This window comes from Phaethon aethereus, assembly GCF_964289735.1.
Source record: "Phaethon aethereus genome assembly, chromosome: 6".
NCBI lineage: Eukaryota > Metazoa > Chordata > Aves > Phaethontiformes > Phaethontidae > Phaethon > Phaethon aethereus.
In genome coordinates this window covers 18,746,102-18,881,048 of record NC_138580.1, presented here as the reverse complement: position 1 = coordinate 18,881,048, position 134,947 = coordinate 18,746,102, and the positions used below count along the sequence as shown (strand labels likewise).

The window sequence follows — 134,947 nt, the reverse complement described above, 5'->3', positions numbered from 1 at the left end:
CTCTCACCATCTTAACCAGTCCTCCAGCCATGTCTCTGAAAACACCCGGAAGATTAGGAGGCATTTTATTTTTTTATTTTTATTGCAGCGTGCACAAACAAATGGTTAGTCATGATGTGTTAGCTGAGAATGGATTTACTGTGCCTTCAGTCATCTCTAAAAGCTGCTGCAAAGGGCTGCATTTGTTGTTGGGTTTGTTGGTTTGTTTGTTCTAAGATGAGTCATTCTAACAATTTTGCAAGAGCCCTAAGATGGAGGTATGTTCCTCAGAATTAAGGAAGCAGCCAACGCCAACGGAAATGTTTTTACATAGTATTTGTGCACATATACAGGAATGTATGACTCCCTTTTAGGTAGATTTCACACGGCCAATTCTAGAAACATTGCAAAAATTGCCTGTCATAATTATGTATAGGGCTATTTTAAAAAATTATTTAGTACCTAGAAGATTTCTCTGCTGATTTACAGAACCATTCCAAAATGTTGTCTAAGAGGCTGCAGATGGTTTTGATCCCAATATGATTTTCAACATACTGTTTTTGATAATGTCTGTGGGTGTAGCTATCACAAGTTCTTAATCTGACTTTTTTCCATGATATAAAATATAAATAGCTTTTCTGTGTATATTTTGTCTAATGGTTTGACCCCATACATTAGTCTTCAGTAATGTTTTTAAAGTTTATCTAGTCCTGTAGATCTACCTATGGGACTGTTTTTATGTGAAGTCCACTATTAGAGTTTGTGGACTGCAGCTTTTGAGTGCAATTGCCAGATCATCCGCTGTTTATATGTATGAACTTTGATAGCTTCTTTACTGCCAAAAAAAAAAAGAAGAAAAAAGGTTGTGGCCATCTCTCCCTTCCCCATGAGAATTTCACCTATTTAAACTACAGTTGGAGGAACTTAAACAAAACAATCCCCTTCATCACATTCACTGACCAGTGTGTAATTGCTGCCTTCTTACAGCAAGTAGAGTGGCTTGCAGGATGTTTTTTGTTTGTGAGAGTAAGATGCATCATCTCTGAGGACATGTATTTATCAGGCTGCTGTTACCTAGTTATGCAGACTCTTGGCAGATTTTGATGTGGTCAATGAGGATGGGTTTTTTGGTTGGGTTTGGTTGGTTTGTTTTTTCACAAAACTTGACATAGGCTTTTTATCAATTTTCTCTGAGGTATGTTGTAATCATTTAAATATATTTGAAGAGCAAGGGTATAATAAATAACCCTAACCTCAAAATAGCGTTCATTGATTAATGTGAACTCTGATATCGATGATCCTGCATTAAGGGAAAAATAGCTCAAGCGGTGGTTTTCTTCTTCTTTACTTCAAAATGGTTTTGAGGGACCAGACCCTTAAATATTTATTTTTAACTCTTTCATCATTTAAGTTTTATAATTGCAGGTGTTATTCACTCAAGAATGTAATCATTGATTGCTTTCTAGTCCGTGTTCTGGATTTTGTTACCATAGCTTTTGGTTGTTTTCCCTTTAACTAGAGGTCTCCTGTACTACTCCTGATCAGAGTATGGGGTGACTGTTTATATTGCTGACCTTGATGCTATTGGCAGACAGGTTTACTGTATTATTTCAACTGGAAAATTAAAGTGTGAATAGTAATTTTCTGTGCTGCAATTTTTCTTGAATCTTTCTGCAGCTTATTTAGCTGCCACGCTGTAGTGTCTTGTAACAGCAGTTCCCAGGCTTTGCACTGGGTCCGGCTGGTAAGAGAGGGACAGCTTGCACCAGCCTTCTTTCTGGCTACAAGGCTGGACCCAGACCTGGACACTGCAGATGGTCTCCATGCGTGTGGTGTCCCCGGTGTCTCCCAGGGCACAGACAAGGATGCCCCAGGACCTGTGTGCAGAGCTGCTGGGACGAGGAAGGAGGCACCATCAGGGGGGATGATGGATGGGGGCATGGCACTGATGCACAGATATTCTCCCAGCCTACTGCCCGTTCCCTGCAGCACTGCGAGCTGGGGCCACCAGGGATGAGTGATGGGCTGGAGGAGGTTTCCAGCTGGACTGTGGAGGCTGTGTTGTGTGGGAGACCATTCACTTCTGCCACAAACAAGGTGGAGATACATGGACGGCAGTGTAGTAGCTTCCATGGGTAGCACCAAAGTGCTCCCCGTGTCCGAGAACTGGGTTCACCAGAGCCTGAGCAGGCAAATGAATGTTGTGTTTTCCGCTGCCATGTCACCTTCTTTGAATGTGTTTACTGAAAGGGAAATATTAGATGGTTTCATACCACTCACTTGCTTGGGGGATGGACGGGTAGGTATCCCCACCAGAGATAGGTATGTTCAGGCCAACATAAGACAAACCTTGTCTATCAGATATTGGGGTTTGGAAAAAAATCCATGTACTTATTTTTGCAGACTCCATTCCCGGACAAAATTCACCTCCTGGTCCCTTTAGCAGTCCTTGCAGCTTGTCTCTGAGGGAAAGAGGAGCACGATGCAGCTGACACATCCCAGTTGGACGGGAGTCTGCAATGGGAAGATGTGTATGCTGGAGATGTCCAGCTTGACCAGAGGGTTGTGGCACAAGGCTGTAAATGGGCAACATGACTCCTAAGCAGAGCACTTTCCAGCTGTGCCTCTCCTGGGTGCAGTGCTGTCCTTCCGTGTGCAGGGATCCTCCTCCCTTCCGCTCTCCTCCTCCCCTCCCCTGCCTCCGCGCACACACATGCGCTTGTGCGGCTGGGTCAGGACAAGAGAGGAGCCGCGGGACAGCTTGAAATCTGTGCGGTAGAGTCCGGAGGGAGTGTAGGGAAAAAGTAGGGTTTTTGCACGCTCTGCGAGACTTGACCAGCTGTAATTCCAAGGGCACCATCGCACAAATTCCCGTTTAATTTAGCCCCCTACGTTTTTCTTTCATCATGTTGCCCCTCCTTTAGTGTAGTAACAGGCGTTCTCAGTCTCTTGTAATAATAAACCCACTGTAATGAAACCCGCGGTATACCCTTCCTCCAGGGCATTTATATACAAGCAGAATTTTTTGGTTAGAAGCTAAACTGCACACGTTCAACAACCGGGCTCTAAATCCTCAGCTCAAAAAAAAGGAAAAAAAAAAAGAGGCCTCTTCTTGAGCTATAATAATATTTCCTTTGGTAATCAGTGGAATGTTGATTTTAAAGCCAGTGCTGATTTCTTACAATCTGCTTGCAGCCCTCAGCTGTAAGTAACCGTCAGGAGCGAGTTCACAGGCGTTAGGTTGTTCCGAGAGGGTATGAGTTAAGGTTGACCTTGGTGCTTGGAAAGACAGTCAGTCTCGGTTTGGCCAGTAGATGGTAGTGGTACACACGGAGCTGGCAAAACGAGTTGTGTAAGAATAAAAATCAGAGGGATCTGCGCTCCGAATCCTTTAGAAGTTTTATTAAATGAGCAGCAAAACGCCCAAGTCGCAGGACTGCGAATACCGGTGTCAGTTCCTAGCCACGGCTGCAACGTTACCAAGCTGCGTTAAGACGGCTTTCCAAGTCTCGGTGTTCATCCTCAACAAGTTTAAAGGGATGCACTGAAATGCTTGGATCGGGATAATGCAAGTCCTTGCGTTGGTCTGGGGGTTTTTCTTTTGTTTGGAGAGTGATGGGAAAATCCACTTGGGTTACTGAGTATTAAATAAATGAGTAAATATATCTTTCTGGTATGTTTTTGTTCTGATTCCTCTGCTGGAAAGGTAGTTCACTGAAAATCCTCCAGCCAGGTCTCTTTACTGTAAATGGATTTCTCTTAATGTTTCATTTCTTGACTGTATCAATACAAGCATTTACTTACTAATTTATGTGGGAAAAGGAAAATGAAGACATAGGAATGAAAATTATTACACATTTTAGAGATCCATTGCATAAGTAATCATTCCATAGCACTGTTGAAAGCAGATTTTCTCCTTCCCTCAATTTATTCTGTAATTTCCTCAGGGCTAAGAGTTGCCAATCCCTTTCTATATCTATTATCTTTATGCAGGATGATTGTGATTCGGATTCTGTTCTTAGAAATGTAACCATAAAAAAGGGCATTAGGAATAATTTTGTAATAAAGCCTCACTTCAAAGTCTTAGTTTTTATAATCTTCTTTCCTTATACTGCAGCTCTTTTAGACTTTCCTGATCCTCCTGTGACGAAGCAGTTGCAGTTGTCTGAGGAAGCGTACTAGACCCAGCCTGCCGCAGTGCTTGCGAGTAACCCATGGTAATTTATAACCACTAAAGTGATTCTCAGCTGCAATCGTTTCCAAATGTGCGCAGCTCGATAATAGCAAAAATGCTTCTTCTACCATTTCCTTTATTTCTGATGCTTATTTTTGTTCGTTGGCTTGTTGCTATTGTAACAAATCCTACTCTCTTCTTAACCTCAGCCTACAGACTAAATCTCCACTGAGGTTCTCGGAAATAAATGCTTCAAAACATAGTTTTATTGAGAACAACAGCTAAACTTGTAGATAGAAGATAAATCTTGAAATGCGTAGTGGGCTAAAAGTTCCTATCCTCTGCATGCTGGCACAGGAAAATAAGGAAGACTTTTTCTCTGAATCACACACATAACGGCCTAAATAACAACCTGCTCCGTGGAGGTGGCCAGCACTACAGCTAATGGTGGGTGCTTGAAGACCATCCACCACCACCAGCTTGACTGGTAGAATGCAATAGCTGAGTCAATGTCTCAGACCATACATTGGAAAAACAAAACTATCTCTATATCTTCTCAGATTTTTATAGATGGATGTTCATCTTAAGAAAGTAAAAGTTTCCATTTATGCCATACAAAAAACCCTCTGTATTTTTTCTTTTACTTTTTTAGTGAATAGTGAAAATTATCCCATCAAGTACATTCCTCTTGTGAAGCTATTTATTCAGGTCATTTGTTCTAAAGTATGATTTTAGGCCTTTGAACCCAGTTATAACCTGGTTAAATATGCTTTGCCACTTCTTCCTGCCATAAGCTTTGCGTGCATTGTAGGCAAGAAGGCCCTGGAAAGCCCTCGCTGGAAGCCAAAAGCAAGCTTGCACGGAGCTGATAAAAGACAGACTCTACCTCCTCAGCAGCTTTGGGCTGCGCGGCTTCACTGACGCTGGAGTTGGGACTCCATCCCAGAGCCGGATGCTTCCAGGTTCATTCAGGTATGCAAGCAGAATCCCAAACATTGGACATTGCCAATGAGCTGGAGCACATAAACTTTTAATATAAAGTAAAAGAATATTCTAAGTCACATAAGGCTTCATTAGTTACGGTCCTAGCACAGGTTACGCATAATTGCGCTTTATTTGTATTAGTTTTTTGGGGGAAGTTTCTCCTGATGCTAGCACGTCTACCTATTATGTATCTGAAATCTGAGCCCTACCTAAACGCTTGCATGACCTAGACATTAGATTTTCTGGAACTTAATTTTCAAGAATATCAAGGGGATTCTTTCGGAACAGGTAAGAAAGTAATGTTTCTGCTGCTGCATATCGTGTCCTGCTAGTCCTGTGGGATGAAAATGATACTGAGAGGCAAATTGAATTACTTTAAATATTGTTTCAAAAGCAAATTTTGAAGATGGAGTTGTACATATGGGAAACATTGTGGCTATAAAAAATGTAAAGTACCGTTCAGTTAAATGTGGAAATGTATCAGAACAGCTCCAGGAGGCTTTCCATCTGGGAAGAATAAATTAATAAATACCTACAGAAACAGCAGCTATTTTACCCTTTAAAATATTTGTAGAATAAATAACAGAGCCAGCAGAGTGGCCCTTCCCCACACACCATACCCAGGAACGGGGCTGACATGTTGGTTTTATCACTGCAGGCTCCTGGAGTGCCTTGCCCCACTGAACATGGCACGTCTGGAGCGTATGCACCACGTGTCTGGCTGTCCTGCTGCAATTAAGTTATGGAAGAGGGAAGGAAAGCCAATGTGGGATCCTTTCTCTGTCCTGTCCTTGACCATCTAGCCTCCCTTGATCTTCCAGAATCTACTCTGGGTTGACAATTTCGATTTTAACTATTGCTACATATAAATTTGCTTCATTCTTGCCCAATTGTAAGAATGTAAAGCAGAAGTCGGGCGAGTCCCAGCTGCTCTTACAGGTTGCTTGCCCACTTGCTTTCATGTAGCGCACAGCAAACCTTCATGGAAGGAAAGATGAAATGAAGAGCTGAACGCTGGTGAAAGCAAAAGTATAAAGAGAACAGGGATCAGTTATTCCTACTAGTTGGGAAGACCGGAACGAGAAGTAACTGACTGAAACCAGAGCAGGAAAAATGTGATAGATAACCATGGGAACAGCTGGGCCGAACAACAGGCAGCCAGCGTAAGTGGTAGAGTCCCTTCCAGTGGCAGCGTGCACTGTTAAACTGGATAACCATGATTTAGAAATAAACAAATCAACCCACCACCGCGGCTGGGGGATAGATTCACAACGCTGCTGGATGTTGACGGCCCCTTCAGCTCAGTCTGGGTAAGGATGAGTAAGCCTGGCCTGAAAATATTGGTGTGTATGTGTTTGTGGGACTGCTGAGGCATCATCCCAACTGCCTTCTAGCCCAAACCTAGACCCATACACATATTTAACAGCCAAATTCAGGATCTCTGTGGACACAAATTCCCTACAACTGGGATATGGGAAACAACTCTGGTTAAATCTGTGGTCTGCCTCAGGATAGAAAGAGACAGTTCCAAAATCAGGAAAGCTGAATCATCCAATTCATCTACTCCAGCAGCCAGTGGGACACAGGCACCCAACCTGCCCTGGGTACCGAAAATCCACATCCAGGGTAAAGGAAGTGAAGGCCCCGAATTGCTACATGAAGAAGAGCACAAAAATAAAAAAATGCATGCAAAAAAGAAACCTTTTTTTTTTGCTTTTGTTTCTTTTTACCCTCTTTGGTTCTGTTTTTGTTTTCCTCGTGAGAAGTCACAGACCCAGGCGATGGAAAAGGAAAGATTTATACGATGCCTGATGCCTGAAGATCTGTTTACTTGGGTTGTACTTTGAAGATGTCTCTGCAACGTACCTTTGAATGGTCCGCTTGCCTCAGCAGGCCTGGAGCTGGATCCCAGGTGGAGATAGCCTGCTGGGAGAAGCAGCAGCCCCCAGTTCTGCAGAGGAGGCAGCGAAGTCCCGGGCTCCCCTTTCTTCCTCTTTTCTAACATGTTAGTGGAAACCGCAGCTTCCTGCACAGCAACTGCCTGGTTCAAAGCACTGAGATACGACTGACTTGCAGGGCAGCCGTTGGCAGATGTACACATACCTGTGCTTAGCTCCATGCGGGTCTGCTGGAGTATATCTGTGGCCGAATCTGGATGAAGAGCTGCTGGATGGACTGTAAAGCCCATGATACTCAAAGCAAAACCATAAGCTGTACGAAAGGGCAGGAATTGTTGACCCCAGTTCTACCAGGATCATAAAATCAATAAAAAATTCCTTTTTTGAATTAAATGTGTTTAATCCATTTGGATAACAACACCAAAAAGAAGAAAATTAGTTTTGATGTGGACATTCTTTCTGGAAAGTTTCAAAGTTTCTCCAAATGGTATTTAAACAGAGCCCTAAGCTAGGAGGTTTTCTGTGTCCCTCGAGACAGAGAACATTCACAGGATGCTGAAAAAAGCTGGACCCCCAGAAAGCCCACATTGGAGCGTGTTCCCAAATACAAGGACACTCAAAGCAGATGCAAGACTTAACCTAAGGTGCACAGTGCTATGTCAGTGCTAATGTTTATTATTTTTATGATTGCATTTTTATAGCAATGGTTCTTTTGATCCATACTAACTGCTGGTCAGGGAAAGAAAAATAAAGCTTACATAGAAAATAACAAAATTTTCTGGCTGGAGGCCAAAACTTCACAAGAGAATACTGAAGCTTAATATGTTTTGTTTGACGTCTTTGTTTCTGATAGATGTTGACTGAATTCAGGAGGATGACGGCACTTTGAACAAAACCAGCTGGGGAATTCAGTTTGCTAATTATTAACCCTCTAGGGAAGAGATTGAATTGGAAATGTGCATACGAAACATTCTAGGAAAATATAAAAAATAATGTAAATCTCTTTGCAAAATAAATACTTACACTGTGGCTTGTATTTTTAGCAGAAAGGGAGGAGACAATTTGTGATATATGACTGAATTCCTCAAGATGGGTAACAAATCATTCTTAGACTCATTTTCTCCCTGTAGTACATTTCAGCAGTCCTGAGGTTGAAATAAGTCTGATATTCAGGAATTACTTTAGGGAATGAATAGAAGTTATACATTTATTGTGATATAAATCATGGGGGGGGGGGGAAGACTGTTGTCTTAATTAATGAGGGGATTTTCAAAGTCGTAAAGAGGAGAGGAGCATCAAACTGCATACTGTGCCTGAGAAAACATTATCCTACAGCTACTGTGATAAACATTCAGATACCTAATGTAAAAATGTAAATAACAAAAAGGAAAAAAAACCCCATAATAGTTTTTGGACAGTAGGCTCTGCTATGACATGTTTACATCTTGCTCTACCTGGATGCTGTAATCCTTCCCCTACAACCTGGCCAGAGAGGTGGCTATATAGTATGTGCAGGTATTTTCCTCCCATTCAAGGTGTTTTAGGGATAGAAAAAAGGAAGAGTTAGATATGGGCAGTATACCAAATTCCAGTGCAGTTCAGTGTTCAACTTGTGGCCAGTCTTAGCTATAATTATAGTATGAAATTGAAACAGAAAAAAGGGATTAAAGGAAAACAAAATCCTGGTACAAAAAAAAAAACAAAGATGGGGGAATAAAAGAAATTTAGGAACAACTTTCACCATTTGCTTAACATTGGAGCTCTTCTCCTGCTTGATACGTTGGTTGCAGCACAGAGGCAACTGCTGTTAGCAAGTAAGTGCCTAAATAGATGTAGCAGAATGCGTTATTGTTTAAAACAAATAGATCATGTGGGATGCTAAAGTGATTTTTGTTTTGTTCCTCCTAATTCAGTGTGTAGTCAATTTAGGTGTCATTGTTAGAGAAGAATCTTATTACTGTTAAGCAAGCTTTTTAAAGCTGAATTGCTTGATAATTTAATATCAGAGATGTGCATATTTTTTACTTCTTTTTAATGCTATAGGTGTTATTACAACCTTAGCTAAAGTACTATCCAGTAATCAATACAGTGGCTAGCAAAGCACCTCTGACCTTGTCCATCCTCTGATTATTTGCAACTCTCTTTAGTTGCCTTGATATAATGTGTGTGTGCGCGCGCGTACTGACAGCTATTACAAGCGATGAGCTGGAGTAATTATAAAACGTGCCATTTACAGAATGCTGCAGCAGTCCCCTGTCCCTCCCAGGACTCATTTAAATTGCAACTGGTTATGTAAAGTGCACACTTACAGTATTTTTGACAGAAAGCATTAAGCTCAAGCATCCCAGAGTGACCACAAATGAAAGTCTTAGTACGTTACGATACGCTTCAAGATCAGAGGGGAAAATCCACGCGTTTTGACAGGAATTAAGGCAAAAGGGACCTAGCCCTGACTCCTGCTGGTAAAGTGCCAGTTTTATGACATGCCTTAGATTTTGTGGGTCCTCCCGCTTTCATCCTGCCCTTGTGAGAAAAACCAAACCACCAACCAAGAAAACAAATCCAGCAGGTGGAATATTCAGCATGTGTGGGCATGCATGGCTGTGGCTTTGCTTAGGCAGTTACGATACTAATAACAAACAAGTAGCCAAATGACATCAGAGCGATGGTCAGTCATTGAGTCATGAAGCAACCTGTCTTTATTTCTCTATTTCAGGGAAAATCTAGACAGAGAGAAAGGAAGAGCCATGCATTTTGCTGTTGTTTGCTGGCAGGTACAGGCAAAAGGATCTGCCTGATGCTGAGAGTTGGGGAGGCTCAGGCTCTGTTTGCTGGTTTTACTACTACCACCACTCTGTCATCTCGGCCAACTCACCTGTTTTTTGCTTTGAGTATTCCATATATAAAATGGGGGGAAAAATAATTCTTTGGTGGTCTATCTAGGGCAAACGATTGCCAAGTACGGTGCAAGTTGCAAAGACAACAAGCCCCTTGCAGTAACAGTGTGAAGTACCTCATTCCATCACTCTTTCCAGACTGGTTCTCAGGACAGGCAGATACATGTTTTGCCAGAAAATTGTTGGTAAAATTTAATTTCCAAATTTCTTTTTTCCAGACAAACTTGAAGTAGCTTTTGTTCCCAATTCAGGCTAATAGCAGTAACAGGAGGGAGCTAAAATGATAATGTAATGAAATGGATAAACCAACTCTATTTTCTGTTATGTACTGGGTTAAAAATGTGAGATCACCATCCAAAACTTGTTTCATTACAGTGTTGTTACAGTGTTATATTGCAGCATTAACAATCCTTTCAAAATCCATGGTATTGTTTATAAAAATAAACTAATTGAAGGCAACTTCTGTTTAAAGTGATCTCCAGCACTATGTTTGTATTTGCTTATGCTTTATTTTTATGCCCAATGCTTGTGTTTAAACATGTTTTGTTAGATGAATAAAATATACTCTGACTTGGAGCCTCCACTAACTTTTGCTTTTGAAGTCAAGACTCTTGGCTTCCCTTTTGCTTGTTCCTACTTTGCCGTTTCTGCCATGTCCTCTCTGGCAGGGCTCGTGGCTTTAAAAGTGTGTGGGAGTAAAGGTTAAAGATAAATGCTAAGTTTAACAAATAAGGATTCACTTCTGAAGTTAGTGGTTGGATCATTCTATTTTTAAGGTAGGATTACAATTACATTCCACATCCATGCCCGAGTTAAAGTTAAAATCAATATACTTTTAGCACTTTGTCTTTCTGAAGACTTCAGGTTGTCAAGTCAAGGGCTAGATTCATGAGGGGAACATAGTCTAACCATCGGACTTTTATAGCAATAAGTAAACGTTCAACAGGTCACAATGAGAATATGAGTGAGACTGTGCTCCAGTAGTAACAGTACTCATGTGTGGGGAAAGGGAAGAGGGAGACCTAAATTCTATTTTATGCTCTAATAAATATTTTAGTGCTTTGAATAAAGTGGATCAGCTCCAAAAGGAGACACTGAGAACTTGCTTTAGCCTGGTAGTTACTGAATTAATCTGTATCAATGTGGGTTCATATTCCTCTTAGAAAAAGGGATTGCATTTGAGTCTTTCATAAAAAGATGCCCAGACCGTGAATGTATTTGTTAAAAGGGGGACAACAGCATCTTCTCTTTCTCTGTCTGGGAACTTTCCCAGTGGACCAGTCCCTTGACAAAGTTTAGAGAAAAGTAAGGAACTGAATAGCTCTGCACTGTCAGGACTTCTGCAAGTGTATCAGCAGTGAAAGGAAGACTAGGGAAAATGTGGGCTTGCTGCTGAGTAGGATGGTGGTTACAAAGGACATGGAAAAGGCAGAGGTACTCAATGCCACCTTCACCTCTGGCTTAACTAGTAAGATTTGCTTTCAGGAATCCCAAGCCCCTGAGACCAGTGGGAGCATCTGGAGCAATGGAGACATACCCTCAGTAAAGAAGATCAGAGTATTTAAACAAATTGGACATAAACAAGTCCATGGGACCCAGTAGGCTGCATCCACAAGTACTAAGGAAGCTGACAAATGTCATTGCAAGGCCAGTCTCAAGTATCTTTGAAAGGTCCCAGTGATCAGGGAAGGACTGAAAGAAAGCAAATGTCATGCCTACCTTCAAGAAGAAAAGAAAGGAGGATTTGGGGAACTACAGGTCAGTCAGCCTTACCTTGATACCCGTGAAGGTGATGGAACAGATAACTCTGGAAACAATTTCCAAATATATTAAGGACATGTATATGATATATATGATTGGGAGTCATCAGCTCAAATTTAAGAAGATAAAATCATGCCTGACCAACCTGATAGCCTCTGTGATGAAATTAGTAGCTTGGTGGACAAGGAGACAGCAGAGGATGTTAATCATCTTAACTTCAGCAAGGCTTTCATCACTGGCTGTCATAGCACCCTCATTAACAAACTGCTGACTAGACAAGTGGACAGTGAGGTGGCTGGAAAATTGGCTGAAATAACAGGCTCAGAAGATTATAATCAGTGGCACAAAGTCCAGCTGGAAACCAGTAACTAATGGTGTACTCCTGGAGTCAATATGGCAGCCTATACGGTTTAACATCCTTGGTAATGATCCTGAATGATGGGACAGAGTGCACCCTCAGCAAGTTTGCAGACAGCTGAAGTCTGAGAAGAGTGGGTGATACACCAAATGGTTATGCTGCCATTCAGAGGGAACTCAACAAGCTGGAGAAATCACCCAAGAGGAATTGCATGGAGTTCAACAAAGCAAAATGCCAAAACCTGCAGCTGATGAGTAATGCCCGTACACATTAACAGAGTCTGGGGACCAACTACCTGGGAGTCCTGGTGAACACCAGCTTGAACATGAGCCAGCAATGTGCCCTTGTGGCAAAGCCTACAGTATTCTGAATGATATTAGGAGGAGCATTTCCAGCAGGTCAATGTGGGTGATCGTTTCCCTCTACTCAGCACTGGTGAGACAGATCTGGAGTGCTGGATCCAGTTCTGAACTCCCCAGTACAGGAAAGATATGGATTTACTGGAGTGAATCCAGCAAAGAGCCACAAAGATGATTAATGGGCTGGAGCATTTATCATATGAGGAGTGGCTGAGAGACCTGGGACTGTTCAGCTTGGAGGAGAGAAGGCTCAGGGAGATCTTATCAATGTATCTAAATACCTAAAGTTGGTGAGAATAAAGAAGATGGAGCCAGACCAGGCTTTTCTCAGTGGCATTCAGTGAAGGGACAAGAGGCAACAAGTACAAACTGACATAGAGGAAATTCTTTTTAAACAGAAGAAAAAGCTTTTTAGTGTGGTGGTCAAACACTGGAGCAGATTGCTCAGAGGTTGTGGAGTACCCATCCACGGAGACACACAAAATGCAACTGGACACAGCCCTGGGCAACTTTCCCTAGCTGACCATGCTCTAAGAAGGAGCATGCACTAGATGATCTCTAGAGATTCTGTGATTCTTTGACTTAGGTGCTTGGATACATTTCAACAGCATCCAAGCAATTCTTCCAGGTTTACTGGTTGTAAAGTAAAATGTCTGGTGTTTCCAAAGTTTGTGCATGTCAATGGGACCTAAATAGGCCACAGGTTCCTACTGGGGCATTTAAATACTGCCTATTATAGATCCAGCCCCAGGTCATTTTGGTGTTTCATCAGTGTGAAATACACATAGACCTTAAGAAACTTATGGACTTCATAGAGTGAAGGTGCTGCTGTTTAATAGAATATATGTAACAATTGATGTTTTACTAGTATAGGCATATTATTACCAAAAAAAAAGAAAAATAAATGTAGATGTACTCCTTAAAGAAATGGGGTTATTTAATTAAGCATAAATTAAATAGATCACTAACTAGGACTCTATGTGCAGTTGCACTTTTTTCACTACTATAACCCTTTGTTCATTCTCCATTTTTCTTTAGAATTTTGTGATTTATGTAGGTGTATTGGCAATAAAGACATGTATACAAATCAAAACGTGGTAACAGGACTGTTTAGCTATTTTAGTGATTATAATCAGTAAGTATTACAATCTTTTCCCTTTTTTTTTCCATTTAAAAATATAACTGGAGGTACTCACGCAGTGTTGTTAAGTCAAGTCTTCCATGAGATACCATAGAGCATACTTCCTCTGTCATCTTCAGCAGAGGAAGTACAGTAGGTTCTGAAATGTTTGGAAAGTTGCAGGGGAAACATAAAAATGGGCTTTGAAATCAAAGCCAGGAACAGGTTCCGCTTGGACACAACTGATGGTCACTACAGTGGGAGTATGTCATACATACAGGTAATATCTGACATGACCGAATCCTGAATAATTAGTCTGTTTAGCTTAAAATCTGCTCTGAAGTTTTGCCTAGAAGCTTATTAATGGTTATTGCTTGTGCAGAGCACTGCAGATCTGAGTCATACGGGGTCTATGCTGTTCTGTACTATCTTCATCTTCCACATTCCCCCTCATATATTCTGCGGCAAGCGCATGAAACCAGCTCACCAGCAGTACTTGTGCAGTGATGAAAAGCTGGTAGCAATACTCTCATAGTCTCTCCCTGATTTGCCCATGGTGTCATGTACAGATAGAAGTTCTATAAACTCATTTGTATTCACTGTCCACCCACAAACTTTATCTCAAGTTTTGTGAGTGTTGAGTCACAGACAGGTAGTTCTTGTTCAAGTCCCAGCTTCATGTAAGCTGTGGGTAATAACAAAAGATATTTCAGTCTCACTCTCAGAAATAATAAGGGTAAGGTATAAATAATTTCTTTACAACAAAATCCCCTCAAATCAATAGAAAAATGTGAAGAGCAAGTTCCAGTTAGGAGAGCCTGCTGATTTGTTCACCCAGTAGGAGCTTTCATCCAGATCAAGAAATCACTGGTGGGCCATAGCAGCCAGATCACTCTTGTCCGCATACTCGCTGACCTCGTCAAAAATCTCTCTAGAGGCCTAGATGGGAAATACTACGTTTAGAGAAGGCGTGTTGGCACTGCCCCAAAAGTTATCCAGGTGCACTTATCCAGGTGCACACTAATTCTTTTATTGCAGTTTCTACTGCTTTGCCTGGCACTGATGTTAGGCGTGCCAGCTTTTACTATCATTCATCCTGTCCCCTCATTTTATCTTTGGAATCTTTTTTAGATTGGCATCCCATTGCCACCCTCCAGTCTCCGGACACAGAGAAAACTTGAAGAGAAAGGTAGGTCTGTTAGTAGATCTGCTGTTTCTTAACTGCCCTCCCTTAGAAAGCTTGGGTGCCTATCAGACTGTCCTGGGGATTTGCTACTCTGCGTATTTTGGATTACAGCCTTTCCAAAGTATGGGGATCATCTGCTTATTCCAATGGACACATGCAAATACATCATTTAGCTTCTCTGCAAGTGTTTTGGCCTCTCCTCTTTTTTACTTTGCAGTTTTCATTTGATCCATCAGACTGGGCTGCTTCATCTTGATGTATCTAAAGAAGGATTTACTACTAGCTTGGATTCCTTTTGCTAGCTGCTGCTCACAGTTTTTTATCGCTCTTTCACTGTGTTTTCCTTTAACATGTCACTTGAAAAACACAGAAAGGATTGTAATTTGGAGATGACTTCAACTTCTTGTTTCTAATAATCTACCCTGCAGTGACAGTACCTGCACTAACTTCCTTTTACCAGTTCTCAAGGCTTTAGTAGATGGCACACACTGATGCTGTGCTGTGCATCCTTCAGAAAATTTAGCTCCACCTGTGAGAATTTACTGTTCCTAGCTGCTCCTTTTTGTTTCCTCTTCACAAGCATTCTCACTTCTATGCCTCTGTCCCTTTTGAAACTGGGTGCAACTGCTGTGAATGCTTGGCCTTTGTCAAGCCTGTGGGAATTTTGAATATAAACACAGGAACAGCAACTGTGAGCTGAAGATGTAGGACGAGATCTTGCACACTAATGAGGACCAAATGAAGGGCTGCATCTCTTCTGTGGCTTCCCTGTTCAACTGCTCTGTGAAGCAGTGTTGATGGAGTCTGGTGGAGTCTGTGTTATATTCCAATGCTGCAGTGTCCAGACAGCATGGGGTTACCTGAAGTACAATTTTGGTTGTATTTCCCGCTCTCGTTGCCCATCTGATCTCTCTCAGCATACCCCCTCTGTCCTTCTGGTCAGGCAGGCAGTCTGCAGACCCAGTACTACATACACTTAAAGCTGACATTTTGGTTTGTGCAGATTCTGTGTCACCTGCTGGGTCCCTACTTTGATAATTTGATTTGATTATAAGATGTCACTAATAAATTTCACTACCCCATCACCAGCAGTGGTGACTCTTATCTTTTCTGTATATTTTATGTTCTGGTACTGTGATGTCCTACATGTGTCTAGCATGTAATTGTCTTCGCAAAGACTAGGCATTTGATTTCCCCCAATTTATTAATTGGATTTTTAGCGTTTGTGTAAAAGTATGTGCTGTTGCAGTGTTTGTTTCCTTCTTCAACTCCCATTTCAAAGGCACGCTGTTTTCCATTCCTTATTTCTGCTCTCTGGCCTCTCCTGCACTCAAAAAGGCACAATTTCTAAGCCTTCGCTGGTGGCGTACTGATCGGTGTGTTCCACACACCTGCTGCTCTTCAGTTTATAGCTTAATCAATCACAACCTTTAAAGGCTAGCAGTTTAGCCCCCGATGAGTCCACTCTTTCCACACAGGCTCTTTTTATCTCAGAAGTGCTCCCAAGTCAAGATCAGTCTGAAAGTTTGCTCTTTATACTATCCTCTCACCTGCATGTTGAAAGTTTGCGCCTTTCTGGTCACACATAAGGCAGTGGTGGCATGTTGGAGAGTGCCATTGGAGAGGGTCTTATCTTCATCTTCCCTTCAACAAGCTGAATTTTGCCTCCAGAACATCATGCAAGACTCAAAACCACAGGCTCTTCCCCAGCACTTTTAGGGAACTATTCTGCTTTGCATGTTTAAAGACAAAAAAATAAAAAACTTTTTCATTTAAATTTAAAAGCTCTTCCACCTGAATTAATTTTTATTTGCTTAAAAACACTTCCCAAATTATAACTGATGTTCTTTTAAATCATTCCTCCAAACTATGTTTTTTGCAACAAATGTAATGTGGTACAAAATATCATCTGAGTTGCCAGCTGCCACAATCATAATTTGAGTAATAATCCTACCCTGGCACAGTGACAACAGAAAACAGCTTTTGAGGAGATTGAGCATATTACTACTGCCAGTAGAGCTACTACACCAAGGCACAATTTCCATTATAATTGCAGGTATCAGAGACCCTTTTTTAAAGTGCTACAAAGGAGTATCATTTGCCACTTACTTTACGGTTTTACGCAGTTCTCTGAATGTTAAAGTACTGCTTGTATTATTTTACTGCTGTTCCAGGAGAACACGCAGAGATCCCAGCAGGAGTCAAAGCCAAAGCAACACAGAGGAAGACATTCCCTGCTAACAACAGACAAAGATGCAGGGTGGATGTGTCCACACTCCTTTCTTTGTCTTGTTTCTCAAACCTGTTTCTAGTATTTCAGTAGGCCTTGTCTAATCTGAGTTTGAATACGCAGCAGGACGGAGCCGGAGGCAGCAGTACAGAAGTTGTCACTGTCACATTTGAGTAAAAAAGGAGGTTGGTATTAGAATAAAGGTTTGTAATTTCTTTTATTATTTCTGGAAGTTACCTACCATGTTCCTGTGTAGTGGGAGAAACAGAACAGTCTCTAAAATGCTGTAATAACACCTAGCCTATTTATTATGAAGATGACACTTTAAGAGAGTCAAATGCAAGGATCCCTAACAAATAACAATAAACCCTTCAAACGCAACAAAAAACTCAAAACCTTGGAACCCATGCCAAAGATTCCCATAGAGATTGTTAAAGAGATGTAAGAAATACATAAAAATTCAGCTGAGAGAGTGTGTGATTTCGTCTTAAGTTTACTGTGCAACACAGCAGTTTCATAATGCGCTAAAAGGTTAAGCTGCTGCCACTGAAACAGGAAATCTAACGCAACAACAGAGAAAAGCCATTTTCCTTTGTGTTCACTTTCTACTAAAAATGAAATATTCTTTAATGTTTAAAAATAATTAAGTCCTCAGTATCCAGTTAAAAAAGCAAGCCAGCAAATAAACTAAGTGTCCATGAAGAAAAGACCATCCAGGTGGAGTTAATGCAAAAAACAAGTCAAAGTTCTTGCTTAAAGACCTCTCTGGGTACGATCTCTCTGTATCCAAATCAGTTGTTGGATGCTTGTCACCTCCCCTTTGAATTTTAATGACTATTTTTTTCATGGTCATGGATGGGATTAACTCAATCAAACCAAACTTTGCATATGTGTCGAAAAAGAATCACCTGACTTTTAGCCATGCTTATGGTGAAAGTTGCAATTGTCCAGTTTTCCATTAAACTATCTTTAAACTTCTCCAGGGCTGATATTTTAAATGGTTAGCAGGCACTTTACTCAAAACAGAGCCATGTTCTAATATTAAACTTAGCATCAGAGTCTAGGTAGGACTGAAATCTTTGTCTGCTGGCTGCTTTGTGGGCACCGTGACGTTCTCAGAGAAAGTCCTCTGCCTCAGGAAGTAATTCTGCTCCTGCAACTCTCGTAAGCTCTCATTTGTTCGGTTGCATTTTTTTGTTTGTTGCTTTGGTTTGTGTTTTTTTTTCCTGTAAGGCTTTGGGTATTGCAAGCACCAATGTTGCAAGGTGGAAAAAGTAATGAACAACTGGTGCTCCCTATTCAGATGGTCACAGCTTCAAAGTCACTGCTGGGGGGAGCAGAGAAGAGCAGAAATTACCATCTCCAGAGCCTCTTCCCACTCTTGTGATATGCTGGAGGTTGCAAATCTTTTTCCAGCATTCTCTTTGTGCTCACTGGCATGTGGATGCACTCAACCTAGCCAGAAAAACTGGATTACAATGTGTTGATTGTAAAAGAGGCAGGAAGGTTGCTCATGCAAAGTAGCTATTTCATGTGGTGAGCAGAAGAGAGATGGGGTGGAGATTTATGGATAGACAGGCGTTGACATTTTCTGCAGGTAATGCTATTGTTATAAACATAAGGGCATAAAAGCAAAGAAATTATCTGTTGATGAGCAAGAAAGACTTCTGCTGGAAATACAAGGCTCTCAGTCATGATGTTGGCACCTCGAAGGCTTTTTTGACTAGAAAGGCAAAGTAATCTGCTTGGAAGCAAGAGAAAAGGCTGCTATGCATTACTGTCAGCTCTGTGGTTGGGTCCCTCCTGTATCTGAAATTCTGCATTTGGTTATCTCTGCAGGCATGGTTGAAGTTTGCTCTGCTATTAGTACTGCTTTGCAACGAGCTGTAGGTATTCATGGGGACATGCTAAAGTTTGTGATTTGCAATACAGAAATTGTTCATCTATTATGCTGTGAGTAATGCTACTGCACAGCTCACATTAAATGCAGAAGCCTCAATGATAAAGCTAGCATAACTCCCTTAAGGAGGCTTTGGTATTGTTGTAATTTTTATAAGCTTTGGTAGAAAGCCACCTTTTCAATTAACAGAAAACTGTATTAGAGTTCCATAGGTTATCCTATGACATACACTGATTTTGATATTTTCTTGCACTGTTCTTTCTAAAACACTGGTTGGTTGGTTTGTTTTAGTTTGCGGAGTGATTGCTCCCTTTACAGCCATCTAACTCACAGAAGTATTTTTCATCCTCTTTTTTTAGATCTGGCATATTAAAACATGAATGACAAGAGGAGGCCAAGAGTCTTCCACAGGAGAGATTGCTTAGGTCAGAGGATCACCAAATTCATCAGATAAAAGGTTGTTTCGGATATTGCCTTTGAAAGCTAGCTCCACTAGGAAGAGATGTGTGGGAACCTTTCAGCTTTTTGGGCACAAGAAAGACGCTGTACCATGGCGGGGAGAGGAACGAGATGACTTTTCAAGTTCTACTCTCCAACTGCACGTAGCAGTGTTACACAGAATGAATACCAGAAACAGGTACCAGTAGTATAAAGGTTGATGTGCACCAGCTCTTTTGGGAAATAGAAGCACGTTGACTCTACTCGGGTGAGGAGCTGCCAGCCTGGAAGTTACTGGTGGCAACTGGTAGTCTTGTAATGGACATGGGGGCTGGCTTTTCTGGGTAGGTTGTGTGGATTTCTGGTTCAGCTCTTGAGATACGAGATTGTCAAAGGGTATTTTCCAGTGTCGCGATCCTTCTAATCCCTGTAGCACTGGTCTGTGCACCAGTGTGTGCTATAGAGATCAGTGTTGTCACGATGGGTTTTGCCCTGCACAGGCTGCCAGGTAGACTGACGGTCCTTTGCCTTAGTGGGGGACTGCATGGCATCGGAGTGCACAAAATTTGGTTAGCCACAGAGATACTGCGCAAGCCCACTACGGGGTTAACAACCACAGTTTGCATATTAGCTTTTAACTGGTCATTTCCACAGACCACAAAACATTGTACCACAACTTATTTTATCTTAGTAGACAAATAAAAGAAAAGAAAGAAGCAGCAAATGAAAAAATAAGTATTTATGTTCAGGCTTGCTGACAGATGCTCTTAATTTCAGAGTTGCGGGTGTATGTTCAGTAAATATGCACTGGATGCTATTAGTTTCAAAGTTAAACACTTTACTACTCTCCATACCAAAACTGGGACAGTCAGTTATTACATTAAAAATAGCATGCATTCGGAAAGGTTCACGGGGATGCAGGGTTCACACCTACTGATTCTTGTTATGATATTTTATTTAAAAAGAGACACACCATCCCACCACGTATTTAAATTTAGTTTCAATAGCTTGCTTTTGTATCAGGCTCACCAGTGGGGAATTTCTGCCTCCCACTCTCTGCGCGGAGACTTTAAAGTTTTGCTCTTCCAGAAAATGAACCCCTTCTGGTAGCACAGTTTCGATTTTGCTGCAGCTTCGGACCCCTCGCTGCCTGAACCTGATTTCTGATTTTTCAAATAGCTCCTGCCTTGGCAGCCAGGTCTTGTTCTGCGGTTTCCAGCAGAAGAGAACATTTGCTCACTTACAGATGCCTGGTTTTGTTCACTGTCTTTCCGCTCAATTCCCAGCCCGGCACACCCTCAACTCCTGTGTTCCCGGGTGTCCAGATTCCTACATGATGGGCACATTCAAAATGCATAAAACAGACTGCACGCTGCGCTTCCCATCTTTATGAAAATCTAGTATTTCTTTCCCTGAACGACTGCTCCTCCAAGCCTAATCAAAATAGATTTTCCTAGCCAATTTTTTTTTCTTGTGACTTTGCAAGCGCTTTCTTGCACAGCTGGGGTTCGAGCTATACAGCCTTTCCAGGTCAGTGCCGAATCACCCAACGGGCAGCTATAAACAGTCAGTTTCCCTTCTTTCTCTTTTCCTCTTTCAGGCCAACTGGTTCTCTGTGTCTTTGTGTTTTTATTTTTGGTTTCTGTAACTTCCTGTAGCCAGCATCATAATTTTCTCAGCAAGTTATTTCAACTGCTCCTAATCTCATCCCCTCCTCCCCCTTCCCTGGCAGAAACAGATCAGACAATTGCGATTTTAGCTGCTAGCTACCAGAAAACTCTTAGAAAGTACAGCAAGGCTGCCTGGCCCACTTCCGTTCCCTCTCCAGCTTCGCAAAGGTCCAGTTAGCCCCTATGGGCAAACACGGAGAAGCAGGTTTGTAACAGGGAGAGAGGGGAGTGCTTTGAGGCCTGGCCCTGGGGTCCCTGAGGCTCCCCGTGGTGGTGCAGGCCGTGGCCCCCCGCCAGCCGCCTGCTGCCAGCCACTCCCTGAGGCAAGTGCTGCTGCAGCACGGAGGGACCCCCCCCACGCTGACCCCCGGCCCCCTCAGCTGCCTCCCGGCAGGGCAGCAGCCCCTGGACCGTGCCCCGTGGGAACGGCCACCTGCCCCACAGCCGCCAGCCCGGCGCTCCCCTGCCTCAGGGATGGTGTCGTGGCCCTCAGGCCGGGCCTGGCTGGCACGTGGCCCCGTGGCCAGAGCGGGGTGAGGAACGTTTAGAAATGTATGATTTGATCCATTTCTAGTTTTTTTTCAGTGCCTGCTATTATTTATTATTTTTTATTTATGTTCTCTTCACTTTTTGCCTTTTCTTCACTTTTAGCGCTTATGCTTTCCCTTTCTTTCCCAACTGAACCTTTGAAAACTTTTTTTTAGTTTTAACTTCAATTACCATGAAATAATTAGGTCTGCTTTGCTATTTTTTCTTCATTTTTCCTCAGGTTTTCCTCATTTTTTCCCTCCTTCCTTTTTTTACTTCACTTTTCGTCTTTTTTGTTTTCCCCTCTCCTCATTTCCCCTTCACTCCCCCCATGTTTTCCTCATCTTTACTCTTATTTTTTCACATGCGAGTTCCCTTCCCTTTCCTGTGTTTAACTCCCCTCACCTATAACCTCGCTCCCGCTGGGGCCGGCCCTTCCCCGCCGCCTCGATCCCTCACACCCGGCCACCGCCCAGGCTCAGCCCCGCCCCACACCTCGCCGCAAACCCGGGGCCGCTCTTCTCCTGGCAACAAGTGACGCTCCCCGGGGCGGGCCAATCCGGCCGGCTGTTCGCGGGTCCCGGCCAGCCCGGCGGCGGGCGCGACGCTCCGGCAGAGCGAGCCCGGCAGCGCGCCCGCTCCGCGCAGCCTGCGCGCCGCGGGAGGATGGCGCGGGCAGCGGGGCTCTGCCTGCCCGCCTGCGGTCTCGCCTGGCTCCTAGTCTGCTGCGCGGCCCGCCGGGATCCCTCAGGTAAGCCGGGCGCCCACCTTGCGAGGGTGGGGGGGGCCGGAGGGGGGGAGGCGCTGCGCGGGTGCGCTGCAGAGCAAGGAGCGCGGAAGGGCCCTTTTCCGCCCCTGCGGGCGCCTGATGGGAGAAGGCGGCGCGGTGACGGGCTTTCCGCCCCGACGGTTCCCGGCACCTCCGGGCGTTGCGCGAGGTGGCAAAGTCCAACTGCGTGGAAACAAGGTGGGAACTTACAAGGAGGAGTGAGAAAGGGAGGGAAAACCCCCCAAACTTCCCTCCTGGCCCGCGCGCTTCGCCTGGGGCGTCGCGGAACCGGCCGGGGCCCCGCCGCCCCCGGGTGCCACGTTCCCGGTGCCCGCCGTGCCGCGAGCCGCCCCCGAGCCGGGGCGGCGGTGTGGAGCGGCGGGAGGGAGGCGGGCCTTGGGCCTTTTACCTCGGGAGGAGAAAGAACGCGAAGCCGGGGCAGGTCCCGGGCCGGGCGTCAAGCCGCCGCTTTTACTCGCAGCTCTGTGCTCGGAGAGAGGGGACGGAGGCTTAACCCCGTCTTTCTGAGATCAGGTGGAAAAGTTCCGCGTTGAGCACATGCTAGCAAGCCGCTAGCTTGGTGAGAGCTGCTGGGAAACAAGTTCAGCTCTTCGCTCAGTAGTTGCACCTCGCATTTTTCTATCATTTGGCAGTAACAGGCTTGGATTTCTAGCTGAAGATGTCAGGTAAAACTTCATGGCAGGAGTGTTGGGCTGGAGTAACTGAACGCTGGTATTAATAAATTGCTGTGGAGAGAGATTTGGTGAGACAGTATCAGTAGTTTTTCTCGGGGAAATTGTAAAAAGTGGTTTTCTTCTTGATGTCAGAATGAGGGTTATGTGAGAAGAAGTGAAAGAAGAATGAGGAAAGGGAAGATCTGAGAAGAGGCAGGAGAGCATGTTACAAGAAATTGAAAAAAAGAAGAGAGTCTGGAGGGGAGAATAAAAAGCAAAAAGCAGACAGTGCTGAAAAAGCACACGGTAAAAAGATACCACAAAAGCAGGCTTGGCTGTTAAAATGTTTTAGTTAATGGAGGGGATGAAAGAGACGGTTGGTTAAAATGTGCTATTTAGAAAAAGTCACTCCAGTAGGTGGCTGACTTAGAGATTCTTCTTTACAGTTTGACCAGCTCAGTATTTAGATACTATTTGGCATTTACACAGTGGAAAATTCATGAGTATACTGGGAAGTAGTGGTAAAATTCACTGCATAACATCACTGAATATTTTCCTTGCTGTTCAGCCAAACCTATTATTAAGTCATATTAAAAAAACGCGGTAGGAATGTGATTGACAGTGCATTACTATTAAATGCAAAACACTACTCAGCAGATTCCTTATTTAAACAGCACAGTAGTAGCCTTGTGGGTCTGGGACAGCCGAGGTCCGTTTCAGCCTGGATAGTGAAAGTTTTATACTGTGGGGCCATCTTTATTGTGGCATAGAAATAGTTACAGGACTTTTTTTTCTTGGTTAGCTTAAACCTACTGCCACTTGTCATAGAGGTGTTCTTGTACTGGCAGAGATGTCAATTTGTATCTGTAGAGCGGTTCATATCTTTTTAAAATTGTATGCCATGCTTTGTCAACTTTTTTTTTTTCTTTTTAATGACGAGCTACGCCACAGCTGAAAATGAAACTAGTGTTCCTGTATCATTAGGAGTATCATTTTCAAATCTTTGTGTGGCATCTTTGGTGGGATATTCATTCTAAAACTGTCTCCCAAAAGCGGTGAGCTTAGTAAATGAAGATTATTATTTATTGTGGTATCTGCTGTATGTTACTGCATTTGCAGATAGGCATGAAGACAAGATTCTTTACCCGGTAAGCTAGCAAATTAATCAGGGGTTGATCCAATCAATATGTGTTAAAACTAAAGGAAGAATTCTCATTGATTGGATTGTACTTAAAAAACAGCCTCATTTTATAATGACTTTGAGAGAGATTTTTTTTTTTTCTTCCCCCTGGAAGTAAAGATTACTCACTAAAGAGCAGGAAAATGTACTTAAGGTGGCTTATACGAAAGAGATAGTGTAATGTACAATTAGCAGTTGCTGTACTTTTCTGGTAGCACGTCTCAGAGTGTGATTACACTTTTAAAAATGAATTTCCTGTGAAAGTGATACTGAATCATACCCATATGTGGATATTTGTTTGTTCTTATACAGGCAATGATGCTTTTACCATTTGCCATGACACACTGAACAAGTGCATACAAGTTAAAAACTCACGGATAGTGATAGATGACTGCAAGGAGACAAGTGAAGCTTTATGGAAGTGGGTATCCCAGAATCGCCTCTTTCATTTGGGGTCCAAGCAGTGCCTAGGACTTGATATATTCACCAAATCCCTGTCTCGCCTGAAAATGGTTGATTGTAACTCAGAACTAATGCTGTGGTGGCGATGTGCTGATGCTTCCGTCCTTGGTGCATCTCAGTACAAATTGACTATCAAGGGTACCTATGTAACTGCAAGCATAAATGCAACAGACCAGTGGAGAAGCAACAGTTCCTCCGATGATATATGTCGGTATCCTTACCATGGTAAGTTTGCACAGGAGTTTGGAGGGGTTTTTTTTTTCTGTTAAGGGCTTTTTGCTGTATCTGTGTGCCAGTAAATTCTTAAAATCGATCATATGAAAAGACTGATCATTAAAGCAATAGAACATTTTGCTGTAGAGAGATAATGATATTCAAGTATGAAACTTTAACCATTTTTATTAAAAAACAAATATGCACAACTGTAGAAGTCGTGTTACCAAGTGGCTTTCTTAGCATGTTTAAATCCCTTCCCTCATATTTTAGTGAAAGCCTATTTAATTATGAAATATCAACCATCTTCTCTCAGAACTGACACTGTCCTTTTCACAGTGATGGGGAATTTTGTGGTTAGCTCAAATAAGAGCAGGATTTGAGGGTATTTTCTTTCCTGGTAGGCTATACAATCAAATTCAGTGCATGGTGCTAGCTCACAGCTTGTTGCGCTGTCAGGAACCATCCATTTGCTTTGGTCTGGTAGTCTGTCCACTTGCCTTGGAAGCCAGTCTCATCTGAAGTCTCATGCTTGCTGGAGGAAGTGGCAAAAATTTACTTTACCATTTTGAAGAGCAGAGTTTTCTTTGTATTTGAATTGTTCAAAGTGGCCAGTCTGAAAAGCCTGGTAGGCTCCAGTTTGAAACGTCTTCCCTCTCCTGTATGTGTTGATTCCTAGAGCCTTGTTCTGTACTACTCTATGAAAACCCGTGGATTTCAACAGGTCAATGTATTTATCGCTAACTTACCAGGGAGGGGGTAACAAATTTCTGCTGTGTTACGCACCACTTAGAAGAAGAAGTACAGAAAAATATTTTCCCCTCATTTCTTTCAGTTCTGGCATTGCTGTATATTATCTGTAACAACAAGATACGGTGTTTTAAGACCACAAGTGTGATTTGCATGCTTTTAAGTTAACTGTGTCTGTACAGGCAGTAACATTTATTAGCTGTCCTTTCCTCCCTTAAACAACTTCTATCTACTACTTTACTTTTTTTTCCCTGCAGAAGTGTATACCAAAGATGGGAACTCCTATGGAAAACCCTGTGAGTTCCCCTTTCTGTACAATAAGACGTGGCATCATGACTGCATTCAAGATGGAACGCATACGGGTGGGAGATGGTGCTCCACATCTGAAGATTATACGCACGATGGAAAATGGGGAATCTGCTTACAGCCAGGCACGTTGGGTTTCTAAATAGACGTCCTGAGAGCGTTCTGTCACTTCATGTATGTAACGGCTCCACCTTGGTGTGGCCTGTTGCTGTTAAGCTGGGTAAAAGCAGGTCCCTTTTCTATTGCAGTGTTGACAGGACAATCAGCACATGCTTACTCTGCAGTGTATGTGATTACTAATATAAAAATCAATAAACCTTTGCTATTCTAATTTTTCTTTTGAAACGTTCATGATGTTTCATTATAGTTGTAGTTACAAGTGCCTTCTGCTTCCTTTAAACAGAGGACGGTTGTCATGATATCTGGGAACATGATCTGGGGTCTGAAAGTTGCTACCAGTTTAATACACAGTCTGCTCTTTCTTGGAAGGAAGCTTATATTTCATGTCAAAGGCAAGGGGGAGATTTACTTAGCATCCAAGATGCATCTGAATTAAGTTACATACAAGGTAGGTGTAATTATTCACATAGGAATATCAGGAAATCTTGGCAAATTAACGTAAAGTGAAGACAGCATTTTAGTTTCTGTCTTAAAATCTTGGGTTAAAACTTGATTGTACTTAAAATGCGTTGGTGTTTTCATTTGTGTAGCAAAAATAAGCTCCTGATCTCACTTCAGAATTTTTAATTTACCTCCGTGATTCCTTTGTAATGGCTAGCTAGTGTGCTTATTTATAAGTAGGAACATCCCCAAAATCTCAGCTATGGGCCAGAGTGGTAGTGGTGTTTTAGCAGCTTGTTGTTATGAAATTGTCTTTGCTGATGTTCAGGCTTGGCCTGGAGGAATTACCAGTGTGCCTTTGGGAATATAAAACCAAAGGACAAATGTCTGAAGGCATTAGGAGCAAAGACTTGTGTGGGTGAATTTCTTTTCAGTTCAAGAAATGTTGCCTGTCTGATTATAGTAGCAATCTTTCTTTCCTCAAATGCATGCCCTTTCAGATCACATTTTTAATTTAAAGGAGACCAATAAAGAGTGGCTTTTTATACTAATTGTTTTATTAAAAAAAATAAATTTATCTCCAGCTAAGGATGATCTGGCTGGGATCTTTTGGATTGGCTTAAATCAACTGGACGTTTCTGGAGGTTGGCAGTGGTCAGATCACACACCTTTGAATTTTCTTAACTGGCATCCAGGTAATGATGTTTCTGGTGGTATTAACAATATTGACAACACAAACCAGTATTTTGCTTTTGTTTTGGTTTTTTTTCTTCTGTTCTCTGTCAGACTTCATCAAAACAATCACTGTTTCACTTCTGTTCAAAGTTCAGAAGTATCTTCTCCTCCTAGCCAGTGAATTTTTCTGTACTCGTTCTATATTTATGGATTATTAGGGTAATAAATCTCTGAAAAGGTAAAACTTAAATAGTATCTTTGAGGTCCATTTTAATAAAGAATCTACAGCTTCCCTAACTGCTAAATTTCTTTTCCCACTAACAGAATGGCATTGACTTCGGTCAAATATTACAATTATAGATGTATCTGCAAGAACTGGCATTACATAGAAGCCTAACTTGTGTTTTTGAACTTCAAGGTTGCTTAAATTTGTTTTGAGGTGATGATGAAAGAAGTATAAAACCTTTGAAAAACCTTTTTTAATTACTTCCAAGTTCCTAGTAGAATTGGTGAGAGTCTTGTTTGTTTGGAATTTTCAGCTTGTATTTGTAATATTCTCACAAATATGCCATGGATGTGTATATATGAGAATCTTGGAGGAGTGATAATCAGGAATACTGAAGCTAATATTGTTGTCATTCAAGCTGAATTTGACCTTTCTAAAGTGGAATTCTTTTTCCTTCAGTTTCTAGAATAGTGCTGCATCGTGAATTCTGTGAAAAGATAAGAAGTGGTTTCTGTTACTTCTTTGAAAGCTTTACTAAGAAATTTCTGTGAGGTTTTCCAAACGTAGCCTTTCTTTTGGAAAGGTTAAGGACTTTTCTGCCGCTTGTACTACTGGCTGCACCTTCTTCTGGAACTGTGATGACGCTGTAGGACTGTAACATAGAGCTAGAGACTAGACTATCCTGAGTTACAGTGGTATAATTTAGACTGCAGTCATGGCAGATGTACTAATGTCTACCCCTCTTGTGAAAAATACTTACCGGCATCTAACAGGAATTTTGCTAGCTGCAAGTTGTGTCCATGACTTCTTGTCTCTCTTGTACTCTCCTATGAAGAACTAAGATCCACCCTGAGCCTTTCTATGTGAGACTGAATGAAGCCAGTGCAGGGGGAGCTGGGGTGCTCTGTGTAGGACACAGCTTGGGTTTGTATCGGGGCACAAAGAAAGAGAAAGCCAAAAGGTGCCATCGGAAAGGGGCTCCAAGGGAAGCTGGGACTGCAAAAAGGAGCTCTCCTCTGTGATATTTTTAATTTGGGGCCTTGTCTCAGGTTTCTGTTAAGGTAAGGGTTATGGTTAGCTTTGAGAGAAAGAGTGCAGAGCTGTGTTTGGAGTGGGGCTGGAAAGGGGCTGCCAAAGGAAACTGAGGGCTTACAAAAAAGGTTCTCCCCTGAGATATTTCTAGTCTGGGAAAGTGCTCAGCCAAGAGTTTGTTGTATTGTAAATAGAACATTCCTTCTGGTTCTATGATTAAACACTGGAAAAGAAGTCCAGATTCCCTGATTCTGAAACTTTCTTTCTTATGAAAAACTTTCTTTTGGACCTGTGGTAGGACAGGTGCCTTCATTCAAAGCCAGTTATGTTCTTCAAATACAGGGTGCTGCACTATGCAAAGTATATTATTCTTGTATTGAAAAGCATAAAAAAAGCAGTCACTACCTTACTGTTTGATAACTTGTGCTTTTCTATTTTTATTTGTTCCTGTGTATAGAAACACAACATTTGTCCCCACTGGATGGGACTAGCTGTGTGGTGATGAATGCTGCCTCAGGTCAGTGGCAGAGTCACCTTTGTGGGACTCCACTTCCATATATTTGCAAGAAGTCACTCAATGAAGTTCCAAGCCTCCCAGGTAGGACAACTTGCATTTTTGGTTTTGTATGTTAATATGAGTGTAGTGCTCACAGAGGTTTTGTGTTTTTCCCTCCCCAAGCCTTCTTAAGCATCTCTGCCAAAACACTTTCATAACAGCTTTGGGTTTTTTAGCAGAGCAGAAGCAAAGTCTGTATTTTCAGTGTCAAGATGATGCATCACAAACAGCCTTCATTTTTTTGCAGATTTCTCATTCACATGTAAAGTATTTCCCAGTACAGTCCTGCCCTTTTCATCACATTTTCCTCCATGGCTTGTGCCTTCTTTCATGTGCTGCTGAAAGTGGGGCTTGGATCAAACTTGCTTGAATTCAAATAGAAGTAGTTAAATGACCTTACTATCCTTTGATACTGGGCCCAGCACTGGCAATCAGAGTGCAAGAGTTGGTAGCTTGTCCTGTTATAACAGCTCTTACAAGATAAAAGTAAATAATACAACAGGAAAACCAGAACAGTTTTAAAGCTTTATTCTCTCCTCCCTACACACACACATACAGTCCTTCAGTTTTTACAGCATCCAGCTGTGACATATAACTGCTTCTGTGGTTTTGGCCATTCCGCTACACCTGGGTGTCCAGCCCTTCCATATCCATGGCCTGTTCTTCCATGTGTGCTTTGGCCTTACTCAGTTTCCAAGGGTCATGCTTGCGGGGCTCCCATGGGAAAACTTGTACTGGCAGATGATTTGCCTTGGATTAGGGGGAGGATTAGGGGATAACAGGGTTGAAGCAGTGTCCTGGAGGTTGGAAGTGTCATGGAGCGTCAGTGGCTATGGCATGTTTTCTCTGGTTTCCCCAGGGGAGGTATGTGCCTTTGAGGAAAAAAATTAATAAGCAGTTTACATTTAACTAAACTGGTTCAAATTTTTAAATGATCCCTTGAAAACTAGCTGACAGTTAACCATCCTTATTTGTTCTCTGGCTCCTCACTGGGGTATGTGGAGTTGTTACTGGTGTTTATACAGTGTTTTATTAATTAAAAACCAAAGTTCTTGTGATTGGAGTGTTTTATAGTGTATTTTGAACCAGAAAGGCTATTAGTATTTACCTTTTTCAGCATGCATTAAAAACAGTTTGAATTCTTGAATAACTTAGTTTTCAGAAGGAAAAATGTTTAAAACTAAGCATTTGTTTCATTGTGAGCTATTCAAAATTGGTCTTATGTGTTATTCTGTATACTGATAATAATGCCCTATAAAAGTGCAAACCCCTGCCAGAACAAAACAAGCAACTTTTTGTTAAAGCTGCTGTCCTGCAATGAAGTAAATTGTTTTGCCTTTAATTGCTTTTGAAATCTTGCTTACTGTTACTTCTGAACCTCATGCTTACACTAAGACCGGCTTAGTGTAATGCATTCCAGCTTTTTTCTTTCACTCCTACTAACTTCTTTCTCCTTCTGCCTACCTCATGACCCCAAAATACTACTAATCCCCATAATGCTGCTCAGTCAAGTCTACTTGCTTGAATAAATTGCGATTGTTTCTTAAAATATGAGCCTTGAAGAGATGTGAACACATTCTGATCACTGCTTTCTGGCTGTTTTCAAGGTGCTACCAGATTTAAAACATGAAGAAAACGCCAACCCATTGCACTAGCAAATGTAGAACAAAAACCTCTAATTCTGTTTCTCTTCACTGTTAGAGTTTTGGAGATACTTGGACACTCGCTGTGATTCAGGCTGGCTTCCCCACAATGGTTTTTGCTACATGCTGGTAAACAACCAGGCACCTTGGAGTACGGCAGATGAGTTGTGCAAAGCGAATAAGAGTAACCTCATCAGCATACACTCATTAGCAGATGTCGAACTGGTTGTTACAAAGCTTCATAATGGTGAGTTGGGATACTTGTAAAGGTCAAGAACCAAGTGCTGCGCACCATAAGTTGCAAACAGCTTTCCAGGTTCTAGCAATACAATTGTTGTAACCTCTAGCTTTTAAATGAAGGTGCTAATGCTGAGCTTATACTCAGGCTAGTGCTGAGTGTTGCTGTTTAGGTCCAGTCTCTCTCTATTTACTCTTGTTTTGATTTGATCTATTCTATTTCTTTCATTCATTCATTCATTCAGTTATTTATTGGGCTATCCTACTTCTAGTTGCCTAATATCTTGTGTTTAATTTTCTCATTCAAAGAGAATCGTAGATAGTTGGGTCAGTATTTGACTACTGGGTCACTGAACTAATAAATGCTATCTTACTCTGTGGTTTTATGGTTTTGGCTGCACTCTAAAAATTAAATTTGGTTGAGCTTTTTTTGCTTAAGTGTTCATTATTTCTGTTTTTTTTTCCCCATTTGTTACCTTCCCTGTGAAACTGACTCACATTCATGAATATAAGTTGAGAATAGATAACCAAAATGTACTGTACTTGTCTCAAATCCTCTTTCTCACTGTAAGAAAAAAAATTATAGCATTTATGCTGTGCAGTACAGTGATAAAAACCTAATTTTGCTGATTCCGCATTCCTTTCCAATTAGTTTGCATTATTTTGAAACAACGGTGTTGTCCTAATTGTAAATTACAGATGCTAAAGAAGAAGTGTGGATGGGTCTCAGGAACGAAGATGTACCAACCTTGTTCAAATGGTCAGATCGCTCAGCTGTGGTTTTTACCTATTGGGATCAGAATGAACCAAAAGTTCCTTTTAAGAGCACTCCTAACTGTGTGTCATACTCAGGCGAGGTAGGAATACGGTATTGGGTTTTTTTTAGGGTTTTTTCCTTTTTTTTTTTTTCCCCACAGTAGAGGCAACACTGATATGTGTGATATGTGTGGAAGTCAAGGGGAGGGTAAAGCAGAAAAATTATTTCTGGAATAATCTTTAAAATACAGCTAATAATTTTTCTACAAGCAAATTTCTTAAAATTATTTAGCTGACACTTGGTAGCTGTGTACTGCAAAGAATAGAAGAAATTGCTCACAACTCTGAGACTGCCTCTGCTGCTGGCCAGCCAGTGGTCCTTGTCACTTTGCCTTTTGGCTTGCTGTATTCTTGCGGCAGAGAGCTAGGAGGGAGGTGGACCAAACTATTGAAAGGAAAAGCTGGGTTCAGTGACCTCCAGGACCAGTGTGGGGGGCCCCATCTGAGGCTGGGTAGTGCGGTACCCTTGGTAAGAGGAGAGGACAGACACTGGGGGGTTACTGTACAGAAGAAGCAAGGGGTGGGTGGGGGAAGGAGGCCACAAAGAGGAGTGGAGAGGGAAGCAGGCTGTATCCCATCTCCCAGATTCGGTAGAAAACTGGGGCAAGTGTCTGCCTGCTGTGGAGCTCATGTGCCCAGCTCCTCTGAGCTGCTTCCTCCCTGCCTCTGCAGAAGGCTGAGCACACACCCTGCACCCATTCCCTCCCTGATCCGAGAGAGTTGGCAGCACCCTGGCCTTTACTTCCCTTTTCAGATGTGATCCCGAATCCTCACATCTCTGCATTTGTCAGCTGTCTCGGTTCCCTTCCAAACGTACACCTATGCATATAATCCAGGACATCCCACCCCTGGTATTTTTGCTAGAGGCATTTTGTCTTTCCACCTGATGAAAACTCAGCCCCTGCACTATAAAAATTAAAAGATTTTAGAATTTTAAATACGTTTGTTTGGGTTTTTTTCCTTCTCACAGTTGGGACAGTGGAGAGTCAAATCCTGTGAAGAAAAATTGAAATATGTGTGCAAGAAAAAAGGAGAGATTTTGAATGAAACAAAATCGGATAAAAGTTGTTCATTGGAAGAGGTAATAGGAAGTCTGTGTTTCTTTTACTTTCACTTAGTTCAGAAACCTGCATAAAATTATTTATTTTCTCTACTTCCCGTTTTCTTCTTATGCATAACAATAAAGTCTATGTACCATTGTAGCTGAAAAAATTATATAGCATGAGCCAAATTTCAGATTCTCCTAAGCAGGCCCTGCATGTATTACCACTCTGTTTACTGATGAAAGTATTATGAGCTTGGACCCAGGAGGGGTTGTGTTTTATTTATTTGTTTGGAAAAAAAGATGCTTTTAATAGATATGTTATAGCTGATACCATTTGTTCTGTGGCTTTTGCTTTAAGTTTGTTTTAAAATTTAGGATAAGCACTTGGCAGCATAAAGATATGCAGATAAATGAGATTAGGTTTCTGTTACGCTTCACTGGGCTCTCATTTTTGTTCTTTGACTTTATTAAAAGTGGGGGGTGTTTTGTTTTTTGTTGTGTGGTTTTTTTTTTACAGTGTAACATCTTACAGCATAAATAAGGCTTGAAAAGAAGCCTCTTCTGTTTTGAACAATCTTGGGATTGTGTTACTAGCTACTTCAGAGTTCTTTGGTTCAGTTTTGTGTGGTGTATTGCCTGCAACAGGAAACATATTTGCCCCTCATCATTCTGCACAACCTCGGGGTATTTTTACTCTGTTTCTTCAGTCTAGAAGCATGTAGAAGTTACATCTTTCTCTGCTGTTCAGACACCAGTGGCATTGGTAGACTAGCAAAGAGGTAACACATTAATGTTCCGTGACCTTTCAGTGTAAATATAGGGGAAAAGATTTGAACAATAGAGAATTTTTGTAAGTTCACAAATGTTCAGTATAAAATGTTTTTTTTTCAGAGGTATAGAAACACTCGTAACGCCCTCTTATTATTCCTCTGTTTGAATCCTGCTGTTGGTGGAACAGCATGAAAACTCCTATTGTTTTGAATAGTACTGGGCTGTCGGCCTTGTGTTTCTCTCTCTAAATCCACATAGCAGTCAGAAGACTCTGCACAGTCGAGCTAAAAACAGTGGTGTATTTTATTCCTGTGGTTGCATTATTTCTTAGAACTGTGAATCTGAGAGTTGATGATACTGGACCTTGTATGTGACACACTGCATTTCTTTCTTGTATAGGTTGTGCTGACTTGTGGGTACCAACCAATGTTAGCAGTGATTTATTTTCTCCTGTAGATAACACCTAAACTAGACTGTTATGTATAAATGTGGTTTTTTTGTTCTCTAACCAGGGATGGGAGAGGCATGGAGACTACTGTTACAAGATTTATAAAACAGAAGTTTCATTTGGAGCACAGTGCAATCTTACAGTGATGAACAGGTAAAGCACATGTCTAATTTATGGGCATGTTTTACAGTGTGATCCTGGAGATACTGTCCGAGATTAAAAGCTCTCTATGCTAATTAGTGGTTTATAAAGAAAAAATAGAGATAGAATTGCTTTTGCAGAGAACTAGCAAACTGTGTTTTCCATGGTGTGACAATGGTAAACCTACAATGTAAAAGCTTCTTGGAAGTATGTGAATTCCCAGCCTTCTGACCCCGTGTTGAATACGGGACTGCCTGGAGGACCACTTGAACTGACGCATGTAATAATATGCCTGGTTTTCAAATTGACTCAGTAGTTTCAGATATCTTTCAAATATTGACTCAAATTAATCTGTGAATTTTCAGATTTGAGCAGGAGTTTATAAACAGTCTAATTAGAAAACACACCAAAGTTGAAGAAAAATACTTCTGGACCGGTTTGCAGGATATTAGCCAATCGGGAATATATTCCTGGGGTACAGTGGAGGGGGAAAAAGCTGAAGCTGTGACATACACTAACTGGAATTCGTTGCAACCAGGTAAATAGAATAATTTAAAAAAATATGTAAAAATAGTATAGTTTTACATTGGGCAAGCATTGGAGTACCATGTTAGAGAACTCTAACGATGACGTAAAATAGTCATACAGAAACCTGTGGATTTTTTGGAAAACCAGCCAATAGTTTGAAATATGTCTTTAATGGCTTTAAATCTTAGAGTTTTCAGGAGGATGTGTGGCCATGCCCAGTGGAAAGTCTCTTGGAAAGTGGGAAACAAAAGACTGTAAAACCACTAAAGCATTTTCTGTCTGCAAAAAATATATCGGGCTACCCAAGAAGCCAGAAGTGCTCCCAAAGCCAACTGATCCCTGTCCCCCTGGGTGGCACAATGGATCCGGCCTTGCCTGCTACAAGGTAAAATGTTATTCCTATTAGATGTTAGTTGTTTGTTACTGTCTTGCAGCAAGTCTGTGATTAGCCATTTTGTGGTTTATAGATGCTCTGAAGGGTATTTCAAAGATATTTTACACTAGGAGGAGGAATTCACGTTGGCTCAGGTTGACTGCCTCCAGATGTTCTCATGCATCATCCTCTGCCGATTCCTGAAGGACATAGTGTGCCTCTCCTTGCTCTTTCTGTGGCCAGCTCTGCACCTCAGAGCCGAGTGGGGCGACGGCATTCACCCGTGCTGCTATCTCGGGAGCCTGGTGATGGTGGAAGGTGCCGTGTCCGTACCTGAGCCTGCCTGCTGTCATCTGGCATGCAGAGGCACCTGAACAGGGAAGGAAAGCACTTTGCCTCGCCTTCCCTTGTCCTTTTCCTTTCAATACTCTAAAAGTATAGGTAGGAGAGCTGGGATTTTCTCTAGTTTGAATGTGGATATCAAACTTAATCAAAAAAGTGCAGTCTCAATTGTATTTTACTGTTTTTGAAGTAAATAGTGGAAGTAAGAAGCCGTACTGTTTGCTGGTATGGCTTAAACAAGTTTGTGTTTAGAAATGCAGATTTTTCTCCTCCTATTAACAATCAAACCAAGCTAAAACTGAGGCTGTTTATTGAATTGTTTATTCATTATTTCTGGACTCGGTGTCTGCAATGAACTGTGTCTTGTAAACAGTTCATGTAGCAAAGTGGGGAAGCCCAGCTTGAATAGCAAGGCTGTGGGCAAGGATCCCAAAGGGATGGGTCTAGCTGATGTGCAGCATAGCTGTCCCGTAGCTGGTGGGATGTCACAGCTGGCCCTGGCAGTTTCTCCAAAACTCTTGTTGCCCAAGTGCAGCATGTCTGTGCAGAGAGATCCAGCTGATGGGAATTGGCTTGGACTGAAGTCAAAGGGATCAAGTGGACATGCTAGTTGAGGCGTATGAGCCAAGTATGCAACCCTGATACCTACAGGTAGCAGGGAGCGTGACGAAGAACTTCACTTGCAGCACCCAAACAAGCCTGGTTTCAGTGAAAATCGGGCTTTGCAGTTCACCATAAATTTGAAAGAACAACGTCCCTAAAAAGTGTAATTTGACTTGCAGTTTTGGAATGAGTTGGGTGGTGTTTTGTAAAATCTTTCTGGTAAAGAAAAACAGAGAAAGCCTGCCATATGGAATACGTTGCATTTGAAACAAATTTTGTCAGCTAAACTTCAGAGTCGGTCTGTTGTCAAACAAAGTGGAAAAAAATAAAATAATTGTTAAGAAGTCAAGCTCTCTCCCTATGGAAATACCAACTATTCATTCCTACCTAGGGGGGCCATATTTGGGTAGTACAGGATTGCTTTTAAGAATGCTGTCACTTAGGTAATTTTCTACTCTGATGTTTGGCTGTTGTGAAGTTCTTCCACAGTGAACGTGTGCTGCGAACCAGGACCTGGGAAGAGGCAGAAAGGTTCTGTGAAGCACTTGGAGGCCATCTGCCTAGTTTTAGTCACTTGGAAGAAATCAAGGCACTTCATTCTATCCTGAGAAAAATAATCAGGTAACAAACTAGCTACTAGCTAAAATTTTTATTTCGGTCGCATTCCGCAGTAGATGGCAAATACTGCTACTGACCCCAAATGGCAAGTATGAGATAGTGTATGGTGACTGTGTTTCCCACAGTAAAAACGGCTAGATGTGGCATTTGAACTGCTGCTCATGTCACTGCCTTCCTGGAAAATGTCAAGGGAGTACAGCTCGGGCAAATGTTTCACATTGTTAGAGGGAGTGCAGAAAAAGATTTACTTGAGCCTCTTTCATTACATGAATTTAAGTCTGTGTTGTTATAATAAATGTTTCCTTCTTTATGTTGAATTTTGGCACAACTGGGTGATAGTTATTCTTTACTGATACATTCATTAGAGATGAGTTGTTATTTCAGTTTTTCAGATAGGTTTCATCTTTATTCATGAAATGCTTCCTGACTAAACTGGGTACTATCTTTTGAAAACGTGAATAATGTAGTGTCCAGCAATCTGGTTGGCACAGATCCCATTTGGCATAACTGCAATAACACTATATGGGCATTAGATGGGTGTGTTGAGTTTGCTGGTATCAACAAATTAAATGCTACATAATTTATGAGTCTAAGGCTCTATTTTTAATCAAAGGAACTGTCACTGCAGATCTTTATTAGGCATTGGTGTGACGTCAGATCCTTGTGTAATACGGGGTTTTTGATTGGCAGCCTAGTTTTTCAGAACTTTTGCCAGCTTAAACTCAAATGCTGCCAGTTATATGATCTAAATTTTTTTCATCAACAAGCTAAATCGGGTTTATTTCAGAAGCTGCCAACGTACAACACTGTGATTAAATTTTAAAACTTGATGACTGAAGAGATGCCTTCTTGAAAACCCAGTGAACTTTTTTTAGAAGTGCACAAGTCATGAAAATTAGTCAATGTTTATGTTAAGAAGGGACAAAACCAAACTTGTATGCTCTATATATAGATGGTTTGCTTGTATAAAAGCCACTTGTGACTCCTTTGCTAAAGTGACTAAAGTCCCTGAAATAAAAATTAGTGCACAAGTTATTTTTAGCTATAGATCTTATTATACTGTTTTGCAATTATAAATTTTGGTTTAGTGTACCTAATCTACTGTAAAACATGACTAGAGAAGTAACTTATTTTCCTACAAGTACTTGAAACTACTTTTCAGCTTGCAGACTGTCTTAAGGTATTAATTGTAGTTAATGGCCATTTTTTGTTAGGAGTTTAAAGGTGGAGAGTTTTTCTGTTGTTCCAGAAAGGTAGCAGACACACGATGCTACTGCAGTTCCCTTATTTCAGAAAACTTGAACTTAGCCTGGAAGAAGGAAAGTCCCAGTACTTTGGTATTATTCTACCAGAACTTAAATAAGGGACAATATATTGACAGTATAAAGCGACTTTGCAGTCAATGTTGCAGTAACTGCATGAGTCAAATACAACCCAAAACACAGTATTTTCGTCTCGGTTAACCCTTTTTCAAGCATTGCAGAACTTCCTGAACAGAAATACTACATATCTGATATCGCCCAAAATCTTTTAAATATTGTTTAGATAATGTAATGAAGTGTTTAAGTTAGTTACGCTTTTTAATGACTCTGGGGTGGTGATTATATAAAGTATTGTGGAGATCAAGAGCGAAGGGTGGCTTGTCTGAAGATTAACTAATTTGAAAAAGGAGAGTAGAAACCAAGTGAATTACTTCGCCAAGAACAAATAATTTGGGTAACTGGGAAAAATCATCCTAAGATAATGTTAGATGTGATTAGCTGCTGGAGTGCACTGGCGTGCAGTTTGTCCACGTTTCCTGCATTTACTCAGTGCAGACTCTGACCTAAACTACTCATTCAGTGCGCTCATTTCAGCTTGGGGAAGCAGCCACACCTTGGCTTTTTTGGTTTCGGGTTTTTTCCCCTTGCGCAGTTCTCCAGTGACTCATTGAGAACTGTTTGTTTTTAAATGTTAGCAAAAGTCAGTTCAGTTCACCAGGAAAAGGGCAGCTTGCCTAGTCCATTCTGTTCTTTACTCAGATTCCACCTTAGAGGCAAATAAGTGCTATAATTGCTCCAGCCAAGTTGGGCGATTCCCATTGGAAAGGAAAATAAAATTTGCCTGCCAATCTCCCCCTGTCTGAAAGAAATAGGAGATAACCTCTTTTCACTTTGAGGGATGTGATACAGGCAGAACAGATCCAGTTCAGTTACTTCTATTCTTTTAGGATTGTTTTGTGATTAGGATTGTGAGCATTCTGCAACTTACAGCTGGCAGTGACACTGGACACAAGGAGAGTAACAGCTTGGATTGGTTAGAAATAACATTTCAATGAGGACACCTTACTGGAAAGAAATCAGTTGCCTTTTATATGCACAGCTCTTCTTCTGTAATTGTTCTGTATCTAGAGAGCCTCACTAACACTCGAGTTTGCAAGAAAAAGGGTTCTTATTCTCAACACACTGGCCAAAACAGCAATAAAGCTGAGACGCAAGTTGTAGTAGTTGCATTAATACAGCATCTTTTCTTCCTCTAAAGAGTAGGTGATTAGCAGGATGGGGATTCAGGTAGGGGCAGTAGCCTGTTGCAGAGGGAAGAGCAGGGGGTCAAATAAACTTCGTATATACTTTTAGGCCAGCACTGCCTAAAATTAAGTGGTGTCTTAAATTGCATTAGGGCATTGGCCCAGACGTACACGTGTTACCTCACATCAAGAACTAGATTGGACTACAAGCCACAGGCTCTTAATCTTGTGTTGGAGCTGACATAAGGGACAGAAAAAATCCTTTTTCTGTTTCAGCAGTTATAATACGACAGTAGAAAAATCACTGGTTTATACTCCTTCACATTGATCTAAACTGTATTTATCCACTCCTGCACAACATTGACTTTTATGAAGTTTTAGTTCTGTGTGAGAGAAAACCCACCAGTATTCTGCAAGGATTGCTGGAGATTTAGGGTCTTTCATTGTTAATCAGTGTGGAGTCCATTGTAAAGCACAAATTGCACCTATTTTTTTAGGTTAAAACTCAGGATAATCTAGGTTTTAGAGGCAGTACCAGGAGTGTAGCTCAAAGAATACTCTGGCACTGATAAATCCATTTTGATACCAGTCCCTAAGATAAATTTTAAGTGCCTTGCAATGAGGACACAGATAAGCTTGCTGCAAGCTTAGTTGCGTTAGAGAGTCTTAATTCATATTTGTCTTACATAGTTGGTGGAATTCTTTTCTGTGTTGAGGTGATAGTGTAATTTCAGAGGGCTATCAAAAGGCTTTACTCAAGCTTAAAAATGCTATCAAGGATAGTGTAGCAATTACTGAATTACTCATGGTCATGTCTGAACAATTCCAAAAGCAGCAAATAATGTATATTAGTGTGTAAGTGCCCAGTCAGTTGGAAAACATTGTTACGTTAGCAGGCCAGTAACTGTAAATTGGGAGATACGCTGGAGAAATTCTTGACTTGGCACACATTTTAATTTCTTAAATTTATTTATTACATAAAAGCCAAATACAAGTTGAAAGACTTTGAAAAATTGCTCTAATTCCTCAGGTGATTACTGCAGATCCTTTTGAAATGCATGTCTCAAATTTTCTTTTCAGTAGATATTCCTCTGTGATGATCAATTGCTTAAACTGCACTAAGCCTGTAGGTGATGATTAGGAGGAAAGGATTAAGCAATGTCTGATTCATAATTGGAAAGAACAATCACAGAAAAATAAAATCCTGAAGGCAAATTGCCAAAAGCCACTTAGCTGCTTGACAGCTGTGAATGTTTGGCTCACAGTTTTCCCTCTGGAGTTATATGGGGCATTTAGGCTCTTTAAAGGTTCCTTGGTGATATCATTAAAAGACTACAGACTATTCAGTATGATAAGATCACACTAGTGTGATCACACTATCACACCAGTGTCAGAAAATTAATACTGGAGTTGAGAAAAAAAAACAAAAATGAGGTTTGTTGGTGGCTGATGCTTTTCTTTCTCATGGGAACCCTACCAAATAAAACGTTGTTGCCCTTCTTGGATTTCATGTGCTTAGCCTACATACTTTGGGCTAAGCTGTTGTTTGTTGGTGCTGCACTGTCAGCCATTTCAGGCTCAATTTAGCATCTTTATGGTGATGTGTGCAGAAAGTCAGTGGCACAGTCTTACCAAATAAATTCTTAACATTGCCCCATGATTTTGTAACATTGCTTATGCAGATAAGCCTGGGTCTGAGTCCATCCCTCCACATAATAAAGTTATTTTCATAAACTTTCCAAGTTCTGTCTTAAAATAGCTTCGGTAAGTTTGTCAGCACTGCTTTTTTGCGAGTCTTTTCCAAACTCTGACCTCTGCTGGTCAGACATCTCTTTCCAGTTTTGAGCCTAGATTTATTTCCGAGTTGTAGTTCCTTCAGACACAACGCCCTTTTTGCTCAAATAGCTCCTCTTCTTGTGGGTTCAGTCTCCTAATAAAGAAATATTTATATCCTTTCCCTTTCTTTGGTTTGTCAAGGCTAGACAAGAAAATCCTTAATTTTTCTTACTAACCTAAACTCTCATTTCCTCAAATATCCTGTATTCCTTCTTTGTATTTGTATGACAGGAATTTATAGAGTAGTCCTCCTGATACAGTTTTATAAGATCCTTGTACTGTGACATCAATACTTTACTATCACTTTCAGACCACCTTGATGAGAGTGTCTTTTCCACAGCTCTACTGCAGTAGGATTTCACGTAGTCTATGATTTCATAAAAAACTCATGCTGCTTCCAGCTGATACCATGATTCAGAAAAGTCTACCGCCTTTCTTGGGCAGGGTAGCAGATTGGAGTGAATTATCATGAAGTTCAGTACCTGGCACAAAATTGATGCTTTGAGAAGCACAGGTTGCAGTACAAAATAACCTTGCAGTTTGACAAGCACATAGGTCATTTTGTTATAGGATCTGTAGATTCGTAAGTGATAGTAAAGAGTATGGTAAAGGCTGTGACTGCAGATTTAAGTATTTACATTGTATAAACCCATTTTTTGGGCAACTTTATATCTTGGAGGATAGCTGAAATTTGGAATTTAAGCATTCCCTGCTTATGAAAAATGAAGAAGTAAAATCTAAAAAAATGACAGTTCTGACTGTAATCTTGTAAAATGGAGTAAAATTTCTATTGCCATTCTTTTATGCAAGCATTGGAGTCAGTGGTGTTATGTGCTCATTTATGTCTGTGCCTCTTTTATGAATTGAAATATGTGCCCATGCTTTGTTTGTTTATATCACTGACAAACTTAAGGGAAATGTGAATTCAGTTATTCTGTACGAGTAGAAATTTTTGTGTGGTTTGAGGAAGAGTATACTTGAGCTGATGGGGTAGAGAGGGGTGACCTGTGATGGACAAGAGAAAGAGAAGCAAGCCCAGTAAACACTGTGTGTGTGATTCTGGAAGAAAAGTGTAGAAAAGAGACCTTTATGGCAAGTGACAACTAATGAAGTGGTGTTGCAGCAAACAAAGGAATTATCTGATTTAGTTTTCTCTGTGGTCAGGGAAAGACAACCTACAGATCTTCTTAAAGAAAAGTGCAGAATCGGTCCTAGCCCTTACGCTCATTTTCTCTTTGAACTGCTACAACTTGCAGTAGTAAACCTTTGGTTTTGCTGCTCGATCCTGAGTAATGCCGTGACATAGGTCAATCTTTCTATTAAATGAGCTGAACCATATACCTGGCTTAAGATTTTATATTGTTTGTTTACAGCAATGACAGATGGGTATGGATTGGAATGAATAAGAGGAGTCCAGATTCTTTGGGAACCTGGCAATGGAGTGATGATAAACCCGTAAGTTAACCCTTAACCAGGAAATACCATGTCCTGATTTGTTTAATCTGGGACTGGATTGAAAGTAAATTGATAAATATTTTAATTAAAATATGGCAGATCCTTCAACAGTTGAATAATTCATAATTGTGCACTGAAGAGCTGCCATCCAGGCAGATTTCCAATTAAAAACATATCTTTAATAAGTTTAACCTGATTTCTGTCTCTATTGCATTAAAATATTTTAACAGAAATATAGTAGTAAACATCTAAGACCTGGTGGAGAGAACAAAATGTCTTCACGCCACGACAGAGGGGGAGGGTTTATCAGTTCATCCACTTTGTCAGACTTTTCCAAAAATACATTCAAAAAAATACTTACTTGTCTGAAATTGTGACTTCTTTCCCTCCCTGCGCTCCCCATAATAAGTATGCAGACTCAAAACTGATCCAGTAACTGCCATTTAATGCATTTTAATAGTGATAAACATAACGGGATCTCAGATTTGAATGGTTATCTCTGGGGATTACCATAGCAAAAATAGTCATAAAGTAATGATTTTTTCGTCCTGTCCATCCTGTAGGTAACTAGTGTTGTTATGCCACTTGATTATCTGGAAGATGAGTATGATACAAGAGACTGTGCTGCATTAAAGGTTAGTTTCAAGGTTTTTAGTAACAGCATGCATATTTTTACATGCAAGTACTTGGAAAAAATACTTTTGCCAGCCATATACTGAATTTAGGTTGACTGCTGAGATGTTTTCTTTGCATAGGGAAGAAGTTGCTAGTGTTCCCCTGATGTACACCCATTATCAATTTTCTCTTATTCAAGCAGTTTTTTATGAACCAAGCGCTGTGCTAATGACAATATTTCATAAGACTTCTTTGGAACTGCAAAATATTTTAGTAACAATGCCATTCTCTATTGCATAATGCCATACTATGTATCTCTTGTATATTACACATAACACTTAAGGATGTAATGTGGAGTTTAAAACAAAAAAGCAAACAGAGCCCTACCAGTAACTTTTATAATCTAGGTAATTTTTTCTGAACTGCAAATTAAGAAAATGTTTGAAACCTAAAGTAGGGGAATGCAGTAGCCAGGGTAGAGAGTGTGTTTGTGTGTGTTGTGTGTATTTCCATGTTTAATTGTGAAATAGACTGTAAATGCTGTGTTTGGTTTCTAATTCAGGCTGTCAGGCTTCTGTTGAATTCCCAATTGTGTTCTTCATTGCTTAATTTAGTGTTGATGGCGTGAGTTGTATAATGGCCTTTTAACTTTTCTGAAGCATCACGTAACTTTTTATAAGATCATTCCAATACCATCCCTTCTTTGTTAAAAGAATTAATTAGATCCACCTCTGCTTTTAGGATTTATTGAAGGAAAGGATAGCTGCATCCACTTGCTTCTGTTCACAGCCATTTCCTCTCATTCTCTTCTCCTGGGTTCATGACCCCAGGCTGAGCAGCTGTCAGCTAAGCTACTAAAAATTTTAGACAAGAGGAGAGCAGTTTGAAGGGGACACTGTGATTATAGTAACTTCCCTTCCCTACCTCGTAGGTATAGACATGTTCTTTCACTAAATGATAAAAAAAATTATCCTTACTGGAGAGATCAGCAAGAGTCAATTCAGATTTTAAGTTTAATTGTAAGAAGTAATCTTAAACAAGATTATTTCTGTGCCAGTTCAGGTGTTTTTTTCTTTGCTCAAAAGAAATGCAAATCATTCCAGGGCAACAAGTTGCAACAGATAATTCAGTAATAAGCATCAATGAAAACCTGTGTGTTACAAAAAACCCAAAGAAACAACATTGCAAGAAGAATCTCTTGTATGTAGACTGACCTTAAGCTGTTCACCTAATTGCTTGACAAGCTTGGCTAGATGGAGAGTTATAGTTGAAGAGTTACAGTTGTATCTTCTCATTTTTTGCAAAATATGTTGTGGGACTAACACCACAGTAAAATATTCTGACTTTGCCAAAGTTTAATTTTATTACTACAGTTTCATTTCACATTTCAGAGGTCTGTGCCATACTAACTCAGTTCTCTGTTTCTTCTTTTATGCAGACCTCTCAGTTTTCACGGAGATCATTTTGGAGATTATATTTCCATGAAAGCAGAGACCTGGAATTTTACTTCAAGCCGTTTGATTGTGAAGCTAAACTTGAATGGGTCTGCCAGATCACAAAAGGTAAACTGCAGTTACATCCATTTATTCATATAAAAGAGTTTATTATTTATTACCACTGAGTTGTCATTATTGCCCAATAACAGAAATTTTGCCAACAATATTTTATCATTTCCTCTCTGAACTGTCAAGAGGACAGTACGTGAGATGTCTCACCTATGTCACATACAAACAGACATGCACTTAGAATATTCAAAGATGTATCAGAAAATGACCATGAGGAAGGTGCAGTATCACTGCTCCCATATTCTTTCTTGCCCCGTGAAGTGAGAAGCAGCTTTTTATTAGGTAACATGATACAAGCCACCAAGTTGCAGCATTTGTGAACTTTACTTAATCTTTCTTAGTGATATTTGTAACTAAATGACCACAGACATCTTGGGTGTACCGATTGCTTTAACCTTAGGTGAATTAGTCACCTTCTGGTAAAACTGGTGTACTAGCTCCTCATTGTAGTGAGACAGAAGAACGGGAATACAAAAGAATGGCATGGCATATCTGCACAAATCCAGGTTTTTCCATGCAGTATGAAAAGTGTTGTAATCCAGTAGGCTTTTCTGTTTTACGTGTTGATTAAAAGGTGTTTCAGGGGATGAAACTTTCTTCTTGTGGGGAGATAAGGGTAGATATACTACTTTGATGCTTGTATCCTGCTTGGGAGGAAGAAAACTGCAGATTTTTAAGACTGAGGTGTGCAAAACTCAATTAGTTTTACATCAGTTTGTGTTAAACTATTAAACCTGTGTATGATTTCCTTCTCCTTTTATTTTTTTCCATCATGTTTACTGACAAACATGAGTACAATACATCACTTACATTATTGGTGACCACAGTCTTGTTAGACAGTGAACTTGAAGTGGCTTTTCCCTTTTTTTCCTCTGGACAGGTAGCACTCCAAAGACACCTGAGTGGTATGTACCAGGTAAATGGACTTTTTGCATATTCTTCCGCTATGTGTATATAGTTGTTAATACTCTATATGTTTTATTAGTTTTGTTGTATTATTGTTGTAATACCTGTTTGATACCAGCAAAGGTCATGACTGACAGAACTTGGTTCTGAGAGAGCTCAGAATGCAAGAAGGAGTGTTGGCTTTTCCTAGTGTCAAACTGAAATTTCTTACTACATTCAAAAAAAGAAAGGATGAGTTTGTCAGAATTGAGTACTTATGCATGTGGTATTTCTTCTGCATAGATGAAATTGGAATTCATGGAGCCCCACTTGTTGTTGATGGAGCAGAGCTGTGGTTTGTACCGGATAAAAACTTGAGCTTCCAGGAAGCTATTTTCTACTGCCAAAAAAATGATAGTGATTTAGCCTCTGTGGAGTCTTACCCAAAACTCAGGACAATACTGTCTCAAATAGAAAAGGTAAGGGGGTGTAATCTGTTTAACAGATGGCAAGAAAACGTCCCTATAGTGATAAGCTGATTTTTCCAATATAAGAAAATGTTAATCCTTAATTTCTTTATTTTTCCTGTTGACCTTAGTAGTTTTTAATTGTACTTAAAAGGAAAACATGAGTTGAAAGATAATTATTTTAATGTCAGTCTTGTAAAAGAATTTTTAAATTTAAAAGTAGCTTAACAGCGGGGGGGGGGGGGGGGGGCGGGAATGTACCTCCAAATGGAGAGAAATTGTCACAACAGGACCCCACGTAAGCGTCCCATTGTCTGCAAATACTTCACTAACAATTGTGCCAGTTCTTAATTTTATGCGTGGGACAATACATCATTTTTCACCTGATGAGAGGATTTAACTAGAAATGCATGGTGGTCTGATAGCCTTTACTGACAGGTGTTTGTGGTGTTCATGGCATGAAAGTACATTATTCTAAGGAATCTTGCCGAAACATTTCAAGTTTCAACGTCTTTGTTACTGTGTTTCTTCAGCGCTACTGCTTGTGAGACAATACTTCGTGAAATTAGGAGCTTGCACTCTCTTCATGAAATTTCTCCTGATGAGAAGTTACCTGGAAGGAGAAATTACAAGGCAGGAGAAATTTGAGGATTTGACCGGCTACACCCCTAGCCTTTTTATGAACTGTCTGTTGTTAGGCTATCTGCTGGAAGAACAGAATGATTCTGAGGAAGGGAACGGAGGTCCTGTGGAACCACATCAGCTTTAGGCAGTTTGCAGCTATGTCTTGGTTGTCTGGTAGAGTTCCTGCTATGAATTTTATAGGAAGGTTGTATCTGGTGCACACTTAAGACAGCGCTGCAAGGTTTCCTGTAGCTTTAGCCAGCACAGTGGAAAACGTGGGCTTTCTTCCTAGTAGGTGCAGGGGTCCATCTACTTGACATATCAGTCTCGAGCTGTATCCTTTCTTACTGATGAAGAATAGTAATTCCTGCACATTTTAGAAGCATTTTAAGTCAAAATTAATTTTGTCATTGATTTATCTTTGGTAGAGTCTGGAGCCCTTTCTCAATAGGTTGTTACATACTGGGGTTTTTGTTCTTTATTTCCACAGTTATCAAACAGCGAACAGAAGTGGTGGCTGAAGTTTATTGATTATGGCTACAGCTATCATTCGCCGTATGTAGAATAATTATGGGATGCTTTATTGTAATCTTTTTTTTTAATGCGCTTTTTAGGAATATAGTTGCCTAGAACAGATTCCAAAGGAAATGCTTTATCCCCAAATTTGTAAAAGGTTGCTTCTTCTGTATCATCTCAAAGGAGTAAGATAAATAATTTGAACTAAGCTAGAAAAAAAATACAGCATTATTCAGTGACCACTGTTCTCTGCTTTTGTTCACATGTACCTGCACCTCTTCTTGCCATGCTAAACTTAGACCATAGAGTACCTACAACAGAGAAAGTAGAACTGTGTAGTGCTCAGACAAAGCAAATAGTGGTTAAGATAGTATGTGTGTATGATTAGAAAGTGGGTATATTTCAAAATATTGTTGAAATATTTTAATTAGTTGCCAAATTCTGAGTTCTATTCCCATTACAAGTATTATCGACATTAAAAAATAATTCATAATAACTTAAAAACTGAATTCGTAATCCATTTCTTGTGTGTCTCTTTTGGTGTTTCTAGATGTCAAGCTGTTGGTCTTTGACATCTTAGTCTTGTCATGTGAATCCTTGAAATCTGTGGTCCTCATAGCTAATGTATTCCATTGATCTTTAAAATGCTTTTATTGGATTTTTAAGCCCACTTCTATGTTCTGTTCATAACTGAAAAAACAAGTAAAAAAAGATTCTGGAGACAGACACCCCCCACTCCCCCACCCCCCACCCTGGTCTATTTGCTCTGAGAGTACCTGAGAAATACCTGAGAACAGGGAGTGGGAAGTTGGTTTAAGACATCAGTCTTCCAGTTAAGTAATGCCACAGTCTCGGAGGGCTTATAGTATGTATAGCCCCCCCGTAGAGCTGAGATGACTCACAGCGAACTTTGCATTGTGCTGTTCATGGCTGCAGCAAAGGATCATGTGCTTCTAACAAGGAAAATTGCTCACTTTCCAAAATACTATAGCAGTATACTGCTGTGAGAACAAAACGGGCCTATTGCCTATTCTCCTGGGCAATAGCCCCTGACTTGTCCTGACAATGTGCAGCAGTTGCAGCATGGTGGTAAATAAGCTCCTACCCTCGTTCTGCTCTCCTCAACAAAGTTAATTTGGGCATGGTACATAACTGAATGAACCTACCACCTATTTGTTTCTAGTCTAGTTTTTCCCCCTCTGTCCTTTCCAGAGTTGTAGGGCATCTAGAAACAGTTCCCAGCCCAAATTTTTATTTGCACTGGCTCTGTTGCTGTCAGAATTTCCACTTGAAGATCCCATTGGATTGGAGATTGACTCTGAAATGTTTATTTTCAGTTTACAGTTATTTTCACGCTTCCATGATCGATTCTTGAGAGACTGCTGGTATGTTTCTAGAAAGAACTGGTACAGAGGTAAGGCTGGTTTTATTTTTTTCACACCTCTCTGTCATTATTATATTGGAGAGGAAAAAAAAAAAGTAACCGCTGTTCTGCCCAAACTCTTTATGTTGAATGCAAATTGGTGTTGAATTAGGAGTGAATGGCTTCTTGATGATAATCTGATTGAATTTTGAATCCTTTATTTCTTCCTCATAGTAGAAGCCATGGTAATATTTCTTAATGACCGGAGGCAAACCTGAATTCAGGTGACAAATTTTTATGGTTGATTATTCTGTTATTATTTTTTGTGTGCTGCTAACCTTTTCTCATACCTATTAGCCAAAAGTTGCTCTTGACTAGGCAGCCAGTCCAGTTACTGTAGGAGTCATGTAAAGCAGTACAGGCCAGATGCTTTTTGTATGGATGTTAAAGGATTCCTTTTGGCTTTAATTACCTGTAGGTCACACACCCTCTATGCCAGAATATGAGATAGGTCCTCATATTCAAAATCTTATTTCATTATTTTTCTAAAGTTGTCTCTGCCTATATGAAGTGTTACTACTGGAAGTAAAGGATCAGACTCCGGATCTTTAGGAATATTATATTGCTGTCTGATATAAATCATACATGTTTGCCTCTTGCTCTGCTGTTACTTTTAATGCTTTAGATTGCATAGTACTTCACTGTGGTTGTGCTGAAAAGGACTTTGCTTCAGTTTGGTCTTCGTTTTGTCATGAAGTATGGATGGCAATTAGAGTGTGATAGGCATTGCCATAACTTTTTTAAAACTTTATTTCTGCAGACTACCCAGTTAACTGTAATGTGAAACTGCCCTTCATCTGTGAAAAAAATAATGCCTCCTTACTAGAGAAACATGATCCCAGTTACCGCCCAGTCAGAGGAGGTTGCCCGAAAAGTTGGCGTCAGTTCCGGAATAAGGTACAGAGATAATACAGATGAATCATCCTTACCTATTTTTCACAGTCCAGTAAGCCCGAGTGCCCCAATGAAAGAGGTGTGCAAGTAACCCCTGTGTTCAGGAATGGACTGGGAGGTGGCTTTTGAAAAGTATGTGTAGTGATTAAAATAATCTCCCCCACTTCTCTGTCTCTTATTCAGGATTGATGGTTTCTTAATTTCAGAGCAGTAATTTTCAGGTTTTTTTGCTTTCCCATCACTGCATGTTTAGGTCCAAGAACGTTGGTTGTATTGTCTAATCTTGGGCTCTGCTTTGAAGGAAGAGAAGGATTAGAAAGGGAGAGGGTGAGGTTTCTGTGGCAGAAGCGTCTTGATTCTCATGCTGAGTAATCATAGGCAGGCAGCAAGCTAGCAGACACTCTGCTTCCTAAGTTGCCTTAAGGACTTAACTTACATAAGAATTAGAAGCAGCTTTTAAGAATGAACCAACAGGTCAGAAGCCTTAATATAGTTCATTTCAGTACTATGTTTTAAGGCAGTCTTCTAAAGTCTTAGTGAGACTGATTCCTGTTATTTGCGCCACCACTATTCTGTACGTAAGAAGGAGAGTGCATCAAATCTGCACACTACATTGTGCCAAGGTTTGCAAATTTACTTCACGTCATTGCAGAATATAGCTTTTTAATTCCTATGTAGTTTCTCCCGAAGATAACACATTACAATACAGGTTCCTGGCCCAACCCTATGTGACTTTAGAGTTCACATGTGAATTCTCATTCTTGGAACAGCATGTGACCCTGACGTAGCCAATTAAAAATTACTGAATTCTAATCCTCGGTGGATGAGGAGTTAGTCAGGGGGACCATTTTATATTTAGCTGTTCTGTTGAATCTAATAAGAAATGCATGCAGCTAGTAACAGTTCCCTTGCTTTCTGAGAAAAATAATTGTATGTTATTGCAGGAATTGAGAAGTGAGATTTTAGGATTGGTTTAAGAACCTTTTCTTACAAGTTATTTCTTAGGAAGCGATGGTATGATGAAAATTGGTTTCATTATGTTTATTTTGCAGTGTTTTCTAAAGATGAAACCCGAATATTTAACATTTAATGCAGCTAATGAAAAGTGTGTAACTTTTGGAGGCTCTCTTCCATCTATCTCAAATCAAGCTGAGCAAGGTATGATGGTGAACTGGGGGAACTTTTAATATGCGGCTTCTCTTCCAAATTGAGTATAGCTCTACTTAAGAACTTGAGCATAAAATCACTTGGTTATCTACAGGCATACTGGGAGCATTCTAAAAATCCAAGACCAGTTAAAAATGCGTTGTCTGTTGTTATTTGCATCACTGGAAACATAACATGGAAATGCAGTCAGCAAACATTTGAGCCAGTTCGAAGAGCAGCTTCTCTCTATGAACTTAACCTGTTATAAAAATAAAAAATTGTGAAACCTTGCATTAAGGGTTGAGGATAGAAGGGTCACCACTGAATGAAGTATTCCCATGTTTTGCTTTGCAAGTTAAAACATAACTGAGACTGTAGACTTTGCACTGTGAAAACCACCTTAGGAGCTGCTTCCAGGACAAGCTCAGCTGTCTGTGTGGGAACGAGATGGCAAACACAATGCGCTCTTGGAGCACGTAGGACCCTCTGTGTCTGAGTGTGCTGAGCAGCTTAACGTGGCAGTGTGTCTAAGCAAGGAAAAAATATGTTCACATTGGCTGAAAGTAATGTTCAGCAATAAACTGCTGAATGAGACAGCTGTATGTGCATCTGTATTCTTGTGGATAGGTAACAGTTTTCTGCAGGTATATCTGAAGTATCTCAGTTGAATTCTGCAGTCTGCACATTGCATGTTTTCTTAAAAGCAAATAACCTCTTGCCAAGTGGAATATGGAAGGTGGACTAGGGAGGCCACTAGTGTACCTGCAGGCAGCAGCTGAATGGTAATTGGGAGGAATAGGGTTGAAACCATACAGGAATATACATGTCTGAGACCTGTGTGGTTTTGGATGCTTTTAAGATTGCAAAAGCATAGCCATTCTGAAATGTTACATAGCACAATCTTCTGTCTGGTTTGGTGCAATATGGAAGTGGGTTTTTTTTATTGTTTCTTGTTTGTTTATCGTTCCCCCTCTGTAGTGGAGGCCACCTCTATGGAAAGAAGGCACAGACCTCTTAAAGAAGCATGCTTCTTTCTGTAAGCTGCTTCTGCTCTTCCCAGTGCTATTAGGAGGCTGGCTAGCTCTGACTTGTAAATCTTCAATGGCTTTGTCTAGCTCAGAAAATAGGCTGAGGCTAGTCTGGCATGTGGTCAGTAGTTAGTGTCAGTAGTGGCTAATTACATAACTTCAATTTGTCTTCCTAATCTAGACAATCTCAGAGGATGCCTTTGGTACCTGGGGGGTTACCAAAGCCCATTGTTTCATGCCAGAAAGCTCACTAAGAGGGGTCTGATTTAAGGTTTTCCTGGCTGAATTTTTTTCCCAACTAAACCTGACTTCCTTTGTCTTGTGCTGCTTTCTCTCATGGTGGGGTGGGTAAACTCTGCCAGAATCCAAGAAATGGTTCTAATTTATGGCATATGTCAGTAGGAGAGCAAGATGGGAGATAAGACTTCCTCCATCAATTCAGGGATGGCAGGAGGGAGCTCTTCTATTATCTCTGCAGGGAGACAACAGATCTTGCAGACCTGTGGAAAAGCAGCTTCTGAAATTCGGATTCAAGTGCAAGAATACACCAAGTAGTGGGCAGAGAAACAGGTTAAATCCACTACCTGCTCCTCAGATGAGAATTTGGAGGACAAATACCAATAGTCTGCTCCTTTCAGAAAAAATGAACATGAAAGGTGTTATCTTATGGAAGGAAGGGTTGATAAGCACTTGGCAATCATAAAGGGCTGGAAAAATTAAGTTAATACAAACGAGGGTTGCAATATCTTACTTATGTGAAGTGGTTTTTTTTCAGATGTACCGTTGTTGTCTGATCCACAATATGCACGTTTACTGTTCTCCCAACAGATTATATAACATCCTTGCTTCCTGGTATGCCAAAAGATATTTGGATTGGTTTGCAGTTTCTGTTCAGCACAAGGGAAAACAAATGGATAGATGAGAGTAGACTGTTGTATAGTAACTTTCATCCACTCCTGACAGGAAGATTAAGGAAAATTCCACTGGATGTAAGTTCTAACTTTTGACTCCTCTTGACTATTGAGTAATGAAATCTGGAATATTGACGGGGGGGGCAAAAATATGTAACAGACCACATCCACCAGTTAGTGGTTTTAATTGGCAAACAAGGTGACTGACAGTAATGGAGTTCTGTTTACCTTTATTTGGATGACAGTTTCTGAAATGAGATATGAAACACTAAAGGGTGAATGAAGAAAGCTGAAACAACTATTTACTGACTCTTCTGGAACTTTTATTTGTCATTTAAAGACTATATGAAAACAGTCATCAAAAAGATGTCGTCAATAATTCTTGGTTCACTTACACTTAGAATGCATCTGTAAACCATTATAGTTGGTATTTTGCTTGCTGCTCTATCCAAGGTGAATCATAATAAATGTAATCAAATCACACCCACAAACAAGATTTATTTTAAGTGTTAAGTCATTTCATTTAATATTCTACCCTGTGTTTCACTTGTGAATTCTTTTTGAGTCCAGGCACCTGGTAGTGTTTGTAAAACAGGTAAGCTGTATTGCACAACTCCTTTGAAACTTCTTAAACAAGTTCAGACAGCTTGGGTTCTCTTAGCCTCATCTTACTTCACTTTCTCTACACAAGTATGTTTATGCCTTGTTTGAGTCTGATAAGCATATTTCTGGGTTTCAGCTTTTTGATGAAGAATTTAACAATCAGTGCGGTGTAATCCTCAATGATCCCAAATCACAGTATGTTGGAACATGGAATTTCACTGCTTGTGCTGACAGGCATTTCTTGGGTATATGCCAGCGGCCTATAGGTAAGTCTGAAAGAGTCAAAATAAATTACAGACAGAGATTGCAGTTAAGATGCGTGTGCCAGGAGACCTTTTAATGCATGTAAATTATTGCACTTGAAGAGCAAGATTCTTGTAGAGACTGAGCAGGTAAATTTTGGAAAAGTAGAATGTGGAGGGTGATCCGGGACCTATGTTATCAGCCATTCAGAATTTTCCCTTTCATTTTTCATAGCCCAGTTGAGAGGGGATCTGTTTTCCTGAGAGACTCTGTGTATTTTCAGTGGAACCATACTTCAGCAGACAGGTCTTAAATGTTCTTTGGGTATAGAGGTCATGTACATCAAGGGGTGGAACAAGTGATTCCTTTTTTCCTCTTCAGAACTGTGGAAGTGAGAAACCCTGGGAAGGAATCTCACAATATTTCCATCCTCCTTAAACATATCTTGTGGGTTTTAGTGCTATCAGAATATGAGGTATCATATGCTCTTAACGTTGAAATCTCCCCAGAGCAAACGTTAAGAGCGTACATGGGCATACATGAGTGATAATTTGGAGTCATACAGCTTTCCCTAGCTTTTTACAGATCTGTTGGTGTGAGTGGGTTTTCTTAATCCAAACTAAAAATAATACTCAGGTGGGTTGGTCGACACCAATTTCTGGCATCAGATCAAAAGCATATAGCTATTATACACATTTAATTACTGCCATGGGCTAATGTTCAGCATACCCACTTCTGAATGTGTTCCGTTGTGTAAATAATCATTTTAAGTAACTGCCATGCTATCTTAAAAAAACAAGAACAGGTGTGCAAAACATCCAAGAATATGCCCACCTTCTTCGTTCTCAAATAGGCAGAGAGATTTCCCTGCCCCCTTGGCCTCCACCCTATTTAACACAAAAAATCATCTTTATTTCAGTGCCAAATACTGCAGAAATTCCAAGTGTCCAGATTAGAAGTCTGGATGGAAAAGATGTAGTCATAAAATTGGAAAAGGGGATTTTTATTAATAGGAGGTTGACAATATATCTGTGTAGATCGATACAATTAGTCTGGGCTGACTAAAATACTAAGCACTTCTTCCAAGCCACAGCTGTAGAAGGTGTAATGAGAAAGGTTTTTGGACTGCCTGAGAATGTGTCCTGGTATGGTATTGTCTTATATTATCCTTGTATTAGGGATCTAACGATAATTCAGATTGGAAGGGTCCTCAGCAAGTTGCAGGGACAGCTGTGAGAGAGTCCAGGTTACCTAGGGCTTTATCCTAGGGAAAAAGATGATTCAGGTTCCTTGGAAATCTTGGCATGATTGTGATTTGTAGAACTTCTTGAGACCTTAATCAACAGTAATTACTTCTTTCAGAAATGGACACTTTCCTTGCTACTTGTTTCCAGTTTGGTACCCCTTGCTGTGTGATGGCACCCTTGGTTCCATGGTTCTTTTTTGTAGATGTTTAGTAAGTGAAGGCATTTGGCAGCAGGCACAAACCACTTCAAACAATCTGTTTCAGTCTTGATACTTTTCTAATCTATTGAAAGCTGTAAATTGCATATCAGTATCAGATTAATACTATGTTTGTCACCTTGTATTTTGGAAAATGGCCCTGTCAGCCTAACAATCAGCCATTTATATCCTGTTATTTATAGAGTGATTGGTATTTTATTTTTTTTTTCCCTCTCTCTGTAAGCCTTTTTCTGCTTGAGGTATTTTAAATGCCAGGTTTTTTTCTCCCTTTTGGAGAGCCAGTTTATTTTTGGTTGTGTATAAAATTTTGGGGGTTACCAGGTGCTTTAACCTAGCACCCATGGGAATGTTTGCATCTTTTATTAACTGCAGTTGCTATGCATTGCTGAGCTGCATGCCTCAGTATGATGCCGATAACTGTGATAACACTCAATGCTTAGAGCACAAATAGTGAATTATACCCCTCCCTATGCAACGTGGATTTTCTGCAATTAGTTAAGCACATGTGGAGGCAAAATCAATTCCCGCTGTACCCATGGATGGCAGTAAGGAATTCTGGGATGGTGCTGTACACTATGAGATCTGCATAGACAAGTTTTGTGGCCCATAAGCATAAATCCACAGGCTCCACGGAGATAAATGAGTCAAGTTGCTATATGGCAGCAGAGAGCAGTCGCTCTCCCCTTCATGTATTTAATTAAAGTCATAGAATATGCTTCTAATTCAATAAATAGAATTCTTAACATTATTTATCAGTTAGTTAAAAATAGAAAATATAAAAAGATGTGAATCTGAGTTGAGAGAAAGGTACATAAAAATAGATTGGCTGAAAATAATCCTTATTATTTTTTCTCTTATATAATTTCTATTTAATGTGTCAAAGGTATTTGCTTCCAACTATAATTATTAGCATAATCTACTGTCTAAGAATTTATGCCCAGTGATAGGATGAGTGTCAATGGGCACAAACTGCAGCACAGGAAGTTCCACCTCAGCATGAGGTAAAACTTCTTTATTGTGAGGGTGATGGAGCACTGGAACGAGCTTCCCAGAGAGGTTGTGGAGTCTCCTTCTCTGGAGACCTTCAAAACCCAACTGGACGCGTTCCTGTGCAACCTGCCCTGGGTGATCCTACCTTGGCAGGGGGGTTGGACCAGATGATCTTCAGAGGTCCCTTCCAACCCCTACCATTCTGTGATTCTGTGATTTTTTTTTTTTTTTTTTTTTCCCCAGTGGGAATTGAAACAGGTTTTTATGTTTGTTACAGAGAAATTGGGAGTTTAAAATGTATTCCAGTGTTTAACCACTAAAATGCATTCCAGTGTTTAACCACTGTTTAACTGGATTTCTTTGTTTTGTATAGGAACTGCTGATAACCAAACAGAGCAAGTCCTTAATGAAACATTGAGCTATCAAAATGTTCAATACATGGTAATTCCGAAGAATTTGTCCTGGAATGATGCAATGGCTGCGTGCATAAATAACAAGATGCAACTGGTTAGCATCACAGATCAGTTCCAGCAGGCTTTTCTCGCTGTTCAGGCTGCCCTTCGTAATTACCCACTGTGGATTGGACTCTTCAGCAGAGATGTAAGTTTTATTTTCCCCTCAGACTGTGGCTTAGGGTAATTTTTAGAGTTGTGTGAAACAGAAACTGAGATAAAGAAAAGCAATGAAAAATTAATTTCTGGGGTAGCTGTTTTCTTTTAGGGATAACAGTCTGGAGGGTCTCAAGATTAATATTCTAAATCTTCAGTTCTCTAAGTTACATAGTTGTGAACTCCACTGGACAGATTGATGATGAGACGACAAATCTTTTAAAAGATTATAGGGTGAAGGGATGTAGTGTAGGGTGGCAGCAACATAGATCACGGAGTCATCTTTGTCTGTTTTGTTAACAAATGAGTAATTAGTGTTGCCATCTAATATCACTGCCACTGTTTACAGTACCACTCTAGAAAGACAATCCAAAATCTGCTTTAAAAGGGAGAAACTAGAACGGGCAAATAAAATCCAAAATGAATCATTGAACACTTCTGGAGATACCTTTCTAAAGCTTAAGTTAGATTCTGTTGTTACTTCATGTTATCTGTGCCTGTGTTTTGAGTTAGAGGGAGTCATCCCTGAGACAGGTTAGTGGGGTTTTCATTTTTTCTTTTGTTTGTTTTGTCTTTGGAAAAGTTGATGCAGGAGGTACCACTTTGCCATTATTAATAGCCAGAGGACCTCTTGAAGATCTTCACTGTGGATCAAGAGCTTTCTCAGCTGTTAATAAAATGGTTTGGGCTTGCTTGCAGGGTTTATCTTTTTTGTCAAGCACATGACTCTTGAGACAATTGCAAGAAAAAAAGTTAAAATTTATTTGGGAAGTGCCTTACCTACGAAGGTTAATGGTGCTCATTCAGCATCTGTGGTGTTATGATCTTCCTCTGTCAGTAATGGTCTACTGAGTCTTCTAGGCAAAGTGGGGGCGGGAGAGGAATAGAAATTTGGGTATATACTTTATGGAGAATACTTTTAAAAGAAAGTAGGCATTTAATCTTAGTGAACATGGGTAAACCAGAATGACCTATTTTCCCTCCTCCTTGAATCTTTATCTGTAAGTGAAGATCAAATTATTCATTTTGCTGCATACGACTCAGGCATGCACTAGCTTTTCACTATTGCAACGCTTTGTTATTTGGGCACTATTAAAAAGTCACATGAAAGGATATTATAATGAAATGGGTCAACAGAACTTGTTACTCCAGTGCTGGAATCATAGACACAAAAGAAAGATACAAGATAAATTGAATTACAAAGCAGCAGGGGGATTTCCTGAAGAAAACTTTTAAATGTAAGATTCTTAGAGGATGGCACCCACACTTGTTGTATGTGGGTTTTTTCTTATGCCTCCTGCATCCTCCAGGGCAGGAACGCATCTGATTTATTAAATCAGTTAAGTATTTAATATATTGCTTTCAACTCAGTCTGGAGTAACTGAGACTGGGCCTTATTCTCAGATATTATCAGTTTTCCAAGACCAGATAATTATATCCACCATCGATTTGCAGGTGCAAATTATGCAATTTCAACATCTCAATGCCAGGCCTTCCTCCGTAAGCATGGTAGTTAAACATCACCATTTGATAATTTGCTCTCCACTTCAGCTAATTCATATTTTTGCAACTCCAAATCTTAAAATAGCAAAACTTGTATTGTGAGCAGCAGATCAGATCACAAGGGCAGTGGAACATTTATAGTTCTCACCAGAGACACTGTAAGTGTCTAGCCAATGTAAATATATTATCATGTCATTATCTGTACCTAATATTTATTACTGTGTAAGCTCATCCCTTTTACTTATACAATGCTAGGGTGGAAAACATTATGGCTGGCTGGATGGGAAACATGTCAGTTTTAGTCGCTGGTCTGAAGATGATGAAGAAACAAGTGAAGAATGTGTATTTTTGGATACGGATGGCTTCTGGAAAACATCTGACTGTTCCTCTGAAAATCGAGGTGCTATTTGCTATGCATCAGAAAGTATGTATCCTAGCATAATATTTATAAAAGCTTATTTTTGTTTTATTACGAACCATATTTGATAATTCCAGATTGTAACTTCAAAATTACAACCTTTTTTTTAACTTACATTTCCTCAGACAGGCTGATTCGCATGCCAGGAGAAAAAGAAACAAACTTCAAATAGGAGGGCATGCACCTATTGGTCTTATTCCACATGTTCCTTACAAATGAGTTTGGCATGGGTGCATTGGGCCAGAGTGTACCCTTCATATTGCCAACTGATTCTACCTTTGCACTGGTTCTGTAAGATTGTTGCATACAAGACCCTCCTGCTTGCATGTGGGAGAAGATTCAACTACCTCTGTACTATTTACATCTTAATATTGGGACCTTTTGAAGTCTCTTCAGACATGGAAGTCTATGCAGGAGGAGGTACATGACTATATGGAGAATAAAGATAGCAGGTAGACACTGAGTTGGAAGGTGTAAATTAAACTCATCTGCAGTTCACAAAATCCTTCTAAATATATACCAATTATAGCAAGACAGATAGGGATATAGCAGGACATCTTTTTTGGGGGGATACATATGTAGCACGGCCCTTGCTGAAAAATAAAAAAGATCTTGCTGAGAACTTATCACAGATTTCTTCCCTATGAGACCACTCTAATATTTTTTTCATTTTTTTTCTTTGAGGGGACACAATTAAGCCATTGTTGTACATACTGAGTCACAGTAAAGTGTATACTTTGGCATTATGACATCCTTAACTATTTTGTGCTTTCAATCTAAGCAGCTGCAGGAAGAGTCCTTCTCACTCCTCAAATACTAGATAAAGCCACAGAATTAAGATGTGTTGTCAGCTGTGAAGTAGCTTATTTGTTATTGTGATCTGCCTTCATACAAGAGACAATAAGAGCTTTTAGTTATTGGCCCACACTTACCATTTTTACGTAGGGATTTTATTCTTAAACCTATATAACATAACAATTCTGAAAAGTTGTTATCATCTGTATTCTTTGATAACGCTTACTGCTGGTTTTGTTACTTTAAAAAAATCACCATCATGAGGAAACTGCAAGCAATAGTGTATTACATGTTTAGAGGATGGCAGTTAATTTGTCTTGCATGGTTTAAAATGGTACCTGAAAGTGGTTTGTGGTGTGTCAGGTTAAGTGTTGTTATTAATAAGCGATGTCCTGAATGTCTTCTTTCCTTCCCCTTAGAGAAGATTGAAAAAGAACCCGTTACACAAGTTAAGTGCCCACATAAGATTAAAAATACACCCTGGATATCATTTAGAAACAATTGTTACACTTTTATGATAACAAAAAATAGATGGAGAGAACTGAAGTCTCAAGAAGCTCATCATTTATGCAAGAAAATGAGTAAGTACTTTGTCATATTACAGGCATTTATGGACTTACATCAGCTTGAGGAAGGTGAGTTTTAGATCTGAGTCACTGTCTTAAAATGACAGCAAAGTGAGTGTTGAGAAAGGTGGTGGCGTGTGTTGCGCTGCCTCATGCTCTTTGCCCTTGCACTGCTCTGATAAAAAGTGCCAGAGCGTGGGTAGGAGAGTTTGAGAGAGAGAGATGGCTAGGAATTATTAAATTCTGAGATCCCTGAAAAACTGGAAACTTGGCGGGGGGGCGCGCGTGTTAATCTTTGTAATATGCAAATTTTAAACAGCTTGGGTAATTGTCATCCTCTTGGCAGCATTCTGGCTTTACAGTCACATTTACTTCATGGGTTCCCACCCCCCCTTGCTGTGTGGAACACTTAGGTGAACAAAGTAAACAGACTGAGAATAGTCCAATTCAGAAAAGCATGTGGGCTTTTCCTGTCCATCCTGATCAAAGTATAAGCTTAGGAACAGCTTCCCTCTTCTAGCAAACCATTGCCGATGGCACTTCAGGCATGCATCTTTCCAGAAACTCTTTATTTTTCATGAATTGATTTCAATTCAGTCTTTTACTTAATACTGTTTCCCTACTAGGCAGTTCAAGAAAATCAGGAAAGATTGCCGATATTTTATGTTCTATGCAGAGAAATTTTACTACATACAACTTGACAGTAGGACTCACAAATATCTCTGGAGCTGATGTCTTTCACTTATCCAGAAAACCAGGGGAAGCACTGTTGATAATACCTTTGAAAATTGTTTTCACACTGTTCGTTTAGTTATTATGTTATAAAGGTCTATCCGTTACACATTCTCGGCCTATCTGTAATAATTATTAACAATAATAAATTAAATTTTTTTTCTGTTTTGTAACTGAAAGGTGAATTTGTAAGAAAGTAATTTTAAAAAATTTTCAACAGACCCAGAAGCATTTGTTTTGAGCGTTCGAGATGAAGAAGAGAATAACTTTGTTACTGAGCAGCTTCGTTCATTCAGCGGTCTGGCTATGTGGGTCTGGCTGGGTGTGATTTATGATGACAGCGGTAAGTTTTAAGGGTTTTTTTTCTTAATAACTGGATTGGAGACGAAGTTTGCAGCATTAAGTGCCTGTTTCTTGCATGTTTCTAGAAGAAAATAACGACGTGCTTTCTGTTTGAGTGATAATTGGATCCAGTATGTTCTGTTTAGTCTAGATTCGATTTCCCTGGAAAGCAGGACTTAAAAGGGCCTGGATGAGTAATATTAACATATTTAGTATTGTATATGGAACTGATTTACAGTAACTTAGAGTATCACTGCATTTTTTCCAAAGAGAATATCTGTTAAAGTTATTAACATACTGAAAGTTAAATGGTATTTGTACACATAATGCCAATGTTTTAATAAATATGCAATTTTTTCCACAGACAAAGTTCTCAAGTGGTATGATGAAACTCATCTGACTTACAATAACTGGAGGCTGGGAAGACCTAACATAAAGAAGAACAGTTTTTTTGCTGGTGTGAATCTTGACGGCTTTTGGGATATTTATAATTATTCTCAAAGTTGGCATGCTCATCACTATAATGTGTACAGTATTCTCGCCTGTAAAATCGAAAGGGGTAAGTAGTAGAGAAGATTTATGTGTCGTATTGGAGTGTTGGATGAGGGTCATAATTTAAGTCTTAGTTCTGCAGTACCTGCTGTATAAGGCTTTGGTTTTGCTCCCAGTGAAATGCATGGCACAGCTGTCATGGGCTTCTGGGGTTATATCGTTAGTCTGTGCATCACAGCTATAATACTCTGATCAGGAGGAATGTGTTTGCTGTACTTCTCTGTCAACTACTCGTAATGTTCAAAGCAGCAAAAGATAACTTAAGTGGCTTGTACTGAACACTTTAATTCTTGAGTTACATTGCTGTAGATGGATTTCAATGCTCTCTGTATGTTCCTAGTAACATGAATGAAGTGCACAGAACTTGTTGTCATCCTATTCTTTGAAATAGGACCCCAGGAGCACAAGCCTCCATTGCCTGACTCTATTCCACATGGAAACAGAACATACAGGATCCTTCAGAAAAAGTTAACGTGGTATGAGGCATTGAGAGAATGCAAACAAAATAGCAGTGATTTAGCAAGCGTACACAGTGAATCACAACAGTTGTTTCTAGAAGATATTGTCAAGCAGGATGGCTATCCTCTGTGGCTTGGGTTGTCAGTTCATGATGTAAGTATATACTGTTGGTGATGTCAGTAACAGAGCTTGTAAATAACTTTCTGCACAGGATATGAAATGTTTTCTGATGCTTTTTTCCAGTTTCTTGGAATCTCTATTCCATGTATTAAATAACCTACTCTTTCAACCCTGTGTAACGTATGTTAAGTATGTTAAATTTTAGTGTATGTAGCCGCAGTAAGATATTTTTCCAAATCCTTGACATTTTAAAATAATACAATTATTGTATTATTATTATTATAATCATTCCTTGCAGCACAAGGAAGCACAATTTGCAATGCTACCTTCAGAGGCTCCAGATTTTATGACCCTCTAGGATCAGATTCCATTAGCAAATACCGTCAGACGGGGCTGTGTGGAGCCTGCTTAGTCCAGGTCAGGGCTGGCTTCTCCAAGGAACTGGAGCTCCAGCAAAGTTACACATCCCTTCTCCCAGGAGACATAGCAAGAGGCAGCTGCAGATCATTTTTCTCCTCTGTCTGCTTAACCTAGGAGCCAAAACCTGTGGCCCTGACCCTGCTCCGCACACTAATTGCCAGACCTGGTCATGGTAGTTAATTGGCAGGAATACCCCTCTGCAGAGGTGTATGATTTCTGTGCCTACCTTTGCTACCTCTGCCTGTCCTTTGGTCTGAGTGGGTCCCTCCACTTCTCACATCTGACTCTTTGTTGTCATGGGTTTCCAGCAGGTGTATCTGAAGTAGGAGCCAGCACAGCAGACCGTTCCCAAGCTGCCCAGCCGGGAATGGCTCACTGGGGCCATCTTGACAGTTTAGCAGTTTGTAACACATCTAATAACGATCATAGCAAGGAAGAGAGACTGCTTAAATGACACAGAAGGATGAAATTAAGTAAAATGTTCGCCATAGAATAAAACAAGGCACACTGCAGGTTTAAACTTACAAATGTGCCGCACTTTCTCAGTTCCCACAAATAATCCCGGATTTCTGTGTTAGGAATTGATTGGAAAATGCGAACTATGTTGTACATTTATTTAGTATGGATTTGGAAAATGAGGCCACCTGCATGTTAATTTATCATTCTACAAGGGATAAATATTGCTATATGACTTACTAATGACTGTCAAGATTTAAACCACAACCATGTGGTTTAAAAGCTGTGGTTTAAAAGTTGTGGGTTTTTTTCCTTTAATTAGGGAAGTAAAGCTAATTTTGAATGGTCAGATGGAAGCGACTCTGACTACTATCCTTGGGAATTAGAAAACTCAAATACTACTGGGAACTGTGTTCTGTTGGATACTAAAGGATCTTGGAACCGTACAAAATGTACAAATGTTGCTGAAGGCGCCATTTGCTACAGCCCTCCAAACAGTAAGTGTTATTTTTAATGTTTTGTTTAGTTGCCTTATGTAGTCTATCTTTAGATGTTGTATTTAGAACTAGAAATGAAGGCTGAAACACTGCACATGATTGCCTCTTTAAGATGAGTTGTCTATCAGGAGTGATAAAACACTTAAGGGAGATTAATTCTATCCATTCCAGTGGTGGAAATCTAAAACAACCCTGGTCGCTTTTTGATCAACTGTGATACGAATATTGAACTGTATGTATCTTTTCTGAATCAAAATCCTCATCAAACACATACAAGAAACTTCAAAACCCCCTAAAAGGCAAGAAAAAGTCATTCCTAAGACTCTGGAACTTTTCTTATGCTTATTTTCAAATAAATTAATCTATGACACATGAAGAAGGAATGTAAGTTAATTGAATCATGGTTATTGGTAGGAGAGTAGGCCTTGTTAATACTCACTGTCCTGTTACTACAAAGAGACTATGCACAAACCCCAGCAGCAGAAATAATGCCAATTTCTTTGTCTTTGCAGAGAGGCAATTGCAGTTAAAGCAAGTGAGCAGAGCCCCAGGATGCCCACAGATCGGTGGAAGCCTACAATGGATACAGTATAAGGATCACTGTTACGCATTTGACATGGCGTTCTACAATTTTTCAGTGTATAATGTGGAAGATGCTAAGAAAGTCTGCCAGAAACTGAGTACGTTTAGACTCTCTATCGCATTACAACTTGTAATTAGTCCACTATTCAAAAAGAAATGAAACCCAACAACCGAAAAACCTACTCTGGCTATACTTCAGCTTTTCAGCTTTTGTGCTGCTTTGGTTTAGGAAAAGTAATAGGAAGCTTTATCTTTGAAAATCTGATAAAGGTGCGTGATAAAACGCTGCACTGTGCTGACAGCTTGCTTGGCACACAGATATCTGCAAGTAAAATGCAGATAGCCATTGATAGAGGATTCAGAAATTTAAGGCTTGCAGTTTGGCGGGAACCACTTTATTTGCATACAATTAACTTTATTTATAATAAAGTTCCTGCTGTTAGCAGTGCTTTCTTATTATATCCTTGCATTAGCTGCTTGCTAATGGGGAGCTTGCTAACCTATCGAATGGTTCAAAGGATGTACCTTACGCGCCTTAATAGTATCTATAATGTCACTAAAAAACTTTGTCAGATTTAAAGGATTTTCTCTCTCCTTTGATAAGCTATGTGGGGAATTGTGTTGTGGAAGATGATGTTAAGCAGTCTCGTGTACAGAATTTTTAATCACCTTCTTAGCTTAGAAGCTAGTGACTGTCATAACTTTCTTTCATTGAATTATCTTATGTAAAGTTGACTATGCTGTGTAGGATGAAAAAGGAAAGGTGCAAGTAGTCACAGTCCTGAGTGCGGTTCTCTATTGAGTCCTACCTGGCCTGGTAGTTGAAAGAGAAAGCGATTTTTCTCTAAATGAAACTTCTGGCTTACGTTTGCATATACTTGTAAAGAATGGGTACACTCTGAGCCTGTCTCCAGTATATCCTTTCCTCCCTCTTATTCTTTAATTCCTATGACACTGTATATAAAAACCTGCGGCACAACGACGAATTGATTTAGAAATTAGCTTGACTCGGCAAAATGCTGAGCTGTTGTTCATCTACATTTTTTAAAAGGGCTTATTGCTTGGACAAGACTAGTAGTTCTGAGTGTGTCATCTCTTTTTATAACTTCCAGGTACGTAGTGTGCAGCTGCAGTAAGTTTACTCCCATTTTATTTTGTATGACCTGCTTGAATAACCAGTCATCTGAAGCTGTCTTGTATAACATGCTGTATTTTAGGGAATGGGAGGTTTATGTCTTTATTCTGCAGGTTACTTTAAGCTGATTTTACAGGCCCAGATCAGCAAATCTTTTCTCATAGTAATTGTTCCCACAGAAAACTCAGAGTACAAGCACAATGAAAAACCTCTGAAGTTGCAATTCTGACCAGTTTTTTTCTTCCCCTTAGATCCTTCAGCAACGCTTCTGACTATAGTGGATGCTGAAGAAAATGCATTTGTGAGCACACACATAAAGGAAAATGATCTCATCACCAAGAACGTATGGCTTGGCCTGGCTCAGAGCTCTAAGGGTAAGAAGTAGCAACCTTGTATAAGCATGGGTGTTTCATGTGGTGAATAAAAACCCATAAATCTTCAAATAAGAATACAGTTTTGTAGTGTTAATAGCCTACAGTAACTCCTGCCTGAGGTTGGAATCCCTCATTTAGCATTATAAAACCCTTTGGACTTCACTGTAGTTTAAGTCTCTTCCTGTTGCGCATTTAAGATAATCAGTAATCACTGAAATTCATTTTCCCCCCCAGTGTCATCGGTGCCTAACGGTTAAGTTGCAAATGCATCAAATGCTAAAGATCTGGCAAAGAGGTGTGGCTAAAAGTGATGGTTCATACTTATTGCTTTTACTGTACGGGAAAGATAGTCATCCCTGTTTCTTTTAGCAACGTAAAGAAATCAACATATTGCGAATGACATTGTGTAGCATTACAGCATGTTTTGATGATCTAAACTAAGCAATTTTCCACCCCCTCCCCCAACAGATCAGTCCCTGAACTGGCTTGATGGCTCATCAGTTAATTACGTCAACTGGGAAAATAAAACTGCAGAAGTCAATGAAAAATGCAGTGTTATCCTGTCTACAACTGGCACGTGGTCCAAAGTTGACTGCAGTCGTAGTCAAAGCAGAGTGGTTTGTAAAGCTCCATTAGGTACGGAAGCACTGATTTTAGCAGAGACTTAATTTTGTAGTGACTATAGTCAGGATTTTCTTTTTTCGATGGGAAAAGTCTGTGTTGAAATAATGAAAATGCAATTCAGAAAAGAACCTATCAAGTATCTCTGCCTAAGCAAGAGACTTCTGTTGCTGTTTTGCCATAAAATTGCATTCAGGGACAAATTCTTTAGGAATATACTTCTCTTGGCTCCCTCTATCCACTTAAAGGGTAAGGGAGAGAACTGAAATTTCCACTTAAAAGAGAGCATAGAGTAGTTGCTACCGCTTCTTCCCGCAGGGTATTTCTCATGGGTGAGTCTGTAGGTGGGAAAGGAAGGACTCCTGCTTGTAAGAGATACCAAGTAAGCAGGTACTGCAGATTGTGTTTTCGGTCTTGAGGAGGCTTCTGAAAACAATGCCTGGCAGCTCCAGAAAAACTCAGGCCTCATGGTATTTCCTTGTACTCTGCTCTGTATGGGAAAGAAAGCAGTTACTGAAGCGTTAGGCAAGCAAGTCCCTGAGAAGCAGTGGAATCTTTCTGATTTTGTATACATTTTCACTGAAGTGGAAATGCAGGAATAGATTTAACTTCGTGCTGCTAAGGAAGATCTCAACAAGATCTTTTCAGTCCAAGGGAAGCATAATTCCCTTCCACTCCAAGAGAGCCAAGGAACTCATTAGATTTCTGAAGTATACAAACCTTGACATGAGTGCAGCATTAACTAGGTTTTTTGACCTCCCGAGGTCCCTTCCAACCTAAATATGATTAGGAAATTAACAATAGAACGATCAAAATAAGCTGGTAGATGCTGATTCATATGGGAACCTAACTTCCCACTTGATGAAGTGCAGACTATTAATATGATGAAGCAGTTTGCCTTAACTTCAATTAAATGCATGCATTATTAGTGTATAGCTACCTAAGCATCAGCCCCATGACAAAATATTCTTACTAAAACTCTTAAAGAATAACTGTTTGTGTTTTGTTCCTTTACAGGTTCTAATCATACTGGGGTGGCTGTAGCATTTGCCTTGCTAATTATCTTGGTCTTCATTGTCGGATTAGTGTGGTATCTCTATAAAAAGAAGCGTCTTCACTGGAGTGCCTTCTCGTCAGTACGCTATCAAAGAGGGATGAATGATGATGAAACTGATGATGTGTTCACAAAAGATAGCTATTGAGAAACTTCCTTCTGGGCCATTTAGCATGAACTTCACTGTGTGAAGCCACAAGGAACGAACTACTTGATGTTTTATTACTTCTTTTTGGAAAAGTAATAAGAAGGTTATTAATGTGGGCTAAATTTTGTTCTTTTATACAAGTGCAATTTTTATTCAAGCCCATGGTAATTATTTACATTTGGCCTCAGCCATTTAAGGTGGCAAGGTTTCTAGAATTCTGTAAGATTTTTTTGATTAACGATATTTTTCTCTCTTTACTGGGAAGAGGTTTTAATAGAATAATTAATGCCAACAGTACTTCATGCAACATCACCTTAACAAATGCACTTAAAATTGCTACATGAATTTTGTAACTTTGTGCAATTATCCATAAATAACTTCATGCCACATGATGTACCATTTTGATATGCTGTAAGGGTTCTGCTGCTAGGATTGGGTTACCCTGTAGAAGCTAACACAAAGACATTAAATAGGAGGCAAACTGTCTTTGTGTAGCAACCTCTGTAATAAGCAGTTACAAATTTTGATATAGCAGGGGAGAAGGGAGTTACCAGACAAGTAAGTATTCATTCCCATCCAACTAGAATTTAAATTTTCTTGTTGTAGTGGAGGAAGATCATACTGTGATTTCTGCCCCGCCCCCCCCAGACACACAAAAAAATTTATGTTAATAATGGTGAGAGAAGAATCTTCCTTAGAATGTACGTTTTTAAGAGAGAGTTATGGGGAATACCCTGCATTAAAACCATGCCATCTAGGAGTAAATTAAATAAACATAGCATATTTGAAGCCTGAGCCTGTGGCAAGCTGGCAAATCCGCTACTCTTAGCCCTGAAGGTGGTAAGCGGGCTAAAAAAAAAAACCCGTTAAGGGCTAACTGCAAACACAAGCAGAACTCAAGATCGAATAAAAGCTGTAGCCCTAAAGAAGCAAAGGCATGAATGTTCTGTTTTGTCCTGTGACATAACTGTTCTTTAAGTAAATGGTTCAGTTTCTTTTCAAAAATCAGTATCTGAACCTAAGCATTAAGTAAGATTACTACTCTAAGTGCAGGTTTTTTTATTTGGAGAAAGACGTACCACATTCGATCTTATGTCTTTAAACTACTTTGAAATTAGACGCGAGTGATGGTCTTGTAGATCAAAACACAGAAAAGACCTGCTCTATTTTATCTTCTGCTTCACTGTGACACCCAAGGACTGGAGTTCCTTGTTCTGTAACGAGATCCTCCTGACATTTACTTCCCCTAATACTCTTTATTTATGCTAGGGTTAAATGCCTAACTTGTACAGATGACATATTTCACCTATAAAGAAACCAGAAAAAGATATACCTAAGGAAAGTGAGAAGGAATGTATGGTAAATAAACTTGTGTACATAAATACTAAAAATACTTGAGTATTTTACATAAAACTTGATTTTTGTATGTGATGTATCACCGTGGCCTTTTGTATGCACTCCAAAGAAAGCTATAAAGGGAAAAAGGGAAGACAGAACTGTATGTATTAATTACTCTAATGATTTGATCAATTAATGTTTTGAAAAAGTCTTTAGACTTTAATGCACAATACAAAGAACAGGCACATTTACTTTTATGAAGGAGGCTATGTAAAAGACCAGATCCATTCCCCATGTCATGGTGGCATGGCATGATAAATAGGAATACACTTGGTCTGACGTGCTGAGAAAAGTACTACTGATTTCTCTGAAGCAATGGTGTGAGGTCATGATGTTCAACTGCCTTTTTTCCCCCTGCAGTTTACCTAAGTTGACAGCACTTTTCTTTGTTTCTGTTTGCACTATTTTGATAAGCAAGTGTTTATCATTTGTATTGAGAAATAGAGAACTTGTAGGTACTGCTTTAGAGCCTGTTAAAACAGCAGCCGGAAAGGGCACAGTAAAGGAACCGTTGTGTTAGTTTGCTGATCAAAGAAATAAGCACTTTTGTTGTTTATTTGGTACTTTGGGCACAATTCTGAACATTTTCTTTCTTCTTTCTTGAGGTAACTTGTAGAAAAAGTAGTTATGTTGCTAGTTACTATGTAATGAAAATAAGCCTCACCCACTTTAAACTTACCCTAGTATGAGACGGGTTTGAAACGTAGCAAAGCCTGGTTCCTGTCGTCTTCTGGTCTAGCTTATACGCCTAAGTGCTTTGCCAAAGGACTCCTAATGTAATGGACTAAAAGTGGTGTTTGTTGTCCAACAACAGCAGTAAGTGGGGAAAATTATTTACAAATTCTCATGTTTTGAGATGTACTAGTTTTATAGGTGTTTATACTTTGAGCATTTTTAGGTGTGGATCTCAAGTGGCAAAAGGAAATTAGTAGTAAAGTTCTAATTCTCCACACATGAATATATACTTTTTATTAAAAAAATGTATATTTTATCCTTATGAATGATGTAAATAATTTTTTTAAGGCCCCATTTCTCATGTTTGTTTCATCATAGCCAAGTTGTCTAATCACTGGTAATTCTTCAGTAAGCACAACTGCCTTAGTGCAGGTGAGTAACCCACTTTATCTGAAATACACAGAAAGATTATTTAGCAGTATTGTTATTGAAAGAATAAAGTCAAATAAAACACTAAACTGCTTACACTGGTTTTATTTCCGTGGAAGCAGTTATCAGAGCTCAGGTACAGCTCATTAATCACTGGGTAAAAAGGCAGATAGCACAGGGGCTGTGGTCACAATTAAATCAGATAAGTAAGTGTTACCACAATAGGAAAACTAGAGGCAATAAAAATCTTTGATTTTTTTAAAAAGAATGCCTGTAACTTTTCTTTTTGCAGTTGAAAACATACCTTATCATGGAATGCAGTTGTACCTCGCTTTTATCAAGCTGCTCCTGGGTTTGCACAGAAAGGGGACATTACTCTCTGCCTTTATTTTTTTTTTTTTATTCACTCAAGGTGTAGTTCACTAGCACCTTGTGGCCCACCTTAGCTCCAAAGCCGTCTATGGGGGCTCCCAACATAACTCCTCATAAAACATGGGCAAAGTTAAATTACTTTCAGCCATGTAACATTTGCAATTAAAGCATGAGATGTGTCCATTTTAAGCAGCATCTGAATTCCAGACCTCCAAAATCTGCAACTGCTGGTCAAAGGGCAGTGTTATTTTTAGCTACAGCAAGGCCTTGCTGTGCTTGCTGGGAGAAACACCCTATTGTGCAAGATGATGAATGAGGTCATCTGTTTCAAAAACATTAATTAAAAACTGAAGATGATGAGCAGAGAATAGCAGCACAGAAATGAAGTCCTTCTCCCAGGTCACAGCAATGAAGTTGAGAAGACATCCTGGAACTCCTTCCTCTCGAAGCACCGCCTGTCTGCTGGACTGTGGTAGCTTGAGAGAAAAACTGTCCAGGTAAATGCACAAAAGTGTTTGCACACTTACAAGTTGATGTGTGACTGTTTCGTTGGCCTCCCTCTTGTTAGGGCAGAGCTCGCTCCCGTGGGATGAGCTCCTGCCAGGGCGAGGAGGGCAGCGGTGGTTTTGGTTCCCCTTCCTGGATTTTGTCCAGTCTCTGAAAACTCTGTGTCACGGAAAGGTTAGTCCACATCTGCCACTAGACCGGCCAGCGTTTTTATTTTGACACAGTTTCTGCATCAATAACTTAATTGACATAGAAATCAACCACAAGTGCTTATGCATGAGCACTGTTTGGGCCCGGTGCATTTGTTGTATTTCTTAATAATTTTTTTTCCTTTAAACTAAATGCACCATCAGCTTATTGCTCTGGTCATATGTTACGCATCTAAACATTTTTGAAAGGAGGAAGTGAATTGCATGGCCTGTCAGTGATAGTTTGTTGGTGTGGTTGCAAATAAACAAAGAATAAACAATACAATTTTTGTTGCTAAAACTCAGAATTAACAATCCTGTACCCTGTATGCATCTGCTGTTGCTGCGTGTATGGAGCACAGTGGGATATGTAACACCCAGGTTCATAAACATTAGCTGAATTCATTCTGTTGTCAAGAAGTACATGAAGTTCTTATTGACCAAATTAAACAGACTGCACAATTTTAAAGTGAGAACAATGAGCAATATCAAAACTAAGCTTCGGAAAAAAAGGAGATTAGCTACTGGAGAGAAAAATTCAGTTGTCACTGGGATGGACCTGTCCCATTTAGTTCTGAAGAGTTTTAAGATGAGAGTTGACAAAGCACTAGGAAAGGTAATTCTCTGTTGAGAGCAAACTAACTTGCAAATGGTGCACAGCATAAATGCCAGTATAAAATGCTGTTACCTTGGTTTTACTCCTTTATGGCACTTTCACAGTGAAAACTCCTGTGCACTCTATCGTAATATCTGCCACTAGTAACTAAGATTTTTAACAGACTGAGGGGGAAGGGGGGTAAAAAAGGATACCGGATGAGGTTTTTACCGTGATTACACAGCGATGCAGCACAGCCTGTAGGTCCTTGTGGATTTCTATTTGCCAATGCAGAAGGGACTATAGTTATAAACAGAACAGTTGTTTATTAGCTTTGCTCTTTTTCAGCATAAAGAGAATCATTTACTCCAAAGTGACTTTCAAGAGAGTGGAATTTCAAAATAATTATTGGAAAATGTGTGTTCTTCACTATGCTGGCCCCTTAACGTGACCTTTTTTGTTAGAACAAATGAGAACAAAGATCTCTTTCTGCATGCTGTATCTCGGGACACTCATATGGATAGTAAGCGTCCTACTCCTGCTTTCTATTAAACTTCTCTTTTCACATGTCACGTGTCACAGTTCCCCTTCAACAGATGATACAGAACAGTTAATTATAGAAAAATGTGGTCTTTATACTTGCTTTTACAACTAGCAAGCCTCGTACGCATATTCAAATTAAACTTAAACTACTTGGTTGAGGTGATTTCACAAGCATGCATGACTGAATGTCATCCCCATTAGCAACCGCGCTGCGTTCTGTTTCACTGAAATGTCTTTATTTTCATAAACACGATCTGGGTATTTAAAGAGCATCTTGTGTCAAGTGAGAGTGCGAATTATACGTGTGTGTGGATAATCCGAGGGCACATTTGCCCAGGGCTTGGATCATGAGCTACTTTGAGGAGAAAGGGCTGAATTTTCTGAAATTTCCCAAAATCCTGACATTTCCATCTTGTATTGTCTCCTGTGGCCGCCGTTCTGCTTTGTACCTGTTCTGTCTCACACCAGCTTTGCCACGCCGACGGGTTAAGCCACCAAAAGATGAACACGCTGCCACGGACGCAAGAGCCGACCAGGCAGCCTTACACCAGCGCAGGCCACCGGAAAAGGAGACCAGAAAGCACCCCTTCCTCACGGGCAGCAGCCGGCCCAGCGCAGCCATGATCCCGAAAGGGGCCACCAGCCCCACCGCACCGGCACAGGGGCTGGGAAAGGGCCAGAACAGCCAGCGCGGGCAGCTGGAAGGTCCCGTGACACCAGGACACCACGGCCCCAGCAGGGGTGAGTCCGTCCCCCTCCCCTGCGAGCGATAAACCTACAGCAGCCGGGAGAGAGCAGCTCTCGCCCCGGCCCAAGCACTCACAGCGCAACAAGGAGGAGTTTGCAGAGGGCAACAGTCAGCGCTTGCCTCCTCCAGCCCCAGGGGAGTCCCTCCACACCTCCCCTCCTTCTGCAGCCAGGGCTTCTACCACCACGCAGGTTCAGCGTCTTTATACCCCGCACCAGTCCCACCTTGCAGGACCAGCCTTGCTTCCGAGCGCTTCATCACAGGCCTTCCTCTGCATCAGCTTTGCACCGGGAGGAGAACTCGCCAGAACGCAGCCCTCCCAGGGGAGCTGGGAGGAGAAGGCTCCTGGTTTAAATACTGCTCTGCCCATGGGCACACCCTGACAAGGCACGACTGGGGACAGCTGCGTCGCCCTCGGCCTCACGCTGCAACAGGAGAAAGAAGCAAGACAGGTAAGTTGCTTCTATGAACGTGTGTGCTTTAATTGCTGGACTTGCAAAAACTGTGCCCAATGCCTAAGCCGTTACAGAACCACTTGAGTTTATGCTGACAGGCTGTCTCTATTTCATTAAGAGCCACGCAGGATTTACAGGTGTTTGCCTTTACAGGAAGGGCATGTGTTTGTATTGGTGATCCTGAGCCACCACAGCATTTTGGGGAAGGCCTGAGGCACCACCGTGCCGGGGCGGGGGGGGGGGCCGGGCAGTGCCTGAGGGCTGTGGGAGGCCACAGACGCGTCCCGGGGCGCGGCGTTAGCAGGCGATGGAGCTGGGCTCCCTGCGGCCGGCCGGGCTGCCCGGGGGGTACCGCACGTCTGGCAAGAACCAGGAATCGCCCAACGTAATGCCTTTGCTCTTGGTTGTGTCCAGACCTAAAGACCGGCGCGGAGTTCAGGTACGCCGTGAGGAGGCGTCCGCCCCGCTGAGGTTGCAAAGGCCGTGCAGCATGCAGCCGTGCTTGAAGGGCAGCACTGAAACGGCAGGTAGAGATCAGTGGATTTTACTGGTGGCCGCGTTCTCAGCAGTCAGTCACCTCTGTGTTGACAGTGGCACGGGGCCGAAGCGTACATCCAAGTGTAGCGTTAGGAATACCTGGTATAAAATGTGGACAAGCGCTTAGCGAATCTGCAATCCATGGGTCTAGGAGCTTGTGTTTGTTTTACAGCGGGGGCTGGAATTCATGTGCGAGGGATTTGCGTAAATGCCCAAGGGGAGCATGTCATTTTTGAAGTCGATGCACAGCGTAATGATACAACATGCAGCCTACACATGGAAAGGCTGTGTGTTTTAGAACAAGGTGTAAATAAACAGTTGACGTTTACAGTCGAACTGGTTTAATAATTAGATACATGTGCTTGTGATATAACTTACCAGGGGCTGTGATTTTGCATATAACCTACTTTATGATTACCGTGTAGGTGCTAATTATAAATTGTACCCTGTTCCAAAGACTAACTCTAGCACCCATTGGCATGAAACTATTTCATATAAAAGAAACATTTGAACATACAAACTTGAATTAGGTATTAGAGAAGCGGGGGGTGGAGGCCAGCAGGGACTGCACAGCACCCTGACAGGGTGATAAAACAGAATTGGAGAGGGAGTGGGAGGATGCCGTTAGTCAGCCATCGCCTTGGGCGGTTATTCACTGCAACCAGAGCCATAAATGAATTCGTGCGTGGTGTTGTCATAGTCGTGCTGGACATGCAGCGGTGCATGTTTGTTGTCATGGTAGTGATGTATCAGATGAAGCAAGCAGAGTCTGAAATTCAAGAGCTGCAAACTGGTGAGACTGGCTAGATGGCTCCTGCTTTAACCCATGGTGACTGGGGTTGGCCTCTCTGTTTGCCACCAGGAGAAAAATTCAGCTTCTGTTAGTCGCAGCCGAGCAGGCGGTGAGTGGGGGAGACAGGCCATGCCAGACCCTGGTGTGACAGAGAGGGGTTTTATCACAAGAGGGAGAGACGTGTAGGCCAAGCAGCCTGTGTTTGCTTTTGATACCCTTCTCCACCCAGACAAGCGGTAGCTGCCTGTGTGTGAGTTCGGGCTTCCTAAGCAGAAAGGAGGCAGAGGCAGCATGTTTTTGGAAGCACGCAGAAAGGAAGAAAGAAAAGCAACTGCTGAAGTAAGCAGAGGCAGTTCCAGCCTCAACTAAAGACCTGGAAAGGTGGTAAGGATGAAGAAACTGAAAATCTGTGAACAGCTGGAGATGAAACTGCATATACCTATCTATCTCCAGGGTCCCAAGGCTGTCTGAGCATCTGACCAAGGGATAGATGAAAGCATATTAATGCGGATTATGCATCAATGCTTGGTTTCTGTACCTGTGTATGTACCGAGGGAACTTTTGTCTTCTGGAGGATAGTCTGTCTGCGTTGCTGACAGCTCAACTGCTCCCAGTCCACATTTACCGCTCTAGTGACACATGCTCTTAGGTGAACACTACTCTAAGAGAAGTGCAGCTGGCAGCATATTTGAGCTGGAAGCGATTTTTCTGTTATTAGTGACTTTGGAGTTGCTGAAGAGAAGGGATGGAGCTGATCCTGCAGACTGGTATGTTGGAGACGATTCATTCCTTGCTCTGCTTTCATCACAGTAGCCATCTCAGAACCAGTCCCTTGAACTTGTCTGGGACATCTCCCACTGACCAAAGGTGTGACCCAGCCCCAGCGAGAGCAGCAGAACCTGGAAACAAACCTTCCCCAGTGCAGTGGCAAATTACTGTCTATTAATTCACCACAAATGCAAAATTTGCATCTGAGAGGAAGAGCTTTTGTCTCCTCATACCATTGAAGCCTACTTTTCACTTACAAGTTCTGTTAGATCTCTGAGTAAACACCTTAAGCACAGTGAGCACACAATGTCTGTGAGTGAATACAGCCTGTGCAATCCAATAATTTATTAAACTTTCATCTTGTAAAGCCAGTTACAAATTAAAAAAGACAGCAGAAGGAATTCTGTAATAGAAATGAGCAAAATTACAACAAATAGTTATGGGAGTTACATTCCCAAATGGGTTCAAGCTGCCTGCAGCAACCCAAGAGCCAGAACACAGAGATAGTACAGAGTTAGGACAGGGATAATCAATCAAGGCTATTCTGATACATAAAGAAAGAGATCTAGTCAGTGTACGGACCGATATGAAGTGTTGCCTCTGCATTCCTGTTCTCTCTCACTTGTGACCTGCTCATCTTTTTATTCTTTGTGACAAAAAGGGGATGCTTGTAGGATCCTTCAGTAAAGCCATTTAAGGCAAAACTCCAATCGAACGTATGCTGCCCAGTAGTGGCTAGCCTCTTAGGCTGGTTGTGTGGCAAGTGGACAGAGTGTTTGCACATGCTGCAGTGCGGTGGAGAGAAAAGCAGGGATTAGGTACACTGTCGCTTTTCTTGTACTGCCAACCTGAAAATGAGTGTTCTGCAACACAGTATTAGTGACATGGCACAACTTGATGAACTGCAAAGGAACCTGTTGCATACTGACTCCTAGTTTTATTTTTAATGGCATTTCTCTTTCATAGCTAACAGGCCTTAGCTGCCACTTCTTCAGAAATGGAAACGTCCAATTTTAAATGTGGAACAAGGCCCACATTACATGCAGGTCTTCAGTTTCCTTAAGAAACTGAACAGGTCTTTGCATTCCGGGACCCCAAGACTAGGCAAGCATCATAGAAAACAGGTAGCCACCAGGCTTCTTGATTGCTAATGCAACCAATTTATGATGTGACTGATATTGAGCATTGTTTTAAAACAATGAAATAGAGTTTCTGAAGTCAGGAGAGTGAAGATGACTGTCATCTTCCACTGAGAAGAAAAAAAAAATTCTGCTTCTTCATATTGCAAGTAGCTATAACAACCTCCAAGAAGCAGTTGTTTTGGCAAAACAGCATTGTTTTCAAGTTCTGCTTATGACTAGAAACCTAGAGAGACTGGAAGAGGATTTGGAGATTCAGTGATGGGAGCAGTTCCAATTAGACTCTGGAGATGGATGAAGGGTTTGGCATCTGTTTACAGTAGTACAGAGGAAGTGAAGTGAAATTCCTGCCTATAACCATTTACCTAGGCACCTATTCACTCAGTAGGAAACAGTCCACTCACTCACTCACTCAAAACTAAAGTTCCAGGATCCCACTCATCCTAAAATCCCACATAGAGAAAGAAGAAACTTAATGCAGGCAGTCTGCTCACCATGAAACCCCCTGACCTCCACCTACACCTAAGCTCTTCTGGAAATGCAACTACATCAATCTATCTCGCCTCCTGATCTATTTCAGTGGTGCTAGTCCCAAAGATTTTCTCCTATGTTGGAGTACTTAGAATTTTAGCTTAAAGTGCCACTTTTTACAGTTGTGTACCTGTGAACTTCTACTGGAAGGTAAAGAATCACCTCAGAGGGGGTGCTTGGTTTGTTTGTTTAATGCTCGCTCTCATAGGGTTTGACCTCTTAGATGGACCACTTGGCTTCAATTATACAAAGGCGTTTTCTTTTAAGACCAGATTAGATCATTACTCTATCCCCCACAGAGACTTACGAGTTTAGAGTTGCTTGCAAAATAAATAAAAACCAAATATTCTTTTAGTAGAGCATGCTGCGATCCCAGATGTTTGCATGTTGGAAATTCGTAAGGAAGCTTAAGTTTGCCTCCTGTAGTGCAGAAATGATTCTTGTGAATTTTTCTGCCGCTATTACAGGTAATGGTGAAAGTAGCAGAGAGGACAGGCAGGAGAAGCAGGATGTTTCCGATGTTGCTTCTTTAAGGTACACTGTTTGTTAAACAAGCAAGGGGGAAAACAAGTTTTGGGCCATATTTAACAACAGTTGCTGCGGTTTAATGTCTTTGGGCAGAGGTGCAAATCCTATGGTACTGCAGCTGTCACTTCAGTTTTTAAATACAGTAGTCAGTCAAGTTGAGTTCTTAAAAAACATCTTTGCTACACTTGTGCTGGCAAGTTGCAAACACCAATCATCAAACAACTGCCTCTCTCTCGTGGCAGTTCATTCATATCACCTAGTCCAGATGCTAGCATGACTGTCCACGCTGGCGGCTGACTTGACACTGCAGCGTTTCTTCACAATCATGTTGATGTATGCTTTCATGATCTTTATTATCTCGCCCACCTAGAACACAAGAACAGAGGATAAGCACATTAAAAACCTATTCCATTGAGGCATACCAGATATTTTGCAGGAAAAGATTCGCCTTGTCCAAAGTTATGGCACTACAAACTTTGCACGTAACGCTAAATGTGAACATGACAGTAAGGAAAGAAATGGTTGACAAGTTTGTGCTCAGTTGTAGTGACACTCAAAAAGCTTGTAGCTCAAAGAAAAGCAACTTTAATGCTCCAAAACTTTTTTTTTTTTAGTTTAACTCCCCCATTCATATACTGTAAGGGAATGAAAAAAACAAGCATGCTCACGAGCACCCAAAATTCGAAATTCCCACTGCACTAGAAGACCATTCACCCTCCTTCACTTTCTAACCAGAACCTTTTTGTTCTGTTTTCCCTGTAGAGGTACCATGGCATTTAAGGCTTAAGCTGCCTTCATCTTTTTCCTTGGCTGTCCAGTGCATTCAGCAAGAGTTCTCGCATATAAACTTGTCTAGTCCATGGAACTTAAGAGCTTTACTGAAGTGCTAGTAAAACTGCATATACAACAAGTCTTGTGCTTTCGTGTACCTGGGATGTTTCAAAGAACATTTCTCTCTCATCCACTGTAATTTTGAAGGTGTTAGGCTGTGGTGCTCCGAAGAAAACAATGTGCTCATACTGGAAAGTTTCTAGTGGTTTAGGATCCCCTCGTTTGTAGACAGACACATTCTCTGTGCTGACTCCAAGCCAAAGATCATTTGGAAATCCACCCTCCTTGCACTGCAGGAAGAGAAACATGAAATTTTGCATAAATGCAGTGGAGGATCAAACTGTCTTTGATTCAAGGAAAAGCACTCCATTTCTGGCTCCTTCAACCCTTCACCCCAATAGAAAAAAACAGGATGCCTGCAGAAGGCATCTTGTAGGCACTCCTGCTGCAAAGATTTAGAAGTAACATAGCTATGAGTCAAATGCAAGTTGAGTAATAAAGAACTGTAATACTTAACAGCTCTCATCAGATTTTGAAGTGATTTAGGAAGTCAATATCCCACTTATTATTTTACAGGTAAGACAGTGACTGCAAGCAACTTCCCATGGTAATTCATCCAGGCAGCAACAAAACTGACGGAACTTCTGGCAGACTAAGCGCAGCGGTCTAAGTGACCCTGTCTGATGCTACACCTTTCTGCTAAGTATTTGTACCTTTTGTACAAAAGTACCCTTTCTGTTGTACTGCTACAGAACAGGATTGCACCTTTTGCTGGTAAGGACGATAGAGCTTCATTTTACTTTCGCTTCTACTAGCCACCACCTTCTTAAGCCCCGAACAATTTCCCAAATTCTACTGCTCTTCTAATGAAGCGGGAGTCCACTGTCTCCCAGCTTGCTTGCTCTGTGCTCTCTGCATCACACCTCTCTGGGTATGCGGTACTGCAGACTTACCCTAAGCTTACTAAGGCAAAATGCACCCAGTTCCTGAAACCCCCTTCTGCTGTTGAGCAATGCAGTAGACACTGCTTTATCTGTTCTCCAGACTGATACCTCTTCTCAGCAGTAGTTACGTGAGTTTGTACATCACTCACCTCAACATCGAAGAGGGTTGACCCATAACCCGGCCACTCCTTTACAATGGACATGTATTTGACCATGGCCTGATGCTGAGAGAGTCCCTGCAGCTTGGTCCATTTCTGCGCTATGCTTGCTCGAGCTGCTGAAAGCTCTTCCTTTACCCACATCTCCATCATCTGCTCCTCTTCTACCTTCTGCTTCTTTACAGAGCCCGTCTTGAAGCTACGTTTCAACGTCCCTTCAAGGAAGCTGGTCCGTCTCCTCTCCAGAGTGTGACTGGTAGTGCCGCTGCTCTTTGTTGAGTGCAGTATTTTGGATTTCAGTCTGTTAACTGGGTAAATTCCATCCAGGGTCCAACTTATTTTAGAATAATCTCCATGAAGGTACTGCAGCCGTAGAGCTGCTAGGCGCTGCAGAGTGTCCTCTGGTGCAGGAAAATGACCATCTATGAGGCTTTCGTGAGCCTACAAACAAACAAAAAGTCCCCCAAACTCATTAGAAAGCAGAAGCACACTATGCACAGCTGGGTCCACGTAAAGATTACTATGGCGTCTGCCCACCCCAGCAGGAAAGACAATAATTCAGGAGGTCAGAACAGACATAATAAAGAAGTCAAAGTGTGCAACTGGTCAATGTTGGGGGAACACCTCTTTCTGCAAGCCTGGAGAGAACAGAGATCCCTGTGGGGCCCCTATCCTGTACTGAAAGTCTTACAATGAGGATTTTTTAGGTCTGGAACAGATGGGAGACAACGGAATCGAGGCAATTTGTTTTCTGCTGTATTAGCTACAGCTCCTGTGTGGAGATTATATTCAACACCAGAGAGTTAGATGTAATAAACTAAAGATTCTTAACCTCAGTCTCCTTGCACACCAGCACCTCCCACCTCCTCCTCTTTCACCTGGTGTCTCCCCAATCTTCTTGCTTCCCTTTGCCTGTTTTTCTGTGAAATATATTTATGGGGGTTTTTGCTACATCCATTTAAAGTCTGAATAACATCTACCCTCCTACTGCTCCTTCTTTTCCACTGCTCTGCTAGTGAAAGCTCTGCCGACTGAAAGCCTTGTCAACAGGGAGTTTGGTACAATTGAGTTTCCACAGAGTGCCATGATGTCTTGTTCCTGACAGATTCCTAGACATTCTGTAGTTAACAATACTTAATCTTCATGTCAAGAAAGGCCATCTTAGGGAACCATTGTCTCAGCATCATTGTACATGTGGTACTTCAGGACATGGTTTAGTGGGCATGGTCGTGTTGGATTGACTGTTAGTCTTGATGATCTTAGAGGTCTTTTCCAACCTTAAAGATTCCGTGATTCTATTCTATTCTATGATTTTGTGTGATGTACATGCCATCCATTTTGTGTGATGTACATGCCATCCGTTTGACTGTCAGTGAGTTTCAGTCTTCATGACACTTACTTACACCCTTTTAACACATGTTGGTTACTTTTCAACAGCTATAATTTTCTGAGGCAAGATCAAAGATTTCATTAGAAGAAAGATGGGATGAATCATACAGCTGGGTACTCCAGTCAGTCTAGTTTTGCATCCCTGATTGCAAGGTTATTTCATACCAGTGTGATCTCTGGCCTAACCAGCATCATTGTGCTACGGAGCAAAGTGACTTAAAAAGAGATTACTCAGCAGATAAATATTGTCAACTACATTCTCTTTTCCGTTTTCTGTAGTACTTTACACCTATGTTCTGCAAACAGCTACTTTTAATGATTCTTCTTGAATCATCATCCAAATTTATGTATCTCTTAAATCTAAAGGTAAATTTTAAAAGCATTTTATTATCATTGGTCTTCCAGTTTTTTTGAAGCCCTTGCTCATTTTTCTCGCTTTTGTTCTAATACTCACACTGCAAAGTTCTGTAGGGAATGGATCTGCTTGGTAGATTCCAGGCAAAAACCCAACGCACTGAATTCTTCTGTTCAAACCAGCATTCCCACTTCTAATGCAAAGGTAACCTAGTTTTCTTTATACTCTTGTGTGCTTCTGCCACCCTGGAAACCAAATCATTCTCCCAGAGTGAGCTTACCTGCTCAAACATGAAGGCAAACTCCACCCCATCTTTGGGAACATTCTCAATATCCAAGAAGCAATAAAGCTTAAAATACAGCTGCCACTGTCCTTCTTCTTCTTCTTCTTCAGAGCCAGCAAGTCTGTAAGATAGGAAAGAGAATGAGAGGTGAAAAAAAACCAGTAACCAGAAGCACCACAGTATTGGGATGTCAACAGTGCGACTCACCCTGGGTTTCTGAAACATGCAGGATTACCTAATTCACCAGGATAACATCAGTGCAGCACAATTTTCTGGTAAATTCCATTTCTTCCTCTGAGTCACATGAAATTTTGATTCAAAAGGACTCAAAGTTCTTATCAGATATACTTGATCATAAAGTTAGATCAACGGTTCTAGATAAATGCAAGAGTTGAGGGCAGGACACAAAGTATTCCCCATTTTCAAGATACTCCTCCCATGTAATCTTGTGACTCTAAAGAGCATCAGCCTTGCCACCACTTAGAACAGTTTCATTTTTGCCTTTAGAACAGATATAAAATAGACAATAGCATTGCCAGCTTCTTTCATAATTTATTGCTTGCTTTATATGTCTGGCCTCAAAATCACAGTCCACAGTAAGAAATTAGAGCTGCATTTCCATGCCAAAATCTTTGCTCTCTCTTCTGATATAGCTATTATGATGCACATTGACAAGATCGTTATCAGACTTACGCAAACCTTCCCTGAGCTCTGCTAGTAAACCATTACCCTTTGATAAAGGCACTATTAATTTTGTCCTGATGAGCCTGATAAAGAATGCTTCTTTGTCACCAAAGTAGATGTGAACATGGTTTTCCACACAGTGAGAAAAAGCACTTGAACCTTATTAAAGGGAAGTTCAAACCAGAGTGAACAGTTGAATCACTGCAGCTGCTTTGGCTAAAACTACCTGACCGTACTATCACTTAAACCAGTGTTACATCCAACTAGGAGTTAAAAGATTTTATGAAACATTTTTCTACCTCTCAAACTTGGCCAGAATATCAGCCACAATCACCCGACTCTCAACAGCACGGTCCACCTGCTGATTATGTTCAAAGAGCGCAAACATATTACGGCTGTCTTCCATTGCTAAACCTCGGATCAGCTTTTCAACCACCTGGAAAATCAGAGAGACAGGTCACAGAGTAGGTATTACACACACTTTCACAACAAAGAATCGTACAGTACCTCTTCAGGACACTCATCATTTCATAGATGAAATGATCCATCACATTTCTCCCTTGGTTTTCTCATTTTCAGATCAAAGAATTCTAACCCTAAAAGATCATTCCCTGCACAGAAGCCATTATTTACATTTGATCATCCTTGCCGTTCTTCTCTGAACCTTTTCAATCTCTGCTACCCTTTTGGAGATGGGGGAATGAGAACTCTCCTCAAGATGCAGGCACATAATGGATTTAGATGTCATGATGATATTCTCGATTCCTTTAGTAACAATTCCATTCTTTACTATTATTTTTACCTCTGTTTAGCACTATTGTTTTCAAAGATATGCCTACTATAACCTGGAATCTTGCTCCTGACCTGCTAACAATTAAGTTACTGGTAGAATAACCCTTCCAGAAGGATTACATTATGAACTGGAATTTCAATTTGTCCAGAAAACTGTGTTTAGCAAGTCTTCGGAACTATTACCTTTCCAACGGGCAGAATGCCAGAAGTATTTAGATTTTGCAACACAACTGTTAAGTGATATTCTACAACGCAGGCATAGGCCTTGTATAATTCTGAACCTGCAGAATAAGTTGAACTTTCCCTACAGACTTTGTGGATACAGCAAAAAAAAATTGTAATTAAAAAAAGAGAGGTGAGTTTGCATCTGGTTAATGCTACTTATGCATTACCTCCCCAGCGCTTGTGTGGGAATTGATGGTTATTTTACAGGAGCCACCACCATGGCAGTACACTGTTGTGGTCATTTCTTCCCGGGTGAGAAGAGCCTGTATTTCCTCCTGGGAGGGCACAAACTCCCTTGTCTTTGTTCTCTTCAGGGAATCACTTATGAATTGTGCATACCTGTCTATTTCTGAGCCTGGAAAGAGATCTTTTACCCTAATAGTAAAGAGAAGAAAAAAAAAAACACCCATTACACAGTGAACTAGAAAGCACGCACATTACCACATAACTTGGACTACTGTATGTAAAGAGTTCAATTGATAGTGATTTCAAGCACAACCACAGGAAGAACGAGCCTGTTTATTTCCTAAACCATACAACCTCCTTTTACTAGTCATTCCAGAGTCACTTCAGTGGGATTTCTCAGCAACATATGAAATAAGCAGTTCAAACTTTCAGGAGTTTAGTACCAGCTGAAGATAGCAGGATTGACTATCTCAGTTTACAAAATTGAGATTAAAAACTATGAAATCTAATTTTTTTATTTATTAAACTTTTTTATTTAAAGCAAACTTTTTTATTTATTCTTAATTATTTTTGAATTTTCTGGCTGTGCCTGAGCCATTTTACAGTATTTTTCAGAATCAAGAAGGTAGAAAGTAGATGCTTGCACGTGGTTCTCTTCCCTCCAAGGCCGGCGGTTCTAACTATAACATGATCTGCAACTCCAGTGATAAAACCGTGAAATAGCAACATGGAGTATTCCTCAGCATCTCTTAGAACCAGGCCCTGGATGTAGCTACTTGGTGTATTGGCACAAATTTCACCTCACTCTTTCCTAGCTTGGAAGGAATCAAATAGATTTTATTGATCTTTCTCATCATTAAAGAATAGAGTGAGACTACACGGCTGCAGCTCAGCTCCAACGCAGACTGCTTTGGAAAGCTGCGTTAGGTCCTGAACATGAATTGGGAAGAAATGTAAACTATTTAGTTCATGAAAACTGGAGGCTAAAGCAGATTAGAAATACAAATTGTAAATGTTATGTGCTTAGTTAAGCAAACAAATATTGAAAAATTATAAATTGGATTTACAGTATATCCACTATTCCACAGTACACATTTGGACTGTGACAGCTGCAGGGCAGTACATATTTCAATGAATATGGAAGTATGGGCCTCACCATTCCTGCAAGTTGAGAATGTTTATATGGACATTAGTAAGCACTAGTTGATTGGCTGTAAATCCACTTTTAACACAGTTTCACAGTATTCTGTTTGGGCAGCCTTACTTTCCACATCCTTTCCACACAACAGATGGGTGGCAAGGGAGGGGAGCTGGAATACAACAGAGCAGCTGGCGGCAAGAATTGCGCGCAAAGGTAGGAGGCTGCGACACCACAGGAAGATGTTTGCACAGGAGGAGGGCGAGACAGGTAACTACAACAGGCAGTGGAAGATAAGCAGAGAGAAAGGAAACAGGCTGCAAATGAAGAGGACACGTACCTTCTAAGGTGGAACTTGAGGTAACGCAGGATCCCTCTACTGGGCAGAAAAGTGCAGCTCATGCATGACATCAGCTGCCAGTGGTGCAGGTTCCCAGTACTGTTGGGATGCGGCATGTGATTAGTTTGTTTGATGAGCTGACAGTACACTTCATCACGAAGGGGCTTTAAATCATGGCAGGTCTGCAGAATGCCTTGGATAATGGGTATGGGGTCAGACACTGTCTCGATTTCCTGAAGGGAGTTGAAGATCTTCACTGCTTCATCCTGTAAGCTGCTGTAACCCTTCTCTTGTTGCACTGGGGAATGATCACAAACAGAAGTGACAAGAAGTGAGCATCTCCCTCATCTTCTACTGGCCCTGTACTTCACTAGCAACTGTACTAGTCTGTCGCAGAAGAACAGCAACCTGAGCATTAGCTCATCTCCTGAACTTAAATTTATACTCAAAATTCATTAACGCTTCCCCTTTAAATGTACAAATGCAGTTTTAGTTAGTACTTGCCAACATCTAGCTTGTCACCACTGCAAATCCATTTTTAGATATGCAGAAAAGCAGAGTAATGTTTTTACGGGAAACTAGCATTGAAATCTAGTTCAGGCATCAGTGTCTACAGATGAGGTGCCGAGAGACACCTTTTGGCACCTCATCTGCAGACACAGGCGGAGGGGTGGCAGAAAGTCATCTCTGTGTAAACTGCCTCCTCACCCGGGAGCAGCTATAAAGCAGAGGGTCACTAATGCAGTTAAGGCTTTAGGTGCCTGAATGCAGACAGCAAAGCCTGGCTTACATACTTCCAAAATTCTGTGTTGTGCCCTTATTAGCTTTAACCCTTGAGCCAACACAGAATTTTGCCCAATCGCTGTACCACAGATGCAGCTTTTATCTATTGTTTAGGTTTAAAATGCCTACATGAACACTGGTTACATTCTTTAAGCACCTAAATGTCTGCTTTGAATTGCTCTGAAGTCTTTGATACTACCACACTGCTGCAGGCTTGCATTCTCCTTTGCACATCTCGGGGGCTGTCGGTCCTTCTGAATCTCCTATACAGCCATTGCTTCCCCAGTGGCCATGCATTAATTGTACAATACAAAAACACAGCCCTGGAGCAATAAGTTCCACAGTGTAAGTACTTGCTCTGTAATTTTTCTGTATTTCAGAATTTTTCTGTGCTTTTAATCTGCCACTTCATTTGATTCTTGTATTTTGAGAGACAGTGAGCAGCCACTCCCCTTTCACTTTCTCCATGACAGTCCTCTAGCCCTAAAAACCTCTTTTTGAGGCTGAAGAGTCCTTCTCTATTTAGTCTCTTAATTGTAGACAAGTTTTTCTATGCCTTTGATTACCTTTGGGTAGGTTTTTACTTCTCCTGTATCTTTGTTAAAATGTGGAAGGCCAAACTGCATCCCATATTCAAGATACAGGTGCATGATACATCAATACAGTCGCACAAAGACCTTCTTTTTCCCTTTCTAAGCTTTCAAAACCTTGCATTAGGTGTTTTGTTTCTGTGTTCAGCACAAGAGTTGACATTTTTATATAGCTATGTAAATGTGTTCACTTCCCCAAGCAGAACCAGATCACTCAGCCCCATCGTGCCTATGTGGCAGACTGTTCTTCCCATATACATTGCTTTGCATATCAAGATTGAAAGTAATTTCTGAAAAGATTTTGTGGCCCAGTCGCTTCACATTAGAGATTCTTCTATAGATCTTCAGCAGCAGCTTTCAGTTCTAGTACGCCAAACAGTCTGGAATCATCAGCGAGTCACTTTGGTTTTCTGGTGGCCTATCAAACAGTCTAGCTCTTTCATGTTCCTGAAGCATTTGAAGAAAGGATTCATTTAGTCTGATTTTACAGTGGCTTCTGTATGAACACTATCCCACTGCCAGTTGCATGAGGTCATTATGTTGTAAGAGTTGCACTGGAGCCATTTGTAACCCAACTGCAGCACAAGCATGACAGGCTGCACATCCCCCAGATGGATGATAAACTATCTGCCCCCATTTACTTTAAGATTCAGTGTGTTCCTAAGATACAAGGCAGTGGACACAGAATACATTTCGGGTGGAAGAAAGGGACTGCTCCCTCTCTCTGAATCCTGTGGGCTATGCTGCCCCAAATGAACTTTACCTGCATAGGGAGAGCTTACAGACCACTTCTATGGTGCTCACACTCCACACTGATACTCAAAATGTGAGCAGATTCAGTCACATCGGTAAAATACTTACAGTTGACACTAACATCTCCATACGGTAGTGGGAGCAATGGGGAATGCAAAGGGTGCTGGGTATATCGCAAGATTGGGTTCCTCCTATATGTCTGTTCCACTACTTCAAAGTTTGTGCTGTTTTCCTGAAAAAAATAAAAGAATTATCCTCAAATGGGGATAGTCTTTCACAGGATGTCCTTGAACATTTAGGTTCAAGCTGAACCACCTTTATTAAGTTTCTAGAGGTCCATAGAGGGACTAAACAACCAAAACATAATTCACAGATTAAAATTACTCTGTACATTATTTCTGAAAATTCAACATAAGAATAGCCATGCTGGGTCATACCAAAGGTCACCAAGCACAGGATCTTAACTTCAAATGTGGCTTGCGGCTGATTCGTAATGCAGACATGTAACAGGCACGTATGGCACGATTCCTCCCTAGTATATCCTTCAAACTTTCAACAGCAGATGGTTAATGGACTTTCTGACCACAGATCCACCACATTTAGTATGTAATAATGAGCCTGTCCTCCCTGAATTTGTCTGGTTGTACTACAACTACAACACCAGAACAGACAACCAAAATGCACATGGTGTTCAAAATCTGGGCCTGTCACTATCACACACGCTGGCATCACATTCTTCCATATTTTGTCCTATATTCCTTCCCTAGCAATACTTAACGTTCCATTTGGCCTTGAACCCTGAGCTGAAGTTTTCCAAGATTCTCTACAATCACTCTCAGCTCTTTCTTCCTGAACAGTTACTATCTATTCACATCTAGTTTAGAGTTCATCACAAAGTATATGTTTACATATAAATTTCTTCCGAAATATGCATTGGTCTGTCTTCTAATAAGATTCTGAATTTAATTTGCCAGAGTTTCTGGAAAGAAGCCTTTTCAAACATTACTCCTGATACAGTGGCACAAGTCCTGCTTTTTTGAAGGATATTTTCTTTCTACCCTTTACTCTGCTATTTACACACAAGCCCAAGGTGCGAAGAGGACTTCAGTGTACAGCAACGTCACATGGCTGGTAGGAATGGAAATTTTTATATTTGTGTTCAGAGGATGCTTAGGGAGATGAAAGGATGCAGAAGGGATTTGCAAATGCTCAACGGTGTAATCCTGCATGCAATTTATAATTACACAGCAGTTGTAGCCTAAACTTACACAGATCAGTTAACATGCTAATCCAAAATAAAATTCACATTAAGATTTGATTATTTAGTTGCACAATTATTTAGATTTCTAAGAAATAATTTATTTTTCTTTTCTTTTTTCCCCTAAGACAGCAACTCCATTTCTTGCCAGATTCTCAGCAATGACTGGGTAAGGCCAGTAGTGATCTGGCTGCTCCAGCTCACTTGGGAATTAGCACGATGCCACCTACCCTGATGTCACGAATGAGTTGCTGTGTAGGTGTTTCTATGGGAACTTTGCTGTCAATGACACCTTGAATGGCAGAGGCCCAGCGCATAGCTTCATTCAGCAGCTTTGTGTACAGTCTGTACGAGTGCTTTCGCCCATGGACAATGATGTTCCAATAGCCTGTGGAGACACAAAGAAGTTGGAAGGTGAAACTTGCTTCCATTTTATCTTCTCTTTTTGTCTCCAGCATGTGGCTGAGGAAAACCCTTGCTCCTCTGATAATAACATCTGGTGTATCTGGTTAAAATTGACATCCCCCATTCCCAAAACTATTTATCAGCAGGAAGGTCCCAATCCAGGTTTTGGCACAAAGACAGCTTTCCAAGATACAAGTATCTCACAGTGTAACACGAATACTTCCCTGCCAACCAGGCAGCTCACTTTCACAGACAGGGTTTGGGCTACACCGTGCTATTAATCGCTCAGAAAATGACCACTCTACTCACAGCACCCATTCAGATTGCCAAATCAATTCTCGTAACTTTTAAAAATAACATAGAATCATTAAGGTTGGAAAGGACCTCTAAGATCATCAAGTCCAACCGTCAACCCAACACCACCATGCCCACTAAACCATGTCCCATGGAGAACAGGTCAGGGAGATGACAATTCACTCTGCTGAAGGCAGCCCTAGACATCTGTTGAGACCAAAAACATGGACAATTTCTTGTGAGTGAGCAGAATAAATCTCCTCTCATCTCACTTTACTACACGCTTGCAGTTTCCAGTTTGCTTCCAGCCCTTTTTAAAAACATCCCAGGTGACTCCAGTATTCAAACGTCCAGTATTTCAAATCTTGTTCTAAGCTTCACCTTCTTTATCAATGGGATTCACCATAATCCCAGGTCCATCCCAATGGAGGATCATGCCAGATCCTGCCTTCCTAGAACTGTGTCACACTGCACAAAAAGCAAGCATAGGCCCTTGTCATCTGTTGGTTCTAAAAAGTCAAGTGATGCTACGAAAAAGACTTAGTGTATGCCATTGCTGTTATTTAAGAGAGTAACATTGACCCCAAAGTCAAATGTAGTCATGCTACAAAGTGACAGCTATTTATGGAGATGTACTGGTAATTACAGTGTTAATCAGTATTTACATTTCAACTTTAAGAACTCATACCCCTTTCCCAAATTTGGGAAACACTTAGATAAATAGTGACACTACTCAGTGAAAAAAACATAAGCACTGTGTATCTCTTGTCAGGTGTGAGGGAATTGGCGCCACTTGCACACTATTCCCTGGCCCTTTGCGAGTCTCCTACAGTTTCTGTGGGGAAAGATGTTTGCAGCCAGTCACAGAGCCTCAGATAACATCAAGACTACCTCTGAACATGACACACCATTACATTCCTGCACCATCCCCTCTGCAGGTAACTCCACACATGGAAAGTCTACTCATTAGCACTTTTTTCCTCTTACCTGTGTCTTTGAAGACCCTCTCATCAGGCTGCACTACAGAGCAGAGGCTATTGAGCACAAGCGTGCCAAGCTTGGCAGCTGTGCGCTCAGATGACTTATAGTAATCGAGGGCAGTGTTTGTCAGAACAAACCAGCGTTTCTTCATCTTCAGAGAGGACATCTTGTTGCTGCTCTGAACCTCTTTATGAAGCCAGCCTAGCATAGGAACACAAACATGTCAATGCTTTCACCACCACAGCAATCCAGTCTCTTGCCTGGTGGCTCTCTAACTCTGGGACCAGAACTCCACTCTCTGCAAAAGGCTCATGCTGGGACCTACCAGCTCTGCTTTACTGGCTATAGCAGTACCCTGCACAGTCACTGTTAAGAAATTAGCCCAAAGTTTTCCACAGAGCTGTTCTATCCTTCAGTCCTATGTATTTTTTATCAGTTATCTGTGGTTTAGTTTGCCACTGCCATGAGGGCACCCTCTATTCAAGATGCTTTCCTCATAAGTCACAAACATCTGAATAAATAATTTACAATTCATTCTTCCAAAGAGATGCCAAATGCCTATCCAAACCTCAGTGGAAAAGGTTTGGTGATACACGTCTTCTAGTAGAAAGGTCTTTAAGCATTACAATGCATTTCTTCCTCTCACGGTCAGGAAAAATAATTTCTCTCTCATTTTAGATTCCCCAGAAAAGAAGAAAAAAAAGGCAAAGAAAATTCAATATTATAAAAAAATGGCAGTCTGCATTGCTGAAGTTGTCAAAAAGACGATTTTCTATTCAGAGCTGTAAAAAGCCATGTCCACCCACAAGACAAAAAGTTCAAAGAATGTGGGCTCATCACTGAGCCCAGAGGCTCCATAAAAAGAAAAGATAAAGAGACAGACCTTCCCAAATATATGCCTTTGTGGCTATACCACTGTCACACAGATATCTTGCTGTGAAATGCAGAACATACACTGACTTTACAAAGGAGCATTCCTTTTTTTCTTTAACTAATGGACAATATAAGATAAAAGGAACTGTTGCCTTGCAAGTATATTGAATTTAAGGTACTCAAGCTGTTGTCTGATAATCTGCTTTATATCATTCAATCTCACTGAAATGTTTAATACCAGGATGGAAGGCTTATGTCACTTTTTTGGTGACACTTTTATATGACACCTTTTTCCTTCTGTCCTGCCTTGCTGTGACCACTCTCAGACCTTTATTCCCTCATAGATACCTTCTGGAAGATGTGAGGCAATTTGCACATGCACTTGCTTTCCACAGATTGGATCAGGTGTGTTTTCATATATTTAAGACCATGTGATGAGCTGAAAGTACTAAAGAAATTTTAAAATATTTGAGACAAACGGGGGAATATTTTGTAATATGTATGTGATCACTACTCACGCATCAGCTGCTCCATCTCCAACTAAGCTCTAACTTACAGACATAATTTAAATCTTCTGCTCAGCTTCAGAAAATTATTCTCACCTCACTATGTCTACCATAATCAGGTTAGTTTGTTTTAGCTGAGGACAGCAGCAATCCCATAAAGATCTCTCTCCCTCCCTCTCTACACGACAGGTGTCAGAAGGAACAGAGCTTTCTGAAAACAAAAGCTGCAGTGTCATGTTATAGTCAGTCTAAGCCAGCTGCTCCTAAACAGCAGCCATGCTCCCTTCTATTCCCTGATGGCATTTGCTGGAACATGTTGAAATAGGCTATGGAACTAACATCAGAAAACTAAACGTATAAAGAAGTAGTTATTTTTTGCCACCTTTAGCTTTCTGAATCTTCCTGACAGAGAATCAGATAAGAGGCAGTGCCAGGACAACACAGGTGAGGCAAGCAGTGGGCAGGAAGGTGGAAAACGACAGAGAATGATTATTTTTGAGGAGCAGCTAAACCCTAGACTGGATTAGCTACAATCAAACGTCCCCCTCAGACTATAAATGGAAGATGAATTTCACGTGTTGTAATTGCATACATGTTCTTTTACCTCTCACAAGGAATTCCTGGCCATCAACCTTAGATTCGCCTTTTGGTTTCTGCAGCAGGGAGATCCAGTGATGCATCTCCTCAGGGGTGTCACTGTTGCAGTGAATCACTCTATTTGCTGTGATGATCACAAAAGAATTTGGTCTGCCAGAAAACAGAAGCATTAAAATTGGTCATAGCCATACAAATATCTCAACTCATCGCACACCAAAAGCCACGTCCTCTACCTTCCCATAAACAATGCAGAAAGATTTTCTGAATGCAAACTACAGAGAAGTGTAGAAAGACTTAAGAGTATCTCCTACAAACTGATGAATGCAGAGACCAGATAAATTTTAGCTTTCAAAAGCTATTTCCAAAGACAAGAAAACATTAATTAGCTAATGACCAGCTGTAAAATGTCCTGGGTTCATAAGCAAAGGACTTTGTTCTGCCCTCTGACTGGAATGAGCTAGTGCTAGTACCACTGGGCTGAGCTAGTACAGCCATTCTCCTCGTACTTATTAAAACCAGTGATGCAGTAGCAAGAGTAGGTCCCAGCAGGGTCAGCTAAAATGGGTTTGAGATTGGTTTTAAAAAGGATGAGCTGATCCTGACAAAACAGAGGAAAAACTGTTATGTTGCTCCTAGATGACTTTTGTCCTTCTCTTGCAATAAATGTGTCCTACCAAAAGAATATTCACAATTCTGCACAGAATTGATGCTTTACAAGAAAATGGAAAAAAAAAAAATATGACCAGTTCCAAGAGGATAGACTCAGAAAGCTTTAAAGGCAAACATGGATTTTTAGGAGAAAAAAGACACTGAAAAGTAGAATACAATTATGAAGCAAAAGGTAAAAAGGTGCAAATCAAGCAACTGTCTGGCCATTGCATAAACCTATGGAAGATAAAAATAAGCAGCATAAAAACCTTGGCTGAAAAATAAGCATTCTCCTTGGAATTTGTTTAACGTTGATTCAAACATTGATACTCCAGAAGAATGTACCTCAGCAGATGCATGAACAAATTTTGACTCTTCAGCTTACTATTTGTGCCTAGTTTTTTACTATGAGGGGCCCAGGCTGACAGCTGGCTAAAAGATCAACGAAATCTTAAGTTTGCTACTGAGATATGCGTTTTGTAAACTAGTAACCCCAAAGTCCTGGCAACCTGTGTGAGAAAAAAAACAGACCACAAAGGTAAATAACTTAATAGCTAACAGTTTACTTCAACACTGTAGTAAGAATCTTTGCCCTAGCTGAACCTGTTAACACTGTCGGAAATAATTAAATGTTAACGTAAAGCGATAAGAAATGACCACAATCTCTTCTCTGAAACTAACCAATCTGAGAACTAAAGGTCTGTGCTCCGTTGCATTGCAAGTATTTCAAGAAGAGTACAGATTTCTAAATTAATCCATTATTCTTCCACAATGCTGTTTCTTTCCCATAAATTTACAAGATTAACCCCAAATTACTCTGTTGAAAAACTGGAAGTGCTGCTTTTGCTGGACATTTTTGTTCAGTGATAATAATAGGTAAGAGTACAATTTCTTGACATTGAGATTATGCTGTTTCCACTTTTAAGAGGGAAAGGAAAAACTCTCACATGAAGAAAATACATGTGTGAACTTCATGCCTGTTAAGTGACATAGCTTGAAACAAGTTAAAGACTTCAGTTATATTTATTTGCTTGGAGATAAATTCTTATGAGTTTAAACAATTGCAAACCCCAAAGGAAAACTGGACCTATCCACAAAAATATGTTAGAGAGTTTCTGAACTAAGAGATGGTCAGGTTGCTGTACATACCTATCAGGATTGTCTGAGGCACAGACAGAGTCAATAAGGCCAACATCCAGGGTTCCCTGTACAGTGAGAAAGGAACAGATAGCAGGAATTGCTTGCATCTTAAATTACATTCTCCTTCATGAATAGGATTGGAACTGAAAACATTCTTCTGAATTCCAGTAGCTTGAGTAGAAGTGAACATATGAGAAAGGCACGAGTGAGTCATCTTTGCTCCCTAAACAGCATGACAAGACGTGCAAGGGCACCACAGGACTGGAGGAAAAAGAGCTACAAATTTCCAGAGAGCATTATGAAGGTCTGAAATAGCCTTTGCTAGTATCTCAGTACTAGCAAAACATATAATACATTGTTCTTCCCAACTGCATATCTTCTGTCTGGAATAACTGTGATCCAGACTAGTCCCAATAATCCCATCCAAAGACATTTTTATCTGCATGAGGCAGCCCCCGTCTTCCCCTCAAACCAAAGGGAGCTATTGGTGCTCTCACCACCCACCACAAGCGCCATGTTCCCCATTGCTTACCCTCTTTTCTATCAGCTTTGCTGTTCCTTTATAATAATTGTCCAACTTTCTTATACTGCTCATAAACTACAGCACTGCAAGTGCTGTAGAAACATGTGCAAAACAGTTAAACACAGAGGGCTCTAAGCATGCACAGTAACTCACCACAGCATTCTTTGGATTGGCCTGTTCATCTTGCATTTCCCTCAGCTGCTGCACTGTAGCGCTGTGTACTCGGCTCAGGACATTAAACCAACCGCTGGCAATCAAAACAGACTGAAAGTTAAGATTTGGGTAGTGAAGCTAGCTCTAGAATCTGATCAAGGAACTTGGAAAGCCGCCTGTGGGAAAATTTCTTCATTCACAATTTCCTGAGGACTATGCTACAAAATATCTCTTGGGCTGATCATACCAGACTCTAATGTCTTCCTTCCTCCTTATTTATCCATGAAAATTCTGTGCACGTTCTCCAACCCACTGACAGCTGCTCCTGCAAAATCCACTTTTCTACTTGCTATTCAAGGAACTGTAAGCAGACAGTGGCCTTACCAGGGAGCACACATCAGCATACTGAGAAAACCATACAGCGGTTGTAAAGACAGGGTCAGTTGGGAATCTTCCTGGACTACAGTCCTAGTGACGCCTGGGAGCCTTCTTAAGTAGTCTCTCTCTGGTCTGCTCATAAACTTGAAAGTCATATGGCTGTCAAACAATCATGGGGTTTTTTTATAAGTTAATTTGGAGTTAAATTATTTGTCTGTGAAAGGGCTTCTCGTTACAGACATATCTGGAGGCTAACCTCTGTTGCAAAACAAACAGATTATTATCTGCAGCTTCCAGTGAGATCAGCAAACATCTAGACTTCATGGAGGATTCTCAAATTGGATACTCTACGACATCTGCTAATCTGCCCTTTGCTAGTGCAAGTGTTGGTGCTTTCTTCTCCCTCAGAACAGAGACTTATATGGCATTGACAGAGGCCACATTTGGTTTACACTCACCCTAGCAATTCTGCAATGTTATCTTAGGGCGTGCCTATTCCCGTTGTGGAAGTTCTGGGTTAAGAAGTTACTGTTTCTTCAGCTACTGCCCCTTGAATTTGCCCGTTTCTTATTCATGTTGCTGTTCTTTAGTCTATTTCTGTCATTTCTTTGTGTCCAAACATTTTCCCCCTTCCTCTCTCTACACTCAAATGAAATAACAACAGACCCTAAGTAACTTCACAGAATCAGATTAAAGTAGATCAGAGAAACAGTTACACTGGCTGGGCTGAGAAAGCAGAAACCTTGGTCAGAGTGGGAAAAGGGAGAAGATGCAAGCAGCTACGGACAGTAACCTCTTAACTTGGCTTTGCATAGCCAGAACAGGTTGTCCAACCTGCCCTTAAACTGATTCCCACTGCCTGGCCAGGACAACACGGAAGGGCATGAGTCATTTGTTTGCTTTGCACTGCGAAGATTTTATCAGATGACACTACAGACTCTGATAAACTCCAGCCTTTTCTCTGTCTCCTGGATAAAACCCAGCTGCTCTCGCAATCATTTACAGACAACATGAATAGACTTTTTGTTTGATTCAAGATTCCATTTAATAAATAAATCAGCTATTAGATGTTCCAGTTTATATTAAGGTTTTGTGTGTCTCCTGAAGTAACCCTTGAATTCAGCATGCTCACAGACACATAAAAAGGTAGCAGTCCTCTGACTGACTGGTAGACTGAACCACCATCTCAGTAGCTGCAACAGGGAGTCCCCGAAGTAGGTGGTGGTACCTCCCAGTAAGGACAAAATGACACACTGGAATGAAACCTCTCTTTTCTCCAGCAAAAGGGAAGTGATTGTGTTTTCCAGGTTCTCCCATGAGTAGTTGGGTCAGACTCGCACTGAATGAAGCAAACCTAACAAAACTCCCTCTTATACCTGGCATCTTCTGGTGACTCTGCGACAATGTGATAAACTCTGTCTTCTGTCACAATGTCCAAGGCATTCTCCTTTTCATGAATGTCCACAATCTCCCTGCAACACAGCAAATCACAAGAGACAAAACTGAAAACCTTTTACACGCATAAATTCCATCTGGCCAATTTTTTTCACATCATACCATTCCACATACAGAAAGGAAATCACTGGTTCAGATGGCTTGTAACTACGACAGAAATACAAAATTCCTCTAATACACACTAAGACTTTTAGGGTCGCCTTAAAAAGATTTGTACAGTTAATCTACCACAAAAGCAAAGCTTAAAGTGTTAAATGGATTTTCTTCAAGACACCAGCAGACTAGATTGAAGAAGACCTAACAGGGAGGATGATATAGAGGCCTGTTTACAAAGGCAGGTGTGCCACTCTTTTTGGCACTTTACAGGCCCACGTAACGGTAAATAGGTGACTAGTCCCCCTTCCTTACAGCAGGAGCTGAGGAACTGGCTATGGCAGCAAAAAGAGCATTCCGGGCTCAGGAAAAGGCATAGTACATGCTGCCAAATTCAAATCCCGCTGTGAGCTTCATACCACCTCCGTGAAATGCCTGGAAGAAGCCAGGAAACAGATGGAGTCAGGGCAGGGGAGAATGCATGGGGTATGTACTTAATTAGCCCCTCATGGTCTGACTTCATCCATGGCTTGGAAAGAGCTTCTGCCGGATTATGAAATGCAAGACTGGAAAAAGAACTATCAAGTAATTCCAAACTCCCTCCAGAGTAAAACTAGAAGCTCTAGTTGTCTTTTCCTTCCCTTACTGTGAGAGCTCCATAGGCCAAAGAACCCTTCATTATTGATTCAGAGAGTGAACGCTAGGGATCAAAAGGATTTATTTCTTCACTCACTTTGCCCTTCTGATATCAATTGTCCCCTTCAACTTTTCCTCGCTATCATTCTCAAAGTACATCAGCTTGGATTCTCGAAGCACAAACCAACGGCGTTTCCAGTTGCGGCGTGAAAGTGTTGACATGCCTCCACCTTTTTTATAGAGCCAGCCTGACTTCAGTGCCTCTTGCTTGGTGCGGAACCACATGAAGGCCTCGTTCTTCAGAACACACCAGCGCCGCCTCCACGGGTTCATGAGACCTCCTGCAAAGCAAGGGAGCAAGATTTCATCAGACATGCAACAAGGGCCATGTTTTCATGCTGATCCTGCTTCATGGACCCTTAGTTGCCACTTCAGTTCCTACATGAAACAAAGGACCTGAGGGAGAGAACATGGTTATGCTTAAGTCTGGACAGAGAAAAAACAGAACAAACTAGTGAAACCAACAAAAAATACAGAAGTATGTGTACTACTCAAATATTTTTGTATTGTCTTCAGTTTTGTAGCTCAGAATGAGTCATTTAAGCCCATACCAAGTGTGCACAATTACGTCTTAGTGGCAAAGATATCCAGTCTAATTCCCGACATCTACCTCCTACCTCTTTGTTTTAAAGAGGAAAAATAAAAAAGAGAGTAAACAGAGAACTAAGGGCAGATGATGATGATGATTCAGGAGAAAAAGAAGAGGAAAACAGGTTTCCTGGATTCCATCCTTCCATGGTTTTGGCTAAAGCCGCTTACCCTTCATGTAGAGATAGCTGTGAAAATAGGGTGGTCCTGAGCCATTGAAGATAGTGACTCGTCCATTACAAAACTCTTCATCTGTATCAATGTAAACATCCACTTCTTCTTCACTGTCCAGAAACTAAAGGGAAAAGAAGAAATACAGGCTACTTGGGTTCTCCTGGTCGCAGGAGGACTGAAGCAAAGTAACAAGGCTAGGGAAGTCCCATGATCAGAAGGTGCAAAACTACACATACTCCCTTTACTAAAAAAGCAATACAGTAAAACTAAAGGCTTAACAGTTTACCCATTAATGCCTAAAGCAAGAGTCTCCAGAGCATGCAATTTTCATACCAGAAAGGAGGGTGACATTCGGCAGTGGACATGGCTAGAAAACTCCAGTTACCTGCAGTAAAAAACTTCCTGTTTCAAGGCGGAGGCCACAGTCCAAAATATGACTTAATGGGATTAAGAGGGAATTTTTCATTTTACAGGATTTTTCTGATTTTTTTTTTTTTGTCAGGCATGCCAAGATGCTGGACAAGATGGAGCACTAATCTAAGCCCAGCAAGGAAATGTCTTTTGTTGGTTTGATTAGGAAAAAAAGCACATTCCAGGATAACTGAACCCTGAAAACAAAGATCTAAATTACTGAAATAATAGTACAGGATTTACTCATCCCTATTCTCCAACTAATGGCCCTCAGCCATAAGAAAGTACTTCACACATGAAATCCCAAATTACCCTATCATTTCCTTTACCTTAAATACAACTTCCTTTCATCAGCTTTGTTAATTTAATACTAATGAAGGCAGCTCCTTAGACCTTTTCCTTCCTCAGATGCATGTTGCTTCTGTTCATTTTTCCTTTCTGTCCTCTCTGTGTGACCCCTCTGTGCTCCTCTGTTGTCTCATTCCTGTTCCACTCATTCATTCTCCCTCTCTTGCCATTAAGTTTCAAAAAGCAGGTACTCTTGGATCAGCAGCTGCTGATGGGATCTTGACCCAGCTGCAGTTCTCTCTTCCTGTGGCTCATGCCATGACATGGTATCAACCAGATTTTTCATGAGTCTTACTCACTGAGGAGCCCAATAAAATCCTCCACACTTCTATTTACACTTTTAAGAGGAATGGTAGAAACTGGCCCAGGCTGTGACAGAATAATTCATGACTTGAAGATTACCTGACAGTGATCTGTGAGTACCTGCCCACAGAGAAAGTACCTTTACTCAAGCAGATAGCATCATAAAAAATTCTGATGGCTGGCAGCTGACATTAGGGAAATGCAAACAGGAAAAACCATGCAACTTTTTAAGAAGGGTCACAATCTGCCATTGGAAAAGAATAGCAAAGGAAGCAAACTGAATTCCTTAAAAAAAGAAAAAAAAATCAATCATTTTCTAAAAGATATTTTGTAGTTCAAGTCTCTATTCTCAGGGACATCATTTATCTGAACTATTTTTATGGCTGTCATTGGCTTCACACCTGAACTCCTCACAAACTTATGTGGGCTTATCTGACATCCTGTTCTGTACGGGGATTTATCGTTGCATTATTAAGCAACTAGCCTGAGGGCACTCAGGAAGTCCAGAGCCTAGTGTGGGATCTAAGCTGAGATGCTTCAAGTGTGAGGCTAATAGCCCAGCTTTACTACCCTGTCATTGTCCCTGCGGTAGGAATGGTTCAGTGGTCTTGATTGCGTGCACCGAGACCCAGCCTGGATCGGCACAGTAATATCTTCGAGCCTTAGAACAGCTTAACTTGTACACAGCAGCTGAAAATAAACCCTTGACTCTGAACAATAACAGGACTAGAACAAGAGGAGTTTTAGTGATAGAAACAAATCAAACCCCAGCCTTTCCCATTTCCCCTTGTGATTGTCCACTAGAAGCTCAGGCTACTTTTGTGAAATCTCTCTGAGGCAGAACATAAACCTACAAGATACAAGTTGCCTGCTTTCAGTCTTCCTAAAAGGTGTTACATTAATATAAGGTGATGGAAACAATCTAAAATAGCCTAGGTATGTATGTGCTAGCTCGCCTATCAGTAACACTGGATAATCACAAGCCCTCTGGCCTGCAGCCTATCTATGACTCTTCCCTTTTTTTCCAAGCTGATTATTGATCTAAGTTATATATTAGTAACAATACCCAGAGCAAGCAGGCATACAGTAAGAAGGCAAGGATGTTATAAATATCAACAAAGTCACACTAATGTCCAGAAAGGTGAAGGGAGGGATTCTTACCGAGTCCAGGCTGCCACGGTTGGAGTCCAGGCTGGTACCATGGGAGTGTCTCAGACCTTCCTCACCGTTCAGAGGCTCAGCTGAGGCGCTACCTGCATCTCCACAACCATCAAACTCCTCATGGTCATAGTCAGACTCCACATCCGGGGGGGAAGTGTAAATTGTCTCTCCCACCTCTCTGCTGTTACTCCTCTGTGTATCTGAGGCGGTGCTGTAAATGCTTTCTGCTGGGTCAGATAGGGCTCTCTGCTCCTTGGGGCTAGGGGTTCTCTCTGGAGCAGAGACAACCTCTCGCACTTCCCTTTGGAGACATGAAAGGCTTGTGTCCACACCCTCCTCCGAGTAGTTATCGCTGTTTCTTGTGCTGTGCCGATTCAAGACCATCAAACTGGAAGTTGGCCGTCCTTCGTCATCGGCATGAAAACCCTCATCCACTTCTTCTTCAGCTAGCGGTGCCACCAGGCTGCAGTCAATGTTGAGTGTCCCCTCACTAGAAAGTGAGCACTCCAAGTTCTGCACACTTTCATCCAAATTGCCAAAATCCAGCAGCTCCAAGAACTCCTGTGCAACCCTAGATGCCTCCTTTTCCAGCCTCTGGATCTCTTCTTCTCGCTGTCGATTGATTTCATTCCTGGTGTTTTCACAGATGATAGACATGTGATCCTCTTTCTGTTGCTGCAACTTCTCAATCTCCTTCTCCAGTCTTAAGATCTCCTCCATCTGACGTCTCTCTTCTTCTTGCAGGGGAATATCTACCTCCACAGTCTTTACTGCTTCCACCTTAAAGAATTTATAATAGTGTTAAAGCAGTTTCTTCAACCTATATGTGTTCCTTGCCTGGATCTTTCAATCTTTCTACCTCCTGTGCTTGCCTTGTACTTCCCATCTGCAAAAAGATGACTCTAAGCACCCTATCCTTTTCTGACCAGCTTCTGCAATCATCCATGGTGTAAAAACTAAAGGTAGAACTACGGGATCTTCAGGTACCTCCTTTTTTCCTTCCTCCTTTCTGATTCGTACAAAGTAGCTCACTGGGATCAGCGAATTTTTAGAAAAGCCTCTCTGTCTGCTGCTCCTGTTACAGCCCTTTGTACACTACTACTTGGATAAAACATTATGAAATTCCATCTTCTCTTTTTGAATTTTCTCACACACATACAGGAGAAAGCAACTATACACAAATACATACATGCATAGCCTGCTTAAGAGCTGAAGATTTCCCAGAAATTCATTAAAACATTTGCGGATTTCGATGCTTCCTAAGTTGGGGGTCTGACCATCAGAATCTAGGTCTGGAAGGGGTATTTGCAATGAAGCAGGACTGTATCCACTCCAACCTCACCCCACCAAAACTCCACCTGGAATTTCTGGGCATTCTTTAGCATCACTGGATGGATGATGGCTGGCTGGCTGCTGAAGACTCTGTCTTCCTCTATTCTCCACACTTAAGTAACAGGAATTTTCTAGCAAGTACACAATAATTAGAAGATAGAAGATACCAGTAACTTTCACTGATGTTTAGCTCTAAGATAAAGCCACCCTCCCCTCCATGGAGGATGTTGAAAACATACACACACACAAGAAAAAGCAAAAATAAATTCCAAAAGGATTTAATGTACTTCCTGATAGGAGTATGACAATGCAGCCAATGAATTGGCCCACTTAAGCCACAATCCTTGTTTTCTTTACAGTTACCCTGTTGCTTGCTCTCTACTTGACTCTTACTTGCGGACAAACACATTTTTATACTCTAATCCATCATCTCTTCTGAACAGAGCTGGCCTGAAACTGGGGAACAAGTGGTTTGCGAAAAGAAGTAAGAAGATACACAGCTGTTTTCACACACCTCAGGGTAGGTGGTCTGCTCTTTGATATATCAAGTACCAACAGACAATTAGATCAGTTACAAGGGGTTTATTTTAGCCATGGTAGCAGCCGTTTGCACTCTCATTTTTGCTGTTACAGGCAACAATCCAGCAAAACAGACTGTGTCGCAGAGTAGCACATCACAAGGTCATGTAATAAGCTCAAGCAGTAGAGATAAAAAAGGATGCTGCATGTTCAATACAGACATTTTCAAATAAGAACTAAGCAAGCTGGTACATGAGCCTTGAAAAAAAAAACCCACCTTGTTAACTCTATGTACCTCTGCCAAAGCCAAACACCTGCAGGTTTTGAGTGAACAAAGCCCATTTTTTAAAATAGTGTTGCCACAATAACAATATTAGCTCCAGGCGAAGCGTAAGCCATGAAGGACCCTTCACAGATACTGAGAGAAATGAAAAGAACGGCTGTTAAACTTACCTGAGCCACCTGGAGTAGCACATTCAGTTGCTCCTTTTCTCTGTTAAAAATAAGACATGAGTGTCACAGACAGACCCAGTCCTCCTACATGAGGCTTTTAGAATTACATGGATATATTTTCCCTCCATGGATAACGTTAAAATAATGTATCTGTTGTAAGTCTAATATAAAAGCTTCTGTAATTTAGTAAAAATCCAATTCTCTGGAGTTGGCATGGCCTTTGTGGATACAACAGTTTTTCCCCAAGCACTTAACTTTCAGATCAATCAGGAAATAGGATTAGTTGGAACACACTAGGAAGGACATTGGAAACAGTGACAGAAAGGCAGATCAGTTAGACTCGTGATAAATGTAAACAGAATCTTCTGAAGTACTTTATGTCTGTGGATATTAAATCAGGTTGTACATGCATAATTGACAGATATCAGGAAACTGTGGGGTTTTTTTTAAAACAGAAGAGAATTATTGCAATACCAGCAATGAATTTGTTTTGCTTTGCTTTTACTATATTAAAGCTCCCAAGAAGTTATTAAATTTTTGTACTCTGTTAAATGACTAAGCTGAGGACTTTCTATTCTGAAGACCTGGGTACTCAAGCTTGCGTAACTTTTCAGTGGCATGCAAAACCTAGTTTACTAGTAAAGGCTGTAAGAGTCAGAGTTTGTTAGTAAACATGAGTAGAGGAAAAAAAGCTATCCCAACGTGCTGCGTCTCCACTCAGATCAAAATGGTTGTACTTCAAGGGAAAGCTGTCGCTATGGCCTGTTTCTGCAATAGTGAGCACGCTACAAGCAACTGAACTAGGAGACAGACAAATGCCAGGGTCATGCGTAGGGAGCAGGGATAGGATGTGGCTGGATGAAGAGTCTGCCTCTAGCAATCACTGTGCAGCTAAATTCAGACTGGCAGTGGTAACTTTCAAATTTATAATTCAACCTCAAGCAGAACAGGAGGGCAAAAATATTTATTTCCCAGGCCTGCAGCTTTTCCCAGCCAAATTCTAAATTGCAGCTGCAAGTCACAAAAGTCTTTAAAGCTCTCACTCTTGCGCGTGCGCTCTCTCTCAAAAAATCCAGGAAATGTTTGTAAATGAAAGCTGACATAAGTGAGATCCAGATGGTTCCAACTCTACTGAAAGATCTCTAACAGTAGTTATGAGCTAAATAACTGCCTTAAATGATATGAGAGTTCAAGAAGCAGAGCCATTTTAAAACAAATCAAGAATACCACCTACAATCTACACACTAATCCCTGCAACTGTTCCTCGCATTTTTCAGACCTCTGATATTTCTTGCTGCTTTCCATCCATCTCCAAGTGATCCACATTCTTCCTGAAATGTGATACCCAAAACTAGGGACAGTGCCGAGCGGAAGAGGAGAAACACCCCACATCTTACAGAAACTATCTTATTTATAGACAGCATTTACTTTCTCCTCTCACACAGCATGACACTGGTGACTAATACTCAACTTAGCCTCCAGGCCTTCTTCCTGCTGTTGAAGCAGGCATTCCTCCTTTTCTCTCTGTGCATTTGATTATTCCTAACTGTAGATCTGCATATGTCTGTATTGAATGTTATCATATGTTTTTCAGACCATTTTTTTAATTTGCAAAAATTATTTGAATTGTAATCCTGCCTAGCTATATACTTACAGCCCCTCACCAGATGGTTTTGTCTGCAAATTTAATCAGGATACTCATATTTCCTCATCCAACTTATTACGAAGACATTGCACTAGTACCATATCCAGTACAGACCACGGAAGAATCCCATTCAAGAGTTCTCTCCTACTTAACAAAAACCTACTATTGTTTACTGATTAAAATGCAATAATACAGTGCAGTAAAACCAAAAATCCTAGTCTTGTTTCATCTACTTTTTTCCAAACCACATTCCTTATAGTGTCTTAAGAGTATTGTCGTAACATGTCAAAGCCCTTACCTACCCTCTGCCTACCCAAAGTCAAGTTACCTACCCTCTGTGGCTTTTCCCTACCCACAAGCCATGTCATAAGCTATCACAGAAGGAACAGATAACTTTAATGCTGTTTGTTCTTCAGAAATTCACGCTGGCTCTTAACTCCTTTATCAAGCATTCACAACTGTTTGATTATTCGTTTCAGTATCTTCCTGAAATTGAGGTTAGGCTGACTGGTCCACAGTTCCCTCATTCTTCCTTTTCCCATTTTAAAAGGGGATCGTTATACGTTTGGAATTTTCCAGTTTTATGGAAAGTCCACGGCTATCCACAAAGGAGAAGAAAAAGAATAGCTACTGATTCAAACTGCTTCAGCCGGTTCTCAAAGTACCCAAACATTAATTTCACCAAGTCTGGCTGAGTTCTTTGTAATCTGATTTATCTGAGCATTCTCTAACCTTTTATTTTCCTGATAGGTTCTGAATTCTTGCACATCTGTGCTAATTGTATTTGGTATCCAACAGCTAAGGCTTTTGGGGAAGAGAAATAAAAATAGCATCAAATACCTCAGCTTTCTCAACACTGTAATATTTTCTTCATGTTGAACAGTAGACCAAATTACTTTATGCCTCCCTTTTACTAACAGCGTATGCACAATAACTGCATGCCAACTTTTAGTTCATCATAGCTCATTTTGCATCTTGGTCCTTCTAATTTTGTCTCTGCATGTTTGTTGGGTTTTTTTGCTTGTTCTCAGTAGATTAGCTGATTTGTAATTGCTCTGGACTTCCACCTCATTTTTGAGGTCAAATGGAAGTTCCGGATTTAGCCAAGCTCATCTGCTAGTGCCTTTTTGGCTTCTCACTCTGAATAAAGCCATCTGACATCAAGTAGAAAATGAAAGCAAAATGAGCAGTTCACCTGATTCCTAGAAACACTGACACTTCTTTACAATGATGCTGGGATCAACATGTCTTTATGGGCTGGGAACTTGAGAGCAGAGGCAGAAACACTCTAGAACAAATAAGCTAAATAGGTCCTTTTATCTAAAACTAGGTAGGGACAAGCTCTACTTAGTACAATGAGGACTTTAGACCTAAGAGAGCATCCATAGCATATGATATATTCAAACTAGTTACTGACATTCTGAACTGGCACAGCTTCATGTTGCTGATGAGGCTATTGAAAATTGACGTATCGATAAAATGGAGCTTTCAGTGACGTTCAACATATTACTTGACCCAACTGTTCATCATTGGTGTCACCGACTCCAGTTCTTGTCCCAGCAGATACATCATCCTGCTGTCTCCAGTGAAACCACAGCCAATCTCTTTCCCCTGTGACATGCTTCTTAGCCTTAGAATTTTCTGATGCTTGTCACACATCTTAATCTCCAAAGATGCAACTGCAGCACAAGTATGTAAAAAAAGCCTATAAGAAATGTAACCAACTATTAATGAAAACCTTAAAATGTCGCAGGATTATTTGTTCAGACTTAATAGAATAAGCTCACCCAGTTTGGATAGGATGTAGGTAAACATGGAGTGAACAGTAAATGATGCATGAGGTGCAGGATTCTCAATAGGTGTATTGTCACTGCTCATAGATTGTCTCTTTTTGTCACATTAGCTTTTCCTTTCTCCTCCTGATCTCTCAATATCCCTGATGAGAGATACACAGCAGCAGGAACAGGGAGAGGATGTGTATTCTTGTGAGTGTAAGAACTGCAGCAGCAGCACAGGTGCACTGCCCATCTTGCTCTCTGACCCAGCATACTGGACACACCAAGACCCATGAACTCTGGTACCTTCTCACACTGCTAATCCCTCCAAATTTTGGAAGGCCACATAAAACTTCCTTTACCACCGCAAAGGCAATGAGAAAATTATGCATCTCTGCCCAATCAGAGAAACTGCCTCCTTTCATGTACATTCCAAAACAGAAAAACACTAAACTGAGCTAAAAAGACACCAGAATTAGCTTTCCTAAAGGAAACAGCACACTCCTTTTCCACTCTGCTTTCTGTTTTGAGTTGCCCATAGTCCACCCCAACTCTGCCCCATGGCATTGGGACACTGTCTCATGCAATTGCTGTTCCAGTGTTACCATCATGCCAGTGTCCCAGACCCGCTTTTACACCTCAGCAGCTTTAGTGCCAGGGAACTATGAGTGCATGATACCATCTTGTACCTTTCTTTCACCTCTTCCTCTTCCTGTTTCCTCCTACGCTCCTCCTCTTCTTGCCATTGTCTTTCCTCTTCCTCTCTTCTGATCTGTTCTTCCTCTTCTTGCCTCCTCCTCTCCTCCACTTCCTGCTTCCGCCTGAGCTCCTGCTGCAGCAGGTGCTGGTAGAGGCTGCGAGCCAGGCGTCCACGCCAGTGCTTCTGCAGGGTGACTGCAGAGGCCTTCAGTCGCAGCAGGCTCTTCTTCCAGAAGTATGCTCGGTAGTTCTTTTGGATTATAACAACACTGGCTAGCACCTTTTGATACTTCTTCCTAAAAACAGAACCAGACACTTAATGTGCCATGAAGCAATACGTGCTTTGCATTTCCCATGCCATGGTGTACTGCCCAATCTCACCACATCCACAGAAAAATGAATTTGGGAAAGTGTTGCCCAGAAATGACACAATTTCTGTTCCTCTCCTGCCACTACCCGTAAATCACATTCTCCTCACTGTTCTCACTCCTGTATCTACCACTGATGTGTTTCCGTGGGCACCTACTTTTGTGAACACCCTCAGAGGATGAAGGACATATTTGGCACATGGAAAGAGAAGGTCCACTGGCCCAAAGTCTCCTTGCATTGCACATTGCACACATTCACTGTGCAATTAGCACAATCAGTCAGTGTGGATTTATTATAATAGAAAAATAGAAATGGCCTTACTATATGAGAACAAAGTCCCATATTGCCCCATCTTTTAAGTGGCCAAAAGCAAATTACTCCAGGAAAAGCAAAAACAGAGCAAAAATAGATCTGGTCACATTAATCTTGTATTGTTTGGGGGAAAAGACAGTGATACTACAGTATTGATTGCTGCATGTAACATTGTAACAGGCTCCCATAAACATATACTTACATTGTACAACATTTCGCTTAAACAATAATGGTATCAACATCAACATTGCTGTACTTTAAAACCAAAAAAATGGTAGGGCTCCAAAAGAAAAGAATGATCATTCAGTATTTTTGTAGTCTAGCGAAGTTCTAGAAAAGTCAGTTCTTGCCTCTGCATTACAGAATATTTTTTATCGAGGACCTGAAAAAAAAGTCACTGCTAGAAGTTTGTACATGATACACAAACTGGGCAAATAACAAAAGGGTTATTATTACACAGTAATCTAGATCAATTTGTAAGCTAGATTCAAGCAAACATTAAACAGCCAAACATAAGGTCTTCTACTGCAGAATCAAACGCCAAGCACGCCTGATGTGGGACTATGTTAGGAGGCAGCAAGTCAAAAAAGGCCACAAGGATCATCAGGTGAAGGCAAACTCCCAACACTCCCAGAAAAAAATACTACTGGGATTCTTACACTTTCAAGCAGAAATACTGCGTAGAAGGGGACTGCACTGCTACTTTTATCCTGTGTTCAGTGTTAGCATCTCCATTTCTAGAACAATGTTAGACCCCCAGGTGATTTCTGAGGAAGCAGGATTGGAACCAGAAATCCTGGTTTATAGAAAGAGAGTGCTTGCTCCATGAACTTAAGGAAGAGAAGGCAGAGGAAAGACTTGAACCCACTCAAAGTACCCCTATGTTTTGGTGGTATTTCTGTTTATCCAACGGGGGACATAACAAGATTTAATTGACCTGAAGCTGAAGTCTATTCAGGCTGGAAATAAGCGGATTTTTTTTAAGTAATTGAATATATTTAGACACCTTAATATCTTGCTGTAGGGAACTGATCATTGGTACTATTCAAATCAAAATCTTCTTTACTCCAAACCAGCATTTGCAGAGGGAAATTCTACGGGGCTGTTATGCACGATCTTGGGCCAGCAGGTTACAGTAATCCTGTGAGGTCTCGCAGTCCTAGAAAGCACTCTGAAAATAGCACAGTATTCTCATGTACCCTTTCCACAGGCCTTCTGCAACCCCCTGAGGAAAAGGCACACCTTAAAATCCCCTTCCTGGCATCAAACCCCCTTCAAATGGCAACAGGGACCCATGCTGACAGCTTGCCACCTCCCTGCACATCAGATACATCAGCCTAGTCAAGAAAATCAGGAGAGGGATGCTAACAGCAGTAGCGTGCAGAGGTCACGCTCTTTTCCAGAAGTATTAAGTCAAAGGGAGGAAGCACAGAGAAAAGAAGAGGAAAGGGAAGAGGTGATAAGAAGTGGGAGGTTTTAGATGAATTGCTCCTGGGCTGCAGTCCCCTCACCCCTGCTCCCTATGCCCTGCACATGGGGTGTGAACAGCTGCACACGCACCCTCTGCCAAGGCAGATATAAGTGCACCAAAAAGGGCACTCTGACTTTTACAAAATACATCTGCCCGAAACTCTATCGAGTGCAACATGTGCCAAGCCCTGCCCAGCTACAGGCCGTCTCTGCCTGCTAATCTGCCAGGCTGAAGTGCCCCCTCATTCCTCATGACCGCAGCCAAGCTTGCAGACGCCCTTCAGCTGGAACTGCTGCACACAGGCCATGAATTTCATTCCCCTCGTTCAAGCCTTCCACTCACCCTCTTGCACTGGCCAAAGAAATTCAACCTGCAGCCCATGTCAAGGAGTTGGGAGACATCCTGACCATGTACCACAAGAGAAGGTGGGATGGCCGCAAGGCTCCAATGCTGAATTTGGAATTTAGTTAATTATTCTGTCGATGAGTTGTAGTTAGTAGTTTTGCCTCCAAGGACTAGAGAACACAGGGCTATGGAATAATTTCCTACTGTCTTTTCCCCTGAGCAGTAAGGTCTTGCAGAATCCACGAACACAGCTAAATTTGTACATGGATCCTGAAAGCCTGGGTACACTTATGCATATTTTAGCTGGTGAAGCTGTCACCTGCAGCTCAGAGTTCCACAGATTAGCTACAAAAAATGGGGTCATTTGAATGGGCTTGATTTTCTCGTCTCACATTTTAGTGATCAGAGATACTAGGCTGCAGGGAATCATAGTACAGTTTGGGTTGGAAGGGGCCTTTAAAGGTCACCTAGTCCAAATGAGAGCAAAGAAAATGTTCTCACCCTTAGGACTGCTTCTCCAGGCTCACAGAACAAGTTCACAAAAGGGGAGAAGCCAGTAAAACCCCTCCTGTGGCATATGTACCCTTCTTCGCCAGTCCCCTTTGCATGAGACCAAATGAATTTAAATACTTACTTGTCCTTGCAAAATGAACAGAAATGGTATCAAGCTAAAGGCAGCGCACACTGGTACTCTTGACCTCTGCCCAGACCATTCACCATTTGCCCAGATGAACTCCCTCTTGCTGGACCTTCTCCAATACAGGTGCAGCGCAACTGGAAACTCTTCACAAAAACTTTTTCCTGTCTCCCTCCCTAGCTCTTTCCTCACTCCCTGCTCTCCTCCCCTGCAAAGTCCAGTTACCTCCAGCTGCTTGTGAGGATTTCCCCTCTTGGCAGCAGAAGCGCAGCTTGTTCTAAAGATGAGACTCAGAAGAGCAACATGTGGAACAAAGAATTCAGATCTGCGGAGACTGGAGGACCGCAAGATTTCTAGCCAAGAGGAACTGCAACACTGTCTCCATCATAGCCCTTCAGGGCAGCAGCTACCCTCCCAGGAACTCAGAAAAGCAGTAATCCAGTTTGCCTGCCATGATGTTTCCCAGAAAAATCAATTTTCCTGTGCTAATCCCTACCCCTCTCTCCAAATGCTAGACATAAAGTAAAATAGAGCAGAGGCCCTGACAGTCTCATGTACAAACAATAGGGCCAGCTTATTTGTCTTCCTAGAGAGAAATAAATAAATGAATAAAAGCTCCTGAGACCAAATGCATATTTTGCTGATACTGCACATTGGCAAGGCAGGGTACAACCCTTGCACACATTTCCCAATGCAAAATAAGCTACCTGGTGTACCTAGGGCTCTGAGAAGAGTGCCTGCTGGAACAGCTCTGCTGGCCACGGATTTCACCTCCTCACACCCCTGACTGACAGGTGTCTGGAGCAGAGACCAGCCAGGAAAGAGCATCTTACTGGGATTAAGCGTGCATGCCACAGCCATTAAGGAGTCAGCTGTTGCACTGACTGCGAGGGGTAGAGGAGGGGCGGTTTGTCTGCAGTTGGTTCTCCCAACCCTCCCTGGTCAGGTGCAAAAGGGAGCGGCAAGAGGAGATTACTGGTGCAAAGCTGGCCAAAAACCAATTCTGAAGAGTTAATTAAAAGGAGAGAGAGATCACGAGGCAAACAGGCAGGGCGAGGAAAGAGGGTGAGCAAAGGCAGCACTGCAAGTAAGGAAGAAGCAATTTGCAGGGGGAGCAAAAACCAGAGTTGACAGGCATAAGGAAAAGGAGGGGACCCAAAGCATAAGTGAGGCCCAGCCAGGAGAGCCCTGAAGGCAAGGAAAAGGTGTCATCAGAGGCAAGCAATGGGTACAGAGGTCCCTGCAGAAGCCTGCTGAGCAGGGTTGAGGGCGGGTGCAAGCGTGCACAGAATTGAAGGTGCACAAAGGTTTAGCAGAACTGATGCCGCCAGGGAGGGCAGATACTGCAGCTCTCCCTTAGAATACAGGAGGGAAAGAAGGGAGGGATGCGAGGGGACTGGAGAGCAAAGCAGGGGGTCGGGGCAACCCAGGCACGCAAGCACAGGGATGGTGGGGCAGCCCCCAGCACTGACCTTGCCATGTAGCCCAAGACGTGGGCCCGGATGACTATAGCTGCTTTCCTCAACTCCTCTTCCCGATCCTTCTCCAGCTTCTGCTCAAGAGCTTCCTTCAGGAAAACCTGACGCCACGGGGAGGAGTTTCAATAAACACAAAGAGAGGAAAGAAGTCAGTCCCCGGGAGAGCCGGGAGATTTCGTCCCCGGGTGACCGGCAGCACAGAGCGCGCTCCCCGCCCGGGCGCGGCGGCCGCCGCCGCTCCAGCGCCAGGCACGGCGCCTCGCCCCGGGGCGCCCGTTCGCCGGGCAGCGGGAAAAGTTCTTCAGCGACGGGAGCCGAACTCTGCGCCCAGCCCCCGCCTCCCTCACTCTGTGGTCAAGACTTAAAAGAGAGGGAGGGAGGGAGCAGGGGAAGGAGGGAAAGAGGAGGGAGGAGGAGAGCTTGTGCTTGCGCCTGTGATTAACTCTTTCCCAGCTGACAGCTTTCCCCGCACGATCCGGTGCCTCCCTGCAGCAGGCGCCGGTACCTGCTTGGGTGATTCAACATTTTGCAAAGAAAGTCCTCCGCATTTCAAGGAAAGGGAGGAACATTTAGGTTTCTAGACTCTAGGAAGCAATCTTAACAGCAACCCTAATAATGGAAGTCAAAGCCAACAGTCCCGTCGAGGTGCATAGCTGAGCATACCCCAGTCCACCGGCTCCGGGTGGAAGCTGAAGCCTTCAACCAACCTCCAGAAACTCTGAGGAGGAGATGCTTCCTTGCTGAAAAGGTTCAGCAGTGCAGCATGCATTAGGGGAAACTGAGCCGCCATGGGAGAGGTCTCCGAGTATTACTCATTGCACTTCAGCGTCCAGTATTTTAATTCTCGAGCATCTTCCATCCAAACCTCTGTTCAGTGCTAAATGCTTGTGTGAGGGATGACAGTGCTATCTTAGAGACAAACGAACTGAGATACAAGCACGATAAGGGCATGTTTACAGGAATTGCGATGACATATCTGAGCTACTTTAAATGAGCTGGCTTGCGTTGTGAACAGAGTTCAGAACAAATTGCTGAAATAAATGCTTTGCTTTTCGCGATGGACTACAGCCTGCGTGGAGCTCCACGGTGCTGTGGGTACGCTGCTAGCTGTACCCAGCCTAGATTAAAGTTGGTTTAGGTATGTCCGTACAAGCTGCAGTCGCAGCAGCAATTGCCATATGGCCATGCACGTGTGACCTGCTGCCTGACATTGGCTAAATCACTGCCAGGGCCAGCAGCAGGACAAACTGCACTAGGAAAGCACTGCCCCACTTGTTAAAGCACTGCTGTGAATGCAGGCTGTGAGCTGACGCTCGTCAATCTGCAGAACTACATTAATCAGTAAAAACTCCTTACAAATTTATTGGATCCATGTGGCTACACTAAGAGGCCAGAGATGTTCAGAGGTTTGAACAATCATTTAGTCCAGTGTGGTGCACAAACTCTCCCACCCCACCCCTTACCTCCCCTTATGTCTCTGTATACCTTCCCTTCCATCACTGCTTTTGGCCTCATCACTTATTTAGGCTCTTTTTTCCCCTCTGAAATGACCACTACATACTGAAACCTCTGCCTGAGTTAGTAGCCATGGCCAGTGGCTTCCCTGGACTCGAATTTCTCCTGGGGAGCCATTTCCATCAAGATGGACTTAAGAAATGAGCTGTTTTGTAATGACTAAGTAAGCGTGGGTAGCCTTAAAAGAAGGTTCATTATCAAGGTACTGCCAACCATGAAGCTGGCATCCTTCCCTCAAGTTGTACATCCACTCCCTCTGTCAACTCAATAATCTTTTAAAGACTTCTTTGAGGCAGGGATTGCTCTTTCCATTGCATTCCAGAACCAAGCAGCAGTCACCCATTTCAAGAATGCAACCAGCAAAACACTGTCTCAGTCCTTTATCTTCATCAAATTGCAAAAATATTCAGTCCATCAGTATTTTGCTAGCAAGTATAGACTTTGCTGTGCCAGTAAGGAGGGAGAAAAAAAAAAAAACAACAACTTTGAGGCATGTCTTCAACAAGAGCCAACCCTAACCTTATAGGGTTTTCTATATATGCTTGAGAGTGAGGGGTTAATCTCGAATAACATAACAACATCTAGTTATAAGCTATTGGCATTTCAAGGGTTTTTTAACCCTCTGTAGATGACAAGGAAGAGTAAAATGTATTCAAATCCACAAATATTTTTGATGCCTTGTGGAAATAATTTGGAAAGTGGCCATTTCTTTGCCATAAATCATAGTTGCTTTCTGAAAACAGAAGATCACTTTCATCTGAGGAAGGAATGATTAAACAAAACATACAAGGTTACTCCTATCATATCTGCTCCTATTAGACACTGGCCAAGTTTTAAGCCACAGTACAGCACCACAGTGCTCCTCACACAACCTCAATGCCTCCATGCACCATCAGTGCAACAGTGAACATGTTAGGTTTACGTGTAGGTCAGCAGACACAAATGTAACTGCGTATGCACCCATGTGTACATAAGTGGGATCATATGATTCTTGGGGACAACACTGGGAAAGCAGGAAGCGGGTCACTGTGACCTGGATGCCAAATAGTCTACAAAACCTGCTCCTTCAAACAAGCCCTGCAAAACAGCAGCTTGAAATGTGGAAATGAATGCTATCAAACAACAAGGATTACGGCATTAAACAGCCTTAGGAAACCTGTGTTGTAGGTATGGGCAAGTATGGGAGAAGGTCCAGGTGCACTGAGGAAAGGGGCCACAGAAGCTGCTGCTCCATCCCAGCATATCCCCAGTGAAGACAAGGGCACCTTAGCACAAACTCTTCCATCATCATACTGTTTGTTTGTATCCAAGCCCTCATCTCTGCCATGCCACTGGATAAAACCTGCCTTATATACATTAATACCACTTATAAACATTAATTTAACAATTGCCAGCACAGCAGCTGTTCTATTCTTAATGAAAAACACAAAGATCATCCTGCCCTTCCTCCCCCATTTCCTTTCCCAAGCTTCACAATCCCTTGCACTAATTCACAGAGTCTTTTCCTTCCTCCTCCAAACAATTGCTAGGGATATAATTATCCTTCCATTCATTTTGCAGGAAGTATTCCCCCTTCTATAATCCTTGCTCTTCACCCACCCCTTATACTTCTTCCTAGGTTACATCCCCATTGGCCTGTCATACCTTTTTCAGTAGCTACTCCTGACTCCATAAGCCAATGTTAGTTCTGGGAATTGCTACCTGGGTACCCAGAGCTGCACCCTGTAGCAGCAGAAGTGGCAGCAAGGGCACACTGAGGACTTCTTCTCCAGGACAATGACCTACACTCTTAGCTGGTAGCTTCACTTCTCCCTTAGCTGAAAGCCTCTGGAAAAAGCAGGGCCCTTGTCTTCATTGACCCAAGGATTCCACGCCTGTGTTACCTAGCACCAGCTAAAACACAAATGCAGACAAAGTGCTTTGTAATCCAAAACCAAGACAAAACAGCTGGATACAGACAGCAGGGAAGGGACTACTGGGTAGCACCACTGCTCTGCACAGCTTCACCCTGCCATCTGCTTTCCTGGGGCAGGCTTTCTGGAGACACTGTCACAAAGCAGAGTTACAAGAGGGATCTCCAAGGGAGCAATGAAATGGCTTTGCCACCATCTGAGCATGGAAAACAAAGTCAAGCAACTCATGTGAAGAATGAAAGGGTGGTAGGGCAATTACACCAGAACCTTAGAGCAGGCAGGGCCTGGCCAGCCATTCATCATGGCAGCAAGGGTGTAACAGGCCAGAACAGCCTTGGAGTGAGATATTCTTTAGAATAAATAGAACTGCTCCCCTCTACCAGGACACACACCTCTAATCCAACCCATGCTGAATAAAAAATAACTTCTACAGCCAAACAAAATGGCTCAACTGCTTCCCAACTCTTTTCAGTTTTCCTTCTCAAACCTAAAGGAATAAAGAGGTACAAAGATTGTCATTCTTAATAATATCTTTCTTCCCCCAGTATTCAGACCCAACAGCAACCAGTGCCCTAGCAGAGGGACTGCTGTTTACCAACATGCCACATACAGCTCTTCAGTCAAGTTTTAGTTTATAGGACAGAATTGCTCAAAAAAATTACATTTGAGTACATCCAGTGTTTTGGCAAAATACAAACATCTTTTGTTTGCTACACTTTACCACCTATATTGTTTTTCCAAAAGAATTTATTTGTGCAGGTCCCTGCTGCCCTTCCTGTAGCCCAGCAATCTTCCATCTCTTCTCATGCTAGTAAGAAAGTTCAAACTCAATGTTTACCAGCTCTAACCACCCCCTTCTAAAGTTTCCCAGGCACAAGAAGCTTTGCAACACACACACTTGACACAGGCTTTAACACTAAAATGCTGTGAGACTGGCAGCCACCCAAGCAGTGTGGGTTATGCAGGGATAAGAATGACTTAATGGACTTACTGAAATGGTCTCGGTTTGCAGGGACCAATGAGGAGACACCAGATTCCCAAAACAAAGATGGGGAAGGCTTTAATCATAGAGCAGAAATATGGCTAAGGGATAAAACCTTCTTCCTTCAACATCAGGAGAGGCATGTGAAGGAAGGCCTTAGAAACTTCAGGTTAAGATATCTCCTTCCCACAGCAATGGCAAGTGGTTTCCTTGGTTGTCACACAGAGTTCATAGCCCAGACTACCAACTGGGCTACTACCACTTCTCTAAGAAGGGAAAGCTATATCTCACTCTCTAAGAAACTTTATAGGTGATCCACTCATTAAGAAATGATTGCTCAAAGCAACAAATATCATTATCTGATTTCCTGGACACATTTCATGTGAATATTCACTAGAATCACTTCTAGTTCCATTGTGACCATAGAAATATTCTGAACTACTTTTTTGAAGGCTTAAGGGCAAAAAAATGCAAGAAAAAAGTTGCTTTGATAGACCACCATCTGCTCTGGATATGGACTGCATACCTGCTACTTAGAAATGCTGTCTGCACTGGACACCATCCGTCTTGGAATGTTCTTTGAAGAATTTACTGGAGTATGTGGAAAGTTGTGATAGAGGCAGTTTCCCACTCTTAGACTTCTATAGCAACATACGTCACAACGCTCACATATATTTCTGTGTGAAGCTGTCTCAAAGCTTGAAAAAAATTCATACTGAAACACCCAGCTCCCTCCCCATTAAATTAATGATACATTTCCAGCTGGATGTCTGGAGAGAAAAAAACAAACAAAGAAACCCCCCGAAATCCAGACTATACCAAGCAAGACAGAAGTGTTAAACATTCACCAAAACAGAAGCAAAATCTGAATTATACAAGTGGGGAGAAGCATTTGCATACCTTTTCCTAGAAAATGTATGCTAGCATCTGGGCTAACTGCACAAACCATCAGCTGAGCTTCCACAGCAGAAAGCTGCCACACATCTGGTGACCTAGCTACCTATTCACAGTTTTGCTATACACCAAGCAGCAGCTCAGTGCCTGTGCAAGAATTTCAGTTAGCCAAGCAAAGCAAAACATTTGGCACAAGAGGCAGGAGTTAACGGCACACTTTGCAACTGTGTACAATGACACCCATACTTGCTCCTCTTGGGTCCTTAAATTGGATCAGCCACAACAAAACAAGTCTGGCTTGGTCAATGAGAAGGAGTATAGACAAAATCAAAAAGCCTTCTACGTCTTTAGGTACAGAGTATGGGAAATATTTGAGATGCTACAGGTCAGTGCCGTAGTCCAATGTATTTAAAGGGTCATCACTACTTTGCCCTTTCTACTGGCTTGAATCTCACCAGATGCAATCGCATCTCCTTGCAGCTGGAACAAAGCCATACCCTGCCCCACACTGAAGTAGTACCTTGGTTTTACCCAACTGCCATTCTTTCTTGCTGCTGTCATAGGTCTGAAGAAAGCCTGCACATACAGCTTTGCTGTTGTCTGAGAAACTTGTCCCCTTCACAAGCATCTTGTACCTAAGAAGCGAACAAAATCTCATGAGATTATGTATGACAGTAACCCACCCCTCCCCATCTCAATCTTTTAGCTGCAATTATCCTCCTCCCATTAGTCCTTCTTCCTCTGGGACCTCCCTTCTTCATGTTTGCCTTCCAATCTGGAAATTTCCAGCCCCCAATCTTTATCTGTTCCTACCACACTGGCAATTATTGTTGCAAACCCAGTAATAAAATACAAACTTAACAGCATTTTTCAGTAAAGAACAACTGTCTTTCTGAAACATGTGCTTTCATCAGACACAAGTTATTTTGTTCAGTATAGGGGTGGCATTTAATGCTCCAAGAGACAAAGGAAGCAATGTTCAATGGTCCCTTCTAGCCTTAAACTTCAAGAAATCCTTTTGATGCAGCTAATTAAAAGAAATAATCCCTCTTTCCAATATTAATCATCAGCCTGCCAGATTAAAGGTTTTAAGTATGATATCTTCTTTTTACATGTTATGACCAGCTGGATTTCACAGCATCACACAAGCAAATCTGTGGCAAAGCTACAAAAAAACCCCCAAAAAACCACACACTAAAAAATGGACCATCTGGCTATTTTTCCATTCTGACTTTTACCCTAAAGGCAAGTTTCCAAAAGGATTTCCAAATGCCATGATATGGGCAATAAGGGCATGGTTAGAAAAACATCCCACAAATGATCCATATCAGTAATAGCAGTTATAGAGGGAAGAAACATATCGGATCACATATATTGTGGCTGTTACAGTATGTGGTACAATTACCTGCTGAGAAAGTCCTGGAAAAGGCGCCGTATAGGGAAACCTGCTCTCCGAACTTTTACTGTCTCCAGCATCCCTGAGTACCGGAGCTGATTTAGCACCACATCTGGATTGAAGTGGTTCGGTGCCTACATAATGATCCAGATTCAAAAACAAATAAGAAGAGAGTCAGAGTAAGAGTTGATCTTGGTATTACTTCTTTGCTGACTTGAACAGTGACTGTTTCTCTGAGCACAATCAGTCACAGGTTGTATATTCATTTCTCTGTAGAAAGTCAACCCTGCATATTTGGGCATACCAGGTAAAAAGGCAGAAATTTGAGTCAAGGGGAAAGGAACCTCACAACACTGCATGGTGCAGAATAAGGGACAAAAGGGAGTTGGGCAGATCCTGGAAAAAAAACAGTCTGCAGACTGCTGTCGTAGTTGTATCATGGCAGTAAAGCAATGATATAATGCATTAACATATACAAAATGAAGAACTCTGGCTCAGTTCTCTGCAGCTTCTGTCAAGACAAACTGGAGACAAACTGTAGAATTCTTTTCCAGCATAAAACCCCCAGCAGGCTTTCCTCTGCCATATCATACGCTGTTTCAAAACACACAAAGAAAATTATGGGTTCAGAGTTCCCCACCCAATGTAGTTAGCAGTATATCCTTCCATCACAGTTCACAATACAAGCAAGAGCCAGCCTGTCTCTAAGCATTGTGCTTATGAAGTGTCCACCTCTTCTGCCTCAGAGCCAAGGATCTGCAGGAGACACTTCCTACGACACAAGCCCTGCATTCCAGAACAAATTGTCTGCAGGCACTACTAACAGGAGCAATTGCTTCTTCTGCCACAGCTCTGGGCTCTGCACAAGCCTTGCTCATCTTCCAGTCTTCATAAGCACACAAAGGAATGACTATATCATACCATTTCATATCCAGCATGCATTCTTTTCATTTGACTACCAGGAGGAGGGTGTATTTTTCCTCAACTATAGAACAGATAGAAGGAAAAAGGGAAGATGAGGAGGAACTGCTCTTATCCTCAGTTTGGAGCCTGACAGAGGTACCTGTCATGTGTTTGTGCAAGTGAGTGTTCATGAAGGTCTGTGTTGTGTGCATACATTTTGCTGGAAGACAGACTTGCCTTTTCTGTGTTTGGTTTGATGCAGCGGATGAAGAATGGGTTGGAAGTACTAAGCGTGGCCATCAGGGAATGGAGAGAATCCTAAAAAGCAGCAAGACAAAACCCAAAGGATCAGTCACTACAGGAGGGAAAAGGGGCTACATTTGATGCAACAGGGGCTTCACACAACCCTCCAATTCCTGATGTCCTTTGACTCTGCCTACCAAAACCTCAGTAACCCAGGAGATCCCTTTCTGTCCACAACATACCCATACAGTTAGTTTACTCTAACGCTGTTTACATAGCCATCCTTGTTCTCAGAGCTGTATACCTGATGTGAGATATATTTACAAGTGTCTCAAACTTTAAGTATTGGAAACTAAAACTGTATGTGAAACTAACAGAAGGCTTGCGGACAATCTAGGGGGGTGATACTCATACCTGCAAGGTCCTCCCTGTAAGGTTTTATTGGAATTTCCACTATACCTGTAAAAGATGTGGCCTAAAAGGACACATAAACTTAGCTGAAACACCAAACCAACATGAAAAATTGAAGAACCTCAAGAACTTCATGTACTTAGCAAAGTATTCTTTTCCTCTGCCACCCTGCACAGTCTTAGCATCTCACATTTTACACCAGACAGAAATCCCTGGGACAGTGGCACTGTCTTTTTTTAGCCCTACAACATTCCTGCACATTTTCAGTGCTGGACACAAAACAAGGATGAATGACTCCTCTTGGCTGCAGGCCTTGCTTCAGCCATCTGCTCCTCCCCAGAAGCCTGCTGCTCCTTTGGAAAAGATCCTACCCTGAACTGGGAACTGACAGTCGGTCTGCGCCTCTGGGTGCCCATCTTCAGTGTCTCTTCACTGCAACGACTACAGACTCTTTCAAAGAGGTCATAGATGAAGTCCAGCCTAAGGGAGAAGAAAAGAATTAAAGAAGATGCAATATACCCAACAGCTGTGAGAAGATGGCTCTCATTCTGAGCTATTGCCCTGTCCCAGTGTGAAACACTGCATTTCTATTCCTGCTGTGCCACAGAGTGGCTGCCGGAGGCAGTTCAGCTGGGCACTTCAGTGAGGGAATTAGTACTTTCCATGTGGCTGCCCAGACCCCGTGGGCTGCCTGTATGCCACACTCAACTGCAAAGCCAGAAAAACCCATCTCACGCTGTCAAGCAGGATATTACACAAAGCAAGATCTCCATTCTGCACCGGCTAGGACACCTCCCTTGAGCTATATGACCCCAGGCGAAATTACCTTGAAGGTACTCCAGATGGACTGTGTGCTGTCATGTCCCTCCCAACCTAATTCTCATGGCTAGCACCCATGTTCATGCAATTGCAACCACAGCCTTTCTGTGACCAGAGACTTCTAGAGCTACCCTCAGTCTAGGTTAGCTCTGGGGAATCTTCCAGCGTTGTGCCACTCCTTAGAGAGCGGCGTTGGTTCCTACAAAGTGTCACAAAGTTCTTCAGCACTTCTTGTGCCAGTTCATTGTTACGATGGCTTCTAGCAGAATTTCCCTTTCTGGCTTGTTGAAAAACCCTTAGTCCTTCTATTATGCTGGATAATGATGACCACAATTCTGGCTTCAAGCCCTGTGTAAAATGTTCCCCAGATACCACTGTCCAAGTAAGGCAGCTACAAGCAGCTCATACTCACAGCTCCCTCAGGTTGTTTGAAGGCTGCTCACAGTGCAAACTCTGCAGCAGGCTTCAGAGAAGATGCAATTCTGAAACAGTCTCATCAGGCTGGAGCCCAAAGGCAATACATGGACTGTGGTAAAAGGCATGTGGTAGAATTGGTACTCAAAAACTTCTAGGGTCTGCCATGTTATTAAATGCCTCTCTCCTCCTACTGGGCCCCACCTCTGTCTTCCAGACCTTGCTCAAGGTCAAAGTCAGCTCATTTCTCTAGGGTCATGTTGCAGCACTGAGATATATTATTAGGGGCCATGCCCAGTCCCACAGCGAGGGCTCAGTCTGGCTCAGGATAAGGACAGAAACTCTCCACTAACAAGCAGGCTGGAAAACAAGCAGCCTCTGTACAAAGGCTGGCATTTGACAGCATGGCAAAGAGCCTTGACTCATTCAGGGGCAAATTTGCCATTGTTGGGACAGGGAGGTAAGGAGAGGAAGAGGAAAGTGAGAGGAGAAAAGGGAGAAAACCAGCGCTGCCTGGAGGGATTTCTGTCATGCTTTTATAGGTCTTTTCAAAACTGGGACAACCAGAGTGCTGATTAAATCTGTGCCTCATCTGATTTCTTCATCTCTCCTTTCTTTTGCCAGGACACTTAAGCACAAAGAGAAGAATGATAAAGAATGATGCCTGATGCTCAGACAAAAGCGATTGCTTTCCTTGGTCTGGTTATTACATGAATGTGGCTTAGTCCAGCCCAATAGATGTGGCCTCCTCACAAGCATAAGGGGGGCATACCTGCTGTCTTTCAGCATGTTTAAAATGTCATCTCGAAAGGTGTCTCTGTTCTTCTCCAGAAAGCCTCTCACATCATATAGCACCTGCAACACAGACAGAGCCACTAGAACAGAGTATTACAAATCATTAAGCACTTCTACATTAACGTGCCAATGTACAAGACCTCCAGCAGAGCTACACAGTAACGCTGCAGGCATGTGCCAAGATCCGAACTTTTGGGGTTAAAGAGCTCCAGAGCTCTGCAGTTACCAGCAAGAAAGTGTCTTTTAGCCATCAATTAAAAACCAAAACAAAAACAAAACTCAAAACCAGAAGCCAGGTAAAGCAGCTGCAGAGATTTGCCTGGCATGTGTGTGTGGGGAAATCCTGTGCAAGATGTGAGCTACTCTATTCACGTCAGGAAACACTAACTATGCCACCCAGTGCCCTGCCCTCCCAACCACTAATGCTCAGCAGGTATGATTCTAGGAGGAGGTTAGTTCTGCTTTAGTTTGCAGGTACCCTCCCTTGACACACCTCCATCTGCTCCATATCTCTCCACAACAAAAAGCAGCATTTAACCTTGAAGGCTTGGAGACCTTTTCCTTTTTGCAATAGGTATGTAGCCTTTTCTCCTTCTCCCCAGAAGTCAAATTTTCCTTGTGACTTTTACTTTGGGTTTTGTTTGTTTGTGAATGTCCAAGAAAATACAACACGAATAACAGGAGTAAGGAAGAGTTTATGCCCCAAACAAAAGTTACCTGAGAAACTCAAACAAACATCCAAGCAATATAGTTCCGGAGAATGACATGCTATTTTAAGACCATCACACATCCTGTGCCTTGGAATGGGTGACTAGCTGTACAGAAACACACAGCTTTGAGAGATATTCTTGATTTTTGGTATCTAAAATCCAGGACCTCAAGCCCAAGTGCAAGCATCTCACAGACACACCATGGATACCTACCTCCCCAGCATAATGCTTTATGCCAAACTGATGGTCTGTTACCCGAGGCTTCACATAGTAGTGGTTGCTCTGAAATGAAAGGAAAAAAAAGTCTTCTTATAATGCCAGTGTAAGAATAAATAGGCTCAGTCAGGAATTCTGCCATGACTATGACAATGCTGGGATGAGCAAGGACCTTAGCTGTTGCAGAGGCTGACCACATCTGCTGCAGTTATCTGCAGCAACGTTACAAATATGTTATTCCAATAAGATGGAAAAATCCAGCCCTTCAAGGCATTCCTCATGTGAGCAAGGGCTTGCAGTCAAAGTTGGGCAGGCATGCCATGGATGAAATGTTAATTCTTGCATGTCTGACACCTGAGGAGACTGGCCTCCACACAAACCATGTGGTGCAGGACACGGAGTCGGAGTGCAGGGAAGATGACAACTTTGCAGAACACCTACACATCTTTTCTTTGTCAAAGGAAATATCATACCAGTCTCCTGTCTTCCTCTATATTTCATCTTTTTTTGCACCTCTCTCCCTCTTTTTCAGTATTTATTTTTCCTTTCTCTTACCAGCTGTTCTACTCTTTCATTTTTCCCCTCCCTTCTTTGTTTTATGAAAAGTGTTAACTATGTAAGAACAGCCACGCTTCCTGGACCAACAGTCCATCCAGCTGAATATTCTGCCCCCAGCAGTGGGTATGTAGGGTAGAGTTAAGAACAAGGCTAGTAAATGATACTTTCATCCTATTATTCTCTCAAACACCAATTATTTTCATGAGTACTGCCTAACCAGTAGCCCCAAGTGGATTTCTTTTTTAAATACTTGCCCATTCCACACCTGAACCCACACAGACTTCTTGCATCTGGAGTGTCCTTTCGCAGGGATTTCTCAACCAACTACACAGGGAACTACAGCTGGTTGGTTTTAAGCCTGGCTCCCATTAGTGCCATTTATCTTCTTTGGGCCTTGTGTGACTTTAAAAGCCATCACATCCCCCCTAAGTCATCTTTTCTCCACACTGCAGGGTCACTTCAACATAGTTTTCTGTAACACTGAAGCTGTCCCAGACCTGTTGTTTACCAGATCTGATATAACCATTCCTAGGAATTTCTAATACTCAGTCTGTGTTTTTTCTTACTACTGAGCACTGTGCTGATGTTTCCATCACAGCCTCTGTCTGGGTCTAGCTCCTGAAGAGCCGCAAGCAGCTCAGGGCCCATCATTTCAAATATGAAACTGTGACTGTTTTCCTTCAGGCACACTGTGTTACATTTATCTATACTGCTTTTCTTCTTCATTTTACAACCCAGTCTCATAAGGGCCCTCACAGTCCAGCCTTACCCCTTGAATCACCAGAAAACTGCCACCTCAGTGCTCGTACAGGACAGTCTTACAGGCCTCCCTCCATTGAGGTAACTGACCATTTACATTCTGTGAATTTGCCGAGTAGTGAAATAAGGATTACAGGCCTATAATTTCCTAGAATACTTTCTAAAAATTAAAATAATTTCCCACCTTCTCAGGTACAAGTACTAAGAGAATTTTAAGTAACGTGTTGCACAATACTGTTACTAATTCAGCTTTTTCATCTTCAAGGTCTCTTAGCAGTATCGAGTGGATGGCTTCTGACCCTGATAATTTGTTAGTGCTACTGAAAACTTTTTCACTGCCTTTTTCCTTTTCATGTTGACCCTATTTCTTTGTTCTCCCCTTTCCAGTCATCTTTTTCCAGCTACAAACTTCCCTCTCTTCCACTCCAAACATGACTGTTACTGACTCGCTCATGTGGATTGGCACTCTCCTCTCCTCTCCCTCTCTACCAAGTCCATATATTTTATCCATATCCCTATAATATCCCCTATTTCTCCTCTCCACATTTGTATCAGAGGACATATTCTCTTAAATCCCAGCTCTATGCATTTCCTCCTTAAGGCTATTGCAGAAACAGAAAACACAGAGAAGAGGGCCAGTTCTCTTATAATGTCCTTCAGGCTTTCCAGCAACCCTGGCTGGATGCCTTCCAGTGCTCTTCCGGCCAGCACTAGAGACTTTAACTGGTACAAAAAAACACTTTCGCCTTCAAAAAATGCAAACCTTAAAGCACTATCCACTTCATCATTCCTCCCTGCACTCCAACTCCTCAGCCTCTTCCATCTCCCTCAAGCTCCCTAGGGTTCCACATTAACTGCTATCCCCTCAAAGCAGACAGAGGTGACACTGTGAACAGCTTAATGAAAAGGCTACTCAATGCACAGAAATCACCAAAAATAGCAACCAAAATGTTGTGGGGAATAAAGGAATGCAAAATAATAGTGACAGTCTCATGCTGCTGTACAATAAACCACAGGTACCTTCTTACCAAGGGAACTGCATTCTGGTCTGATTACTTATCTCAGAAAAGAATAGAGAAAAGATGTAGAGGAATTCAGAGATAAACAGCAGAAAGAAAGAGGAGCTTTGAAATTTCTCCAAATGAAGACAAAATAAAGACCTTGAGGCAGTTCAAAAAGAAAATTCAAAAAAAGCAATGTATTAAAAATATTCATAAGTTCTACATTAAAGGTTAACAAAATACCAACAACAATTAAAAAGGTAAATCAGGCATTCTCATATACCTTGACCTCTACTACAAAGGAAAGCCACAGCGGACTAAATTGAAGGCATCAATTTAAGCCTAAAGAAATGAAATATTTCCACAAAACTATGCATAAATAGCCAAGCAGAAGTCATCGCTCTTGTATCCAATTTGTAGTCATGATATACAGCCATATTTGCAGAGTTAGATGCAAATATGAAAGATGAGAATTTCTGCATCTATGCCAATTAAAAAAAAATTTGTCAGATAAAGGATACAAATTTGTATGTTTTCAGGCTTGGATGTAGCCTGAATTAGAGGACTAGGAAACATAAAGCTGACAATGTTCTTACGAAAGTAGTAAATTATTCCATAAGTCCATGCTACAGGATTTAATTTGCTTTGTTTTCAGTCTATTTGCTGTTAAGAAGAACAGAGTGTTGTCTGTACCAGAGACAGGGTAAGAGATTGCTACAGTGATCTCACTGTGGTTTCTGTGTCCCCAGGATAACTTTCTGACCTGCATGAAAAAGCCCTTCTACTCCCGTGTCCAGAATACAAGAGGAGGAAAAATTTAATTAATTAGGAACAATAAGAGAGCTTTCATTAAAAGTCATGAGGCAAAAGCCATCCCCAGCCCCAGGAGACAGAGATTTGATGTGCTCTGGAGCAGACTCCTGTGAGTCAGCTGGCAGGAGAAACCCTGTGCAGCCGCATCCTGTGCCTGGGGTGCTGCCTCGCGTCCCGTCGCAGCCGAGCAGAACCTGACCTCTGTCCCATGCTACAAATTCAAATCTCCTCTGCCCACAGCCTGTGGAATGCACACTCCCTCTTTCTGTGTGCACAAGAGAACCATTTGCAGGTTTCTTCACATATTACTTTTGTTCAGTGCAGCCTTACTAAACACTCGCAGGTTTGGGCCTAAGGCATTTTAAATTTCCTGCACAAAGCACATATTTTATATCAACAAAACCATCACTTTCAGTTTTGAAATGCTGATGGGGCTAACATACTGATCATTTGCCTGCCGGGTTGTTTTCTTACTTACCATATGCTGGCTGTGAAGTTTTTCCAGAAGGGTGTTGTCTGTGCCTTTGGGGAATCGACTCTCTTCATTCACCAAAGCCAGTAGACCCAGTTTCTACAGCCAAACAAGAGACGGGCTTTTACAGTCAGCTACACAGCACCAAGCCAAGAACTGGAGGTCTGGACAACACATTCAGCAATAACCCCTGTGTTACACCTAGCAAAGCTTTAGCTGAAAGCAGAATTCTGGCCAGTCAACGCATTCAGCAAGCAGAACATAAGTGGAGATTATTTATAAAATATTCACATTAAGGTTTTACTTAAATGCTGCTTCCTATCTAAAACTGTGACACCTTGCCTAAAGCTTACTCTCAACAAAGAGCAGAGATCTGCTTTCTTGAGCTGGGACTATGGCTAGAACAGCTTATACTTTTGCCAGGTCACGATAGGAAGAGAATCTAAGCAACTACCTATTTTTAAAACCAGGAAGCCCCAGGGAAGGTCTCAAGACAATCAGCAGTCCCCACTGTGATCCCTGGAAACTGTCACAGATAACTGCTCACCTTCTCGATAAGGTCCAGGCACTCCGCATTATCCATCCAGTCAATGGCTTCCCAGTTTATCCCTTCCCTGACAGTCAAGAACAAACAGAACAAAGATGTCAAATGCAAGATCCCATGCCCTGAGGTGCAGAACAGAAGAAGCTGAGCATGATGGCTGTCCCAGGACTCAAGACGATTTGCAGGAATTAGGCTTTGCCATGGCTGAGGGAAAAGAATATGACACACAATGTACTGCTAACACAAGGAGATAGAAGTATCTTATCCATCCCAGTGATTTAGACAGATGCTGATCTTGTAGTCATTGAGCAAATCCCACATCAAGCACTAAGAAATTGTAGTTGCTCTCAGTTGCTCTTTCAGAAGTGATAAGCATCAGCCCAATTGGTGGTAATGATGGACAGTTTGCTACACAGCTTCAAGAGTCAGCTGCTCACTCGCCAACCTGGAAAGCAGGTCTGAAGCACAGAAGACTGAACCACAATTCATATGTCCACCAGAAGAAGAGACAGGAGCAACTTTTCAGGGAGAGTTTTGAAGAGAATGACACAGATAAGCTTTTGCCTGACATGCAAGGAACCTACAGGGTGGCCCTGCATCTTTCAGAACGGGAGCTGATGTAGGTACAGCAGTGCAATAAGTGTGCTTTGAAAATCATCCATGAAATTCTGTAAATCTGTGTTGAATGTGTTTTCCTCCCTCTTACCACCTACTCCCATAATACAGGCCGTTTCTGTTTTCAGAATTCAGAGAAGCCTGGGAATAACTCTTGCTCAGGAATCCAAGGAAGACTACAGACTATATGTGAAGCTACTTACTGACAGTCTGATACAGACACCTTTCAGGTGAAGGCTAACTATTTTGAAGATAGTGCAGCTGTTGTCTACAAACCCTTCAGCCCAGGTTTCATACTTTCAGGTTCAAAGCATTCAGAAACCTGTGTGCAACAGTTGGAAGCAACAAACGGGAATAATTTCTGAAGAACTATCTATCCCCCACAGGAAACAGAATATCTTATCCACTTAACTGACAAAAAAAATATCAGTTCACAGTGTTTCAGATTTTTGCAACAATGGGTGTCAGAGAGGCCATGTAGTTTTACAAAAAGACCTCTTGGATTCCTTCTAAGAGCAAGACGACCTTCCAGAATTTAAGGGAACAAAGCTTTCTGAAACAAATCGAGTCACAAATGAATCAAGTTGTCTCTAGTGCCACAGACACCTTTGTCTAATTGAATGATGAAATACAGGAGCTACTTACTAAACCTGAGGAAGCAGAGCTGATACTGTGAAAGCTGAGCTTTAATCACATCACCCTAGAATAACTTGATGAGTAGTCAATAATAAAATTCTCTTGTTCTTTCCAAAGTTCAGCCACAGAACTTAAACTCCTGTGTAATCATCAGGAAAAAAAGCTTTTGTCATGATGATACCATTCTTAACACAAGCTTCCTGCAATGGTAGAATTGGCCTGAGAAGTGAGTGCATAAATAGCCTTGCAGTTTTGTAATCTTTAGAATTTCATGAATTGCCTATTCAACTGTCTCCCTTTACAAGGCTGCTCTCATTTGACCTCACTGACCCTATTCAGTTGCTTCATTCACAAGCATAAAGGCTTCTGTTTCAGAGCAAGAACTGAAGTATTTGTCTAGCGACCTTCTCTAGAAGCAGAAATACTCTAGAACATCCCAGGTACTTTACAAAATACAATCCAGTATGAAGCCCACAGAAGAGAAACAGCTGTGCTGAAGGCCCTGTGTTCTTTAAGCTCAGGAAACAGCCTGATTTAAATCTCCTTGCTAAGGAAAAGAGCCCTTTTCACAGCATCAGAATCTCTAGGACAGAAAGAGCTGTCAGATATCAATCAGTCTATCTTCAGGGACTTTACTTTTTGCACACCAAGATTCCACCCACATAACACCACCACCACCTTAGGTTAATCATTACTGAAGTCAGTCATAAGGCCAGTGACCATGTGTTCTAATGGGTTAAAGCCCAAGATCTTCCCATTTAGCTGAAGTAGAAGGGAAGGGAATCTGGACTTTCTAAATACTACAGGGGAGAAAGCTTTTGCTTGGACACAAGTGACCTATAATGGCAAAGCACATGGCTAGTGCTTGCAGAGAGACATCCACAGTCAGGGTTGCACTAAGGCCCAGCTGCCACTCCTACCTTAGCGATAGGGACTGGGGAGCACAAAGGAGAAATCATGTCCTCCATTCTGCCACCCATGAAAGCAACAGGGGGCCACTCCCTCCATTTGTCACCTGTTGTACTCCAGTTGCTCCAACGAGAAGATATGTTTGTTGAAATATTCCTGCAGTTTCTCATTTGCATAGTTAATGTTAAACTGCTCAAAACGATTCACCTGTAAGAAGAAACAAAGATTATAAAACTTCGCATTCTTGTCCCTGGGGTCTAAAAGAATCTATAGCAGCAACTGGGAAGGTGCCAGTCCTGGAATAAAGCCAGAGAGCATAGAGGCAAGGGGTGTCAGATGGACGTGAGGACGACAGTATGGGCAGGTCCACTAGGAGAACAGCTTTTGTAGTTCATCATGCAAGGTTAATTCAGTAGGCCGAAATAGTAGTAAAGGATGCTAAAGACAATCAAATTTCTTGTCTTCATAGGAAGAAAGAAATACAATTCCCTAAGTGTTAGGTCACTGGGCTTTCTCTTCTGTGAAATATCTGAGCAGTCATTATACAGCTGTTCAACATATATCCCTCATCAGCTGCAACCAGAAGCATTACACACAGGATTCTCAAAACAAGGCAAAACAGATGCAAGCAAATAATGCACACATAGGAGTTGGACTTTTAATTTGTATTAAGTCAAAAATTCAATCTTACCTATCAGAGCATATCTGCTTAGGGTCTGTGTCACAGACCAGACCTTGAACATCAGCCTACATGAATACAGGTGGCAGAAATGGGCAGCTAAATATATCTTGCTGCTCCCAGAGGGAAGTGGCAGTGGAGGAATCCCAGAATTACCTATGCTAACCTAAACAGGATACAAAACTACCAAAATTCCTTCCTATATGCACTGACATCTCCAAAACCAACCCACCCTGCAAAACGCAAAATCCTGACCTGAAAGTTCTCGAAGCCAAAGATATCCAGGATGCCCACAGACTTAAAGTTTTCCTTGCCTTTGATCTTCGTATTAATCTTGCTAATGAGCCATGAAAAACACTGGGAATACAGCGCCATGGAGAGGGAATCCCTGGAGTCAGCTGCCTGTAAATGCAGAGAGAAAAAATGAGTCACAGGGAGAAGAGAAGGCATAAGGAGCACTATGAATCTCCATGGGACTTCATGTTCCTCTACTCTTGTTCAGATGTCAGCCTCTGTACCGGTTGTGTATGGTGCAGTATTTATACATACAGTCAACATTCAAGTGTGTTGGCCCAGCCACACACAGATATACCATGTTTGACCTTTGCATAACTGAACTTGAGAGGCTGAAGGAAGTAGCAAAATCACTGACATCTTTTGGAGTAAGTGCTGGGGCAGGGAAGGTGGCAAAATACCTCATGACTAAGCCCACAGCAGTCATTTGTATCACTTGAGCCAACATCTGCAGTGACAGGCAAGATATCTTGGTTCAGTACTCCTAGCAGAGCTGTCAAATGGGTGTCCACTCAGTTTTTCAAAAACTGGTAGGGCAGGATTTAATAGAGTATTCTATCACCAAGTTAGCCTCAAAAATCCCCTCTCCAAAACTTTCCTGCAAACAACATTATCTTATTGGAAGCCAGGGTAGGCCGACAAACAGCCAGGACACATGCCCCAGAAGAGCATGGGTTGAGAGACCTTTCTGGAGCTGACCCACTATCCTACGCAGCTATCATAACCAAGTGTCAGAGGTGGAAAAAATAACTTAAATTGTGATCACTAACAGGCAGTACATAATTTGGTGTATATAAGTGTGTGGATGAGTGTCCAAAATTGAACTTTTGAAATCTCAATCAAAAGCTACTTGATAGCTGTAACAGGAATGGGCTGGTCGTAAGTTTTGATAACACTTAGACTAAAAAAAGTGGCACATCCCAAATCGTCCAATTAATAAAGAGACATGAGACAGAACCACAAATTAAGAAGCTGATCTCATGCTGTCCTTCTGCATATACACTATTTAGAATGGGAAACCAGAGCTTAGCATTCTGGAAAGAAGAGGATGCAAAAATTAAGGGTTCCTATAAAGAAGACATGATCCCAAAAAGTAGAAAAAGGGGCCAGGAAAGAAGGCAGCAAAGATCTCGTGTGGAAAAAAGATGCTGGAAGTGTGGAAAGATCCTGGAGATCAGAGACATGTGGAGACAAAAGTCAGGGTATGCCCAAGGACCTTGGCTGGTAGTTCCGGAGATTGGTAACTGCAAGGAGCTACACGATATGAACAAACAAAACTTTCTGCTCGACCCTCCTGGACAAACAGCACTCTCCCTACTGGGAAAGGTAGTTGACATCTAAGGAACATAATGCTGAGGGGTGAATGAGCAAGTATGTGAAATAATCAAGTAGGGTAAAAACTATAATCTTGTAATTTCATAAATAAACCACAGTATCTAGATCAATTACGGATTGTTTACTCTGTTTCGTCTATGACACCAGTTAATTGCTTCAGTAGGCCTGACAGCAATGACAGATCTTCTAAATGCACCCTCATCCTCTTCAGTTTTGCAAGCCTGAATAATGCGACCTCTCCTGTTCTGCTTTGCTAATTCACAAGCCAACCGCCACTGAATCCTCCCAGCAAGCTCCTGGGAGCCAGCCTGCAAGATCCTCACCAATTCACCCAATATCAGTGTTTTCCTCCTCCTTTCTCTTCTTGGGTAGTATCCAGCAGCCCAAGGCCTAGGACATGCAGCAACCTCCCTTCTCCACAGAAGAGAACGTTTCAAAGCATGGGCACACACGCCTTTTCTGGGTATTCCTTCTCTCCATCAGATGGTCTGTCTTATTAGTTGGGACTGAGAATGCCCTCAAGGCCATGCCTCTGTACTGTCTCTGGCTACACAGTAAGGTGGACTCATTTTCCAGGAACAGGACCTCCCCTCCAGCTGTAAGCAAAGCCGCTTTGCCCACAATATGGCTCAAATGAGATTCTCAAAGGCTCCTTTCATCCTCCCAGCTTTGTCCGCCTTCAGGCCAGTTCATCCATTCAGCCCACTGAAATGTCAAAGCTCAGATGGGCAACGAGCCCGTTACACAATGAGAAATCCTTGGCAGCTCTATCAATGTGTTCCTGGAACAACAATTGGGAATAGGTGGGCACAGCACATGAGGGCTTAAACAGAAACTGTCTTTAGAGGCCCAGTGTTGAGTTCAACAGGTTCACCTAGTGAAGACAGCTAAGTAGTAGCATCCACTTGCTATAACAATTTTTTGCAGTCTTAGTACTTCACTGGGCTGTAAGCAGTTAAGTGTAGGGTCCAACATGCACAAATGGCAGGAATAGATATACTATCAGGGAAAGCTCTGATCAGGGAGACTCTTGTAAATCCAACAACTCTGCACCACTGCTCTGGACTGCATGGAGTATCTCTGGCACTGTTATCCATCCTTGTGCACTGATATAGAAAGATGCGGCTTATTTAGAACAGACAGCTGAGAAGAGGAACTGTGGTACTGGATACTGAGGATATCTACTACAGACTACAGGCTGAAAAATAATTGTCACATAGTTTTATTGCAAAGAAAGGTCACAGATTAAGAAAAAAGATACCATTTCTTAAGGGCAAAGCTTAGTTTGTGATATATTAGCAGGTGTGTTTGCAGCAAGAAAATAAGCAACTAGTCTGCTGAAAAGAGCACTGCTGAGACCCCAGCTTGAATACAGTGTCCATTTATAGGCACTCCACTTCTTGAAAGATGTGGGAAAACAGAAACAGAAGAAGAGATTTAGAAAATTACTTATAAAGAAACATTGAAGGAACTGGATTGTTTAGCTTAGAAAAGGGAACACCACGTGAAAAACTTCACAGAAGCGGAAGCTTATAAGGTGGACAGCTGGGATGTCAAAGGTAATCTAAATATGAGGAAAATCGTTTCAGCTCCAGACTCCACTGCAGATACAGCAGGATACTTAGAGGCTGTGAAATTCCTTCCATGGGAAATCTCAAGGAAAGTCAGACAGACATCCGTCAGAAAGCGCCTAGCAACTCTGGTTTCTCTGCCAATGTAGGGGTTGGATTGATAACTCTCTGCAGTCTGTGCCAGCGCAAGGTTTCCATTACAGATGTTCACTTTGCTATAACATGATACTTATTCCATCCTAGTAATATTATTCCTTGTTTCCCAGTGTCTTGCATTTTATTAATGACAGAAGATTTTCTACACTTATCTGTGTACAGACATAAAACACCAAGAGTGCCCTCAAGTGACCAGCAACACCACAAGTTAAAGTTAGTAGGCACAAAACTGTAATGAACCACAGAGAAATGTAATAGATAATCAGGACTGGCTCCAGTGTGCAGTACAGATTCAGAAGATGAGAACTGCCTATCAGTTTATTTGGTCCTCCTTTGCTGTTGTATGGATACACAAAGAAGCTACTGTGGGGTAACAACCTACCATCTGCCAGATGTTTCATGGCAACTGCGTGCAAGCTTTTATCTTCCAGTAAATGCTGCGTAAACTGGGAGTTCTGCAAGGTAAAAGCATGCACGCATGCAGTTAACACAAACTATCTGATGTATCTTCTGCATGACATGAGCATGATCAGTTCCTGATGAGTGAAGTTGACTTAAAACCAGTATTGTGCATTGCCATTTGCAAATGAACTCCCCTGTAAAGCCTAAAAAGCAGAGTCAACACTGGGACCTGAACTACCAATAAGGGCAAAATACTGGAGGACACAGCTGAGCACCTAGGGCTTGTAAGAGGAAACCCTAAACTTGAAAGGATGATACCAGAGGGTACAAAGGGCCTGGAAATGCAGAAGCGGCAGAAGCAGTAGCATACACTAGGACACTTACCTGCTCTACAGTGAGAGGGGAGCTGATCTCTTCCCCACGCAGAATCATGGACCTCTGTGTCAGTACTTCGGAAAGCTGGAAAGCATCTAAGCCCAGGAGGTCACTGGCAATGTTGAGCACTAATAACAAAGGAGGACGCACTTTTTTTCTCCTGCATGGATTCCCACCACATGGGAGATCCATATTCTGCAGCTCAGTGAGGAAATCCCAGGGACTCTTACAAGGCAAGTGACTAAGCCCCAGCACAAAACACACTCCCCTTTTCTTAATTCTCTTAGAAATACCCAAAGCTGTAAACTCACAAATCCAGTCTAAGGCAGGGTCAGCAGCCGTTATGGGCCACAGTCAGACACTCATATAAGTCAGCCTTTCTGCTGACAACAGGAAGAGCAAAAGCACTGTGTAAAGCTCAGCACCAGCAAAATATTTATTGATTGAGAAAACATGTTTTCCTAAAGGCATAATAGTGTAGTCTGAGCGTGGGATTGCTAAACTTGGATGTCAAGAAGAGAGGCAATTAACTTAAGACTTGAAGCATCTGTAATATATATTTATTGCTTCTGTCTGTTTAGGGATTCACTTTACCAGACCGGCTAAGATTGGATAACCGTAATAGAGTGCATACTAGCAGATGCTTCAAAGGAAGATGGGGGAAAGTCTGTAACAGACTACTTTTATCTCAAACTCCTCCAAGTTCCTATTTCTTCCCGCTCATTCAACACAAAAGAGAAACTGTGAGACTGTGGACTCAGTCTGAGAGTATCCAGGAGAACAAATGGATCACAGGGCCACAGCCCAACTAAATCATACTGGTGCTCTGGAGCCCTGCATCCTGTGCCAATGCTTTTGCAGTGTTAAACTGCATGGAATCTGCTGGCAAAGGCATTGCAGATCAGCATAGCAGTGGGAGAAAGGACAATGGAGTGAGATTTGTTGGGGGCCTTATGGGGCTTTCCATGGTCTACCAAGTCGCTAGGGTCCCACTTACCCGCTTTTGTTGTAATCTGGGCCCCGCCAGCTGTCATGAATTCAACGTTTCCCAGATGAAGTGTGCCAGAAAGAAGTTTGAAGATGTCTCTGATTTCTTCAGTGCTGAAGTCCACCACCTTCATAGCAGTCTGTGCAAAAGCATACAGCTAATGCTGTCTGTATGTACAGTCACAGTACAACGCAACCACCACACTCATGCCCAGTCCATATAAGATGTAAAACTTTGATTCATGATGACTATAATTCCAAGTGAAACTGGGGATGGCACAGCCCCTCTCTCAGCTATACATCTATCAATGATCTTCACTGTCTCCCATTCTCTCCTTCATTTACCCTATCCCCATCTAAGGCAGGTGGACATTCGCCCTATCCTTAAGTTGGACCCTGCTGCTGCCATTGCCTGTCACAGGAAGAATGTGTTTGTCTATGCCTGTGCGAGGAAATCCTTTCCTGAACATTGGCAGTGCAGGTTACAGATGCTACTGGACTACTTCCACATTCTGCCTTATTGTCTTCCCTTGAAGGACAGATGCACATAATTTACTTAATTTACTCTGATCCATATAACCCCCTTAATTTACTCTAGAGAAGTAAAGATGTATGCAGCAACGTTTATATCCAGGCATTCAGCATTCACTGACAGAAGGTTAAAAACAGGTTGCCAGATAATGAGGAAGTATGGCACAGTCCCTCTGTCTTAGTTCATGCGAGCCAGGGTTCTTGGGGCATAAATTGACTTTGAGAGGTAGGATGTAGTTTTCATGCATTTGCCCTGTCAGTGGGGCACTCCAGGGTTCTAGTTCCTTTCTTTCCTCCAGGCCTCTCCACAGCTGAAGTATAAATACCACGTCGCCATTGAAACCTCTGCTGTACAGGAGACATTTCCTTCCCTTAAATCACACCTAAGCAGGAGCTATTGAAATCCTAAACTGACTCG

At 41.6% G+C, this 134,947-nt stretch overlaps 2 protein-coding genes across 2 annotated transcripts; one reads left to right on the top strand and one right to left on the bottom strand.

The window, feature by feature from the left end:
• Positions 1–21,095: 21,095 nt before the first annotated feature.
• On the top strand, positions 21,096–67,004 carry LY75 (lymphocyte antigen 75; the record flags this gene model as incomplete). The annotated part of the gene is made up of 35 exons (XM_082001597.1): positions 21,096–22,233; positions 24,418–24,792; positions 25,788–25,961; positions 26,240–26,404; positions 26,982–27,092; positions 28,788–28,928; positions 30,588–30,776; positions 31,466–31,623; positions 32,553–32,663; positions 33,911–33,999; positions 34,353–34,525; positions 34,704–34,900; positions 36,312–36,454; positions 42,167–42,248; positions 42,812–42,883; positions 44,302–44,425; positions 45,309–45,344; positions 45,617–45,792; positions 46,895–46,959; positions 48,258–48,334; positions 49,104–49,240; positions 50,290–50,395; positions 52,240–52,400; positions 53,062–53,191; positions 55,996–56,222; positions 57,989–58,157; positions 59,366–59,527; positions 60,465–60,587; positions 60,951–61,145; positions 61,530–61,750; positions 62,916–63,090; positions 63,603–63,770; positions 65,059–65,181; positions 65,650–65,817; positions 66,820–67,004. The coding sequence occupies exons 1-35, from the start codon at positions 22,149–22,151 to the stop codon at positions 67,002–67,004; spliced, it is 5,193 nt and encodes a 1,730-aa protein (XP_081857723.1). The 5' UTR covers positions 21,096–22,148.
• A 10,458-nt stretch (positions 67,005–77,462) lies between these two features.
• LOC309406576 (unconventional myosin-X-like) lies at positions 77,463–134,338 on the bottom strand (the record flags this gene model as incomplete). Its single annotated transcript, XM_082001841.1, has 32 exons — positions 134,009–134,338; positions 133,021–133,139; positions 129,134–129,280; positions 128,306–128,406; positions 126,043–126,109; positions 125,502–125,594; positions 121,890–121,958; positions 120,944–121,026; positions 119,310–119,418; positions 118,522–118,602; positions 117,391–117,515; positions 116,506–116,620; positions 110,676–110,782; positions 106,060–106,365; positions 101,951–101,990; positions 99,647–100,426; positions 97,421–97,544; positions 96,699–96,942; positions 95,794–95,889; positions 94,040–94,133; positions 93,373–93,428; positions 91,583–91,725; positions 89,606–89,800; positions 88,150–88,307; positions 86,770–86,893; positions 84,536–84,833; positions 83,039–83,246; positions 82,154–82,290; positions 81,168–81,291; positions 79,135–79,584; positions 78,140–78,331; positions 77,463–77,576 (listed from the first exon to the last, which is right to left on the bottom strand). Exons 1-32 carry the CDS (start codon positions 134,130–134,132, stop codon positions 77,463–77,465), a joined length of 5,223 nt encoding a protein of 1,740 aa, XP_081857967.1. The 5' UTR covers positions 134,133–134,338.
• Between the last annotated feature and the right edge of the window lie 609 nt (positions 134,339–134,947).